Raw genomic sequence first — 141,806 nt, forward strand, 5'->3', positions numbered from 1 at the left:
AATGTCCTCGAGGTTCATCCATGTTCTCGGCAAGGATGTGGAGAGATTGGAACGCTTGTGCCTTGCTGGTGGGCACAATGTAAAATGGTACAGCTGCTGTGGAAAACGGCTTGGTTCCTCGGGAAGTTAAACACAGAATTACCATATGACCCAGCAAGTCTACTCCTAGATACATATACCAAAGAATTAAAACAGGTACTTAAGCATATATGTATATATGCATGTACATAGCTGCGCTATTCACAATAGCCAGAAGGTGGAAACAGACCAAATGTCCATCAATGGATGAATGGATAAACAACTTGTGATATATACTTGTACATGTAATGGATTCTACAGCTATAAAAAGGAATGAAGTACTGATATATGATGCACAAGCCTCAAAAACATTATACTAAGTGAAAGGAGCTAGGCACAAAAAGGTCCCATTGTATGATTCTATTTGTATGAGAAATCCAGAATAGATAAATCCACCGAGAGAGACAGAAAGTAGGCTGGTGGTTGCCAGGGCTGGGAAGTAACTGCTTAATGGGTATGGGTTTTCCTTTAGGGGTGATGAAAATGGTTTGGAACTAGATAGAGGTGGTGGTAGCACGACATCGTGAATGTACTAAATGCCACTGGATTGCATGCTTTAAAAACGTTCATTTTATGCTATGTTAATTTCACCTTAATAAAAAAAAAGGAATAAATGCTGAAATACTCTATAATAGTAGGCTACTACACATCTCTTTCCGAATCCCTGTTTTGTGACCTCACGTTAATAGTGTGAAAGGATAATCTTCTAAAACAGGTGAAAATAATGACTCTTGTACAAACAAAAAAATAAGCACGTGTTAAAGATGTTATTTCACTCCTTACTGAGGGACCCAGGCAGATGTTATAACTGATTCAAAAGAGAATCCGAAGAGCAGACCCATTTGTAGGTCAGGGAGGTCGACGTGAGTTTGCAAATGCATCTAACCTGGTTTCCTGAGCAGGAGGGACGTCAACTGAACCTCCCCACACAGAATTCACTTGCATGTCTACAGACAAATATTGTGCATTAGCATCAGTTATTTATAATTTACAGAATTGGAAGTTCAAAGGCAATACAAGGGCAGAGCCGTGTAGAATCAGGAAGTGTGCTGGAAGCCATGTATGGTTTTCCACCAAAGCACACTTTTCCCTACAATCGTTTGAAATCAGCCTGGGTGGGAGCATCACAGGTATCAGCAAAGGCTGTAAATCAATGCCCCGCCCCTCCAGTCCGGGCGTTGCTGAATATCTACAGCACCGCATGGAATCTAGCACTACATGATGCCCCAGAACTAGGGAACTCACCTTATGATTCCAATATGGGGTTTTGAGAAACATGTTATGAAGCCGGCAACTCTACAGGGGCTGCCGAGCCACTCCAGTTCCCCTTGAAGACAAACCCCAGGCGCATCAGCCCACACTCGTGAAGTCCCTGGAAGCAGAGTTCTTCCAGACCTCACTAGTCTGTGGATCGGCAGCAGCCACAGCACCTGGGAGCTTGTTAGAAATGCAGACTCGTGGGCTCCACCCCAGACCTGCTCAAACAGAACCAGAAGCCCAGATGGTTCCGGCTCTCCTGAAAGTCTGAGAGGCATTGCTCTTTGCTTTTCCTGAATGTGGCATCAGGGACTCCCCACTGCACACCCAGATCTGTCCCCAGCCAGGGCAGACTCACTGCCTGGCCTGGAACACGTCCCCAGGCCTTTCCTCACTGCTCATCCGAGTGCAGCACTCAGCACCCGACCTCAGACTCTCACCTCTCACTATCTGCTTTTCCTCCGGGGTGGTGGGGTGACAGGCAGGCAGGGGACAAATGCTGGCTGCAGGGAGGTTTTCTCTGCTGGTATTTGAGAAGCTCTCCCTGATGCAATGAGCCCAGGTAAATCCAGGGATTCGCTGTCTGCCAGGGAGAAGAAAAGCTGCAGAAAGGATTAGAGGAAGGGAGGGTCTGACAAGAATTAAGATTCCTCCATCTTCCCAGGGCCACTATGGACTGCCTGGGGCCCTGAAACTGGAAACAGAAGGGTGGAGCTAGCTCTGTGGGGTGGGGCAGGGAGTTGAATCTCCAGTGTCACTTAGATAACACGAGAAAGGCCAACGGATCTTGGCCCCTGGGGTATCTGGTTTCATAGCAATTTCATTATCCCCATTTTAGATGAAACCGAGGCTGAGAGGTCAGTTATTTACCCAGAATGATATAAATGGTAGAACCAGGGTTGACCCATTTTCTCCAGAGCCTCGTCATTCACAAACAGGGTTGTTGGGCTCACCTGTTTCTCCTCATCTCTTTCCTCGGACCACGGCTTGTCTGCCATATATGGCCTGATGAAGACATCAAATGAATCTTCTTGAGATCCACACACTCAACAGCTCTTTACTAGAAAGCATCAAGTGACATTTTACACCCAAAACTCTTTAATCTGGGGGGGCAATACCCCAAAATTCAACAGAGTAAGCATGACAGTCTAATTGGCTATCTTAAGCAATTCATGGATTGGGCAGCGTCTCATCCAGGGACTGGAAGGGAGCTACGAGAGGTACAAAATGGAAGGTTTTCATAGGAAGTAGGGTGGGTCAAGGGAGCTACTGATAAAAGAAAAGAAAGGATTATTTTGGACAGGAGGGTTTTTATCATACAGATTGCCTGTTCTTTTCATGGAGTATGGAGAAGGCCCAAGTGACAGGTTACCTTACTGGTGCTTGACTAGAAACTTCCACACTGATTAAGATTATGTTTCTGGGAGAGGTTGAAATTACAATTAGGTCAGTTTTAAGTTTACAGCAAAATCGAGGGGAAGGTACAGAGTTTTCCCATATACCTCTTGCTACCTCCCCCAGGCGGCCTCCCCCTTTATCACCATCCCCCACAAGAATGGGATACTTGTTACCTAGGATGAACCTACATTGATACATCTATTAAACAAAAACTTTCATGGCTGAAAGCTTTTCTAAAAGAAAGGGTTTAGTACTACTGACCCATATGCTAGCAAGAAAAGGACCAGGTCCTGGGGCATGCAATCTAAACCACCAGCAGCATGTAGGGAAAACAATAAACACGTCTTCCATCCTGGAGTTGATGGGCTCTTTTATACATTATGCTTTGGGGAAGAAAGATGTAAGTTGTTCTGAAAGAATTTACCTTGGCTACTGGGAAGGGGCGGTGGGAAAAGGTGAAGCTGGGGCAATTCTAGGATAGGCACACAGTCTGTAAGGAAGAAATATTTACTACTTTTGATTGGTCGCAGGCAACAGTCCTGAAAGTTAATGTATGTGTGGGATGCTGTGGAGTCTGGTGGTCACTGATAGATGCCTGGAGATTGACTCAAAGCTCCCTCATATATTCAGGAATGTGAGCAGTTTTGTGTTAGTCGGCCCACGGATATTACCTGGTTAACTACTTTTGTCTCTTTCTCTCACTCTCTGGCTGCTGTAATTTAATTTAGAACACCTCAGGGTTTTTCTGTTGTCACACCATTATCACCCAAAGTCCATAGTTTACACTAGGGTTCACTCTTGGTGCTGGACATTCCATCCATCATTGTATTATCACACAGAGAGGTTTCTTTGCCCTGAAAATCCCATGCTCTGTCTATTCATCTTTCCCTCCCCTCCAGCCCCTGGCAAACACTGATCTTCTCACTGTCTCCATAGTTTTGCCTTTTCCAGAATGTCACATAATTGGAATCATACAGTGAGCAGCCTTTTAGATTGATTTCAGTTAATAATATGTATTTAAGGTTCCTCCACATCTTTTCATGGGTTGGTAGCTCATTTCTTTTAGTACTAAATAATAGTCCATTGTCTGGATGGACCAGTTTATTTATCCTTCACCTACAGAGGACATCTTTGTTGCTTCCAAGTTTTGACAATTATGAACAAAACTGTTATAAACATCTGTGTGCAGGTTTTTTTGTGTGGACGTAAGTTTTCAACTCCATTGGGTAAATACCAAGGAGCATGATGGCTGGGTCACATGCATACAGGAGTGTATTTAGTTTTGTAAGAAGCCGTCAAGCTCTCTTCCAACATGGCCGCACCACGTGCCTCTCCACCAGCAATGACAAGATTCCTGCTGCTCCACGTCCTCACCAGCATTTACTGGTGTCAGTGTCCGGATTTTGGCCGTTCTAACAGGCGTGCAGTGCTATCTCCTTGCTTTAATTTGTATTTCCCCAATGACACCTGATGGGAGCACCCTGTCATATGCTTATTTACCGTCTGTGTATTTTCTTTGGTGAGGCATCTGTTAAGGTCTTTGGCCCATTTCTCAATCAAGTTGTTTTCTTATTGCTGAGTGTTAAGAGTTCATTGGATATTTTGGATGACAGTCCTCTATTAGATGTGTCTTTTTTCCATTTTATTGAGAAATACTTGACATTTATCACTGTGTAAGTTTATGATATACAGCATGATGGTTTGATTTACATATACTGTGACATGACTGTAATAGGTTTAATCAACATCTATCATCTCATGTAGATACACTGATGTGTCTTGCAAGTATTTTCTCCTAGTCTGTGGTTGTCCTCTCATCTTGATAACGTATTTTTAACTTCACAAAATCCAGAAAGTGGAACAAATATAAACTTTGGAGGAGCAAAGTTCCCAAGATGCAGTAGTTAAAAAAAAAAAAAAAAGAGCGACTTCAAGGCGGGGCTGCATGAGCTGTGCAGGCACGCACAAAGCCAGGCAGCCGGCTCCAGTGGCTCACTGTGGAAGGCTGCTCCCCTCAGAGACGCGCCCTCGTCCCAGCTGTCCCTGACCACCCAAAAGCCTGTAGCTGCCATTGCAGTGGGTCACGGCGTGTTGTGATAAAATGATGCAGGAAAGATGACAGAGTCAGTGGCGCAGTACCAGAGTGTCACACTCATGCGAGTTTAGCCCCAAGCCGTGGGTCCCTGGAACTTGGACTTGTTGATCCTCATATGGTACAGGCCTGGGAATCTGTATTCTAACCCCCCCCCCACACACACACACACACACACCTGTGATCCTATCAGGTAACTCAGGAGAAGCTATGCCAGTGCATGGGCCAGCCACCTACTTGACGGCGTCTGCCCACAGAGAGACCCCCGAGCACACCTCCTCACATCACGGGCAATCAATTTACCAAACACGCAAAAGAAAAATAATTATTTTATTTCATTTAAAATAGCATGGCTTTGGCCTCAACCTACACGGTCAGGGTTTTCGTTACAATTTTGCACGTGTGAAAAACCTCACGTTATGTTATCACGCCTGGACAGGAAGTTTGTAAAAATATCTCCTTGTCGTGGACATATGAGGAACTCTGTTTGCATCTCAGCCCTGGTCAAATAAAAACCTTTATTAACAAACAAATAAAAACATCTCAGAAGCACAAAGAGGCAAAAAGTACCTGGTGAACCTGATTAAAGGACCAAGGTTCCGAGAGCGCTCTGAGCTGAGGACACACAGAAATGAGACCCTAGCACCTGTCAGGCTGAGGCTTCACATCTGTACCTGAGGGATGCAGGTGGGTAAACATTAACGACACTGACCTTGCTCTGATCAGAAGCAAGAGCCCTTCTTGGGCTTTGAGGCTGTGACCTCATTCCCACACACCCTTCAGTTCTGAACTCCACCCACCCAGCTGGACTGATCTCAGAAAGAGGTGATGTTGCTGATTTCAAGGTTGCCTACTGGCCTCAGGCCCCAGCCATGGGACGAGCCCCTCCCCTGCCCACTTGGTCTCCACCACTCACAGTAACAGTCATCTGGCTGCAGAGACTGGGCGGGCAGCAGAGGAAGCTGAGAGGTAAACACCAGGGTATAACTGTTGGGAGGGTTTTACAAAAGCATTCAGACAGCACAGCAGCGGCATCAGAGTGGAATGTGAACTTGAGGGAACCCGAGGCACCCAGAGACGCTCTCCTGAGCCTCTGACTCCCTCTGCCGGCCTTTCCTGACTGGGGAAACTCGGGTGTGTCCTGTCCTGTAGAGGCCATACCCAGGGGGCCGTCTGAGCCAAGGATTCTTGGGCCCCCTTCTGAGCAAGACTTATTTTAGCATCTTCCCTCTGGGGCCCATACTCAACCTCACCTGTGATTAGTTTTCTTTTCTGTAGCAAGCAGCTTCCTGAATTTCTGCTCCATTCTAGAAGCTAACATAAGGGTCTTGACCAGCTATGCACCCATGATCTGCTGTAACATCTTTAGGGGAACCCCAAATTCCCCTTACATAGGCGAGTTCTGTAAGGAGGCTGCCAGGCTGACAAGTAGCTTTCTGTAGGGCAGCTCAGAGCTTTCCCTGAATCCTATGGGGATGTCCACCTCTTGCTTATTTTCATAAAGAAAACTTTTTTAAAGGAAACCAAAAATGAGCATTTTGGACCTAATTCTATAGATGACTATTCCTTTCAGATTCTCTTCCTGTTACAGATTTTGCTTTTAAGAGTAAAACAGGAATCCACAGTACGGTGTGGCTTTGGTTTTAATCCAGAACCATTTTACGGGTTCACAAAATCACTTCAGTTTTGCAGAGTTCTCATGGAACCCAAGGGAGGGACACCTATTAGGTAAAGCTGTCTCCCCAGGACTCCCGCAGTGACATTTACAACTCTGATTCTTAGCCAGCGGCTTCTGTGACTTCACAGAGAAACTGTTTTCTGAAACAAGAGGAAAATGTTGGTGGAATAGCTATAGAATATAGAGATACAAGCACTTATTTTAAATCCTTTTTCTTTTAAATGTAAATAATCACCCTGTGACACAGGTCCCTTCCCCAAACCAAACCTTCACCTTCAGGGAGGGATCAGTACTTGGACCAATCACAAACTCTCTGGTCACCTTTCCTATAAAAACTAAACCAGGAAGTGAACAAGCCAGACCCCTCCCCAACTCATGCCCATTTCAGTCTTCACAAAACACACATGCGCTGGCGGGGGTCTGTAGGAAGCCCCTGCAGTGGCCTCTTCTTGTCCTTGTTCCAGCCCTTGCACTGCAGGAGGGGACCTGGATTTGAAGTGACTGGTGGAGGCAGGAATCTGGAGTCTGGCCTGTGCTTGAAACTCAATCTACACCAAGGCAACCCACAGAGAACTGGGAAGGTCCTAAGGAAACCGGCTGGCCTGAGCAGTTGTGTTGGGCTGTGCTCATGACAGTCACCAGGAAACCTCGAGGGCAGCTTCAACCTGGTTGGCGTAACTGACTCTTTTGTTGACCAGCAAAGCTCTCCAAGAAAAAGCCAGGCTTTCTGAGGAATCTCAGCACCCTGACAAACCGGGAATCTGTTCCATGATACCCAGGTGGGGGACACCTCTCTGAAACACCCCTGATATTTTGTTTAGGATGCGTATGCGGTATACACACCTACTTCCTCATGCTTTCCCCACAGATGTGAGTCCCTCAAACTGTAAACTGCAGTGTGGTCACGAGGCTGATGACCACTGGATCACAAGGCGACCTGGCAGTAGTCACCTGCCACTGGTTTCCCTGAATCTCATTGCCAACCCTCATGCAGACAGATACCCCGAGGGCAGCAGGATGCCATGTGAGTGGCGACGTGCCGTCTGCGTGTCTAAGACGTAGAAGGAGCTACGTTTGTAGCTGTTCCCTCACCAGAGTCAAGAGCTTCAACAGCAGAAGGCGCCAGTGCAGCAGACGTCCCCTCCCACTCCCAGGCCCAGGTAGGCAGCACCCACACACAGGACTAGGAAGGGAAGAGCTCAGGTGCTGGGAAGTTCCTCGGGGGTCCATCTGGGTCCCTGAGAGTCTCCCGCCTTAGAGGGCGCAGGAGCCTTGAGAGGGCCGGCGGAGCTCTCGGCAGGAGGCTGGGAAGAGCAGCAGCAGCAGACAGAGAAGAGCCGGGTTCGGACGACTCGGGTGCAGAAGACGAACATGATGCAGTTGGCACCTCCCTGAAATGTGTTCCCGATACCCTGTCAGGGAGGAGAGAAGAGGCATGATTGCCAGGGCTGCAGTGGGTCTTAAGCACACAGGCAAGGAGGCTGGGGAGTGCTGCGGACCCCTGAACCTTGTCCTCCACCCCTTGGGCTAGCCTGCCATGACTTGCCATGTGGGCCTCTGGCAGAGCTCTGGGCAGGTCTGAACTTGCAGCCCAGTCAACTCCCCTGGGGCTACTCCTGGGCCGCTGTACAGCACTTCAACGTCCCCGGTCAGCCACACTGACCTTCCGCCCTCTCTCACAGGCTCCCTGTCTTGGGCAGAAGGAAGGCACAGTGGAGCCGAGCCCCCTGCCAGCCCCGGGCTGGCTGATGCAGTGGGACGTGCCACTCTGCTGGGGGGAGAGAACTGACCCTGCGCCAGGAACAGCAAGGGTCTGGGAGGGCAGAGCTACGCACATGCAGAACGACCAGCACTGGGGTCCGCACCGCCGGGGAGCCACAGAGAGTCAGGACGAATCGCACGGTACTCCAGACCCGGAGGCAAATGAAGATGAGCGGGATGAGGACCAGCTTCTTATCAGCCATGGAGCTGTGCTGCTGAAGCCGGTGCGCCTCGGAGAGGATGGGCCGGTACTCAGAGAGCGCCTCGTGCTATGCGGGGACAGCCGAGAGCAGACGTGAGTGGGATGGGCTGCCCGCCACCTGCCCACGGGCTGCCCTCTTCCCAGGGGCTCGGACTCGCTGGAGGAGGAAGCAGTGAGGCGTGCAGTGCCTTCCACCCGATGGTTCCCATCTCCAGCCCAGACCTGCTGAACTCCCGTCCCCTGGTCCACTGCCCGTGCCACACCTCCACGGGAGTGTCTCAAACATGGCTGAAAACGGATGCCTTATCTTGACCACCAAGCCTCCTGAGTGCTTCCCCATCTCAGCTAATGGGAACGCCATCTTTCCAGTCGCCCAGACCAAAATTTGGGAGTTGTCTTTGGTTCCTCTCTTTTTGTTACAGCCCGTATACCATCCATAGGCAAGGCTTGTGGGCTCTACCTTCAAGAGACCCAGAATCTGGATGTTCTGTCCTCTGCCACTGCCACCGGCATGGCCGAAGCACCATCACAGCTTCTCTCGACAGCTGCACTGCCTCTTAACTGGTCCACGTCCATCACCCTTACTACCTAACCCTCTCCCTGCTCAGCACAGAAGCATCATGGTCCCTCAAAAACCTAAGTCCTAGCAAGCCGGTCTTCCACTCAAAACTCTTGGTGGCTCCGTTTCATATATTCCTTATAATGTCCCCAACCCTGGGCTACCTCAGATCTCACCCCTACTGTTCCCCCCCCCCCCCAGACCTCACCCCTACTGCTTCCAGCCACATAGGCCTCCTTATTATTCCCCAAATATAGCAGGCCCATCCCACCCCAGGGCCTTTGCACCAGCTGTTCCCTCCATCCGGAATGTTCTTCCCCATCCGTCTTCATGGCTCACTCCCTTACCCTCTTGCAGTCTTTGTTCCAAAGTCGCCTTCTGGATAAGGCCCATCCTGACAACCCTACTGAACTGCAAAGGCGTTTCCCCTGTACTCCCATCCCCATAGCCAGCTCTTTACTCGTGTCTGTCTTTCACAGCTCTTGTCATCCTCCTTCCGAGACATCATTCTCCCTTGCTTACCAGGCTGATTGCTTATGATCACCCTCCCCCTCCAGGATGCCAGCCCCCTAGATCCTGCCGCCTAGGAGGGACTCACAGGAGGGGCTCCGCCCAAACCTGGGGCAGAAAGAAGAGGTGAGTAGGCACCCGCTTTGCTTCTCCACCTCTGGGAATGCCCTTCAGTGAAGAAGGGGGAGGCTCCACTTCCAGATTGGCAAAACTGCTCAAAACAAAAATGCGTTTCAGAGCCTGGTCCTGAGTGGAGGACATGGAAGGCCCACGTGAGGGGAGAAGCCAAACACCTTGGCATCTCTGGACACCTGAGCTGCTGCAACTCACCTGCTCAGAGCACCTGCCTCCTCCCCAGAGGAGAAGCCCCTTCCAGAACTGAGCCACCAGGGTTGGGGTGCAGCTGGGCACCAGCCAGGGCCACTGTCTGCTCCTCTCCAGAGCAAAGCTTGTTCCAGCTCCTTTATTTTTAGCTCTCCTTCTTAGCTAGAGGCCGGGAACAACTTGTACAGCCTCACCTCCCCACCCACGATTCTTCCCTTTTTCTAGAAACTTGCAGAGTTGTGGGCCCATTCTCACACACAGGGGTCAGCTCGTGGCCCCAGGCTTCCCGCTGGCTAAAGGGAGACAGAAGGCACAAGAAGGCAGCTCCAGAGCCTGGTGGAGCCCTGAGCGCCCTCATCAGGGAGTCCGGAACTCTCCCAGGGCAGTGGAAATGAGGAGGGGGTAAGAAAGGCACCCCCGGCCCAGGCAGGACACCAACTAAAAGGCCCCAAGAAGACAGGATTTCAGAGCAACTGGTGGGCCCTGCCAGCCCCTCTCCGGCTGAGCCAGAAGGCAGGCAGGGCGGGGTGATAACCAGCTCAGTTTCTGACTAAAAAGAGAACCAGAAGTCATGACTCACATGGGAGGACCAGGTGGGGATCAGGTGTCACAGGCCTGCGAGGAGCACCCTACAAACTCGGAAATGGCTGCTGAGCCAACACTCAGCCCTGAAAGATGGGGACACACTCTGCTACAATTTCAGCCTTGAAAACTCAGGGCACCGCACCGGCAACCCTGCAGAATGAGCTTAGAAGTCTGTATTCAGTTTCGGGGGAAGCCATCTTACTGTTCCAGCCACTCGTCACATTTTCTCTTATCATAATGACTTACACTTCTGCCTCCCTAGAGGAGGGCAGGACCCATGTCTGAGTTCTCATTATAAACTCCCACTGCCCCACAGAGCTTTTGTGCAGAGTAGATGCTCGGTAAAAATGTACTGAATGAATGGCTGACAGATCACCGGATGGGTTAACACGAGGCTTTTTTTTTGGTAGCAGTTTGCTCGTGTTTAGGAGGAAGCCCATACTCTACATTTGCAGAACTAGTAGTTAAGAACAAGGAACAACAAAGAACAACTTGGCCAGACTGTCAGAGAAAAACCATTCTTTCCTAGAATTTCTGGCCGGCCCAAGTTGTCAGAAGTGTCCTAGACTCCTGGCCAGCTGGGCCAGCTGTTGATTGATGAATCCTTGAGCGCCTGAAAAGTCTACCATTTATGACCTAATTCTTACCATCAAGGAGAATGAGCTGAGTCATTTGTATCACGGATGAGATTCCAGGGCCTCCCCTGCCACTTCAGCTCTTACTCTATCACTGTCCACCTTTCATCCAACCTCCCCTCAAGGTTGCGCCACCTCGGAGGTCTCTCCAGGAGGGGGCAGTAGAGGGCTGTGGCCCAGCACACAGGCTGGGCGCTCCCTCCTCACTTGCTGGGCGAGTTTGGGGAGCCCCTTAACCTCTGTATGCCCCCCTCCCCGTTTCCTCATCCACAAATGAGGAGTCACAGGACCCGCTCCTGACGGCTGTGTAGTCAGCAAACCCTCTGTCACTCTGGTCTGTCACTAGTTCTGTCCCCAGAGGTGGCCGACCCCAATGCCAGGACCCAGGGGCAAGCCCACACTGGGCAGTGGCCACACAGCTCTGGGCCGGGGGCCTGCGAGGACCAGTGGGGTCACCTACCGCCCTGTTGATGTGCTTCCTGATGAGGAGGTACAGCACGGGCAGCGTGACGTAGGCCAGCAGCTCCCACAGCTTCCCCGTCAGCAGCATCCACAGCACGCGGTCCTCCGCCTCCAGGTCGATCCAGCACCAGCCCACGGACACATCCGAGGCGTCATAGCCAATCTTCTTCAGACTGACAGCTGCCACGGTAATGGCCAGCGGGACCCCCCAGCTGAGGAATAAAGAGCAAACGGGCACGGAAGTCAGGCCCGGGCCCCCAGCACTGCCAGCAAGGACGAAAGGACTGAGATGTTCTTCAGACAAGAACCACGCTCTCTAAAGTGTCTCTGGAGAAAAGAGGGGCAGGAACCCTCAAACCCCCAATCCAGGCCCGCTTCGCCCAAGGCCTGCCAAGCCCAGCCCAGTACCAGCCAGCCAGCCTCCCTAGCCAGTCTCGGTCTAGGGGTGCACAGACTTGTGGCTTGGGGTTGTCTGGGCAGGGAGTTCCAGGGTCCCGTGTACCTGCAGAAGGATCTAGAACGGGGACTGTCGCTTTCGGGTGGACAGCTCCTAGGTCCTGCAGCCTGCTTGCTGTATGGGAAGGGGGAGTACCCTAGCAAGGGTCAAAGGGGGCCCCCTAAAGCATAAAGCCCAGGGCAGGGGCCCCTTCTCAGGGAAGTGCAGGGCTCACTATTCTAGAGCTTAATTACTACCCCCATGGCAACACAGAGGGATGGGTTCCAGTCCCTAAGGCCTGCCCACAGGGCCTACACCAGTCTCCTTGCCAAACATTTTAAATCAGTCAGGGGGACACACAGAAGCTACCGGGTGGCACAGCAGGGTGGCTAAGAGCTCAAACTGGGACCCAACAGGCTGTGTCCAAGTCTCAGATGTGCCCCCATTTGGCCTCAGTGTTTTTCTCTGCAAAGTGGGGATGATAACCAGGCAGGGTACAGCAGAGTATCAGAGCAGGTGGCTGTGAAAATAAATTAATTAGCGTAAGTCCAATGCACAGGACAGGCTGTCAGGGCTGCCGGCTGCCTGTGGTGCCAGCAGCAGGAATGCATGAGGCCTGCACACTCTCTGCTCCCAGGAACAGGCCACACAGCCTGGTCCTGGGTCAACCACCTGGAGGACAAGCAGTATGCAAACAGGACAGGTCATCAGTAAATACAGTTCAGAAATCGGTTATGTTGTAAGACTCTGTGTGAGGAATATCAGCTCGTTCCGAAAGTTGGAGAACGATGATGAGACCACAATTGCACGTCTGTTGCCAAAATGGGGCTAGAAGTGCTGTGTTTCCATCAAGTTCTCCAAATGCCACAGGGCTGTGGAGGACGCAGGGTGGGGATGGCGATGAAAGGGACAAAGTCAACTCCCCTGCCTGGGAACCCCAGGACTAGGCACTACAGGACACCCTCCGAACAACCCGCCCCTGGCTCCCCTCACTGGCCTCTGCAGGGATGGACAGTGTCACTGCGGGGAGTCACCGGCGCCCTCAGTGTCCGCTCCCGACAGTGGGGAGGCGGGAAGTCTTAACAAGTCCTCCTAGAAGTCACAAAGGCCAGAAGGGGCAAAACCCCCCAAAAGTTAAAGCATTATGAGAAAGGTACCAACTTACACTTAGGAGCTTGTCCATTTAAATACTTGTTCTATGTAGTTATTTATCTGGTAACTGAATGTATATCATTGTCAAACTGTTTTGTCGTAATAAAGGGTTAACCCTTTAAAACTCATACCATCCTGAGATCTTAGGACAGCACGTCACAGCTGTGAGCTCCATGAGGACGAGGGCCGTGTTGTGTCACTACTGTCTCATTGGGTAGGGGCAAAACAAGGGCCTGCTGGACGGACGGACGGACGGACGGACGGATGGATGAACGAACTTTGAACTAAGTGACTGAGACAGCTTTCCCCAATTCACTCCTTACATGTCATTGCAAGAACATTATTGAAAAAGAAGCAAAAGGTTTTTAAAGTGGTCAAAGGACAATCCTGACATTATATGTACTGTTTCTCATCATGCTTTGGTATACAGGGCTCCTCCAAGGAATTTTGGGAAGGGAAAAGCCCTGTGTGTAGGGACGGTCATGGTGAAGGAGGCTGGACTGGAGCTGGGGGCCCATTCAGGCTGGAAGGAGGAGCAGAGGCATGGCGGCACAGGCCCTGCTCACGGCCGCACTCTGCTCTTGCCCCTTGCTGTGCCCTCACAGGAGACCTGGGGACCACCCAGCGACAGGCCACATTCTGTGATCACAGGTGTGTTCTCCTAAAACTACAAAAGCTGTGTTCCCTGTGTTACCGGGATGTGCCCAGAGCTGAGTCTGTGTTGGGAAATAGCCAGAGAGAATACCAAAGCGGCAGAGGGCTTTGAAAGGGTTAAGAATGTGGGTTGATCAATCAGAGTCACTGTTTGAACTTAAGCACAGGTGGCAGCTATGTGGGGGCCAGAAGCTGTTTGGGGCGGTGTTTCAGTGGGAGGTGGTAGGAAGAGGTAACACCAGCACGCGTGGGGATGGAGTGGGAGCAACTACTAAGCCGGCCAAGCAGGCGCAACCAGACCCACCGCGGACGGATACGGACCAAGGCGGGCTGCTGATGCTTAACTGGCTCGCCAGAAAAATGCAGCTGTGAGCCCACGTGTACATATATACCTACATGTGCACATACACATTTTACTGAAATCGAAGGTATGCAGCACAATTTATAGGGAATAATACACAAAACTCCTATTGTAAATTCCACACGGCCATTTGAATCTCGCAGAATGCTTCGGTTGATTTTCACAGAACTCTGCAATCTGCAGGCGCCTTCGGCCTGCAGTTAGCAAATGAAAGCAGTTCCACGACATGAAGTTGGGTGACAATTTCATTTTCCTTAACAAGTGAGAGGAAAGCGAACTAAGAAAGACACAAGGACAAGACGAAGGCCCCAACTTCACTAGTTCGACCGTGACGTAAGCAACTTCTTTGTGGGCTCAGATAATACTCTTCCAACCCTGGGAGAGTATTTCTTTTTTTTCCTGCTCCGTGACCTTGCATCTACTCGTCACCTCCCCCTGAAATACCGCCCTTCCTGCCTGTCCCAACATGGCTGCCACCTCTGCTTAAGTTCAGAGACAAGCTATATATATATATATTAAATTAAAGTTTGACTTTAATTGATCCAAACTGATGACATATGCCGGGAAGCAAGATCTCAAATGCTCCAAGTAACACTTTTAAGTTTAATCGTTCCTTATTAACATAGTTTCCATCACTTTCTTAAGTCCAAATCAGGGGTTCAGCAAACTATGGCCCTCAGACCAATTCGGGCCCAAGGTCTGTTTTTTTAAATAAAGTTTTATTGCCACACCACCACATTCACTTGTTTACATATTATCTGTGGCTGCTTTCAAGCTGCAATGGCAGAGGCGAGCAGGTGCCACTGGGATCACGTGGCCTGTGAAGCTGAAAATCCTATCTGGTCCTCTATAGGAAAAGTCTGCTGACCTCTGCTCTCCACAAGCAACAACACAATAAATGAAGCCCTGATTTGTAGTGTTTGCCGATTTCCACGGTGTACATATTCCCACCACGGCCAAGTTCAAGCCACCGGCACACGTAGTTGGGAGCAGACGCACAGCCACACACCACCAGGTAGGATTTCCTTCACACAGAGACAACGGACGCAAATAACCTCAGGTGCACAGGGCGGAGTTAAATGTAGTAAAATAATTAGAAGGTAATTAGCTGTGAGTATTTTTATGGCGTTTGTTTTTAATTTACTTAATTGTAAGTTTACATAACCTACTTTTTAATAATGGTTGTATTTCACAATCAGTTCACAAAATGCCCTAAAACTTAACAATCGGGGCTCACCAACCAGCTGCAGGACACCACTGGAAAGAGGATGCAAAGGACAGGGAGCTGAAGATGCCCCAGGTTCTCCACCTACAGAGTGAGGAGAAAGCCAGTATTTTGGGCAACCTCAGATCAGCCCAGCTGTTCTCTGACGAGGGGGACACCCTGAGCTGCAGGGTGGGGTGGCACTTCCAATACGGACAGTGTATACTTCCAATTGCTGACGTGCACCACCAAACAGTTTTTTATGCCTCTACAAAAAGTAGTCACCAACAAAAAAACAAAGCCAGAACAGGTAAGATAAGGCTTAATGACAGCATATGTGAAAAAGACCAAGGGCTTTAGTTGATTTTGACTTAGAACCCGTGTGGTCAGAGAGGTTGCCCGATGCCCAGATGTGGGCTGTTCAGAATGGCTGGCGAACGGTCCTGCCTCTGTGCGGACACCTGTGACCTATGTTCTAAGCCCGAGGTTGTGAAGTTGGCACCAGAGCTGGGCATGGAAGGAGGCATTCTGCCTTGAGCTATGCTCAAATGTTTGAAGACTCTCCCCCAGGTCCTGCTGGGGGAGAAGGGGCTAGATAGCTAGAAGAAAGGGCAGGGTGTCCTGCTCAATCTTAAAACTGATGAAAGCCCCAGGACCAAGTGCAGGGATGTAAGGAAAGGGGCTGGGGAAGGGACACAGTTAAGGCAGGTGAGAGATAAGGCCTCTTCTCCGCAAACCTGTGACTCTGAGCCTAGGGGAAGCAGGGCTGGGCTCATCTACATGGAGGGAGCCTGAAGACCACACTCTGAGCAGCTTCTCCCAGAGGTGCCCGGGCCCCAGCTCTCACTCATGTTCTCCTGGAAACTGGGGTCAGTGTCTGAGTCAGCTCCCCTCCATCAGAGGCTGTCATGAGCTGAGTTGTGTTCCCCCCAAATTCATTTGTTGAAGTCCTAACCCCCAGTGCCTCAGGAGGTGACTGTAGTTGGAGACAGGGTCTTTAAAGTGGTGATTAAGGTAAAATGAGGTCACTAGGGTGGGCCCTAATCCAATCTGACTGATGTCCATATAAGAGGAGATTAGGACACAGAGAGACACCATGTGAAGACACAGGGTGTAGACGGCCACCTATAAGCCAAGGAGGGAGATCGCAGCTTGAGCTCAGACTTCCAGCCTCCACAACTGTGAGGGGATGGATTTTTGTTGTCTAAATGGCCTTGTCTGTGCCCTTTGTGAGGGAAGCCCAGGATTCTAACACAGAGGCTTTCTACAAACTATGCGGGAGAGAGTCATGCTTGGGCAGGGATCACATCCCAGCTCCTGGGAACCCCACCCCCAGAGGTCAAGGAGGGGATGGGAGACACCCCACCCCCACACGCCAGGACTGACAGAGCTGGGGGGCGAGTAGGGGGGAATCCTCAGCAAGCTTAGGGGAGGGGAAAGCTGAGCAAAAGCATCAGATCTGTAGGGCCAGCTTAGCTCTTCTTAGAACTGGCCTCTTTTCTGTTTTCAAATCTCCTCCAGGAAAGAGCAACTCGAAGCGCCACCAGACTAGCCAGGTGGTGAGCGAGCTATTTCCAAGTCCCTGGCATTTGTCAGACGACCACGAGCAGGCTCCTGTCCCCAGAATAGCAGTGCTCTGGGCTTCCCTTGGGATCTTCCAAAACCTCTCCCCGGAGTCAGGGTGGAGGCACCCGCAGTGACAGAGAGACACTTCCACTTCACACACAAATGGGGATACCCTCCCCCACCGCAGATAGGGTCAGTCTGCAAGGGACTCAAGTCTTCCCAATAGTTTGCCCCGCCGGTGGGTTCCTACACTTTTTCCTCTCCCCAAACCCTCACCCTTACTACAGATCTTGGGAAGAGGGGGGTTAGCCGGGAAGGAAACAATGGGGTCTTCTCCCCACTTCTGTGGACCAGATAGCAGTGCCCAGTCTGTGTGATGCGTGGCCGTGGAAAGCCTTGAATGTTAACATAACTCAAAGAAATGCTTTGCAAATAAAACGATCAGGCAACAACGTGCCAATTGAGAAAGCTCTTGGGAACAGGACAGGGCCGCCCAGAGGGAAGGCCGGCTGAAGTGAGCCAGGCCTGTGAGAGGAATCACAAGGCCCACTGCTGCCTGGAGGTTTCTCTCCAGCACAATGGACACTTATTAGTGTGGGGCTAAGGGGTAGGACGTGGGAGAAGTTCAGGGAGTCGGCCAGGCTACCGCGAGGTCACGCTGCAGCTCTGCTGCACAAGAGGGGAGGGGTGGCCAAAGGAACTTTTAAACACACCCCCTGGCACCACCTTCTACAGCCCTGGTTCTGGTGGGCACCGAGGAGCCATCCTGCAGTGCTCAGAGATGCTTCCTGCCCACCTGGCTCCCAGCCTGACCTTGCCCTGGCGAAAGGGTCAAGGGGCAACGTCCCTGCAGCGGGCTTTCCATGAACACACAAGCGCAGTGTGGAGAACTACTACACAGCAGTGCCCTCTGTACTTTTGGGGGGGTAACAAACTCTGTCGTTTTGGGGAGCACTGACTGAGGTGGGGTGCTGTTCATGCAGCCACTGTGTCCATCCCTCGTTCAGACACTGCCTGCTCGGGGCCCTGTCACTGGGCCCCACAACAGTGAGCTACTTTCCAATCAGAGTTTAGAGGACTTTCCCTTTCAGGGCCATGTTTCCCCTTTTCTCCACATTAGAATTTCCCACTCCTCAGAGCAGTGGGTTCTATGGTGAACTTGGGGTACCATAGACTCCCTCCTCTTCCGGAACCCCCAAGCAAACTCCAGACGGTGGGGGAGTATGCGGGGGCACAGGACTCGCCCCTGCCAGAGATCATGCCCACACCCACGCCCATCTCAGTGGAGCCAGAAGAAATCCTGACTGCTCGCGGGAGCCAGCTAGGCCGGGACCCTTACTTTTGACATGGCGAGATGAGGGCCCCCCCCCCGCCCACTCACACACACAGAGCCAGACAGAGCTTCCCCCAGGCTCATAGGACACATGGGTTGAGGCCTGGCATGCAGCTGGACGGGAGGTGTGCAGGTAGGGGGATGGTTCACTGATCTTGGGGGTGGGGTGGGAGCTGACAACTGCTTTTGAAAGGCAGGTCACCTTCTGCAGGGGTACAGGCCCGGCTTCCGGCCAACTCTGCTCATCTTATGGGAAGGGAACTGAACCCACCCACAGCAGCTCTAGGCCTGAGCTTCTAGCACTTTCTTAGGTGAGTACTATAAACAGATGGCACAGAGGCACAGCCACACGATTATTAAATGTGGGGCGCCTGTGTCATGCTGCTTCAACAGCTAAGATACAGTAGAAAGCGACTTCTTAACACAGGTTTCCCCCTGAACACTGAATATTCTCATACAACCTTACAAGGCAAGCACTCCCAGGAAATTCACTTCAGGACACTGTCAGACCCAACAGATGCTACAGCCTTGGAAAGTTTGAGGAGGAAGAGTATATCTTGTTTATCTCAAGAAGATATGTATTAATTACAAAAGGAAACACCGTAACTGCAGTGGAGAACTGGCAGACAACACCTCAGCCAAGCGAGCAAATTTAACATCACCAGTAATGGAACAAATCAAAGTCACTGGGGAGGAAGCAAAGAGAAGAACACGCTTCCGTGAGATTCCTGCCAACAGCGCAGAATTTGGATCCACTCATGAGGGAGCGCCAGACACCCGAGCAGAGGGACAGGCTACAAAACAACGGCCTGTACTCTTCCAAAAAAGTCAACGTCATGAAACACCAAGAAAGCTAGAACAACTGTCCCAGGCTGAGGGAGGATAAAGAGACTGAAGACTAAGTCAACATATAAGCCAAGATTCCCTCGGCTCTGGGGGCATTATTACAAGGCTGACAAATCTCAGAGAAGTCCACAATCAGATTACAGCACTGCTCCCTGTTCATCGCCTGCTCTGGGTCTATGTGGTTCCTTAAGAGACTGTTCTTGTCTTTTGGAAATACACATAAAGGACTCAGGGACAGCAGGTCTGCAACTGACTCTTAAAGGTTTCTGGAGAAGAGGAACTGGAGAGGATAAAGGTAACATGGAAAAATGTTAATAATGGGGAAAATATGAAACGTTAAAAATATTATTGAATTATATTTCAATTTCAAAAATTATTGTCAAGGCCAAGACACAAGATGGAACCACAAAAAGAGGACAGACCTTGGGGTTCTAACCCTGAGCCTCCACTATGTGGCCTGGGGCAGGTCTCATCAGCTATGACTGGTGGGTAATCGTCCTGCCATTCCCTTCCTGGTGACAGTATGCTAAAGAATGGGACAGCATTCTGCAAGAGCTCAGGAGCCAGAGGCAGCTCATGATCAAACACAATTTCCCTGAGAATAAAGTCTAAGTTGCCCTCCTCCAATGAGAAAAAAACAAAGTCTTTCTGCAAAGGGAACCAACCAGGTCAGGTATTAGGATAGGGCCAAGCAGACACTTTCTGGGAGCCTGTGTAGGCAGGATTCTCTCCACACAGATGGCTGCAATCAGTTTTATAGATGGCTTTTGTCACTTACACTGTATCAGACCATTTTTAATAAAATGACATACGGAGTTCACAGACAGTATTTAATGGCTGCATAACATTTCCAGTGGGGCTGTCGTTTAGAACTTACTGTTGCCCTATTTTGTGGACACTGAGGTTACTTTCAAACTCTCACCGTGATAAGAGTGCCTCACAAACTCCTTTGCACATACAGCTTTGCATGTATTCTGGATTAGCCCCTTAGACTTAAGTCCCTACAAATAGGATTACTGGATCAAGAGGTATGAACCAAATACTTTCCACATGGATTATTCCAATTTACATCGCCAATAATAATGTAGGAAAACACCAGTTTCCCCAGCATTTATCACGCTTTTATTCTGCCTTCATACTTTTTTTTTAATTGAATGAGAAAATGGTCCTCAATGTTATAGCTTGTATAGAGTATTAATGGGGCTAAACATTTTCCCATATATACCGTTTCCCCGAAAATAAGACGTAGCCGGACAATCAGCTCTAATGCGTCTTTAGGAGCAAAAATTAATATAAGACCTAGTATTATATTATATTATATTACATTATACCTGGTCTTATAGTAAAATAAGACCGGGTCTTATATTAATTTTTGTTCCAAAAGACACAGTAGAGCTGATTGTCAGCTAGGTCTTATTTTCGGGGAAACACAGTATTTACCAACTGCTTTTACTATTTTGTCTGCATGGGGCCTTTTTCCACATATCAGGATATTTGTCGTTTTTTTAAAATCAATTCATAGAAATTCTTTATAGAATAGAGACACCAACCTCTTGTGTTGTCATGTTTTAAAATACTTTCCAAGACCGGAAGGTTTGAAGAAGTGGACTGATGTTCAGTTGTGTGAAATGGTAAGTAAGTGGAAGAGCGGCTAACCTATGTCTGAAGATGAGACGTCTCACACCAACAGATGCATCAGCAACAATAAACTGATTCTCCAAAGAAAGATGGTGCAGTCCTCAGTGAGGCCATTAGCTATACAGCCTGGGAGGATCTAGGTCAATAAATGGACCTGTTAAACAGGTTTCACCAATTCTCTTAGTCTAGCAACGTGTGAGTGCTAACTTCTGAAAGGGAACAGATTGTCAAAGCCCCTTTCTAGCTTGGACACAGGTACAGTATTGCCTCGGTTTTCGAACATCTCTGTTGACGAACATTTTGGTTTGTGAATGCCGTAAACCGGAAGTCAATGCTTCGGTTTTCGAACACGACTCAAGTCAAATATGTCACACAGCTTCCCCTGAGTGCAAGATCCTGAGGCCTAGCTGTCGGCTGTTTTCGAATGTTTCAGAGCTCGTGGATTACGTTAGAAAACTGAGGTACCACTGTATTTGCCTTTCTTTTAACAAGCAGGTGGATCGCATTCAACAGACAAAATGAACAATTCGCATCTTTTTTATGGCCGGAGGGGACACACAGGCTTTCTTAGGAGTCGTTTCCTAAACGCCACAGAAACCCCCCACCCCCAGAAGTGAAGAAAGAACTCCCAACTCAGGTCTCTTATAAAAGTTGTCTGTTCTATAGGAGCTGTACCACATTTATCTTCATCACTTAAAAAATATATTATAGTCAATATTTTTTAATAGAGGGAGGACAGAGAAGAGATTCTTGCAAAGAAAGTCTTGGGATCCTTTGCAAGTACACGTGAACTCTGGTGTACAGGCTGCCCACACCCAACCAGCTGGGTCTCTAAAATGGACACAGAGGTCAGGTTGGATGCTGCAAGGGGAGGAAAGGTAGCTCCACTTTCTGCGGGTCTCTGAACTGCCCCGGGCACTATTTGAATGGCTTGCTGCAAATTTGACTTGAACAGCTGAGAAGCAGGCCATTTAGATTCCCAGGGACCAGATGGCCTCCATCCAGCAGCTCTATGAAGAAGTCAAGTGACTCCTGCAGGCTTATGACACACAGGTGACCTGTCTCTACCAAACTGCTGACTGTCCTCAGTCTTTGGAAAGTACTCAAGCCTTCAACAGAGAGGCCCTATAATTAGGGCAGTATTTGGTGCTCTGATCTGGGGAGGCAGAAGAGGAAACATGCCCTATAAGATTCCTGCCTCAGGTTCAATACAGGACAGCACCAGATGTTTGACTCTTGAAATTACATTAGGAAGGGGCCGACCTTCTTCTATAGATCAGGGTTATTTGATTCAACGCCCGGGCAGGGCAAGGCTTTGGTCTTCCCTGTTCTCAGAAACTTCAGGCAGGTGGTGGCCCTCTTCCAGACCAACCTCTGCCTCTGACCTCTACCTCAGAGAGTTGCTCAACTCTAGAAAATCAAGATCATCTAGAACAGAGATAATAAGAAACAGGGGCCGCAGGTCTAGTAATGAGCAAAGAAAATAAAGTCTTGTAAATTGTACAGCTGAGGCACTGCGTTTGGCAGAGGGCTGGTTGGATGGGTACTGGGAGTGGCTGAATGCACCTACTGTGGCCTGGGGTGTGGGTAGTGACATGGCTTGGGAGCTGCCCGGCTCTCCAGCTGGGGACAGCCACCTAACTCATCTCCCAGCCTGGGAACCAGGCGCACCCCCACCCATCCCTTGTGCAGCAGTGACGGCCAAAACACAGTGAAGCAGGAGGCGAAGGGCCCAGACTGTCCTCATCAGCTCCCCAGGTGCTTCTAAGTTCCTAGGGCTGGGCTCTAAGGGTGAGTTCTGGCCGCCCACCCTCCAAGGGCTGAGCTGAAGGGTCCCCTCGCCCAGGCTCCGGGTGGGGCGAGCACAAAGGGGAGCCCTCTGCGGTGATGCTCACGGCAGGTCCACCTCGTGGGCAAACTTGAAATCGTCCCTCTGGGGCATGAGCAGACAACTGCCCGCTGGGCGCCCAGCCAAGGGTCGGACCAAGAAGTGGGCGCCAAAAGGGGGCGAGGGCCACAGGAGCAGCAGGCAGGGCCCAGTGGGTGTGGGGGCGTCCTGGGGCTCGAGGTAAAGCAGCGCCGCAGCCACCCACCTGACAATGTGGAAGGCCCAGAGCAGGTGGCCGGCCCGGGGTCCGCGCGCGGGGCGAACGATGCTGAGGTACAGGTAGAGAGCGATGGCCACGGTCCAGAAGAAGGAGCTGGTGTTGGCGAAGGTTGAGAGAGCGCCCTGCAGCACGCAGTCCCACGAGGGGCCCGCGAAGTCCTGCAGAACCCCGTAGAAGTAGGAGGCGGCCGAGAGAAAGTCGGCCAGCGACAGGAAGAGCAGAAGGCGCCGCGCTCGGCTGCGCAGGTCGGGCCACAGGGCGTGCGTGGCCACCAGCAGGCCCGACCCGAGCGCAGAGAGCACGCACGACAGCAGCACCACGGCGCGTTCCGACGGCACCAGGTCGGTGGGCGGCGCCGGCGGCGGCATGGCCGGGCAGGAAGGGAGCCGGGGCTGGAGTGCACGGGCGCCACAAGGACGGACGCCGGGCCGCCAGTGCGGCCGCTACCGCCAAACTGGGCTCCGAGGCGCCAGACGCTCGCGTCCCGGACTGTCCCAGACACTCACTGCTAGACTCAGCCCTGCACCCCGCCCCTGCTCCTGGGCCCGGCTCCACGCCCCTGCGCCCTCACACCACGCCCCTGCGCCCTCACACCACGCCCCTGCGCCCTCACACCACGCCCCTGCGCCCTCCACGCCCCTGCGCCCTCCATGCCCCTGCGCCCTCCACGCCCCTGCGCCCTCCACGCTTCATTCCCGTGGCCCCCGCGTCCGGTCCGCGGTTCTGGACCCCGCCTCTACGCACTGCTCCTGGCACCGCCCCTGAGCCTCATGGCCCTCCCACGCGCCCCGCGCATGACCTCACACCACGCCCCTGCGCCCTCCGTGCCTCACCCCTGTGGCCCCGACGTCCAGTTCGCATCTCTCGGTCCCGCAGTTAGGTCCCGCTGTTAGGTCCCGCTCCTGAGCCACACGCCTCGACCCTGAGCCCCGCCCACGCGACCCGCAAAAGACCTCACACCACTGCCTGCACCTGCTTTCTATGCCCCAGCTCTGTGGCCCCCAAGTCCTGTCCGCGTCGGGCTACCAGACGCTGAAGCCTTCCCTCCCCCAAGGACTGCCCCCACTCTTGCCAGATGGCTAGGACCGCTGGTCCTGGGGAACGAAGGACTTGCATTTTTAGGGCTAATGTTACCTTCCTTCTTTTCATCCAGCTTGTGTGCGTGTGTTGGCTGGGGTGGAGGCATTCCTTCCACTGGCGACAAAAACAACTCTACGTTTGTGATCCTCGTTCCATAAGCAGCAGTACAGACGTGTTCACAGGGCGGTGGTGGTTACTTCGGAAAGGGAGTGTTTACAATGCTTACAATGAGCACGCTATTTTTTAAATTAAGTCTATTAGGTGTAATTTTTTAAAAAGAATTCAAATTTATTTTTTTTTTCCTTTTTTCATAATTTCACATTTTAAAATTGAGATGTAATTTATATACCATAAAATTGACCCTTTTAAGTATACAATTCAGTGGTTTTTAGTATATTCACAAGTTTGTATAACCATCATCATTAGCTAATTACACATTTTCATCACCCGGAAAAGAAGCCCAGTTAGTTCACTGCCCATTTTTCCCTCCCCCCAGCTTTTGGCAACCATTAATCTACCTTCTGTGTCTATGGATTTGCCTATTCTGGACAGTTCACATAGATGGAATCAGACAATAAAAAAGGTGATCTTTTGTGACTGACCTCTTTCACTTATGTTTTCAAGGTTCAACTACATTGTAGCATGTATCAGTATCAAGATTCAACTACATTATAGCATGTGATCAGTATTTCATTTCTTTATATGGCCAAATAGTATCCTTTTGTATGGATAGGCCACATTTGTTTATCCATACTTCAGTTGATAGACTTTTGGGTTGTTCCCACTGTTTGGCTATTGTGAATAATGCTGCTATGAACATTCATGTACAAGTTTTTTGTGTGGACATATGTTTTCAATTCTCTTGGGTATATTCCTAGGAGTGGATTTGCCGGGTCACGTGGTGACTCTATGTTTAACCTTGTGTGGAACTGCCAGACTGTTTTCCAAGTGGCTGCATCTTTTTATATTGCTACAACAGTGTATGAAGGTTTCAATTTCTCCACAGTCTCCTAACACTTGATTATCTATCTTTTTTATTCTAGCCATCCTAGTGGGTGTGAAGTGGTGTCTCATTGTGGTTTTGATTTGCATTTCTCTGATAATGACATGGAACATCTTTTCATGTGCTTATTGGCCATTTGCATATCCTTTTTGGAGAAATGTCCATTCAATACACTTCCCTACTGCTTTTTTTTTTTTTTTTTTTTTTTTTTTTAGAATTTTATGGTTATATTAACACAAATATACAATGTGCACACAAGTGTCTACATTCATTTTCTTGGCTGCGCAGCCTGGCACTAGGGTTGGTGACTGATGGCCAACTGGGCTGCTCTTCACACAATGGCTTTGCGGTTCTTTGAGGAGACGTTGTGACAGTCTCAGCACAATAGGATTTGCTGCACATCAGCCTCCCTTCAAACTCCTTGACACTGTGGACCAGGAACTCCCAAAAGCCACTTGGCAGCATGAGCTCTGTTTTCTTGTTGCTCCCATCACTAGTGTTGGGCTTCACGATCTGGCCCTTGAATTGGTTGTGTACCCTATTGTCAGTGCCTCAGGGTTTCCGCCAGTTACGCTTAATTTTGATACATCAATCTGGTGTTGGATGAACTTCTTGGTCCTCTTTTTGATGACCTTGGGCTTCACGACGGGTCTAAGAGCAGCATGATGCCCAATAGGAATGTCTGTCACCTCCCTTGCCTATTTTTCAATTGAGTCTGTCTTTTTGTTATTGAGTTGTAAGAGTTCTTTATATATTCTGGGTACTAGAATCTTATCAGATATATAATTCACAAAATTTTTCTCCCATTCTGGTGGATTGCCTTTTCATTTTCTTGATAGTGTACTTTGAAGCACACAAGTTTTTATTTTGATGATGTCCAATTACCTCCTTTTTTCCTTTCGTTGCTGTGGTTTGGTGTCACACCTAAAAAACCATTGCCTAATCCAAGCTCATGAAGATTTACACCTACGTTTTCTTTCTTGCCAGTACCACACTGTTTTGATTACTGTCGCATTGTAGTCAATTTTGTAAAAGGGACGTCTGACTCCTCCAACTTTGTTTTTTCTTTTCCAATATTGTTTTGGCTGTTTGGGGCCCCTTGCCATTCTGTATCAAATTGAGGAATAACTTTTCCATTTCTGCAAAAAAAAAGTCTGTCGGGATTGTGTTGCATCTGTAGGTAAATTGGGGGAGGGGGGAGGGAATGCTATCTTTATAATGTTAAGTCTTCTTATCCATGTACATGGGATTTTTCCATTTATCTAGGTCATCTTTAATTTATTGATGTTTTTAGTATACATTAGATTTGATTTTGCATTTGAGTCGTAAAAGGCAAAGTTTATCATAGGCATAGATTATCATTTTAATCTAACTTTCAAAACAATTGTATTATGAAATATGCATACTACAAAGTGACTAAAATACAAATGTAGTTTAATAAATAATTATAAAGCAAATACCCATCCAGAGCAAGAAATACAACATGACCAGCACATTAGAAGCTGCTTCCCAAACCTTTCTTCCTCCTCAGTCACTCTCTTGCTTTTTTTTTTAACCATTCGCAATGCACCCCTAAACAAAATAGTATAGTTTGCCTGTCATTGAACTTCATATAAATGGAATCCTGCTCTATGTTCTCTTTCGTGTCTTTTTTTTTTTTTGCTCAACATTATTTTCGTGAGATTCATCTGTGTCCTTGCATGAACTTTCAGTTCATTCATTATCATTGCTGTGTAGTATTCCATTGTAGAAATAATATATTTATCAGTTCTACTGTTTTTGGACACGTGGGTTGTTTCCAGGTTTGGGCTATTACGAGCAATGCTGGAATGAGCATATATTCTTTCTTAATCAGGAAAATAGTTGCTATGAGCCCTTCTCAGCACTTTGAGCAAGCCTATGCATGGATGGACTTTGCCCTGGAGAGAGCTGATGAGCAGCAGCTTTCCTTCTCAGTCACCTCAGAAGCTGCTGACCTCCCCCTGAGCGGACCCCAGACCATAACAGACCCCAGCTGAGAGGGCTGTCAGTGAAGTCTTTCAGCTTTTCACTGACGTGAATAGTTTCAAGCTTGGATTGTGCAACCAGTCCTGGGCTTTGGCACATGGCTGGGAAAGAGGCTGGAATGGACATCTGCCCCCCCCTCCAGGTCATACTCATTGGATCTTAAGGGCATTTGGGGGAGCAGGAGGGACAGGAGAGGTCTTCTGGCAAGCTGCTCTGTGGGCAGGTCAAGCCTGACTTTATTTCTTGTTTTACTGAGTTTGAAGCATGTTGTCCACTCCCCAGGTGAATGGCTGGCTATTTTACAGCCAAGTTTGATCAGGAGATTGCTTGGTTTTCTTAGCACTGGAAAACAACATTCAAAGAACTTGCATGCTTCCCATTACTAGTGGGGAAAAATGGAAAAGACATGCAATGACATAGCTTCAAATCACTTAGCTCTAAGCATGAAGCTAACTTTCCACAGTCCTAGCTCACTGACGTTGCCTGGATGTGTTCCATCAGCATTAAGCAGGAGGTAAGAATCGTGACTCCTAAGTTGCCAGGCGATCTTAAGCCACACAGTATCGCCTCCACCAAAGGGAGTCAGTGACTTTGGACTCTCAGCCTGTCGGCAGAGTTCCTGGGCTTCTCCTATCTTAAGGGCTGTTACTCCTCCAGGGAGGCCTGATCAAGAACAACAGACCCAGAGAAACCCCAGGCTTCGAGCTGCCTCCGATGGCACCCACCCCAGATGGAATGCAATGTCCCATTAACCACATCTTCTATTTCTGGTCTCTTGGTCCCCTCTCTCCCTTCTCTTTGGAGAATTCGTAAGAAATTCAGATGGATTCTTCTTTTGACCCTGAGTTGTTTCTCTAGTGTCTGTGCCAAACCAGCTGGCAGTTGTCTATTACTCCATGTCCGGCATCCAAAGGGGCAATGTCCAAGGTCCTGACACACTGTTACGGCCTCCGCTGCACCCCAGTTTTCTGGCTGCAGATCTAGGGCCCAGACCCAGAGAGGTCCCATTACCGTGGCCAGTGGCCACAGGAGCAGATTGGCTTTGGTTTGCTCTTTCCTCCCTCCCCCAAAACCCAGAAACTGGCATAAGATTCTCCTCTGACAACTGCAAAAGGGGTGACACTTTGGAGTCTCTAAATTGAAAGTGCCCTAAGTGATTTTCTGAGCTCAATCAACTCCAACCTAAGTAACAAGCCATGTATGTGATTCTTAAAATGAGAACAAAACAGGGACTTTCCTCATGTGATTGGTAGAAATGTGGGCTGGCCCCCTTTTTCATTTCCCTGTTTGAAGGTGAGTGTGGTTTGTCTTGCCTCTTCCTACCCAGGTACCATGACGTGCAATGGCCGTGGAAGAGGATCCTGGCCTTTGGGGGCCCCTCTCCAGACTCCCCCACCTCCAGCATCCCCAAAGGAGGTTGCGACACTCCAGGGCATGCTCATGTGATCATTGGGCCACACAGATGAAAGACCAGGAAAAGCCTGACCAGCCACATTTCTGAAGTCAGGGGCTTCCTGTTCAAGAGGCACCATCTGGTGGGTGTACTTTCCTCCAGGAGAAGCCCTCGGGTCTCAGTGGGGTGTGTTTAAACTCTTCCCCATCACCTTGAGCCTTCCCTCTCCCCATCCCAAATTCTGAAGGCTTTGCCCCCAGCTTGTGTACCTGGCTCTCGTGTCTGCAGCTTGTGTACCTGGCTCTTGTGTCTTCAACACATACTGGTTCTGATGGGCTCTTTCATGCATCAGTTCCTGGGTCAACCACGACACCGCAGCTCCCAGCTGCCTGCGTCAGTTAAAGGAAAGCTAAGCCTCTAAAGGTAAAGACTATTTTTCTCTACTTGGGGACTATTTTGTAGGTAAGACTGGCTTAAAGCACACTGCTGGCACCGAGAGAGAGGTCTTTTGATATCGTGGAAGACCCAGGTTCTAGTCCTGCACCTCTGTTCCGACCACGTGTGGCAGCCAGAATTCTAAAGATCCTTCCCCACTCAGTTCCTATGCCCTAGTTATTTAATCAAACACTAATCTAGGTATTGCTGTGAGGGGATATTGAAGATGTAATTAAGATTTGTTATGGACTGAATGTTTGTTTCGTTCCCTCCCACCCCACTCTCACCCCCCAAAAATCTGTATACAGTGGTACCTCAGTTTTCTAACATAATCCGTTCTGGAAGACTGTTCGAGTTCTGAAACGTTTGAAAACAGCCGACAGCTAGACCTCAGGATCCTGCACTCAGCAGAAGCCGTGTGACGTGTTCAACTTTTGAGGCATGTTTGAAAACCAAAGCATTTACTTCTGGGTTTACGGAGTTCGTAAACCAAAATGTTCATCAACGGAGACGTTTGAAAACCTAGGTACTACTGTATATTGAAGTTCTAACCCTCAGTGTGATGGTATTAGAAGGTGGGGCCTTTGGAAAATATGTCGGGTTAGATGATGTCGTGAAGCTGGAGCCCTTAGAATGGGATTGGAGCCTTTGTAAGAAGCAGAAGAGACACCGGAGTTTCCTCTCTCTCTGCCAAGTGAGGACACAGCAAGAAGATGGCTGTCTACAAACCAGGAAGTGGGATCTCTCCAGGAATCCTTGACCTTGGACTTCCAGCCTCCAGAACTGTGCGAAATAAATGTCTACCATATAAGCTGGCTAGTCTATGGTATTTTCTTACAGCAGCCCAAGCTGACTAAGTCAGATCCCGTGTTAGCAGACCTTAAGATACAAAGATTATCCAGGTTGACCTGGCCCAATCTGAACTGTTTAAAAGTAGAAATTTTCCTTTGGCCAGGAGCAGAAGGGGAATTCAGAGAGATTCAGGAGTGCGGGAGAAGCATCATTTGAGATCTTGCTCCCCAGCATATGTCATCAGTTTGGCTTAAATAAACTCATAAAAATTCAAAATAATAATAATAATAATCATAATAGAGATTCTGTACGAGGGGGATTCGGCATGAGAATCCAGCCTGTAGCTGTGATATTGTGAGGGCCTGTGAACACAGGAAGAAAATGAGGGTGGCTGCTAGGAGATAAGAACAATCTGATTCCTGCCCACCTCCTGAATGGGCTGAGAACACAGCTGGCCAGCACTTGAAGTATGACACCCTGAGTGGAAGACCCAGTTGAGCCATGACCGACTTCTGACCTATGGAAACTGTGAGATAATAAATGAGTCTTGTTTTATAAGCCATCAAGTTTGTGAAATTCGTTACACAGCAATAGAAAACTGATACACCACATGGGCTAAAAGGAGCCACGTAGACTCTCTAAGCTTCCAGTGCCTCACCTAGAAAATAAGGACAAAAGATTCGTAGGGTTGTTGCGAATAAACAGCTGTTGGGCTTGTAGACAGAGCCCTGGACTTGTGGCCAGAAGGCCAACAATTGCTAGGTCACCTTGAGCAAATTACTTAACTTCTCTTGGTTGTTTCCTCACCTCTTAAATGAGGCCAACAGAAGCTATTTCCTTGGTAATTGAATAGTAGCTGGGCACGCGGCCATCCAGCCAGAGACTACATTTCCCAGAGCGCCTTGCAACTAGATGTGGCCATGTGACTAAATCCTCACCAATGGAATATGGTGCTGCATGTAGGCTGCTTCTAGGTATGGGCCTTACAACAGGGCATATGCCCTCCAGCTCCTGCTCCTTCCTATGACTGGAATATTAAGGTACCAGCCAAACAGCTTCAACATGCTGACAAGGAACAGTGGAGAAAGAAAACGGGAAGGTCCTAGGGCTGGTGGAGAAAGAAGACAAAAAGAACCCCTGTCCCTGAATTGCGGTTGTTGCTGAGTCACCCACTAACCTGGAATGCTGGTCTTTGGCAGGTGACAAGGTGAAAATTCTGAGATGTCCTAAATTAAATTACAGAGGGCCAGAGGGTGGAAGGAAGAGACAAGAAAGGGTTAATCAGTTCACAACTGCAGGCCAGCTAACAAGATTGCTCACATTCCTGAGTGTATGTTGGAACTCTTAATTAACTTCCAGGTAGCTATTTCCACGATTATCTAAAAGAGAATAGTCTGGTGCCATCAAACCCCAGAAGCCTCCCCTCCTTGTTTACACATGAACTTTTCAGGCTCAGGCCTACAACCAATCCAAAGGTGCAAACACCCCTTTTTATGGACTCTGTGGCTATCCGCAAACAAATTCCACTTCACCTTCTCCCACCCACTTTATCTATAGCCAATGTTAATTCTTTCAAAACAAGTTACATCATTCTCCCTCCAGTTGATGTATAAAAACACCCGCCAACTCTAGGACGGGGGACATGTTGCCTTTGCCACCTGGTACGGGCTTCTGGCGGTTTAGATTTCATGCCCCAGGACATGGCCTTTTTTTTTTTTTTTTGGTAGCAATGGCCCAAGAAACCATTTCTTTTAAAAAGACTTTCCGCCATGGAAGTTAAAAATTTCATTTAACTCAGTTGTGTGGGGGACAAATAAACACCCATTTCCTCGGTGCCACTGGATATGGGGATCTCTTTGTTACAGCTGCCTGGTCTCTGCCTTAATCAATATAAGCAAATAATATGGGGAAAATAGGTCTGAGGGCCACAGTGAAGACTTGGAGATGTTGTGTAGGCATTAGCCCAGGGTTCGCTTTTAGCCCAGGGTTCGCTTTTAGCCCGGGGTTTTGTTTTGTGATATGGAGCTACTATGCAAAAGTCAAGTGGCTTGTTAGTGCTTCTAAACAAGCATAGTCATGAGCTGTGTAATGATGTTTCCATCAATGAGAGGCTGCATGTATGACGGGGTTCCATAAGATTATAAAGGAGCTGGAAAATTCCTATGGCCTCGTGAGTCATAGTCATCATAGCTTTGAAGTACAAGGCGTTACCTATGTGCTTGTGGTGATGCTGGTGGAGACAAATCTACTGCACTGCCAGTCGTGTAAAAGCATAGTAATACAATCATATACAGTATGTAACACTTGATAATGATAACAAACGACTATGTTATTGGTTTATGTACTTACAAACTATATTTTTTATCATTATTTTACAGGGTACTCTTTCTACTTATTAAAAAAAGCGTTTGCTATAAAACAGTATGCTGTGTTATGTGGCAGCAGCCTCATACATCTCGTGTTTACTGCCTCTCTTCATTGCATCTTTTCCTCTTGTGCTTGATTTAATCTAGTGGTTTATAAATCTAGGGTAGCCTAAGTGTACAGTGTTTATGAAGTTTACAGCAGTGGACAGCAATGTCCTCAGCTTCCACAGTCACTCACACTCACTCACTGACTCCCCCCAGAGCAACTTCCAGTCCTGCAGGCTCCATTCATGGTAAGTGCCCCATATAGGTGCACCATTTTTTATCTTTTATACCATATTTTTATGGTATCTTTTCCATGTTTAGATATGTTTAATACATACATACTATTGTGTTACAATTGTCTACCTTATTCAGTACAGTAACATGCTGTGTAAGTTTGCAGCCTAGGAGCAACAGGCTCCACCCTACAGCCTACGTGTGTAATAGGCTAGACCATCGAGGTTGGTGTACGCGTACTGGGGGATGTTCGCACGACAATGAAATGGCATAACAATGCATTTCTCAGAACGTACCCTGTCAAAAGGGGCACATAACTGTATTATGTGAAGGATATCCTAGAAGTTCAGTGATTGAAGGGATTCCAGCAATTTATTCACTCCACAGGTATCTACTGAGACCCTACTAATTGCCTGATGATTCAACATTGAACAAAACAAAATCCCTTCCTTCAAGGAATTGGTCAGGAGAGAGAGGATGAATAATCAATAAATATGTAACGTGTCAATGGCAGTAAGTGTGGGAGAGGAGTAAAGCCAGATAATGGGGCAAGAACATGCTGTTGGAGGTGATGGGAGTGCTTTATACAGGGTCCAGTGAAGGTCTCTCTGGGGGGATGGGGTTTCAGCAAAATCCTGACGTGAGGGAGTGAGTCCTGTAGACACCAGGAAGAAGAACATTCTAGACAGAGGAAACAGCGTGTGCAAAGGCCCTGAGGGGGAGCATGACCAATATGTTTAGGGAACAGCAAGGAGCCACTGTGGCTGGAGCAATGTGGGAGGGGTGAGGAGGGCAGAGAGGCAGGGAGACCACATGGGGCTCCCAGTCAACAGGAAGACTTGAGCTTTTATACAGAGAGACACGGAGTCCTTGGAGGGCTGAACAGAGGCGCATCGGGAGTTACTTGTAAAATACAAAGCCGGCTTAGAGGCTACTGCGCCATCTAGGTGAGGGGTCATGGATATACTCTGGAGGCAGACATGACAGGATCTACTGAAGGGACAGATGTGAGTGTGAGCAAAAGAAGACTCAAGGAAGATTCTAGACTTCTAAGATGAAAGGATGGGTTGCTCTTCACTGCATGGAACAGGTTTATGGGGAAGCAAGAGCAGGAGTTCAGCTCTAGACCTGTTAGATTCCTATTAGACAAACCAAGTGGGGGTGCTTTGGACTTCTGGGGGAGCTCCTATCTGCAGACAGAAATTTGGAGATGGTCAGCATAACGCTGGTGTTTAGGCCGTGAGACCTGACAGCACCTAGAAACGGAGTGTGGTGCAGAATGTCTGAGAGAGAGCCCAGGGCACTGCAATGACTAGGGGTGGGGGCATGAGTCAGTGTAACCAGAAAGACGTCTGTAAGCAGTGACTCGTGTTTTTTTTAATTATTATGGTAAAACATACATAACATAAAAAACTGCCATTTTGACCATTTCTAAGTGTACAGTTCAGTGGTGTTCACAAGATTATGTAACCATCACCACTATTTCCAAAACTTTTCCATCACCCCAAAACAGAAACTCTGCACCCCTTAAGCAATAACTCCCCATTGCTTCCTCTCCCCAACCCCTGGCCACCACTAATCTACTTTCTGTCTTCATAGATTTGCCTGTTCTGGGCATGTCACTAGGGGTGGGGGATCAGAGAATAGGTAGTCTTTTGTGCCTGGCTTCTTTCACTTACCATGTCTTCAAGGTTCATCCAAGTTGTAGCATGTACGGGCACCTCATTTCCTTTTACGACCAAATAACATTCCATTGTATGGACATTTTGCTTACCCACTCATCTGTTGATGGACAACTCGGTAGCTATTGTGAATAATGCTGCAATGAATAAGCAGTGACTCTTAATCGGGGTTTGGAGAGAAGGTAACAAAAGGCATGAGCACCCATCCTTCCCAGCCACCCTTCAGAATCTTCCAGAGGATGTGAGATTTCTTTTGCCTTATAGAAAAGGACCAAGGGCTAAACTAGGTTGAAAACCCTGGCTTTAAAGCAAATGAGGTTAAAAGAAAACTTTCAAGATAAAGAATTATATATCAAGTATACAGGAAACATTGCTATGTATTATGTAATATATCCAATAGGAACATGTGGGCCACAATTCTGAGCATATAGAATCGTTTCTACGTATGGTTTGTTTATCATTGATCTCTCTGTAGAATGAACTCTTAGAAAGGACAGGGACCTGGTCTACGCTGTGCATGATGTCTGTCACACCGTAGGTCCTGGATCAATGTTTGTGGAACGAACCGCCATTTGAGCCACGTCTAAGGCAGGGTTCTCACCTGCGGGCCAGTCACCTAGAGGGCAACCAGGTACATCTGCTTTCACTAACTCCCCACAGAAATCTAGCATTTCCTTTCTTTATAAAGGCGAGCGACACGTCCTGGATTTTTTCTTTTTTTTTTTAGCAGTGCCACTGACTGTCAACAATAGAAAACGCAGACCTTTTCCTTTCACGTTGCAGATTTCTCAGAATACCACTCATTCTCATCACTACTTTTACACTATTGTCACGATTAGACCAGCTGCTGATGGATCATATTTACTACTCTATAACAAATTTGGTTTTATCAACTGTTTTGATAATTACATTACACTCTATTTATTCCGCTTTGTAAATCCTCCTTTATTCTTTGTGTCTGCAGGCACTGCTAGATGGGCAGAGGGGTTCGTGGTATAACCGAGGTTAAGAGCCTTCTCCCAGGGCTTGCCTCGCTTTCCCCTCTACAGCCATCCCTGGAACAGGCCCACACTGTCCTGGTCTGGCATTCACACCTGGACTCCAGGCTGTGACCTGTGGGCGTAGCGCCACCTGAGCACCACCAGGAGGCGCTGCTCCTCCCATCTCAGAGGAGGCCCGGGAGCAGGTTCAGGGCGTCCTCCCTCCCATCTTTGTCCTAACCAGGCCTGGCATCCAGACCTGCTGGGAGCTTTTTTTCCTTTTCTCTTTCTTTTTAAACTTTGCCACGGAAAAAAGCCAAGAACACCCAGGGAGCCATCAGTCAAATTCATAATTATGGTAGGTGAGCAGTTTTGTTTTATCTATGCCCTGCCTGGGGAACTTTCTAAGTACACAGATGCGTGGACACCACCAGACAGGGCAATGAAGAGTCTTAAGGCTTACAAAGCTCCCAGATGTTTGGGAACCTGGCACTGCCTCCTGGACACCGCAGATAACCGAGTTAGGGTCTGCAGACATCACTTCCTGCTATCAAGACCTCGACCTCTGACCCCTGCCAGCCTGAAGGTCTATTCCCATCTCTGGCCCACATCTTCCTGCTTACACTGTTTCCTCTCGCTCATGCCCCACAGGACTTGGGGAACAGCTGGCTCCTGTCCTCTGTACAGTCACTCTTCCTGTGTCTATCTGAAAGCCAGCATTAAGTAACCCATGCCTCACGCCCTTGAGCAACCACCCACAGCCACATTCTGCTGGCTGCTGAGTTTTACGTGGCCTCTTCCCGTGGATGGAAAACAAACCCTGGAGTCAACAATTTCTCGGCATTTCAGACTGGGAAGATACTGTTAAGCTGTTAACACTTGATTTTGAAGTGTCCAGAAAAATCCCTCCCCCCCCATTTATATGTTGAAGTCCTAACCCCCAGTACCTCCAAATGTGGCTGTGTTTGAAGATAGGACGTTTAAAGAGGTAATGAAGTTAAAATGAGGTCACAAGTGTGGGCCCTGATCCAATCTGACTGGTATCCTTATAAAAAGGGGAAATTTGGACATAGACAAGCAGAGGGAAGACACAGGGAGAAGGTGGCCATCTACACGCCAAGAGAGAGGCCTCAGAAGGAACTAACCCTGCCAACACCTTGATCTTGGATTTCTGGCCTCCAAACTGTGAGAAAACAAGTTCGAGTTGTTCAAGCCGCCTGGACTGCGGTCCTTTGTTATTACAGCAGCACTCACAGTCCCCAAAGGCACACAACACACACCAGCAACAAACTCCCTCCTTGAATTCTGATGAACCAGTTTCTGATTGCCACCAGAGGCAGCCCCATGCATAGGACCTCGGTTCTCTATTTGTGCGGGTGCCCTGGGGAGGCTCTGGGTTCAGCTGGAGGGAAGAGTCGTCACCCGGATGACTCAGCACGTCACCCTGACCCTCTGCATCAGTTGGTCGCCATCTTTTGCCAGAGCGCCTGCTCTGTGCCAGGCCCTCTTGGGAGGTGGCCATCAAGTCCTGGCCCCACATCGGGTTACCAGTTTTGATGTGGGACAACAGAGCCTTGGTGACCTGCAGCCTGAAGGCCTATGGGAGGCTGTTAGGCAGAAGCGGCTGCACCATTCACCAGACCCCTGGTGCAAAATGAAAGTCCGGGGCCCTTGTTCAAAAAGCATTAAAGATTTCAGCTTGTCAACAGTCAAATGCAAGCCCTCCTAATTACAGAATCCTGTGTGACCGTACAGGTTGTAAACCCATCCACAGAGGAGGAGCGAGATGGCTAAAGAGTGTCCAGAGCACAGTGATGTCACCAGAAGCCACTGACTTAGCACGAGGGCCCTGAATCAGCCACCATCTTCCTCTGATCTGAGCCTCATTGAAGCTTCCAGACTGCGGCATGGGGGCGACGATTTCTATGCTGTGCTCACATTGTGAATGATTTACCTCTTCTGTCCCATCTGGAGTCCATGCTTCAGGAGTGACTCCTGATAGAAAAAGATGACTCCACAAAGTCACTCATGTAGAGACAGGACAATCTGTGATGTCCATGTGTTATGAAAATGAGACCAAGACATGATGTTTTGCTGTGGAATGAGGCAACATGGAGGACTCCGGGGGAGGGAAGGTACCAGCCTGAACAAGCGCTACAGAAAGGCTTTAGGTGCACAGAATACTTCTTGGCTAGAGTACAAGGGCCTTCAGATTTGGCAGTTTCCTTTGACATTTCCAGTTCCAACAAAGAAGGATGAAGGGGCTTGTCCAGGTAACGTTCGGCCTGGGGGGGTGGGGGGTGGATACAGTGAGAGATGCTCCTGCTGGAGAGCCCCTCCTCCCTCTCACCCATGGGAGGTTATTTGTGAGTTTCAGACACTAGGAGGGACTCTGATGAACTCAAGCAAAAAGACATGTGTTGGAAAATAAGGCAGCCCCTCAGATGGTGGGGATGCCAGGGCAAAGACGGGAACCAGGGTGACAGGATCGCACTCTGAAGGTGTGCAGTGGGACCAGAGAGGGTCAAGCCTGCTTCATCTGTACTCCAAGTCACCATGCGTCACAGCAGCCAGGAGAGGGCAGGCATGTTGGTGGGAACCCCCTCACTCTGCATCTGATGGGGGAAGTGCACCCCCCAAGGACCAGACAGGTGATGCTAGGAAAGGGATGCTGGGCAAAACCACCCGATGCCCACTCGTCCTTGGGCATCCTGGTAGCACTCTGCCAAGTTCTCAAGGCACAGATTAGGTGCTGAAGTAGTACTTTCATTTTGACTGGATTCACTACCAATTTTAACCACTGGTCCTGAGGAGAGCCCCAGAAAAGAGTGGCAAATGTCACTTCCTTTTTCTTAAACGTGTAACAGCTACACTTCATAGATTAGTTCGTATGTTTGCAAGCACAAATTTGGAAAACAGAGAAGTAAGAATTTGGGTTTAAATATTCCAGGAAATCACAATCTATTTACTTCAGTTCTCCTCTGTGCCTCAGTTTCTGATCTGGAAAATGGAACTGTATTACAATGAATGCTCCCTAACGTGTGATTCCCAGAGGCGGGAATTCAGGACTCCTAATGGGTTTTAAAGTTCTGTAGGGTTTCCTCTGGCCATTCAGCCAACAAAGGAGCAAAATGATCCCACAGCTCATTTGTGAAAGGGGTCCTTAATTACTGACCCACCTCAGAGGCACTTGCGTTTGATGCCTCAACTAAAGAAAGTGTCTTTTTTAAGGGCATTGGGTGCCTAGATGCATTCAAATATAAACACACACACACACGCACACGCACACACACACACACTTTTGTTTTTAATAACCTTTTCATTTTGAAATAATTTTAGATTTACAGAAAAGTTGTAAAGCATAGTACAGAGAATCCCTCATATTTTTCACACAGTTTCTTTTAATGTTAATATTTTACACAGCCAGGCACATTTGTCAAAACTAACAAATTAACACTGGTATATTACTTTAAATGAAAGACCTTTTTTTGGGGCTTTACCAGTTTTTCTATTCATGTCTTTTTTTCTGTTCCAGGATCCAATCCAGGACACAACATAGCATTTAGTCAAATATAAATATACATTTCAACTTCTCATTCTGAAATACAGACTTACAGGAAATAGCAAAAAAAAAAAAGGAAAGATGGGCAGAGAGATCCCTGTACCCTTCACCCAGTTTCCCCCAGTGGTAACATCTTGTGTAATTATAGAATACCGAAACCAGGAAACTGATAGTATAATCCACAGAGCTCATTAAATATATATGCATATATTTTTAATTCAAATATTTTAAAACCCCACTTTGCCTCACAGTTAAGAAGATCAAATACTTTCTCCCAGAACATAAAATTTGCATCTAACTCCACCTGCCTTCAAACTCAAGTCCCACCATGAAACTATTGATCCTTCTCTCCAACCCGTCAACTACTGACTACAGTCTGCCCATACATCCCTAAAAGCAGAAGTGCACTCTGCCACGGATCTGGATATTCTCAAAATACTGGACCTCGAACTTCTCAAATTCATGGCCGGGGGGGGGGGGGGGGGGGCACCACGAGGGTGGGATGGGGGCGGTAGCCCCTCTTTGTCCCAATCCATTCTCTAAACTCACTTCCATGGAGCCAACACTGTGCTTCCTGTATCCTAGGAGCTCTAGAAAGATAAAGAGCTAGACATATATCCACGTACATTTCTTCTACTGTCAAATGTAAATATGACAGAATGCATGCTATATATCTGCTCTAAAGACTGCAGAAGTAAATTACCACAAAGACATCTGTTTTGTCAAAGACCTGACCTGAAGCAAAGACTGCTGTTTCTGTTTCCTTATTTATTATCCAGACCCATCTACAGGTGAACTCTCTTGGAGAAGGACCATTTTTCTTGTTTCTATGGCATAACTAAAAGCAAAGTGAGATGGGCAACGAGGTTACTTGGAAATGACTTTACCTGGACTTAGATCATAACCCAAGAGTATGGCCCCTTTCATTTAGAAGTTCAGGAACCCAAATCAACCAGGGTTGGGAGAAGGCAGACATTCTATACTGCTGTCTAAACCTGGGAAAAATGTAAAGACTTCGGCTCAGAAGCGATCCCAAATGCTGCCTTGGTCACAACTCCCATGAGAGATCTGAGTGTTGGTCTGTCACTGCAAGCTGACATTCCAGGCATTCCATCGGTCCCACTTCAGCCCACACCCAGCTCCTTCATGGCCTGGGGAGCCCAGAGGAATTTGTGACCAAGTGGGTCAGGCGGTAGTCAATCCAATCTGCATTACAAAGGGACCCTCTCGGAGCTTTGAGGAAAAATAGAACAATTCCCACAGGAGTCCAATTTACTAAAGAGGGCTGGCTGCCCTGCCCACTTTGCTCTCCAGCATTAAGAGGACTGGCTTAGCCTGGAAGAGAGCCTATCAGCTGGAGTGTGTCAAGGCCACGGTTAGACTATGAATCCCAGAAAACCTCTCTCAGGGGCCTTCCGACTTTCATAAAGTGGTCAGTAAGGAGACAGGGTCCTCTTCCCTCCAGTGTTAGGAGGCACTGAGAAGGGGAAGACAGGGCAAAAGATGGGGTGCAGGCAGGTAGGCAGGAAGAGGAGGTGCCCTGGACAGTGGCTGGCAGGGGTGCAGTGGGGGGCATGCAGAGGCTGAGGGGGACACAGCAGGTGCTGTCCTTGGTCTTCATCAAAGGTACTGGAGGCCCCATCACCTCATGAACCCTGGGAGCTAGATTTAGTCAACGGGGTCAGAGGAGGATGCCACTGACATTTGGCCTCACCTCTTAGATTTGGATGGATTTCTGTAAGCACTAGATTGGACAACCATGGAAAACCATCGGTGGAACCGAGAACTGGAGTAGTCATGGCTCGGTGTCAAAGAGCAGAAAGACACCGACGGGAGAAAGGCAAGGACCAGGGGGCTCAATGAGCTCTGTCGAAGCACAGGGCTCACTAATGGGTTATCCCAGGCTCACTGGAGGCCATGAGTGCGCCTTGTGGTCTAAGATAAGACCTGGAGAAGCCACCGCTGTGTCTTCACTCCCCACCCGCTAGTGGCTTGGGCTCAGTGCCCGTTGCCATGGCAATCTAACTGGCCTCACAATTCACTGCACCCGACGTTGGCATCTGCAGGTGGAACAGGTGGGACCCAGAGAACTGAACTCTTCTCAGCCGAGCTCCCTTGGAGGAGCCTCTCTCATCAGCCACTGGAGCCAAAACCACCACCACCTCTTGTTCCTGTCACCATCCCAGGGCTGGCTTCACCTCAAAAGAAAAATTCTCCCCAAGGCAGACATATCATCCAGTGCCCACATGGGCACATTCTCAAACCCTGATGATGGCATTGGAAATCTGTCTCACGGGGAGAAAGAGAATGGATGTGTTTTCACATCCAAGTCACCACAAGCAGGTCCACAGGGTAGTGACACCGCCCCGGGCCCATCTCTAAGGACATGAGCCAGTGGTTAAAGTACAGATTCTCCCGTCAGAAAGCTTGGGTTCAAAACCTGGCCCCCTTTCCATCAACTGCATCCTTAGTTGCTTTGGCTCGTTGTACTTCTGTTTTCTTCTCTGTAAGACTGGAATAACACTCTTGCTCATGAGACGATAAATTTATAATAGAATGCTTAGAACAGGGCTTCCTACATAGTAACTGCTCCGGAAACATGGGCGATTATTAGCCCCAGGTGCAAACCTCTCCCAGACAGAAGCCACCCATGCCCAGTAGGCTGCCTTTTTCCTTCAACAGCCATGAGCAGACTGCTCCAGGGGCCCCAGAGCTTGCTCCCCACCCCCCACACCCGCGGCGGCCCTCACCAACCAGCATGGCAGAGCTGAGCTTCCAACATCCTTGCACCTCACGCTGCTTGGGCATCTGTCGCCTGGTTCCTCCCTCTCGGGCCCAACAACGTGCAGCACTTCTAGGGCAGTATACTTGCTGATTGCTTCCTTCACTATTACTCACAACAACCAGCTAAGACACTGCCAAAGAAACACTCACAGCTGGCCCTGGCGATGACTCGGGGGGCAGGCCTCTCGTGCCTCTCCATATGACCTGTGGATGAGAAGGAAATCTGGGGAGGAAAGAGAAGATGGAGGAGAAAGCTGAGACCGGCAATATATCCCAATAGGTCTGGCCCACCACTAGCTGACAAGGAGGAAAAAAAAAAAAAGTCAGCACTTCCCTGGAAGAGAAAAAGTTAGCAAATGACAGTAACTGTAAAAAGTCCACGTGTCTACATGAAAAGGAAGCAATAGAATAAAGCAGAACTGACTTCTTCCCCATCCTAGGCACCATTTAGACAGTGTATCAGTCAGAGTTCTGCCAGAGAAACAGAACTGAAAAGAAATTGAGATTAAAAGATTTATTTCAAGGAAATGTGATTGGGGGCTGGCTGGGCCAGGCTGAAATCTATAGGGCAATCTGCTAGGCCGGAAACTTTCAGGTAGGAGCTAACACTGAGCCCACAGGTGGAATTTCTTCTTTCCCAAGGAAACCCCAATTTTGCTCTGAAGGCCTTCAACTGATAGGACGAGGCCCACCCACATTATCAATGATAATTTTTCCTCCAAGACTGTAGATGCGGACCACACGTGCAAAACGCCTTCACAGTAGCACCTAGATTCGTTTGGCTGAATCACTGAGTACCACAGCCTGGCCAAACTGACACCTCAAACTGACCACCACAGAGGCTGCTTGCAGATCTAGTGACTAACTAACTGCTCTAGGTATAGACCACCGATGGGACAGTTCCTCTTCTGTGTGGGTGTGGGGACACACAGGGGTGTTTTGGGGAGGGTCAATGTGATGGCTACCTCAGCCTGGAAGGTCCCAGAAACCTGAGTCCCAGGCGAGCACAGTCTCTCTGCCCGAGGAGAAAGCCCTCGTAGGCCTCTCCACATACTCAGCCGGACGCAGGCCACAGGCTCATCCTTTCTGACTATGAAATGTCCAGTGGGAGCTGATGCGAGGTCGCTCTTACCTTTGTCCTCTGCCTCCCAAAAGGGGACCCCACAATACTCTGCCTACAAAGCAAGCCAGGCTGGACTTTATTATGTTTTAGTGTGGGGAAAAAATGTCTCTAATGTGTCGAATTTTATCCCCAACGTGAGTTCCAGCAGAGCACGCTTATCAGGTTAGAGCACTGGGTCTCAGCCTCACTGTGCTAACTCACTCGGGAACTTGGCAAACGCAGACTCCCAGTTAGTTCCACACCAGGGCTTCTGACTCATCAGGTCTACGACAGGGCCAAAGGCACTTTCTGCAGTGACCGTGTCAAGTCAGTACAGGACCAAGCAGGAGCACGACGTGCAGTCTCGGCTGGACCAGGAGGAGGACCCGTGACTACTGAAAACAGAGGCCGACTTCCCAAGCGATAGGTAGGAACATGGGACGAAGAGCAGTGGCATGTGTGGTCTCCATGACAGCTCACGGCTGCAGACCCTGCAGGTGACACTACGCTGCCCACAGTGGATGGGCCTGTGCGTCCCTCAGGGAGGGGCACATCCTGCCCCCAGCTGAGGTCTCGAGCAAGTACTAACAGAGCGTGGGAAGGATGAAGACAAAGGACCGGCCAAGTCCTCGATCCAGCCCACCCTCTGGTCCCGAAGGAAAAGGCGGCTCAGAAAGCAAGACCAGATGCACCTTCTGCTGCTAAGCAGCCCTGCCCCAATTTCCAGGCAGAACCCCATTTTCTGAATCTAGGCAGTAAACTGGGTGGAGGTGTCTGCATATGAAGGCTGCCCCCCAGGCCAAGCACCAGGGCGAACCAGCCAGGGCCCTCGGACAGAGATGACCATCTTTCCAGTTAGAGAGGAGGCCTGGATGTGGGACACTCTTTCCAGTCATAGAAAAGAAACGAGGACTTCAGGGCAACTTTCCCAACCAGAGAGAGGAGGCCTGGACTTCCCAATCAGAGAGAAGGCCAGGATTTTCGGCAAGGGCAAATGATTACTCAATGCATGAAATTTGATTATATTCCATGAATTACAAAACACACCAAGTCTGACTTCCCTGGAAAGTCACAACCCGATGTCAGAGTGGCCAGATTTAGCTCCAAATGTACGTTCCTTTCTACTGAAAGGCCTTTGGTCCAATTACCAGGCGAGCTTCTGCTGCTTTAACACAAGATGGTTAAAGGCTCGGAGCTCAGATCAGAGGCCTGATTTTGCCCTCACCCCACTTCTCACAGGGACCCTTGAGCCCCAAGCCCAATGTGTCTTGCTCTGGAGTCAGCGCTTCTGGTCCAGGGAACCAGGAGGAATGTGAGAAAAGCAGAAGTCATTTTTACCAGGGGAGTTTTAAGTTGCTGGCGCTTATGTTTTACGTGGTAAAGAAAAAGTGGATTCTGGTAATAAGCCTCTTGGATGTTACGATTCTTGGGAAAGCAGGAGCCCTCTCTGACCAGGAGCTGTGTGAGCCCCCCACTCAGGAAGCCCCCCTAATCCCACAGCACAGCTTTCAGAAAGCATGACTATGCCCTTCATGCACCATCACTTACTGACAACACCTATGATGTGCTGACGCCATGCTGGGTGAGGAGGCCCATGCTGTCCTGGGCCACGGGGGATCCATGGAGAGAGAGATGGGCAAGAACTCACGGACATGCAAAATTACAACTGTGAGCAGCTCTGAACCACGAGAACAAGCGATTCTGAAGTGCCCATCGGTGGAAGAAGCTCGGTACTGAGAGCGAGTGCCGCTTTTGCATCCCAGACACTCCCACCAGGCTCTGACAAGATCCTGTGGATGATTTACTACCAGCTCTAAGTGTCCTCTTGCATTTCACAATGATGTCGAAAGCTGGAAGGGATTATTCTACCTTTGCATTGATCTCATCTGGAAAACCTGACCCAGCGACAGGATGGTGACGGTGGCTCACAGAAGCTTCCGAGACCCGCCGTCCAGCTTGGCACCAGGGCAGGAAAAAACCCACCTTCAGAGTGGGGATCCCAGGGATGGGTCCAAAAAAGACCGAGCCTCAAAAATTACATCAGGTCTGTGTCTACTGGAACCAGCTTCCCCAGTGGGGCAACCACCACCCTGTTAACCCCCAAGTTTCAGGAGCTACCTGTGTCCGCCCTGAAGAAAAGAAAAAAAGCCCCAGCAAGTTCCTGGTAGGTGAGGTTGGTGCATGCCTGTCCCTCGGCTGGTCCCACAGCATCTCTGGGCGAATGGCAGGCATGCTTGCTGGCTCGTAGGCACTGCTAGCCAGAGACTGTTGCCTCTGCCCTTTGCAGTTGGAAAATGGGTTCACCTAACGCTTGTTAATATTCAGAACCCTTATTTCTTCCTGTTCTAGATCTTGGGGATGGGACCTTGAGCAGCCAACTCTGGGACGCAGCAGGTTCATCAAGAGGGAGAAAAGCTCAAACGCTTGAAAATCACTAGCCTGGATGCTTAAGGAAGAAAGCCTGTCTGGGGAGTGAAAGGCTAAGCGCAAACACTGTGATTGTCTAAAACTGTCCTTGCATTAAGAATTGAGTACAAAAAAAAAAAAAGAATAGAGAAATAAAAGAAATTAAGCATAAAAAAGAAATTAAAAATTGAGTATAAAATACATGTATTTTAGGAGTTATTGTTTACCCACACATCAGTTCCAAATCTGAATAAATTAAAAATTCCTGATGTAGCACATACTGTTGGTTGTCTGCCCCAAATCCATGGGCCTCCTCTCCGCTCACAGGCCCCGATTTGGTTCAGGTAAAGCATACCCTCTTCCGTAGTCACATGACTCATGAATTCCATCACAGTAACCCCTTCCCTAGCCTCTGATTGGTTGGGTCAGGGGGCATAATTTTAACCAATGAGATGTGTGGGAAAGTCAGCAGGGGCTTGGGAAAGGATTCCTCACTCATAATGAGAGACCCCAGGAAGCGCCTGACAGCAGCAGAGGCTGCAGAGAGGAAATATGGAGAGAGCCTAAGTCCTTGACATTGTTGAGCCACTGGATATAATCCGTCACAGAGCTGCCTGACCTCTGGACTTAGGTTTTACAAAATTCTTATGTTTTGATTATTTGTCATTTTGAAAGAAGTTTTCTCCTACTTGCAGAGGAAGGAATCCTAATGGATAAATCCCATAATCTAAGCAATTTGGGTACCACAAATTACCTTGGAATTAAAAAAAAAAGAGGCAAAACATTTAACACAAAACTTCTCTGTCACATAAGGCTCAACAGCAGCAGAAACAGCTTTCTTGCCCTCTCTCTACAAAGTGCAATGTGCAAGGGGAATTTCAGGCAGTCATGGCTTCTGCTCAAAGCCTTTCACTTCCCAGGGGGCATCGGGGCGATGGCCTGCAATACTGGCAGACAGGAGATGCAGACTGCTGAGAGGAAGATGGTAAATACGTCTTCAACCACTGTCAAAAAGGACAAAACCCATCCTCGTTTCAGGTGGAGGGCGCTGGGTTTGTTCTTCAGAACTGTATTCCCCCATTCCTGTCCTCAGGCTGGAAATCCTCCAGCAGATGGTTAAGGGGACATTCACTGGCTAAATACCGAGAATGAAAAACGCTGGAGCCTGGTTTTCACAAACTGAGTCTTCTTGACAGGAGAGGTGATTTCAGAACCTCAAACAATTTTACAGTACTGTCCAGCCCGAGGCGCTGCAATGTCCATTTGAGTTTTGGGAGAAGCCCAGCAACTCGGTGTTTCTCTGAGTAGAGACCAAGGGTGCTGCCGGGATAAAGCCGAGCCCTGGTGCTGAGCAGAGCACCCCACCCACCCAACCCCTCCTCACGAAAAAGCTAACCACACCACAGCAAAGCCTTCCACGGGCTTTCCAATTCCAGTTACAAAAAAACCCCAAAAACTCATCCTCTCTGGACCTTGCCTTCCCAGTTGGCCATTAAACATCCAGGCTCTGTAAGAAATTTGCTTTCAGAACCAAGGACCAGACAATTAGAAATGTTTTTCTAACACCGAGGCCAAATTTCCTACACAAAACACCAAATCCTCTCCAAACAAATTCTTGATTTCCCCAGCTAACCCCAAAGGCCGTTTCTCAAGTTGTAAGTATTCCCTGAAGTCGACAATGAACTAAATCAGCAGAGAAAATAAAAATGTGGGTTACCTGCTTTGTGGGCTGAGGGAGGGCAAGCATCAGCCTTTAGCTGTGGTCCCGCACCTGCGGCGGGGCTGGCTCCACCTGTCTGACCTGTCAGGCTTGCTGCTGCCTCTGCGCCTGGCATCGCTGTCAGGGGCAGGGCTCATGGCCAGCACCCAGGCCCCTCTGTAGGTGTGTGTTCACCTGTGGAGAGGTGCCAGCACCAGGTCCCCTCCCCTCTCTGCTCCCACCTGTGACTTACTCCCCCTCCCCCCCGCCCCCCAGCCAATCAGGTACTGGAACATCTCTCCTGAGTCATTTGGAGTCTAAACTCATAGTTGGTGGAGAGAAGAACAAAAGGGAAGAGGAAGAAGGAAGGGGGAGAGAGGAAAAACCCAGTCCCCACACCCACCGACAGTCTCTTGGTGATGGTCAGAAGGTGTGGCTGGGTGGGACCAGTGACCATCAGGGTCAAATTCCACGGCTGCTCTTTCCCTCTGGGTGGCTATTTCAGGAAAGCAGCTTTGACTGCAGCAGTCAATAGACTGGCTACTGCTGGAATCCAGAAAACTCAGAGCTCCACCAGGCCCCAGCCCAGGTAAAGGCTAGGAGAACAGCCCGAGAGAGCAAAGGGAAGTTCCAGGACCCCCCAGTACTCTGCTCTGAGTACACACAGGCCCACCCATCCTGCTTGTCCGCAGCCCTTCAATAGGATCACTGAGCACCTGGGATACTGATTTGTGAGAGGAGGTCCTGGTTTGATGCATGAACCAAGGTGCTGACAGGCGCGGCTGGTGGGGCTGGTGGCATCGGGCCCAGCAGCATCACCACCTTCTTCCTGCCATCCTGGACTAACAGGCCTTAGCAGCCTGATCTAATTTCTCTTCCCTTTCACTGTCCATCCCCAATGCTCGTCAAGCACAGTGGGTTGTGAGCCTGGGAGCTCACAGCTGTCTGTGTGCAAGGTCACAGGTCTGCCTGGGGGGAGGTGGCCTGGCCATCCCAACCACTGCTCAAGTTCAGTCCTGTGCTTTGGGGTGGTCCGTTAATCGGAGCCACTGCAGAATAGAAACAGCGACACTGAAGTGGAGCCGTGGGAGCCCTGAGATCTTCTGATAAGCAGGGTGTTCAAGTGCAAGGTAGATGCAACCCCTACTAGGAACCCAGAACCCCCTTCCCTAAGGAGACAGTGAGGCCGAGAAAGGAGCCAGTGGTGGAATTCAGACAACCCCACCTTCCTCCTCCAGGTTACATCACCTAGGCGGGAAGGAGAAGGCTGGCTGGGCTGGGCGTGGCAAACCACCTCAGGGTTGTCTGTCCTCAAAGCAACACTGTGCTTTGTGAAGCCCCATCTCCAAGCCAGTGGCTCTCTCCATGACCGTGACTGCAGAGGGGCCAGCAAGCAGGCTGAGTATTGCTCAGGGAGCCCGATGGACCCGGGTGGGACCGTCCTGGGACCTGACTCCTCCTCCTGGCTCTCAAACAGCCAGTCCTTCCTCCCCCGTCAGTCCCGGGTCAGAGGCCTTAAGAAAATCCCCAAGCCCTGGCCCTTAGATCATCAGCTAGTCACTGGGTTAAGACTGAAACTAATGGGAGAGAAATGCTTATGCTTTCAGAAAACTGAACTGCAAAGGTGCTTGCAGGCAAATCGTCAGGGGGTCTCTGCCTGACCTTAGATACTTCAGGAAGTATGTACCAAGCAGAGCTAAAGAAAGAAGATGAGGGTTTCTGCCTCCAATTTAGTAGACAGGATTCTTTTAAATTTACGTACAAAGTCCCATGATAACTCATTTGGGATCCCCTAAAGTGGGAAGGCTGCTTGTGGTTACAGCCGGGTGAGTCAAACAAACAAATGAGCCGATGAGATCAGCCTTTTGGAGAAAGAACAAAGAAAACCACCCAAGCAAGAGGCCTTCAAGGTGTGGAAGCAGTGGTCCCGGAAAGCCCACCTCTGAACCTGAATCCCGTGGTTCTCAGTGCGGGGGGGAGGGGGTGATTTTGTCCCCCTGCAGACATTTGGTGATGTCTGGTGCCATTTTTGGCTGTCAAAACTGGGGGTGGGAGGTGCTACTGGCATCTAGTGGTTAGAGGCCAAGGGTGTTGCTAAACATCTCACTGTGCACAGGATGGCCGCCCCACCACAGGGAACTTTCTCACCCCAAATGTCAGTGGTGCTGCCATTGAGAAATGGCTGTGGTACAATGGAAAAAATATTTTTCTATGTTTAAAAGTCCTGGGTAAATGGTCACCTTTAGTCACCAGAGGGCTCCCGGTGGGAACACCTTCTATCTGTAGTGAGGCCAGGTGAGAATGGAGTCAGTATCTTTGGAGGGGCCTCTGGGAACAGACCCCCATCCCCCACTCAGACAAGCTGCTGGGCTACTCCAGGCCTCCACTCACCCCTGGCCAAGGGTTCAAGTCCTCAGAACATACCCCCACTGCTGCCAGCTCTGAAGAGCTCACAGTGAAGCGATGGAGATGGAGCGATGATGGTTCTCATCATCACAGCAGATGCCTCACCTGTGACAGGTGCCTCACAGGTGGCAATGACCTTTCACATACTTTGCCTCAGCTGAATAAATAAAAGCCTCACCCATTAAAGCAGTCTTTCTGCGTTCCTGATCTGCCAGGCGGGTGGAACACGCAGAGGCATCACGTCCAAGTGCTGGGGGGGCGGGGGGGGGGGATGGGGGGAGTAAAGAGAAGGAAGAGTATCGAGTATCTACCTTTGCATCCCATGAAGGCAGGAAGCTGAATGCTGACCGAATCCCCCACCCAGCCCCCACCCCGAGCTGAGTCCAACCAAAGACTCCAGACACACGCTGAGTGTGGGGGGCTCCTGAGTAACAGGGTTCGCAGAGTCTGAGCCTCTGGAAACAAGGAGCACCTCACACTCCCAGAGGTTTTCCTGGTCTGCCACAAGGCTCAGCACACCTCAAAACAGAAACCACCCGAGAGCTGGGTGGAGGCAAAGGTCACACGCCCAGGGCTGACAGTGGCCACCTCTGGGGAGTTGGGGGGACAGACAGGCCAGAAATAGATCCAACCCATTGACTTCATCTACCTCTGGATTGTTTCACTTTTTATGAGTATTATTACTAATTTTCTAATTTTAAAAGAACATTAAAAGAAAGAAAGAATGAGGGCAGAATATCTCGCATCCACACCCGCTTTTCTGGAAACACTTCACCCGCTCAGGAAATGCTCTACTGGAGTCTCACACAGGCTGCTGATCAGCGTCACCAGACCCCAGACAACTGCCCCAAGTGGGACTCTGCAAAGGCCAGAGGGAAGGGCAGGGCCACTGGAGAGCAGCTCTCTCCAGCTAATCTCAAGAAACTGGGGTTAACCAGCTCATGCACCAGGCCAGGCGCCCACGTAAGAGGCAGGCTGTGGGCCCTACACCCTCACGTCTTCAGCCAACACCCCCGAGCAGGCGGGCCTCACCACCAAGGGTCCCCTCAGACCACAACAAGGTCCTGGATCCATAGCTTGCCCCTGAGGTTCACGACGAGGAGGAAAGTCATGTGCGGCTAAAATGCACCCCACCCCCACCCAGCACCTTTCAGCTTGGCGCCTTCTTGCCACCCAGCCTGCTCTCTATTAGAAGAAGGCACATTCTCTGGAACTGCCATGCCGGCCACCACTGCGCCCCACTTCCCGCCCCTCAGAACCCGTGATCTGGTTTTCTAGGCCTGAGACTCAGCACTGTCGCTCCTGCTACAAACTTACCTCTCTCCACCATGAGAGTTCCGGGCTCCCCTCGGCTGCCTCTGCTACTCACAGCCTGATGACAAATGTGTCTGTCCCCAAGAACTTCCACCTCCCTAGGTCTCCCTGTCCTGCCAGAGGACCCCAGACACCCAGAGACAGGCCGGTGCTGGGTGGCCAGGGGCTGACCTGGCCAGGCGCTGGGACATCTCACATGCTCTAACATGGACACCTACTTCCCACTAATCTCAAAGGCAAGACTAGAAATGCAAGTTTGGCCATAACAATACCACATTTTAACGCTACAGTGCATATTGCAAACTGCTGTTAAGAAAAAGGGATAGGTTGATAAAATAACCTGAAGTTTGTGTGTTTGTGTCTTTAGCTTAGGAATATACAGGTACAAAGGCAAACAAAAGCAATATTCCTAGTGGGCTGGAAGGAGAAGTGACTTCAGTGCCACAGAGGTGCTGCCGCACTGGGTCACACAATAGGGAGGCAGCTCCCTGAGCCCCAGCCAGGGGTCGGGGCACTCCGTGAAGGCTGCGGGCTCTGAAATCTGGGACATGGGAGGGAGGGGTTGCAGAGACACAGGAGCCAAGCAGACGTGAATTCACTGCACTGGGCAGTAAGTTAAGGGGGGAGCCTACTTCCTGGCCTCCAAAGGGAAAGGCTCAGGACACCATGTCTGAATGTGGTCGGACAGCGTCAGGCTGGCCTGAGAGAAATTACAGAGGAGATATGTCTGTGGGTCCCCCAAGTGCTGTCCCTTCTGCTGTCCCCACGTACTTTCCATCTACACTCTCAAGTATCCGACATCCTCAGACTTTGCCTGACCCCTGGTTCACTGAGCCAAACCTGCCCTCAGAAGAACACCACACACCCCGACCCACAAACTGGTTGGCTGAGCAGCAGCCTCATCCGGTTCAGGGGATTTTGCACCTGAGAGTCAAGTAAATTTGCTGTCTGCTTTAAGCCAAAAGAATGAAGCTCTAATTTTTAATTTTCAGCCACAAACCAGCTCATGGGAGGCGTGGCCGTAGAAAGGGAGATTTTTCCGAGATCACAAGACAGGGCCTTCTGCCCACTTGGATGCTGCCTCTCCTGCTTCTGTGCCTTGCGGGGCCGGCCTCTCTGCCTTGAAAACGCTCCCTGCCAGCTTCACCAAACAACCCTCACTCATCCTGCAGGCTTTGGTCAGCACCCCCACTCCCGGGGGAAGCATGGTACACCCCAACTCTGGGCTCCCGTGCTCACCTCAAGCTTCATCCCATCCGTGTATCATTTGTCCCCCCTCTTCACGAGACTCAAGACGAGCTCCCTTTTTGTATTCTCAGCACCTCGCACAGCAGACAGGACACAGCAGACGCCAATAAAGGTCGGCTGAAGGAGCAAGGGCGGATGGGAGGTGGAAGGCAGACAGGTGGGGCCGCGGGCCAGCCTGCATTCAGAACCAGGAACCTCGGGCTCACGTCCTTCGCCAGCTTAATGACCTGGCTGAGTGGCAGGGGTCCCGTCTGTGCTAGAGGATGCACAACATAGGTGAGGCGGCAGGTGGGAAAGTGTTTGGAAAACTGTAAATGTCAGGAACGATGCTTACAGCTTAGACTGCCTCTGAGCACCCCGAATTTCTAAGTTAACAGTGATGTGGACTGCTCATGAGTCTATGTGTAAGTGGGGTGCTTCAGAAACAGGATGCCACACTCACCAGAACCATAGCAAAGTGTGGTCGGGAGCCCAGACCCCGCCTGGGAAGTCCACTTAACCAAGCACCTGTGCTCTGAGCAGACCTCAGACACCTGGAAACACCTACCCGTGACCCCTGGAGGGCAGGGCACACTTCGCTTCATTTCTGTATCTTGGCACCCAGCATAGTGATGGCCCAGGGGGTGGAGAGCACCCCGACACTCGTGAATGAATGAAAAGGGGAGTAATTCAGCAGCAGCAGCAATATCAAGTGGTCCCACTATGTGCCAGGCACTGTTCTAAAGCCTTTAGCTGCACCCCCAATAACGCTCCGCCCCCCACCCAAGGCTATCCATGTCAAGTCTGGAAGCTGTGAACATGACCACATTTGGAAAAACGTCTCTGCAGACATGATTAATTAAGAATCTTGAGATGAGATCCTCCTGGATCATCTGGGTGGGTCCTAAGTCCAATGACAGGTATCCTTGGAGAGACAGAAGAAGAGACACAGAGAAGGTGACGTGAAGACGGAGGCAGAGGTTGGGTGATGCAGACACAGCCCAGGATGCCGGGTGGCCCCCAGCAGCTGGGGGAGGCCCGGAAGGACTCTGCCAGAGCCTCCAGAGGGCCTGTGGCCCTGCTGACTTCAGACTTCCAGCCTCCACAACTGAGAGAAGAAATGTCTGTTGTTTTAAGCCACCCAGTTTGTGGTGCTTTGTAGAGCAGCCACAGGGAACTAATACACTCCTGGAGTCACCAATTAACGCATCAAACAACTGCAACAAGGAGGAGTGGGGTCGGGGTGGGGGGTGGGGGGTGGGGGGGGGAGCAGGGGAGGGAGGAGTAAGAAGGAGGCCTCTTTGCAGCCCAAGCCGGTGACTGAGTTCCCGCCCTTCCTCAGGGATGTACTGTGACCCCCAACACTCTGTTCGGTTACTTGTCTCATATTCTGTTACTCTACAGTCCCCTTGGAGAAACACATCACCCCAACTTTGCAGTTAGCTGAAATTGAAAATCAAGTAAATGACATGACTAACATTAAACAAAAGCAATGAAATCAAAGCAATGCTGTGTTTTCCAACAACATGCATTCCCTTTTGTGATACTACTGGGTGGGGGCAGGCTTGCTCTGGAGTTCGGCTGTATTACCTGGTACCTGACACCCAGTGCTGACCTGGGGGGCTTAATGACCCCACAGCAATTTAGAGGCAGCAGCTCAGAAGGGAGGAAAAGGTCTGCTGAGATCAGATTCACTGACAAAACCAAGGAGAGACAAGTGAGAGGCAGAGAACAGAAGGAATGACCGTACTACAAGACACACCAACACTAAGAGGCCCTGGGCTAGGAAGCTGGGGCCTTCAGGCCACTGTCACACACTCCACAGCAGGACAAGGTAAATGGTGTTTATTCTGTCTGAAGCAGCACTGTTCCCTTTGCCTGCCTGTCCCTGCAGTGAACTCCAGCGTGGCCCCCCACCCACAGGGAGTGAAGCCGCCCATGATGTCCCAGGCACAGCGTGTCCCACCCTCTCCTCTCTTTAACTCTGCCCTGGATGCCAGGGTTACATGGCCACGTCTGTGTCAGCACCCAGCACGGATGGTCTGAGGCACACAGCACAGAAGGAGCGTACCAAGTGTGCCAGCCACGTGAACACATGCATGAATGAATAAAGGAATAAAAAGAATGGGTGAATTTGAGAGTTTGGATTAAATGTCTGAATTCTTCACGGGGCCTCCCTTCTCTCTCTTCTGACTCCGCCTCAAGCTTCTGCAGCTCTGTTTCTCTTTCATAAAACTCCTGGGACATTTAACCATGGACACAGCCACGACGGTGTTAATTCCCCAGAGGGCAGGTCCTCGTAATACAGGGGGATCAGGGGGAAAAAAAGTAAGAAAGACTGGCGAGAGGGGTCCTTACTTTTTTTTTTGTAAGCTGTAAACTATTGACATGACAAGATACTACAAGGACAAAAGGTCCACAAATAGAATTCAAAACAGTGGTGGACAGACCCTACTGTGGCCCCCGGGATGGTGGCCTCCTGTTTCTCACACCTTTCTGCAGTTCCCTTCCTTTGAGTGTGGGCGGGTCCTGTGACTTACTTCTAACCAACAGAATATGGCTAAGGTGACCAGATGTCACTTGCGTAATAGCAGTTCTCCAAGTGCCTGCACACCAGTTCAGCTCTGTGGCACTTTGCAGTCCCCCTCCACTGCAGTCACAGCAGAGTGACTCTGAGGCAAGCCCTGGCTCTGCCATAACCACACTGGTGCCCAGCGATGTAACGCCCTAAGCCTCCGTTTCCTCATATGTAAAATAGCCACATGAGTAGCTCCCTCACAACATTGTTACAAGGATTAAAGAAGGTAATATTTGAAAAGTGCTTAGCATAGCACCTGCCACACAGTAAGAGCTCAATAAATGTTATTTACGCATTGCTTATATACCTGCTGTTGTCCAGACTGGGCTGTCAAGTCAGTGCGGGCAGCGATGGCCTGTCTGGCCTGCAGTTGCACAGAGCTTTGTACCTGACGTAGATCAAGAAGTATTTGTGAACAAATGACCCATCTCATGTGGTCCTCCTAGCAGCTCTGGCAGGTCGGCAGGACAGGAATTATTTATCCCAAGATAAGAAAACGGGTTGAGAGATGTTAAATTCTTGCCCAGTACCGCTGAGGAAAGGAGAGGTAAAACGAGGAACGTCTCACTCCCAATGTTCTCCGTATTTCTTCACTGCCTTAAATACAACTCCCACCAAAGTTATTTTGACGCATATTTAAGGATAAACATGAGAGTTAGCCTCCAGTACAGTAATTAGGCTTAAATGGAAATGATTCACATAAATGAACATAATCAGCAGTATGTGTACACAGTCAAAGCTTGCATTTCTGGAAGCATTTGGGAGAAGGTGTGATTCTCTGGGAATGAGAGAGGAGGGGAAGTGTTTGCCCTTTTTTTTTTTTAAATTCAGTGTGGAATGCTGTGGCTTATGAGTGGCTCTAAGGGAATGCAAGTTTTGAAGTCGTTTGGGGTTAAATGGCTTTTGAGGGGATAGGACAGTCCTTAGTGGGTGCCAAAGTGGGGGGTTCTAGAGGGCTATCGGGCCCCCCAGTGCAGGCTCAGTCTGGAATATTACTTTGGGTCTATCCTACCTTCTCCCCTGCTAAAAGCCTGCTAGGCCAGTGAAGCTGTCTTCTCACCCTTGCAGGCCTTCTCTACCTCCCACGCCGCAGTCCCCCCCTGGTTCAGCCCTGATCAGGGAGTTGGGCGGTCAGGGCAGGGACGGCTGGGTGGTACCCAGGGTAAGTAAATTCAACACAGGCCCCGAGCAACTGTTCCTCAGCAGATTACCAAGAACTGTTTGTCTGTCTTTCAGGGCTGCAGGCGAGGGATTTAAGTTTGCTTTGGGGTTTGGGTAGATAATTTGGAGAACCACCACCCTCCTGGTGGTGACTCTGGAGGGGGTGCTGTATCAGTCAGTGGTCGATCGCAGGGTCCAGGATTTTAAACTTGCTTCACCCTGTCACTGGTGGTGGGTTTCAGAATAAAAGGGGGTCATAGTGACAGTAGTCTTGTTCACTTTCAACTCCATTTTAATTCATTTTGGTGTGAGGTGATGTGACAGCCTCAGAATGTTTAATGTCAGGATTAGAATCAATTCGGCTCAAGTCAGCTAACACCCCTCCACCCACAGAGACACCTCCCTCCTCCATGGCAGGCAGCTCTTTTTCCTCTGGATGGACCCTGCCTTTCCTCCGCCCACTTTCACATCTACTGAGTGTTGAGAAAGTCCCTTTTCCTCACAGGGAGCTGATCTGACAAGAGGAAGATGGACCTGTCCTGAAGTATCGGGAATCAGATGGGACTCGGGTAGGAGGTGCCACCAGTTGCTAGGTGAGGTGGGGAGGCTGGGAGGAGTGAGTCAGCCATTAAGACAAGCATCGAATGACAGTGCAGGAAGAGGTCACATGGCACCATGAGGTCAGAGCGGCCGGGGACTAGACTAGATGGTGGGCTCCCTGTGCAGGAGCTCCCCCCATGCTTTGAGGTCAGTGACCACCTGCCCACAGTCAGGGACAGGGGGTCAGAGTTACCCTTTCCGCATCAACCCAAGGCATTTTACTCCACTTAACTATTTGTAATACTAGTTAACAACAACAGCAAAAAAGGAAAGCATCAATTTTTAGGAAGTGGAAGAGAAGGATATTTGCAATGCAAAAGTCAAACAAAAAAACTCCAAAAGCCTCAGTAGATTACATCAGTGTGGAAGAAGGTTCTCCTGATCCAAGGAAAGTATTAAATGCCTGTGAAAGCAAGGCTCTTTATCACTGATGATACCTAGTGTCTGCCACAGCAGCAGGCTCCATAGTTGATGTACCTGGACATCGAGGGCCCCAGTGGGGAACTGAGGTGCCTTCCAATGGAGAAAAAAGATCCACATTTGTGATTGGACCTGGCCTCCAACAGCCTCTGCATAACATCTACAGCCAGGCGCAGAATGCGCCAACCACCAACTATTTATATTCCTAAGGACTCTTTACTCATTCAAGTTGGGACTTTAAGGGGCCCCTGCCAGCTGTCTGTCACACAACCTAGAAGAAAAGACGTCATTTCTATGGGTGCAGAGCCAGGACCCTCTTCCTGAAGGTGTGACGTAAACAGGTATGCCTGCCTGCTCCTGTCCTAACACAAGACACACAGGCCACCCCTTCAGCAGAGGCCACAGGTACAAGCTCAGCAAGAGCTCCTAGACAGCTGGAGGTGAGATGGCACCCCCATCGCTCCCTGGGGAGGTGAGTCCTGGGGCCTGCCTGCACCTCACTCTTCATCTATCAAAAGTGAGGATCATAAGCCCCAGGCCCTCGCCCTCCTTACCTCACAGAGACCAGAGAACTACCGCCAGGTACCACACCTGGCTGCTGGACTCTCCAGCATGGGCAGCAAGAGTGGGCCCGGTTTGCTTAGCCTCGGTGGGATCACCCCATCTGAAAGGATGGAGGCCAGAGAATGAAGACGGGGCTTCTGGAGCAGGCTCTCTCACTGTCTCCCCACTCTCCCTGCCCCCTTGGCCCTGGGGGGCTTCAGCCAAGCCACTCCATCAACTCCCCCTTTTATAAGAACCCTCCCCGAAGCCCAGCTCCTGTACCTGTAACAGACTGTTATATAGGCCTCGCACATTCTGAGTTTGGCTAATGCCATTCCCTTCAATGTACCTTTCCTTTCACTCCAACTGCTTCAGAATCTTGGCTGCTCTCCCAGGCTAGAAAAATCCCTTTTACTTTCCCAAAACTGCCTCGGCTTCTCCCCAGCCCTGTGAGCCCCTGAAATCTCAGAGCACTTACTATGTTATTACATTCCCAGTGGGCCATTAGAAACTCAGCACTGCACAGCAGTCCTATATTTCATGCGTGCATATATCCATCCATCCACCCATCTACCCATCCACCAATCCATCCATCCATCCATCCATCCACCAATCCATCCATCCATCCATCCACCCATCCATCCAACCACTATTTAGCGAGTACCCACTACATATCAGGTGCTGCTCTGTCACTTCCCTAGTCCATTCTTTCCCCATTCTCCAAGATGACTATTTCCCGCTTTCTGTTCCACCATACCCACCCCCTCGGCAATCTCACCCAGTCTCATGGCACTAGATACCATCTGAGCCACAGAGGCCCCTGCCCTGTCCTCTCTCCTACACTTCAGGTTCCAATATCCAATACCATCTCCATTTGGGTGTCCAACAGGCAATTTGCTAGTCAGTTCAGAACTGCAGATCCCCCATAAAACCCTGCAGCCTGCTTCTCCCAGCTCTGCCCATCTCAGTCAATGATTCACCCATCTGTGCAAGCCACAAACTTTGCAGTCCTCTTTGTCTCCTCTTTTTTTTGTCCCCTCCCCCCACCTTGTCCATCTAGCAGCAAACTGTTGGCTCTACCTCCAAAGCCTACTGCCTCTCTCCTCTCCATGCCACAGTTCTAGCCCAGGCCACTGTGGTTTCTAGCTGGACCAAGGAGCAGCCTCCAAAGGGTCTCCCTGCAGCCGCTCTTAGCCCTGCATATGCTTTTACACAACAGCCAGAGTGATCATTTTAAAACAAGACCATAACAGTTGCAGCTCAAAACCCTGCCAAGGCTGCTGCTCATTACACTTTGGTTTTCATACTAAGTTCTCAGGGCCTACAAAGGCCTCCATGACCGGGCCCCTGCCTGACTTCTCCTGTTACCCCCTCACCCCCAGCTCATTTCTTGTGTGCACAGAACACAGGATCTGCATTTGCTGGCCCTTCTGCCTGGAAAGCCTTCCCCTCCCCTCCATGACACCCAATCCATGGCACACTTCACCCTCCTACCCCTTTATAGCATTTATCACAACCTAGCATTGTCATAAATATTATTTTGTTCATTTATCACCTATTTTTTCCATTGGAAGACCAGCTCCACAAAAGCAAAGGTATGCCGATTTGGTTCACTGCTATAGTCTCAATGCTGAAATGAAGTCAGCACATGTCAAGGACTCAATAAATATTTGTTGAATGAATGAATGAGTCCTTTCTCGTTGTTTTATTAGATAAGATCTGATCTCCTCTAACCCAAGGATGAGTAGCCTACAACCAGAGACACCATCTTGTTCATCTTTTCACCTTCCTACACCTCCTAACCCAGGGGCCAGATACAAGGGCAGGTTCAGGGCTGGATGGCAATCAGGTGACACGATCAATGGGAAGTGCTGCCTGGCCTGCTGTGACGAGAAGGACCTGGAGGCCAGTCTACGTTTAGCATTATTGATTTGTGATGTGTGCCAAGAGCACGAGACGGGGAGTAAATGTGCAATCAGTCCATGGATCCTTGAGGCTGGAGAGAAAGTTGATTGGCAGGGCCGAACAGCTCATTCCCGGCCAGACCAGGTTTGGGAAGCTCGGGAGGCAGATCACTAACCCACGTGGCAGCATATGCCAATGGGCCCCAGGGTCGCAGCTGATGCTGCCCCATCAGCCCGCTGCTCCTGGACAGCCCCTCAAGGGGAATGCTGGCAAGTACAGGCGCCTCCCCACCAGCTCAGCCCACCCATCTCGGCCACTGCTGCACAGCACTAGTGGCTCATGTGGGACACAGAGGCTCAGGGAATGGCCACTTGTCTAGAGCTCTCAGACTTGGGGACAGAAGCAGAACTGGCCTCCCATCACTTACAGTGGGCCATTTTACCCCATTTGACATGACTCTTGGCATCTGCTAAAGAGTTCCTTCCACAGGCAGTTATCCGGGAAGCCCAGCCACTCCTTGCTGCAGACCAGCATGGATGCTCTCAGGAGGGTACACGCAGGCCCTGGGTCACCTTGCTCCCTTTGCCCCAACAGGCACAGAAACAGTGAAGACACCAGAGCCTGTGCTCCATGCCTGCTACCCGGCCACATCTACCTAACCTTTGCCACACTGCTGCCTGCTGCTCTCAGCCATGAGCTCCCTCAGTCTCCACGCTGACCTGCAGCTCCCATGCTGGACCCGGGCTTCGGCCGGGGTGGGAGAGGGTGGGGGTTGGGGGCGTCTTGCCCTCACATTCACCCTGGGGACCGGAAAACTGAAACCCCTTCTCCTATGCCTCTCTTTAAAACACAAGTTGACCTCTTCAATCACACTGCTTTAGTGACAGAAGCACTTTTCACATCCCCTGAGATTTTTCGCAGCCTCGTTGGGGAGCCAGTCTCAATGCCCCTATTCTCAGGAGGTCGAGGTATGTGCTCTGGTCTCACGTGGGTGAGCAGCCGCAGTAAAACTACAGCCCTGTCTCCACTCCAAGAGCAGTGAGCCCTCCTGCACCCACGATGGAGTGCGAGGAAGAAAGAAATAACCAGCCGTGCAAAACCCAGAAAAGGAATCCTTTCTCTCCAGAGATTATGAAATCAAAGAGCGTTTTGTTGCTGCTTGGAAATTCTCTTTATGGCTCGGAGGCCACACAATTCAATAGAGTTTCCATTAGTATTATTATTATTAAAAAGTTCTTCGTCTAGTTCCTGCCTCCTTCTTTACGAACTTTCACACATACTGCAAAACTCAAGCGTTTACCTGCGCTCACCCTTGGACGCCGCGAGCAGGTCCTGTGGGTTTCCAGCCCCCTCCTGCCGGGGGCTCCGCAGCAAAGCTCCCGCAAAATCTCGAAATCCCCGGCTCTGCGCGGTCACTGAGTGAAGCAGCCCGGCTCTGAACAAGCCCAGGCAAGCCCAGGCGGAGCCGGCTTCTGGGTCCTCCCTCCGGTGCGCGCCACCCGGCCCCGGGGCGGGAGACGCGTCTCTACTGCCGGAGATCCGGGGAGTGGGCGCCCTAGACTGATGAGGCGCCGGCACAGCTCCCACCTGAAAAGGAAAAGGACCCATGTGGACAAAGGAGGAGCGGGTGAGCGCGGCGCCAGCCTGAGCAGGATTGGGTTAGGGGGCGCTGCGGGCACCGGGGTCACGTCGGGGGATGGGGTGTGCGCGCTGCCCGAAGCGCGCAGCAGGGGGACCGCGCGCTCTCGGCCCTAGGGCGGGTCCCCGAGAGAGCGGTCAGGGTCCCGGGCCCCTCTCCCGCCGCCGCTTGGGCTGCGTTTCCCTGGCCATAGCGTCGACTTTGCGTAGCCCCCCTAGCCTCTGCCCGCTGCAGGGTCGTCGGGCGCGCCCCCCGGAGAACATGCCCCGGGCTCCACGGACGTCGTGACCCTTCCGGGGTCTCCTCAACTTCCGGACTGAACGCGGGAGGGCCAGGGGGGCCTGTAAGAAAGCAAACAGAAACACCGGGGTGCTACCGCAATGCTCAGCCCGCCGGCCTCTACTCGGGAAGAGGGAAGTAGAAACCCGCGTCCCAAGCGCGAGTGAGGGAGGCGGCCCGGTTCTGGACCTGTGGTCTCCGCGACATTGACGGCTTAGAGAGCTCGAAAGTCCCACGCAGCTCCCGACTCCAGGAGCCGGCAAAGGACTCCTGGTGCCAGAAACAGACACCCTGCCGCGGCCACCGCCCGCCTGCCCAGCGCCCCGCCCCCACTCATCGCGCCCCCAAGTTCCGGGGCTGCGGGCCACTGGGGTAACACTACTCTGCGCGTACAGGGGCGCAGGAGGCCGGCGGGGGTGGGGGGGCACAGCGGGGGCGCAGCGCTCGGGAGCTGGGGACACGGGGTGAGCGGTGGGAGGTCGGCTCAACTGGGGGTCGGGTGCAGTCCCTCCGCACCCGCGACTAAGTTTCCCTGAGACACAAACGCGGATGCAGTCTTCGAGGTCCACGCCTCTGGTTTCTCGCCATTTCCACACTGCCCTGCGCGTGGGCGGGACGCGCTGGGGGTCAGAGGGGACCCACGTGCAGGGGTGGCCATGAAGATCCCCTCCGCTGTGGGGAAGGGGCTCCCCAGCCTCCGTTGTAGATTCCCACCCAGTCCGACATAGTGCGGAACTCTGGACCCTTGGGATACAAGCTACCCTGAGGTCCGCCGCGCCCAGGTTGAAGGGACGGAGTCCCCCGGGCCTCCCCTGCCCTGTGTGTTGTCGCAGGATAGAAATCGCTTCATCAGAAGGAAACCCTCGTCGCAGACTCACATTCTCACACAGTTGCAGACTCAGCGTGATGCACCAGAAACCTGGCAGACAGAGCCTCCTCCACCGGGGCTAGACTGAAGGGCCAAGGTCTCCTTGGCCTAATGGGGCCACGGCTCCCAACAGTGAGCGCTGGAGACCATTCATCTTGCACCGGGATAAAATGGCCCGTGTGTGTGTGTGTGTGTGTGTGTGTGTGTGTGTGTGTGTGTGTGTGTTTGGGGGGGTGGGGCGCGGCTCTGTCCCGGTGTGTGATCACATTTGTGCACACTGGAGGGAGCACGGGAGGCCAGGTGTGAGCTGCCCCATTTGAGGGATGACAGTTCAGAGGCCGACAGGGATGAGTCTGTGTGGAGCCCATGTTGCCCAGACTTTTCCAGGGATTCTAGAACAGAGAAGGAGAAAGCCAGACAGCAGGTGAGAAGGTCCTGGTGCAGGTGCATGGCTGCTGGTTGGCCTACCTTTTCCCACACTAGCAGTGAGGGGGTGTTATCCCATGGGGTAGATGGGGTGAAGAAGGCCTCCGCAGATCCTCAAAACTGGGAGGATTAAACAAGGTAGATGACTGTGGAGGCAGCACATGGTGATGGAAGGAGGAAAAGGGGGTTTTAATCTTGACTTGCTGTGTGACCTGGGACAATAATAGTAGCTAACTGGCACTGAGTGCTCAGTATGCCAGGCATTGGCCTAAACCCTCCCCCAGGTAATCTCATCCATCCTCAAAACAGTTCCTTGAGACAGGTACTAGCACTGCCCAGTGACAGGTGAGGAAATCAAGGACCAGAAAGGGAAATTTGGCCACCACCAAAAGGAGAGTGGGGTTCTTCGAACCAGGAACCAAATCCATGCCTTTCAGCCTCCAAGCTTCACTCCTTAAGCACCTGCCATCCTTCCTCAACTTAGCAAATTGCTTAACCTCTCCAAGCATGGGTATCCTCATGTGTACAGAAGCTTCAGGCTCATGGTATGGATTCAATAAATGTTATGGAATGAATGACTGAAACCCCACCCCTCAGGCTAACTGTAAGGCCTGTACTAGATACAGTCCTATACAGGGCAGGCACTGTCATGCATTCAAAAGCTCATCTAAGGAACCCCTGGAGTGCTAGGAAGCTTTAGTTCTCTGCTCCATGCACACAGCAGCCCCTAGGAGCAGCAGACACATAGGAGCATTCCCATCTAAGAGCCCCTGTCCTCACTGGCCCATTTTTATTTTCCTGTCAGAGCCACCAAAATACCTTGACCTGGGCAGCTAATAAATGAATACACTTTGGAGGCAGCAGTCCCTGGCAACTAGACAATTTGAAGTAACCATATTCTGAATCACTTTTCTAACCAGAAAGGCCAAAACATACCCAGGCATCATTTTTTTTTTTTTTCACTTTAAGCATTTTGTGTAACTGAGGACTGTTTTTACAAAGACCGTTCTATATACCAAAGTCTGTCTCCTCTCCCCAGCCCCTCCAGGTGCAAGGACACCAAGCCCATCTGTATTTCCTCTAGAACACATCCAGTACCCGGACATACACACACCTCTAACTTATAAGCTGAGGGGGGCTATGGAGAAAGGGGGTAAGGATGTATAATCAATAAGCTTCAACTTAGGTGCCCACACCCCTGGACACAGCTACAAAGCAGTGCACCCCAGAGGCCTTCAGGTCTTAAATTTAACCCCAGAAGCCCAAGGAGTCCTGCTCCCCAGTAAATGTGAAAAAAAAAAAAAAAGAAAAAAAAAGGATAACAAAGTCCTGGGATTTGATCATGGTGATCATTGTGCAATTTTGTGAATATACTAAAACCCATTAAATTGTGCACTTTTAAATGGTGACATTTGTGGTATGTGAGTTATATCTCAGCAGAGAAAAAAAAGGAGGCACCATTCTTCCTTACTGGCTAAAAGTACATGGCATGAACTCAGCAAGTGCATAGAGAGCCCCGCACTCTTGAGAAACGCTAACTCCCCCGACAGAAAATTTACTCCGGCTGTAGGTAACACAGTAGGGTCAGGCTTCTTATGGCTACAGCCGTTCCCTGCAGGGGCCTGGCTGCAGGGCCCAGTGGCTAAGAGGCTGAGGCAGCCTGCCTCTTACACCCCTGAAGACAAGACTCAGGGACACAGGGGCCCTGGACTGGACCCTGCTGGAGAAAGCGGTTTTTCAGGGACGGCCTTTCTTCACTGTAGCTCTGACATCAGAGGATAACTTGGTGGGGTGATGGTGGATGGGCCAGGTGTGTGTGTGTGTGTGTGTGTGTGTGTGTGTGTGTGTGTGTGTGTGGAGCATGTGGGGGTGCTCCAGGGAGCCCACCTAGCCCTTACAAAGCCCTGGTGTCACCAAGCGTAATTTTCAAGGCCCCGTCTCTCACTAAGGAAACCCAACTAGACTTGCTGGGCTGGTGAAGAAATTACCCCCAGATTAACAATAAATAAATGTAAGATGTTAAGATGCTGTATGAAGGGGAGAATTACATTGAAGTACCTACTCATTGCTACGCTGACTGGGTATTTTAGCTAAACATAGCTTTATAGTTCCATTTATTCTCCTGAAGTTGCTTTTTGGCTTATGCATCGAATCAACCTTTTTCCTAATTGAGGACAGAGAAAGGTCAACTTATTCTTGTGTGATATCTATCTATGGATCAATTGACCAGTAGCTATCCAATACATACACATCCATGCATTATTTAGCCACCATTTATCAAGTCCTCATTACATACATTATGCACTGTTACGTGTTTTGCAGACTCGTTCTCATTTGATCCTCCAGCAGTTCTGTAAAATCTCTGGTATTATGCCCGTTTGGCAGGTGACAAACTGAGTCTCAAAGAGGCCTCCGTCCCACATCCTTGTCTCAGGTCATTCAGCAGAGGCCCAAATCCCTGAACTTGGGATTTGGACCTCTGCTGAATCCCAAAGGCAGGGCCGTTGTCCTCAGAACACAGGGCCACTGTTTGACAAAGGCATGGGCACAGGAGGAAACCCCTCCATTTTTATCAGAATAAGTAAAAACTCCCCTACCTTGAGTCCAGAGAAGTGAGACTTGCCCAGATCTGTTTGCTGCCTGCAGCTTTCGTAAATACACATAACTGGTATTTCCCATTTCTCCAGCTCAGAGAGGAAAATAAGACCAGTTTTCTTTTAATGTCCAAACTGGTGATGGCCCTAACCTGCCATCTTAAGGACTGTGGGAAGCAGCATCTCACCCCAAGGCTCCTGTGCTGGGTACCACCCCCACTGTCTCTTCAGAAGAGATCTAAGGCAGTCAGGTCGCTGGTCTGCTGCTTTCTTTCCCCTGGTGAGGTTGGGTGGAATGACGAAGGAGGATGTCTTCCTCTGTCAGACAGGGCCAACCCACAGCCCTCAATGTCACAGCTTTTTGGCCACGAGTCTTGCTGACTCACATATTGGATTATTGCAACCAACACTTACATTGCAGGGGGAGGGGGCGGGGGATCTCCCTTGGCTAGACCTGGGCCCAAGTGCTTTACCTCGTCTAATCCTCATAAAAACCTCAAGCTTTTATCATCCCCATCTTATGGATGAAGAAACTGAGGCCCGGACAGGTTCGATAACTTGCCCAAGGTCATACCACTAGTCAGCAGCAGAGCTGGGATGTGAGCCTGGGTGGTCCGGCTCCAGAGTCTGCCGTCAACCCCTATATATGCTATGGTGGCCCCTTAGGACCAGGGCACAGAATCCACCCCTTTCTCTAGGAGTTCCTACTCCTTGGGGTTGGCTTCAGATGACTCGTTCCCCAACACCTCGCCCTCTGAGGTGCATTCCTTCCTGTGCGCTGACTTCATCGGGGTCATCCCAGTCCATTCCAGATGGTCCAAAGTTCTGAGACTCCACCCTCTCCTTCCCAAGGCTTATTGGCCCCATTGCAACTTTCCAAACACCTTCCCAACAATCTTCACGTTCCCCTGGGGGAGGGGGCACAGCTCTACCTGGCCACAGCCCTTCCTCAGTCAAACGTTTCCAGTCTTATCCTATCCCCAGAACCCAGTGTCAAAGGGACCCTTGGGTGGTTCTTCCCAGGACAAAAAAGGAGTACTCCAAGACAGCTCCATGACCACTGCCAGAAATCGAGGCAGCACACTTTTCTCTCGTTAAATCAAAAGTTACATTCTGCCTCACCAGGTGCTACCGCATAAGATATATGATAATATGTATATTATATAATCTGTGTAATACATGTCATACTATGTATGTATATTGCTCCAGATTGATGGTTCTTAACCTTTTTGTGTCACATAATCCTTTGAGAATCTGACGAAAAGCTATTAACCCTTTCCAAGAAAAAAAAACCCAACAACTTGCATCACGTAAAATTTTACTCACAATTTCAGAAGATTTCTTGACTGCCTCCTCCTTACCCCTCCGCCCAACAAACGTAAAAGGTTAAAGTTAGTGTGGTATACTGCCCTTTAGAACTGTCTGTGGCAGTGGAAGTGTCCCGTGTCTTTGCTGTCCAATATGGTAGCCACTGGCCACATGTGACTATTGGGTTTTAGTAATTAAATGAGATGTAGAATCCAGTTCCTTCCTCATCTCATTGGCACGTGTGGCTAATGGCTACTGTACTGGACAGTGCAGCTCTAAAGTCTACCCTGAATTAAATCAGAGCATCAGAAAATTGCAAGCCTGGGCCATGTCACCTACTGGCGCACTGTGCTTACTCAAGGACACTGTTCACTACACGAAGCATAATCGGTATTGACAGGAGTCTCCATGACAATCCACTTTTGGTGTGTGGGATCCCCAAATGCAACCTCGTAAAGAGACTCTTCTTTGGTCACCAAATTGTCCTTTCAATGAGTTGAGGGCCAAAGGCCTTTCAATATCAAGCCAGCCAATGAGCTCTGGTTATGATGCTACAGTCTGAGCATGTGCACACGAATGGTGTTTGAAAGGTAGTGTGACTGAGTTTGGGAAAAATATTGTGGAAGGTGGGATGGGTCACTTGTGCTGGGCAGCCCAGTGCTGAATGCCTGGCAATTCCCGGTAGGACCAGGACTAGATGTGGTTGGCCTCCTAGACTAATGGCCTGGAGGCTATCTGTCTGCAGTCACTGGAGACAAGAGGACAGGTCCCCTGGTCCTGTAGCTGTACCTGCTAAGACCTATGGCAGAAGGGATGGGCCTCCCCTGAGCCTGTGAGGTTCTCAGAACCCAAAGCTGCTTGGCCAGTGCCCACCCACTTAGCCACCTGAGTCCAAGTCTGACAGATTGTCCTTCTTGCCCTCTGGGTCTAGGGAGGCAGCACGGAAGTTGCTTCTGTTCTACTCCTACCTGGTCAAAGTCACCGATGACCTCCATGTTGCTAAATCCAATGGTCAATTCCTAGTCTCCATTTCGCTTGACCTGTCGGCATCATTTGACACAGCTACTCCCTGACTGTTGAAACTCCTTTCTCCCTTTCCATTTGGATTTTTGGATACCCCTGTCTCTTGGTTCTCACCTACTTCACTGATTACTCCCTCTCAGCCTTCTCTGCTGGTTCCTCTCCTACCCCCCACCATCTCTGTGGTGGAAGACCGCAGGGGTCAGTCCACCTACACTCCCTCCCTGAGTGGTTTCATCCAGCCTATGGCTTGTCAGCCACATCTGTACACTGAAGACTCCCAAGTAGACATCTGCAGCCACAATCTCTCAGCTGACCTCCCGACTCTGATAGCCAATTGCCAATTCAAAGGTTCATCGATGTGTAATGGGAATCTGGAAACATGATATATCCCAAACTAAACTCCTGATTGCACCCCAACTCCCCAGACCGCTCCTCTGAAGTCATTTCTACACACAGTAACCCCATCCTTCCAGCGCTCTGGCAAAAATCCTTGCAATCCATCCTTGACGTCTTCTCTCTTCCCCCACATCCAGTCCATCAGCATAGTCTGCTGCCTCCACCTTCAAAACATGGCCAGAATCTAGACCCTTCTCTGCTTTTTCTCATCACATCCATTGCTTCCATTCTTGTCCAAGCCACTACCATCCTCTTACTTGGATGACTGCCACAGTCTCCTAACCAGTTTCTCTTGGCCCTCGCTCCCCAAAGTTGATCCTCAATGCAGCATCCAGGAGTGACCTTTCAGAATGAAGTCTGATTGCATCACTCCTCTGCTCAGAACCCTCCAGTGGCTCCTTACCTGGCTCAGAGTCAAAGCCAAAGTCCCTTTGTGGCCTAAAAAGCTCGAATGAACCAGCCCCCCAGCTGGCTCTTGACTTCACTTCTTACTATTCTCTCTTGCTGACTCTGTTCCAGCCACACTGGCCTCCTTGCTGCTCTTGGGATACAACAAGAAGTCCACTCCCCTTCCCTGAGAACAAGACCTGGGCTTTGAGGTCGTGGAGTGGGGATGCTGTAGGAATGCTGAGGACAGGTGGGGCCCTCATGAAACAGGGCAGATGTTGCACAGTAGTTAGTAGAATGGGCGCCACCCCCCCTATGATAAGTGTATTCTAAAGGACAGCTGAGGTCAACAGAGAAAGCCAGAAAGAAAGGCATCCAGATGCTAGATACACAAATATTCCCAACATGGTACCAGGGGGACGACTCTCACGAACGATGCAAGTTGTTATCCTGCGTGGAACCCCTTTTCTCTGCGCAGCCACACCAACACATGTCCTTATTCTTTATGGCAGATCCTACCAAAGTCTATATTTGCAGTCTTTGAGCCTTTCATTGTAGTTAGCCACAGACCAGCATTACCCATGCCTTCCTATAAATAGGAATAATGCTTAGCACAGCCCCCAGAAAACTGTGTGCTGCAAGGATCCGGATTCCTGGCCGGAAGAGATAAAGGGCACTCACTGGACTTTTTTGCTGGAGCTGTGTCTGTTCCACGAGCCTGGAAGGAAAGCCTTGGGAGAGCAGCCACTTTAGGCCTCCAGAGACCTAGAGACGCAAAGCAGTTACGAAAACCAAACCAATTCCAGGGCCAGGCATGCAGGGAGGCGGCCTGCGGGCCCTGGCAGGTCTGCTCTGGTGTTGCTCACTGGCCTGCTCTCCCAAGGGTGATTTTGCCAGTAGGAAGCTCTCCTTTGAGTTAAGGCATTGCAGTCTCTGGGAAATGCCTGAGAGAGCTGAGACCTTCCAGAGGCCTATGTGCACAGGTATCCCCAGCAGAATGTGCAAACTTCTAAGGTAGGAGAGGGAGGCAGGTCAGACACAACCCAGACATCGTGCTCAGGTCGCCAGGCTGAGCAGAAGCGCTCACTAGAGGCTTCTCGGTGACGTGGGGTCCCTTTGAGCCTATGGGGAAGCCAGGGAGGCCAGTGGGGTGCAGGCAGTGGGGGAGCATCAAAGACAGGCTTGGCCCAGGTCACAATTTTATCATGAGCCAGCCCTATCTTACCCTCCTGTTCTAAAGAAAACCCAAATTTGTAGTTTTTAAACAAAACCACTTATGCCTGGTCCACTGTTGTGAAATAAGCACATTTGTGACACAGAAGGAAGCCTGGTGTCTTTGAGACCTTGAACAGACTATTTACAATATTCAGGCTGCAGGACACGGTGACTTTCAGACCACAAGGGACAACGCCTTGCGTGTGGCAGGGACTGTCAGAGACCATGAGACACCCAGGCCACCGCCACATCTTAGGGGACCTGGGAGTTTACAAAATGAAGTCATGTCAAACCTGAGTTAGAGAAATGCGTATTCTAAACACTTATGCTTTTCACACACACAACACAAATACAAGAGGATCGGGCTATTGACTAGAAAGGATATAAAAAATCTCAAGGCGCTTTTCGAACGTGAAGCTCAGGCCAAAAGCCCCCCCCCCCCCCCCAGCTGATAGACACCAGAGCAAGTTACCCCGAGAAAGCAAGTGACGGGTACTGCAGTAGGGACCTGAGGCCCGGGACTGGATAGCTCAGCTGGCCATGCTCCTAAACTCAAGTGACCCAGCACACTGGCCACTGCCCGTGTCCACTCGTGACTTGGTTCAAGGAGAAAGGAGGAAAAGGCAGATCTGGGACTGTCAACTCTATCACTGAGAAGGGACCCGTCTCTCTTGGTACTTTGCCACCCTGTTGTCATACAGTGAAACAACGTTGAGTCTTAAAGGCAGGGGCCATACCTTGTTCTACGTGTACCTAGTCACAGCTCCAATGCTCAGGTCAGTGGATGCCCAATCAATATTGGTTGGGTTGAATGAAATTATCAAGAAGGTGCTGTCAAGAATTCTTTGGGAGATATAATCATCTTTCACTGCCAGAGAGTCAAAAAGCTGTGGGTTGCCTATTGGTCCCATTTGAGACAGCCCTAGAGGTTAACTTTTCCACCTCTGTCAGGTCAACCTAAACGCCACCTACATCTTAACAAGAGGTCTGGCAGCTCTCCTGTTCTGCGGCAATGAGCTTCACAAGCATATGCTGTGCACACATGAACACCACACAGCCCTCAACTGGAGAACCAAGAAGTTACCACCTGGGTATAACGTGCAACCTATAAAGCATATTGGACCACAGAGAAGACCGGTAATCTCATAATACGTATAGGAAAACGGGCAGTCTTCTAGATCACCACAGTAATTCACCTCCAAGGCGCTGGAGGTCATGAGTATGCAGCATGTTAGTTTTAAGGGTATTCAGATTGGTCCTATTCGTAACACCAAATCGGCAAAAGAGGGAACTCATTGGGCACAAAAGTGAGTTGAGACTATGACTAGAAACCCGCAAACAAGGACAGAAAGACAGATCATCGAGAGAGGATGGTGGGCAAAGAATGAGACCAAAACCCCATGGCTGATCCACATGGACGTGTGTCTGGATTTGTTACTGTCGTTCTGCAACATTTCCCAAGCTGGGGGTGGGCACAAGGCCCGACCTGAAACCCCAGGGTGGCCTGGACATCTTGCAAATGGATGAGAGTGCGCAGTTTAGCATTGCTGGTGGGCTGTCCCAGCTGCCCTTTGCCACACAAGGATGGTCAGCCCTCCCTGGGAATATTGGTAAATGTCCTCAGGTAATAGATGTACAAGGGACTAACCCAGCCTAGTCTAAGAAATGAGAACAATAGCAAAAGCCACAGCACACCCCTCAATAGCATGTTCGAACAGAGTTTTGTGAGAGGCCCAAATGAAATGTGGGGTGACCTAGGAGGTGACACACATCCTGAATGGCAGGGACATTTCTAAGCAAATTTCTGCTTTTATTAGTCGAAACAAAATCCTGAAAAACTCTTCAGCCTGAACACATGGAATCATATAAAACTAAACACCCCTTTCCATAAACTGCCCTGCCCTACGGTGACCAGCTTGGTTTCCTTTCCGCGTCCTCAGGAGCCCTCTGCTGGAAGAAGCGTGAATCACAACACTAATAACCTGACCCGGAGATGCCAGGCTCAAGGGGCCCGTTTCCCAGAACTGAAAAGAGGAGGAACTATAAAAGAAGCCTCATGTTTTCTCCCCTTGGCACTTTGCCTGGTGAGAGTTGTGGACCAGAGGTGCTGCAGACCTGCTCACAGGCAGTGTTCAGTCCCGGAGGTACTGTCTGATGTTCTCTTTCTTAGGTTTTGCCCATGGTTCCTAGGACCCCTGGTCCGAATTACCTCCTGGCCCCCAATTTCCTTACCTTGTCCTATTTCACCTGAGTCAGGGTTCCCGATAGGTCCAGCACTGATGACTTCATCCGTGTCTCACATGCCAGGTTAGAACATGTCCCCAGGACTCTCAGGTCTGCCCTGAGTTTCCTGTGTCCTTGGGTAAATTGGTTCACCTCTGGGCCTCTCTGTCCTCATCTCTGAGCTTGGGGCTTGGACCAGATGATTCCTAAGTATTTTTCCTTCATGGGGCTAACGTTTACATGCAAAGAGGAAAGACAGGCTCTGATCCTTAATCATATCCGCAGAGAATGAGAACAGCCGAGAAACTGCTGACTCTGCACTAGATGAAAAGCGAAAATGGTCAGGGGGAAGTGCCAGGGGTTGGGATCTTGCCCTGGGGCACCTGGGATCCCAGCAGCCTTGAAACCTTTTCCACTGTCCCCCACCTGTGCCCCTGATACTCCCTGTCTTCAGGATGCTGGGTGCTGCCTTCTAGCAGGTGAGCACCATCAATGTCCCATTTCCACCTGACAACCAGGCCCACCCGTTTGTTCTCCTGGCCCTCACCCTCTCCTTATACCTTTGTCCCTGGAGGAGCCGCAAGGACTCCAGGGCTGGCCAGTTGGCTCTGCCTGGAGGGTGCAGACCGTCTGCTGGAGAGCCGCCCATCCCCATGTCCTTGGCAGGGAGACTGGCAGCTGTAGTGCTGTTCCTGTCCCAGGCTGAGCGCGAGGGCTCCGGGTGTCAGTCCTGGGGCAGCTGCAGACCTGGGCAAGCCTAAAAGTCTGATGACATCAGCTTGGGGCAGGGTCTGCAGCTTCGAGATCCCTGCCATCTCTGCTCACTTTCTGATACCCCTCTCCCTCCCCCTCAGAGGGCTGCCTCCAAGGGGGAGACACTCAAGCGAATGACAGGAAGCAGCAGCCACCAGTGCTGAGCCTCTTCCCGCAGAAGTCCAGGGTCCAGGACAGTGAGAGGCATCAGTCTCTGAACTGTCTCAACCGTGAACAGCCCCACAAGAACAGGCTCAGGTGCACAGCGTGACATCACCTCCCATCTTGCTGGGAGACAAGGCTTTTGCCAGAAACAGGCCCCTGGGGACAAGTCAGGCAGCGTTTTCACGATGCTGGCATAAATGAAGACCTGCACAAAGGCTTCTATTCTGGGCAGAAGGTGCTGTCTGGACCCCCTGAGACTGCCCTCAGGCCGCTGGCTCCTGCCACCTATGACCCTCACATCACTCAGGAGGGGTCAGCAGATTCAGGACCCCACCCATATTTGCTGGCTCAGCTTCCCTCTGCAGGAGAAGCTGGACACTCTCCACATCCAACTTTAACCTTCTGCAACCAACTCCATGACACCTGGAAAAAAACCTTCCTCCTGCTGTCTTTGTGCCTTAATCTGTCTCCGTAGGCTGCGCCAGAAACCCTGAAGGGGCGCATTCAAGAATGTGGTCCGAGAAGGTCCCTTTGCCCTTACCAAAAGGATGCCTATGTTGGGAGTCCCTTCCTTACCTGCCCACTAGAAAGGCTGCCTCACTTACAAGCTGGCGTTCACGATGCAGACAGAGCAGGAGCGCCAAAGCCAGGCCCCGGACACAGCTCCCCTTGGCTGCTCTCGAAGCCTTCACCTCCCAACCCTTCTGAGGTGCCGAGCGCCCATCGTTCTTCTATGGAGGTTTCCAAACATCACGCCCCACACTTGGTGGGTGCTCAGGACCTAAATGCCTGTGAAAATGGCCCATCCAAGGATGCAGGAGGCCGGCTGGTCCAAGAGCCCAGTTTGTTATCCTTCCCGCCCAGAAAGGCTGCCTCCGGCCTCAGCCCTCAACTCTGATGAAGTAGAGTCATGAAGAAAGGGTTGTATAAATAAAACCAGAGACTCGCTCCCTGCACCAATCAGGCACGGGGTCCTGTGTCAGCGCTGGGGGACGCGCGCGGCTGAGGCGCCAGCCCGCCCAGAGCAGTGGTGCAGGGCGTCCGCAGCAGCCAGCACTGCTGAGTTGGCCCCGGGTGGCCGGGAGGGCGGGGGAGGGCCTGCCGCGGCTTGGGTTCCCACCGCTCCTGCGCAAAGAGACCTGGGGAGCTGGCAGTAAGGGCTGGGCCCGCCAAGGCTGGGGCAGTTGATGGGGTGGGAGGGGAGAGAGCGGGAGAAGCCCTGAGTCAGCACTGGTGCATTGCGAGGAGCCCTCAGCCTTGGACAAGAGGCACCCCTCCGCAACAGGCCCTCCAGGCACACACCCTACGTAACTCAGGGACCAGCTCCAGCCTCAGTTTTCCCCTCAGCAATTCCTGGACTATAATGCATCCTGCTCTGAGTCCTCCGGGGGGACAGCAAGATACAGAATTCTTTTTAAAGACCAGCTCAGGCCCATGTCACCGTGGGGTCAGGCACAGGCCATAGGGATCTGACCCGTGGGCCAGGCAGGCGACAGTCTTTTCCTCATTCCCATCCTCCTGCGACCCCATGGCTCGTGGGTCTAACTTGGGGGCCCTGGGGGATGTGGTGATTGTCACCAGTTGTGCTGGATTTTCTGTGTGACAAAACCTGGGAAACACTGGCCCCTTGCTCGCCTGGGCCAGCTCTTGTCTCACCAGCTTCTTGGCAGCTGGCTTCCCCATTCTGCCCCAGAGATGAGAGCATCCAGGGACCTCCAGGGGCTGAGGCCCTCCCCTACATGTCTGTCCCTGAGGGTCTGGTGTCACCTTGGCTCCTTTGTCCCCAACTGCCTTGATGTGTTCCCTTTGGCCTAGACAGTGTCTCCTGAGAGAAGCTTGTAGGAGCCCCTTGTTCAGCTCAGACTGGCAGTGTGTGTAGTTCACTTTACAAGCCCCAGAGAGGTCAGAGCGCTGGGCTCAGGGGTCACCTGCTCCCCCTCAGAGCACATTTGTGAAGTTCCTGTCTCAGCTGATCTCCTCACAGGGGACAGAGACTGATGGACACAGATAGGACGCTGGGGGCCAACAGCAACATTTGCTTTGCAGCCACTGACAAGAGGCCCATCTTGTCAGATATAAAGGAATTAATTCCAGGCTGGGCAGGGAGGCACGGATTGGGACAGGAGTTCGCCAGGCATTCCAGCTCCATTCTCTCACTCCCAAGGTTGGCAAAGCCACTGACACTTCCATCTCATTCATGAGGAGAAACTCATCATTTGTCCAAAGGACACATCCTAGCATCTTCCTGGGGGGCTTGGGGGAGGGGACAAATCCTGCCTCATGCATAAATGCGGCTCCATCTTCAGCCCCACAGAGGATACTAACCTCAAAAAACCCTAGCACGTGGGACCCCAACGACTCGTCTGGGTGTACCAGGCTGGAAGTCTTTCGTATTTAAGGATGTTAGTCTAGAAATAGAAGATTGCTGCATATCACTCAAGGGACTCTGCAAACACACACCACAGGTTGTGAGCAGAGGTCAAAGACAGCTTTAAATACACAGGGAATGTATAAGAAAATGGATGGAGCTGGACAAAGGGCTATGAGGGACAGAATGGGGCTTTTGAAAGTAGAGAAGCAGACAGACACTCCTAATTTGGGGGACGAAGGTTGCTGTCACCGGCAGAGTGGTTGTCCAGTCTAGGTAACAATGCAGTCTAAGACCCTACACCATATTTGTCTATGAGCCTGCTTTTCCCCAAATGCAGACAAAGGGTTTGATCGGAGCACGTCTCCTGGCCCAAGGAGCTGCAACTCCAGCAGCCCCTGCTGAGGGCAGGCAGGGGGTTCTAGGGTTGAGCCTAAAGTCCAGCTTCTGTCCACAGCAAGAACCAAAGCACCAGCGGGAACCCTCAGAGGTCATGGCACGTTGCCAGCCTCAGCCCCGTTGCTGTTTCAGGGGCTGGCACGGATAATTTATACCTGAGAGGTTAGAGCTGATTTATTGTGAGACCTCAATTTATTTGTTTTTATTGTTTTGGTAAAAAGATACCTTTTTGCTTTAGGAGGAATTTCAAGGAGCTTAGCCCTTCCAGTGCCTGGGACCACCTGGGCAGATGCCACTATTGGCCCTGCATGACATCACCCCTAATGCAGACCCTGATCCAAGCACTGCATGTCTGGGAATGCCACGTCAGCAGTGCCAGCCTGGGAGCTCCTCCAGCCGGCACCTACTGAGGCAGCAACTGGCTTTGGGGAGGTCCTTTGGCGGGTGAGGAGGAGTTTGCATCCCCCCAACCCAGACCAGGGCCAGACGCCTAGGGCTGCTTGGGCATTTCCGCAGAAAGAGGCAAGGCCGAAGTGTGCTTTCTGCTGCTTCTGTGCAATCCCCATCTAGATGAGCCCCTTTATGGAGTCCCCCCCCCCACTCCCCCCACTACAGCAACACCATTCAACACCGACTAACACAGACTGGAGTTCATCTCTTTCTTCTCAAGTGCTGCAGCCTAGCCTCTCTCTGCCTCTGCGGTGGCAAATCATTGTTTGGAGTTTCCCTCCAAAGCTCATCTCAGTAGACCCAAATGAATAAAAACTCCACCCCTAATTAATAAGGCAGTGAAGGCCTAGTCTGTGTCCCCAGGGTTCAAGCCAGGCTGGCAAGATCACAGCGGAGATCGCACTGAATTCTCCAGCCCGATTTCACACGGCTCAGGGAGCCAGTCTACCAGAAGCAAACACGCGCCAAGGCAAGGGACTCAGCTCAAACTCATCAGTAAGTCGGTGGGGTCCTCCGCCCCAAGCCGGTGGGAGGGAAACCAACCCAAAGTAAGGTCCTGATGGTGCTTTGAATTTTGCCGGGGGCTGAGCGCTCCCCAGTCCGAGGGACCCAACAGGCTGACCCGAGCGTGGGTATCACTTTCCCTCCTCCTTTTCCTCCTCCCTCCTCCCGCCGAGGCTGCTGTAGCCGTTCTGCAGTCACTTGAAGGAGAAAGATTTCGCAGTACGGCATTCTTAAAGCTGCAGTGTCCAAATTCTCCTTCAAACCCCCGAGTGTCACGGACGCCCGCTCACTTACTGGGATCCTCTGCAGAGGGTGGGTGGGCAAGGAGATGGAGGACAGGGGTCTTGAAGAAGCCAGGCGGGTGGGAATCGGAGGCTCAGACTCCAGCAAGGGTGCAGAGGAGAGGCGGGCTGCACCGCGGTAACCTCTGCAGTTAACCAGGTTGCTGGGACCGCAGCAGGACTGCAATGGAGGAGAATTATTTTATATATATATATATATTTTTAATCATAAAACCCCCACCGAAATATGCTCCACAAACTTATATTCTTTGTAGCTTAATTAAACCACAACGTGCAAACCAACATGAGAAAGAAACCCATTTGAAAATAATAACTCGAACAGCATTTTAAAATTGTTTTTGAAAAATTGACTCCAGTGAGAAACTGACTCAGCTCTCCCCACACTAAGCGCCGGAAATCCAGGCAGGGAAAGACCTGGATGAAGTTCATGGAGCCCAGAGTTCCTGCAAAGTGCAGGGAGAGGACTAGAGCTTCTTAGCACAGAAAGCTTTTGAAAACCCCAGGGAAAAGGGATCTTTCTGCCCACGACCAAAGGAGTGGGGAAAATGAGCGGATCTAGCCTCAAGATACCCACACACCCCTCCCTAAAAGTTACCTCTCTCCTGTGCTCAGCAGTCGTCCTGCCCGGATGCCGGCAAGTTGCAGACTGCTGCTGGGGAGGCAGGACCCAAAATAAGAAGTGTCAGCTGGGTCCCTGCACCGAAATGATGCCGGGAGTCAACACTGCAGGAGGCGAGGATGGTCTCTCCCCATCCCCCCGGTTTAATTTAAACCTCTGACACTGCAAGATGCCCGCTCCTACTGAGACACATCTCCAAAGACCGTCCTCCCGCCCCACACTCCCTCACAGCCAGGTCCAAGGCTTTGCTCCACCTCCCACATTGGTTCACCTAAGATGCTTTTCTTGCTCAAAAAGGAGACCTGGACTGCAGAATTCTTAATCCCTTCCTTTGTGGGACCCCATTTTGGAGAAGGTGCGACTTGTTCAGAAGTTTGAGAATTACAGCCTGATGCCCAGGAAGGAACAGGGGTGTGAAGGACGGTCTGCTTTGCTTCAGACACGTCCACGTTATCACTTTACTAAAAGAGGACAGAGGTAGACCCAGGGCAAAGAGAACAGAAAAATTCCTCTCTGTCCGCCGGCAAATTTTCAACAGTATGGGAAACCTCTCTTTTTGCTTTTCTTCAAGAAAACCCCATTTAAAAGATGTGCATGTGGGGTGAAATGTACAAGATGGCCACAAAGTGTCAATTTTGTCCTGACCGTGTCTGTGAGTCTTAAAGTTTTTGCTCCTGCCTCTATGAGAATGAATATCATTTAAGATTGAGACAGGAACTTAACTAGGGGAAATTCCAGGAGTGAGAAGCATTTTAAATGCAGATATGGTTAAGGCAGCACATCCTAGTATCATCCACAAGGAATAATGCAGAATAGATAAACTGAGACATGGAAGAGGGGGAGGGGAGAAGTAGGTATTCCCAGGTTTTGAATTTAATACAAACTTGGAGTCCGAGAAAGGACAATACAGGAGAAAGTCAGAAAGTTTTGTGTGTGGGGGTGGTCGGGGGTTGGGGGAGAGGCTGAACGACAATTAAGACTCCTAAATAAATAGTTCAGAAGGACCAATTGCATCAATTTCATGTACATTTCATTACTGAAGTAAGACCTGGTGTGTGACTTGTTTCTAAACAGACTAGGAGGGAAGGCTCCGCTGCCTGCATCCTGCCTGGGACACACTGCCAAGCTGCTGCAGTGCACCACAGCCAGCGGGGCCACCGCATCGCGCCAGCCACCCTCACCCATCTTCCTCACTCTGGGGCTTTGGCAGACAGATGAGGTGAGGCCGTGCAGTGCTGGCTACACTGGCAGACAGAGCCAAGACCTGCCACAGTCAGGCTGTCAGCACTCTCCTCTTCCACGCTGTACCCCTCACTGCGGCAGGGGATGGCTGCACACCCATGGAGTGTCACAGTGGAAGGGACCTCAGAGAGCACACAGCCCAATCATTCCATTTCACCAACAGGAAACCTGAGACCCAAGAAATAGTAGGCGCTCACCCAAGGTCACCTGGCCAGTAAGATGGACCTCCTAGATTGGAATTTGGGTCTTTAGATTCTTCATCCTGTGATCTCGTTCTACATGTCATCACCCCCATTAGATGAGCCGTCTGCCTCTGCCATTTCCTCACGTGACCTTGAGGATGACCTCTTTGCCCTGCAACTTAGTTTCCCCTTTATAGACAATATGCAGACTTAGCCCAAGGAATTTCAACTCTTCGGAAGCAGGAAAAATACTAACCAGTTTTGTTGTCAGCAGAGGCAAGACCACACAGAAGGCTTAGGAACCAAAGCAAGCTCTTCTGTCCCCTCCAACTTCAAGACTCAGATGGTCATCTGCATCAGTGTCCTAGGGCTGCTGTAACAAGGTACCTCAAGCTTGGTGGCTTAAAACAACAGACATTTATTGTCTCACAGTTCTGGGCCAAAAGTCTGAAATCAAGGTGTCAGCAGGGTCGGTTCCTCCTGGAGGCTCTGAGGGAGGGTCTGCTCCGTGCCTCTCTCCTGGCTTCTCGTGGTGGCGGGCATCCTTGGCGTTTTCTGGCTAGAAGATGCACCGCTTTACTCTCTGTCTTCGTCTTCACGTGGTATGCTCCTCTATGTGTCTTCTTCCCTTCTCTTTTGGTCTCTTCTCTTATAAGGACGCTTGTCATTAGACTGAGGTCCCACCTTAATCCAGCACGATCTCACCTCAAGGCCCTTAATTACATCTGCAAAGACCTTTTTCCAAATGAGGTCATCTTCAGAGGTTCCAACTGGACATACATTTTGGGAGGCCATCACTCAAGCCACTATATTCTCCAATGAAAGTTTTCCTACGAGAACGAACAGCAATAAAACGTGATGGCCACCAATCCCATCTCAGTCTTTGGAGATGCTATAACACAAGCCCTTTTAGTTAGAAGAAGTGAATTGCTACCACTGCAGAACATTCAGCCTCTTTCTAAGTGCTTTACTTGTGTTGGCTTATTTAATTCTTACCACAACCCTCTGAGGCAGGTGCTGTGTTATCACCTCCATTTTACAGTCAAGGAAACCAAGGCACAAAGAGGTTTATGTCGCACAGCTACTAAGGGGCAGGACTTACGCCACCGGGCTCTGGAATGCGTGCTCTTAACGACACTTCTGCTTCATGGTGCTGGGGCAGCATATTCTCCCCTCTCTCAGCTTAACACCATTGATTTTTCTATCCAACCGACATCTCTGATTTGTTTCTTTTACAGATATTTATCGGGCACTTTTGATGTGTGCTCTGTGCTGATCTAACTTCGGGGATCGTCCTTTAAACACATGAGAGGGACTCAGCAAAGTTAATTGTGCAGGTCAGTGCTCAAGGTCGTCCTAAGAATGGAGGGGAGAGGTCCCTGCACATCTACCTTTATCACTACTGATTAACGAAACACCTGTCAGGTCAATAATTACCGTGAACTAAGCATTCGTTTTCAAATCAATAAGACAGAAGAATCTAGGCACAGCGGTGATCTTTTGGAACTGTCCACGTTATGGACCCTTGCATTCCATCTCTTCTTCCCAGGCTGTTTTAGCAGATCCGGTGATTCTTTCTTCAAGAACAAGTGCTAATACATGTTGGATGTCTCCTTAGCCCTTAAATCCTCGTAGCTTTGGCGTGCAAATGACCCTGTCGACTTAGACCTTGAAAAATAATGCCTGCAGTCTAGTCCCTCTTTTGTCGCCTGCACTGGCAATGAGCAGTTCGCACACACAGGGGTGGAAGGCAGATACGGTCCCAGTTTTTCTTCACTGGCAGCCTTATGTGGGGTCAACATGCAATCATCGCACTGTCTCTTTTACGTTCAGTCACAGCTGTAGAAAACTAGGTTAGACCTAGGGAAAGTGTTCTATCGGAAAGTTGTTCTACAATATTACTCTGGAGTTGATTTCAGGGTCTTTCCCATTTTATGATGAGGCAGGACACCTCGGAAGGAAGGGTCAGGAATGGTACTTCCTGGAGATCTGACTCAGGAGTGGCCTTGCTTCTTAATTCACAAAAAGTCCCTCGACCTGTAGAGAGCACAACATCTGGGTTGGGACTAGAGAACGCTGAATGCATCACAGTGGCTTTTCTTTCCAGCTGAGTAATGCCTTCTGGGATGACTCCCTGTGCTGGGCCTTTTCTCTACCAACACAAACCCACCACCACCAGGGAGGGGTCCCAGAAGGCGCCTTGCATCTTCAACAGAAGATAAAGGCTTTTCCCATCTTGAATCTCCTACATAGTTTATGTTGATAGATGCATTGTGCTGAGTTCATTATGCTCTAGAGCAATGCCATGTGAGGGCACAGAGATGACAAAGCCAAATGCATTTTATAATTAGTAAGAACCCTTCCCTCCCCCAAACAGTCACATTGTTTCTCCTTCCTGCTTCTTCATCGGCGCTATGGGATGCCAATCTCCTACCCTCCCAGTCTGCCTCTCAGTATATTTAAACAGAACCATTAATGCTCAAATATCAGATCTGCCAGCTTACATATGCACTCTGGGTTCTCTCGCTTGTCCATTTGAAAAGTGTTTATTGGCACCTACTATGTGTAGAGCAGTGGAGAGACCCAAATTCTGTCCACACTGGCGTAAAGGTGCGCATACACTCCATAGATTGTCGATGTATCTCTGTAAAATGCTGGAGGTTCACTAGCTTAAGTTGAGATTCCTCCCAAGTGTGTCTGTGTTTAACAAGAGAACGAAGACCTAAGTACAAAGAGATGACAGAGGCTTCTACAGGGGCTGGCTGCCAGATGAAAAATATTTTCCCTGCAAGGAAGCCTGCCTGGGGTCCTCGAAATGACCACCTTGGCTATGGAACCCACATGTCCCAGTCTGTGCCTAATGTCTCTTTATCAGAATCCTCGCCTTCTTCAAAACAGCACACCAGCCCCACTCTACTGCTTAGCCAGCTTTATTTCTCTTCTGGGCAGTTTTGTCAGGACCTGCCATTGTACACTTATTTGTTGGTTTGTTACTATTTGTCTCCCTGCCGTGCAATGTGCAATGCAACTTCCTCAAAGCAGAGAAGTTGGCTGTTTCATTCAGTGCTGTGTCCCCAGCACCAGAACAGTGCCTGGCACACAGTAGGGCTCCACAAATATTTGTAAGTGAATGAGAGTGAACATATTCCCTTTCTTTTCTACCTGTGCCCAGTGGAATTCTTCCTCATTTGCAGGCAGTCCTATGGCCTCCACGGCTTAGGGAGTTCTAATCTCCCCCAATAAGTGAAAGCTGGCTTCCCACAAGCCCACATTACGGCTGCACAGATCTCAGCCTTTCCTGGATACATAGGCTGGGAGGAAGGGCTGGCTGAGCAGGCATCCTTTTGTAATTGTACACCCTTCAGAGATGCCCCTTCTCATGCAGGGTCTCTGGTCCCGCTCCCCACATAAAAACGCAGGACATGGTGAGGCCAAAAAGGAACACCCACGGAGCCACAGATAGGGGAGTCATACCACTATATTCTTGCTGGCGGCTGGGTTGGAGACACAGGAAGCAGGAGCCACACTATCTGCAACCTGCTGTCCACTTCTCTGCCAACCAACCTCACTTGCTAACCGCAATCTGCCTTGCTAACTGCAATCCACGTTTGCTAGCTTAGCCACGGTGGTTATATCAGTGGCCAATGGCTAACTGGTTACAGCTGATGGCCAACAAGTCACAGCTGATGGCTATTTACTACCTGAGCCAGCACCTTTCCACATGAGGCCGAGAGCCTGGAAACTGCTCTCTGGAACTCTGTCCCCACACCTCTTATCTTAGAATAAAATACAAACACTTTTCCAGGCCCAGGATGCTGTGGGGTCCAGCCTTGCTCCCACCCCCCCAGCCTTCTCATGGCCTCCTTGGGGTCTTTGAAATGCCCCTTGCAGTTTCCTCTCCCTGGTATTTCCTCCAGCTGGCTATCTCACCTTCAGGTGTCGGCTTGGCCCCTCCTCTGAGAGCCCCTTTTAAACCAGGTCTCTGGAGCAGCTCCTGTCTCCCTGCCCCTCCCCCTTCCCAGACAGTTCCCCAGGGCCCAGCGTTTGCGCTGCTTTCTATTCTCTGGTTCATCTATTCGCATATGTTTCTGTCTCCTCTCAGGAGGATGATGTCATTCATCTCTGAACTCCCTGTGCCCGGAAGACTACCTCACATCAATAACAACGACAGCGACATTATTCATAATATCTATTGGATAAAGGGATGAATGACTGCTTCCAGGTGCGCAGTCTACTTACTGCTGTCTTTCCATGGCCTTCTGTTTTGACCCCTGTATTAATATGCTCAGGCTGCCATAACAGGACCACAGATGGCGTGGCATAAACATCAGAAACTTTTTTTCTCACAGTCCTGGAGGCTGGAAGTCCGAGACCACGGTGTCGGCAGGGTTGGTTTCTCCTGAGGCCTCTGCCCCTGTCTTGTCTTCTCACTGTGTCCTCACATGGTCGTATTTCTGTGAGTGTCTGTGTCCTAATCTTCTCTTCTTATGAGGACACAAGTCACACTGGATTACGGCCCACCCTAATGACCTCGCTTTACCCCAACCCCCAATCACATCTTACAAGGTCCCATGTCCAAATAAAGTCCCATTCTGAGGTTGTGGGAACAGAGCCCCAGAGAGTAGTTTACAGGCTCTTGGCCTCACGTGAAGGGGTGCTGGCTCGGGTGGTGAATGGCCGTCGGCTGTGGCTGGTTGGCCGTCGGCTGTGGCCGGTTAGCCGATTGGCCGCTGGTATAACTGCTGCGGCTACGAAGGATTGCCGAGGATTGCCGAGGAGCCAAGCAGAGCCGAAGAGAGCGGAAGAGGAGAGCCGAGAGAGAGAAACAGAGTCGAGAGAGTGGAGGAGAGTCGTCGGTCGGTCGGTTGGCGGAAAGGCGGACGGCAGGTCACGCGTCCGGTGGGCCCAGCCTCCAGTGAGACCGTAGTGGTATGACTCCCCTACCTATGGCTCCGTGGGTGTTCCTTGTTGGCCTCACCGTATCCTGCGTTCTTATGTGGGGAGCGGGAGCAGAGACCCCGCAGGCCACCCCACCTGAAAGATGGCGTGGCGAGCAGGGTCTCCCGCACGACAGAGGTCCTGAGGGTTAGGGCTTCAGCATATGAATTTGGGCAGGGGACGCATCACAACACCCATGCTAGCCACTGACATGACCCCACCAGTCATCAGCTGACTTGGCGTGCGCTCTCCCACTCGCCTCTGACTTTCGCCCCTCCTCTCAGTGACCTCAGCGCCCCGTTGCTCATGTTTTACTTGTGAACATTTTCTCCTTAGATCCTTGATTCTCCAGTTTGGTTATCCGGTGGTGAAGCCCGCCACACAGCAACCTCCTGATGCTTACTAAGGGTCAGACGCTACCCCAGCACCTCCCACACTTAAGCTCACATAACCTTTGAGGCTGCCCGGCTACCCGCACATTCTTTAGGCAGGAACCCAAGCTCAGACAGGTCAAATGAGTTGCCCAAGGTCATAGAGCTGAAAGTGGGGGGACCTGGAGTGGAATCCAGACTTCTAGATCCAGGACACACACTCTGAACATTGTGTTTGCCCACAGATTCTCAGGGCACATCACCAATGGGGTCGGGGGCTAGGGCAGGCTGACACACTTAGGGAGCAACAAACAGGGCTATCGATACAGTGACAACCAAAGAAGAGACAGAAAAGTTCTAAAGAGTGAGATACGAATAAAAAGCATGGCAACCTGAGTCCAGGTCATATTAGGGCTTTGAGCCCTACCTGCCTCGAGAGTTCCCAAAGCATCACCGTATATTTCATCATAGGTAACAGCAGGAAAAGTGAGGACAAGTGGAGTTAGCAAATAAAAATACAGGACTCCCCGTTAAATCTGAATTTCAGATAAAAAACAAATTATTTTTTAGGATCAGTATGTCCCATGCAGTCTTCGGGACACGGTTTTACCAAAAAATTATTTGTTGCTTATCTGAAATTCATATTTGCTGGGTGTCCTATATTTTATCTAGCAGCCCTATGTTCATTACATGCTTGGTTCAAAAAGGCAAGAGAGTATGCAATGTACTCCAGAGAGATTTCTTTCCAAAATGGGTAAAATAAAAAGAATGGCACTTAAGTGATCCTCTCTAACAGATGTAACAGGTAAGAACTGTGTAAATGACATAGGTTGTACATAAAAAAGATGTAAACAAAATAGAAGTTTATTTCTCTTTCACATAAAAAAAAAAAAAAAATTCCAGAGGTCAAAGGTCCTGGGATGCCACGGTGGCTCCACAGTATCATCAGGGACGTGGGCTTCTTCTACCTTTCTCTTCTGTCGTTCTTAGCATGTGACTTCCAGTCTCAGAGTAGCCTCATGCACCAAAAGAGTTGCTGAAGCCCCAGCTGTCACATCAGCATTCCAGGCCAAGAAGCAAGGAGCAGACAGAGGAAGACTATGAAAAAAGCATATGCCTGCTGTCTATCCTCCTTTTCATAAATTCTGACAACTTTGGCTTGCATCTCACTGGCCAGAACTTAGTCACATGGCTGTATTTAGCTGCAAGAGAAGCTTGGAAATGTTGTGTTATAATTGTGTACATTGCTACATTGAATAAAATCAAGAGTTTATTACCAGAGAGGGAGAATGGATATTGGGTAGGCAACTAGACTCAATAGAACACTATGTTTTCCTTCCTGGTATAGTAGAACACCTGGCCTTGTCTATAGGAGGATGTTAAGGGCCCACTTTTTAAAAATATAGACAATTTTAATGTGCCTGTTATTTTGTTTCATGGATTTCACTTGTTACAGTTCCAAGTCACCAAGGGCACAATTTAGTACAACAGGAGAATAATAAAATGATTTTTAGATGATTTTTAAAAAATACATCTACAATCTAATTTAAAAGAATATTCTTAAGGAGAAGAGTAAACTTCTTGAAGAATAAATTCCTGGTCTCTGTGGATCTCCCCACTTCATCCTTAGATTGTAATTCAATTCTGGCTTTGTCTAGATCCTACTATGTGTAGGACCAGGGGGGAAAATGGTGGGTGAGGGGTGCCGCCAATGAGATGCTTGCTCATGGAGGTGATAAATGTGTGATCTGGTCTGAGTAGGTGTGTGTTTCTTCCTAACTGGGTTAGGTGAGGAAGGAGAGGGCAGTATCTAGGAAGAAAGGCACTGGAGAAATTGTTGAGATTCCTGACAAAACTTATCCAACACTGGAGAATTCTGGTTTGTGACGGTCCCTCTGGGTGGGCTATAAAGATCTTCACTAGCTGCTGGGGTTCTTACCAGTGACTCGTGTTTGGGGGCAATTTTCTGGGCCTCCTGAGGTCAGTCAATAATTTGTATGGATCCCTTGAGTTCTGCTGAGAATATTTCATCTTTTAGATTTAGTATTAAGCAAGACTCTTAAAATATGACAACAAGAAATCCTTGCTTTGCCCTCCATCTTTTTGTCATTAAATGGGGTGTTTAAATGGGACGCAGGCCCAGTTTTTAGAGTTCACCATTCCCAATACCAGAGTGAGGTGTGGACAACTGGACAAACATGCAAAGGAAGGATCAAGTGACCGTTTTGCATCCATTAGCTCAGTAATGACTTTGAGGAAGAAAAAAGATGCAATCCATTTGAGGATAGGGAAAGAATGCTTCCCACTCGTCAGTGTTGTGAGTGTCGCCCCCACGTGGAGAAGCGGGGCTTGTTTCCCCTGACCTCAGGCTAACTGGAAGGGTATTTATGGAGAGAATTCAGAGGGCAGGCACATGTCCCCCAGGACCAGGGACACAATGGCCTAGGGAGCAAATCCCACCTGAGAAACCGAAAGGTGGGGAGGGGGGTGCCTGGCTAAAGCAGTCCCCAGCAGTGACATTCTTTCCCTGACAGCCAGTCCAAGGTGGGAGCTTCTGGGGATCAGGTGTGGATCTGGGAAGATCTTAGATTTTTCCACCCACCATCTGGAGGGGGAAGAGACCTAGAGAAAGTCTGATCTCCAGAGACTGAGGGTGGAATTAAAAATAACAAAAGACTCGTCAGAGACGGTGTTTTCGCTGGAATCAAAAGAACAGCTGCTGTGAACTCTCCCCTGTTGAAGGAGTCGCCAAAGACACTGGAAAATGTCTCCTCTGTGATAAGCTTTCAATAGCTGCTGAACCCAGGCCACGATTTCCCAGTCCAGACAGACCTCGCCTGTCCCCTTCTTGTGTCTTCTTCCTGCCCCACCGCAATCCAGGAGGTAGAGAGGACAGCTAGCAAGGGAGGGACGCACCTGCGGAAAAACAGGATCCCAGTCTCTCCCCACCTGGAGCTGGGGTGGGGAGAAGCTGTAACTTTGGGGTTTTGACTATTATGTGGGACTAGACTTTTAAAATCCTGGCTGGAGTGAGAGGCCAGGGAAGTCAGATTTCATCCTTAGTTTCCACCCAAGGATGGAGTGAGAACATTCCAGCATTTGCCCCAGCAGTGAGGGAAGAGGAAGCTGTTTTCTTTTGCACCCAGTGAGTTCCACTTGTTCACCAGCTACACACAAAAGCTTTAAAAAGAAGTCAGGGTTAATCTACCAATTGTAGGAAGTGCGATTGGCACATGCATTAATTAGGGCTCCATTTACACTTCCTGCCTCACCTCTAAATACCTGTTTCTGTGCCCTTAGTTCTAACGGCTGCACTCATTAGTGTTCTATTTGTAATTCAGATTTCTTCAAGTACCTGGGAGTCTCGCTCTAACATTACCCAACGTCCCGGAACTTAATACAGATAGGCTCGTTTGGGTCCTCATCTAGGTGGCGCTTAATTCTAGAAGAGTTAGGGGAAACATCATTGTCGCATTACCCAATTGCATGGGTTCTGGGAACAAAAGGTTTCAGAGCCCTTGGCATATGTTTGGATTTCATATGCCTTTTATTTTGGACCCGGGACTCACATGTCCTCAACATTCTCCCACACTGGACTGGTACGCAAGGCAAAGTGTGGGACTTCAGCTAACACATAGTAGTGAATAAAACCGCAACGGGACAGGTGTGGTTGAGGCGTTCAGAGGGATACAGGAGAAGTGGAGACAAGATCTGGTCCCTTAAAGAGGTTTTTGCTGTGTGGACATTGGCTGCTGTCCCAGCTCTGGCAGGCGTCAGCCTTGGGGATAAACCTCCATGTGTCTCACCCCTCCCCACACAAAGGTAAAGGGGGTCTGGCTTGACCTAACCCCAGGGTACAGGGGAGACAGGTCAGCAATCTGGGTTAAATGGTACCACACAAGCCGTGTGCCTCTTGGCTCCTCATTCACGGGAGGCTGCTCTGATGTGACTTGTTTTTTTTTTTTGTTTGTTTGTTTTTTACTTTTTAGTGATTTTTTTTATTGTGATAAAGTATACACAACATAAATTTTACCATTTTAATCATTTTTAAGTGTTCAATTCAGCGGCATTGAATATTGACAATGCTGAGTAACCATCCCCACCACCCATCTCTAGAACTGGTTCACCTTTCCAAACAGAAACTCTGTCCCCAATAAATACCAACTCCCCATTTCCTCCTCCCCCAGCCCTTGGCACCCACCATTCTACTTTCTGTGTCTCTGACTGTGCCTATTTCAGGTGTCACATATAAATGGAATCGTCCATTTGTACTTCTGTGATTGGCTTCTTTCACAGAGCACAGTGCCATCCGATCATTTCAAACATGTGAATTCCAGTTGATGTGACCGGAGTGAGTGCTCCAGAGTCAGAGGAGGAGGGTCAGGGAAAGCCACACCACTCCTTCATCACCTGCCCCAAACCACACAATCAAATTTCTCACCAGCAATCAATATTTCTGTCCTCACAGAAGATGCTATGTGACATTTAAATTAGCAAGCACTCAAAAACATTAACTTTAGGTGTTATAATATCCGCAGCTCATTTAGTCCCTTACCAGGTCAAGGTTATGTTCTAGGGAGACAGCTTCTTTGCAGTTTTGCGACAGATAGAAATCCATCACGGTTCCCACCTTTCATGGAGGCGACACCATCAAATCAAGTCACAGAAAAAAAATTTTAGTGAGCACCTATTTTGTGTCATGGGTGTTCTGTTTTCTTCATCTTGATTTTAAAATAATAGTAATGATAATAAGTTATTTGCTGTTATATATATAATTGAATTTAATGAAATCAGATCTTACAAAACAGTAAAGTTAAAAGGCAATTATTTACAGTCAAAAGAGTCCATGTTTTTGAAAAGCTTCATCTTAAATGCCTATGAAGAGCTTTCCTACCACAGGTGAGATGGGTTTATAGGAGCATTAAATTCCAGGACTATGACAGCAGAGCCCCTCGTCACAGAAGTTTCCTGAGCCTTAGATAAGCGGACGCCCACAGGAAACCATGGTTCCTGAAATGAGTGTAAGTACATGGGGGAAATATGATTTCTAAGTGGTTAATATGAAATTTTGCATTATGTACTGCTTTTCATTAGGTTGGTGCAAAAGTAATTGCGGTTTTTGCCATTATTTTTAACCTTTTAAACCACAATTACTTTTGCACCAACCTAATAGAAACATTTCTGTTATTTAAGCCAAGGTACGCTCAGACTTCAGGGAGCCTTACTGACTTCATTTGCCAGCTTTCCCTACGTGAAGCGGGGCTCCCCTACGAGAGTCCCATCTCCCTGAGGGTAGCTGTCTCCTGCCCTCCCAAGACTTGCTTCGAGTGAGGGGATCCACCTGCTTAAGCCTAAAGCCCAGGAAGCGTGCTTGATTCTTTCTCCTGCCTCCTCACCTACATCTAACCCATCTGCAAACCCTGTCAATTTCCTCCCGAGCCCCTCTCTACAGAATACAGGTGCCTCCTGTGTATTAACCATGTGTTTCTATGGCTTTGAACTCTGGAGCCTGGCTGACCCTGGAGGAAGTGCCCTTTCCAGGGCCAACCAATTCCTAGAGATAGTAGATGATTCACCCTGGGTTGCAAATGTCACGTACAAACCAAACCATCCAGAACCCGCACCCCAACCACCTCCTCTCTGGGCTCTCACGCTCAGGGACACTGCCCGCTGCCCTAATCACCCAGGGCAGGTACCAGACAACCAGGGCGGCCTCCGTGCCCCAGAGCCGCCTCCCTGCCCCAGAGCCAGCCGAAACCAGTCAAACTGGCCAGTCCTGAGCCTGCTCGCCTGCCCTCCTGTTCCTTCCCACAGAAACCACAGGAAAGGCCTTTGTGCACATTTTCCCCAGCTCTTTCTGCCTTGTAACCAACACTGGTCCTTCCCTGTATGGCTGTGTGCATGGTTTAACCTGCCCCTCCTCTTGGGGACTGTAACACACTATCTTTCCCATGGCACTCATCTCCTGATCTGTTGGCCTTTTACCATCCCTGAATAATAATAACATTTACATTGTCAAAGCCCCTTGCCTGTCTGGACCCTTCGATAACCACCCACCCACTCAGTATGGCTCTCCTCTAGGCCACGGGATTTTTCCAAAATGAAAACTGATTGTGTCACTCTCTTATTTAAAATTCCCCACAGCCTTTCACTACCCATTAGAATAAAACCCACAATGCTCTCCATGGCCTCCGAGGCCCTGTGTGTCCAGCTGCTCCAACCTGTTCTTGGGCCAGCCACCTCTTGCTCAGTCCCCCAGCCACGCAGGTCTCCTTTCAGTTCTTCAGAGACGCCCAGCTGTTTCCTGCCACAGGGCCTTTGTACGTGCTGCTCTCTCTTCTTCCCCCACCTTTGCACGACTGGCCCCTCTCCCTCTAGCCTCAGTCAAATGTCACCTAGTGGAGAGGCCTTCCTTACCTATGCTGATATCCTATTCCGTTATCCTGTTTTCTTTTCTTCATCACACGTGTCACTCTGCCGTATTCTTCTACTTGTTTATTGTCCGTCTTCCCACTCACACCCCTACTTGGAGTAGAATATAAGCTCCTTGAGAACAGGGGCCCTCCCTGTTCACAGCTGTGTCCCGAGTCTACGCAGCCTGGTATATAGTATTGGATGAATGAATGAGCTGTACCTTACCTGTATTTCCTGGACTGGAGAGGGGACTGGAAGGGGCTGATGAGTGCAGACTTGTCCCCTGCTGTGGCCCTGCAGCCACTTGGGAGCTGCTGGCTCACCAGAGTCTCCCAAACTCCTGGCCCCAGACCAGCCTACTGCAGTGTCAGGGCTGGGAAAGAGACAGTGCCTGCTTCCTGGAGAAGCCAACGGGAGGCCAGCCTGTGTCTCGTGAGGTCCTGCTGACAGTCACATTTCCCCTGCAAGGGTGCCCTGTCCTTCCCCAGACCCCAGGCTCATCTGTCGCCTGCTCCAGAAGCAGGGCTGTCCCCAGGCTGCATCTCCACTTGGCCCAAAGGATACAATGCAGCTTTTGCTGGTGCAGAGATGTCTTCAGTAGCTGCCAGCACTTTTATCTTTTCATTTCATCTGCCAGCCAAGAGCTTTTTCCTGCTTTTGCCTCTTTAAGCTTCAGGCACGAAATGTTGACCTTGAGTACAGGTGTCTCTTGCTTCATGACTCCAGTTCCCCTGTCCTGGTTCACATCCAGGCCAGCGGCTCCCCAGTTTTCTCTTCTTTTCCCTTGGCCCCCATTCCTTTCCTGTAGGCAGTATCAAAACAAAATTTGGGATATTTTCCCCTCTGAGATCTGGTCCAGCCACTGCTAGTTTCCCCCTTTCCCTCAAGGGCACCAATGTACCTTTTCAGACTGTAGCCAAATGGCCACTGGAGAAAACATTCCCAGGGCCACCCACAGCCATGTGCAGTGAGAAGGGGACTCCAGCATCTGAACTTGGTGGCTCTGGCTGCCCACCTTGCATCACATTCATTTACAAACATTTTTTGAGGGTTTACTATTTGCCAGACATTGGTTAGCTAGGGTCTGTCTCCCTGGATTAGGAAGGGACTTTTCATATCAGCATTGCAGAGTTATCCAAGCAGATGTTTGTGGAGCTTCTTATGTGGCAGCTCAACAAAGCACCTGGGACAACTGGATATCCATATGCAAGAGAATGGAGTTGAACCATTACCTCTCACATCAAATACAAAAATTAACTAAAAATGTATCAAAAGTCTAAATGTAAGAGCTAAAACTATTGCACTCTCAGAAGAACATGCAAGCATAAATTTTCATGACACTGGATTAGGCAAAGCTTTCTTAGATATGACACCAAAAGCAAAGCAACAAAAGAAAAAACAGATAAGTTGGACATCAACAGAATAAAAATTATTATGCTTCAAAGGACACCATTAAGAAAGTGGAAAGACTACCCAGAATTGGAGAAAATTTTTGCAAATCATATATCTGGGAAGGGGCTTGCATCTAGAATTCTAACAACTCAATAATAAAAAGACAACCCAACTAAAAAAATGTGCAAAGAATCTGACTAGATTTCTCCAAAGAAGATATGCAAATGGCCAATATGCACATGACGAGATGTTCAACGTCCTAAGACATGAGGAAAATGCAAATAAAAGCCACAATTAGATCCCACTTCACACCCACGAGGATGGCTAGAATCAAAATGGCAGCTAATAACAAGTGTTGGCGAGGATGTGGAGAAGTAGAAACCCTTGTGCATTGTTGGTGGGATGTAAAATGGTGCAGTCACTGTGGAACACAGCCTGGCAGTTCCTCAAAAACAGAATCACCATATAACCCAGCTATTCCACTCCTAGGAAGGAAAACCGATGTTCACACAAAAACACGTATACACATGTTCACAGCAGCATTATTCATAATAGCCAAAAAAGTGGAAATAACAAAATGTCCATCAACTGGTGAATGAATAAACAAATGTGGTCTATCCATACAATCAAATATTATTTAGCAATACAAAGGAGTGAAGCATTGATACGTGCTACAACATGGGTGACCCTTGAAGACATTATTTACGTACATATGTGTGTCTATATAACGCATATGTACGAAAGGCCACATATTGCATGATTCCATTTATATGAAAAGTCCAGAATATGTAAATCCATAGAGACAGAAAGCATATTGGTGGTCTAGGGCTTAGAGGGTTGGGGGGAAATGGGGAATGACTGCTAAATAGGGTTTATTGTTGGGTGATAAACAATGTTCTAAATTGATTGTGGTGGGGAGGCCGGGTGGCTCAGTTGGTTAGAGCGCAAGCTCTGAACAACAGGGTTGCCAGTTCGATTCCCATATGGGCCAGTGAGCTGCTCCCTCCACAACTAGATTGAAGGACAACAACTTGTAGCTGATGGGCCCTGGAGAACACACTGTTCCCCAATATTCCCCAATAAAAAAAATTGTGGTGATGGTTGCACAACTCTGTGACTGTATCAAAAATGATTGCACTGTACACTTTCAATGGGTGAATTGTATAGTATGAGAATTGTATCTCAGTATAACTGTTATTTAAAAAATCATGTGACAAAGATGCTCGACAACCCAGAAGGTTTGGGAATTTGCAAACTTATAATTTGTGGTAGGCACAATAATGACTTTCTGAGGTTGTCTAGACCCCAACATCCGAAACCTCTGAGTATGTCAACTTACATGGCAGAAGGGACTTTGCAGATGTGACCAAGGGCATGGACCCTGAGGTGGGGAGATTAGAGTGTGCCCAATCTAATCACATCCTTACAAGCAGAGGCGCTTTCCCAGCTGGGTCAGAGAGATGAACCTGAAAAAGGAGCGATTCAAAGCACTTGACCTTCTGTTGGTGACTTTGATGGAGCTTGGGGGCCACAAACCAGGGAATGTAGTACCCTCTGGAAGCTGGGAGTGGACCTCTGCTGACAGCCAGCAAGGAAACAGGGATCTCAGCCCTACATGACAAGGAATTGAATTCTGCCAATGCCCAACTGAGCAAAAAAGGGCTCCCCTAGAAAGGGACGCAGCCCTGCGATTCATTGGTTTTAGCCGAGACTCACGTGGGACCTCTGAGTTAGAGGACTGTAAGATAATACATTTGCATTGTTTAAGCCACTAAATGGTGGCAAATTTCTATGGCAGCAATAGAAAACCAATATATAGCTACTTCATGTAGACTCTATGAGCCAATCTTAAAAAAAAAAAAAGAATGCTGAACTTTCTCATGTCTGGGGATAGAAAGATCTGCTCGTGGCTGAAAATCTACGACACCCATCCTCCCCCTCTGCAAAAGCAAAGAGCAAACAAGCAGAGCTGACATAGTGAGAGGTGCCTGAAAATAGAAACTACAACGTGATTTTATTTCTAACTCCACAGACATCTCCTGTGAGTCATTCATCACTCCAGGTCTCACTTTCTACATCTATGAAGCAGGCTGAGTTACCCCTGACTTCTGCCTACCCCACAGTTTAGGAAGACGAAATACATCAGCTCACAGAGAGAGCTCCGGGGCGCTCCTTGACGACACAGTTCAGGTCACAGAACACTGTGGGGCATTGTTTCTTTCTCTGGCTTCCTTCAGAGGGTTTTGGGCACACCTGGTCCCTGGTGTTGTGGCCTGAAGTGTCTGCTGTTGGTGCAGAAACGAGAAAAGCTTCAGATTGACAGCTGTGCTAAAGCCAATGACCAGGCCCAAATGGACGAGGTTTTAGACTTTTTTTTTTGGGCAATACTCTCACACCTACATGAGACCAAATGGTTTGCATGATGAAAACAAAGTAAAGCAATGGTCCAGATCAGACATGAAGGTACAGAGTCAGGATGAAACTGAGATAAGCACCAAAGGTGAGGGAGGAGGGCAGAGAAATGGAAATACCTGTGATATGTGGGAATGCAAACACCATCAGGGAGAATAGTTGTGACACCCGAGGCTCCAGGCTCGTTTCATGTCACTCCTCAGACTCCACCCCACGACACGTAAGTGAGAACATGCATTTTCTTAATAAGCTGTTTACAACTGACTGGCTTTGAGATATTTTTAAAGATGCTTCAAGGTACCCAAAGATCACCGTTGTGATGGCTGCGCAGGAATCTGGGAAACTTCCCCTCTGCTCATCTCAGTCTGTGGGCACCTGCCATCTCCCATCTGTGCCTCCCTTGGCCCAGGTTTACATAGTTGTGTGGGTGCATGGCACACCCAAGGTTACAGAACCTGGGAAGGGCTCTTGGCTGAGAGTGCTGGCATCACCCAGTCCAGTTTGGCTGGCCCCTGCCCAGACCCTCCTACCCAGCTGCAGTTGTGAAGGCAGCCCAGTTGGTACCTGGCTCCTTGACCCTCTGCACAGGTCCTACCCAGCATGGCCCAAATCCTTCCTGAATTCTGGTAGCCCACTGCAGACTACCAGAGGGGCCTGACCTTGGTGACAGTGGGGCCCAGCCCCCCTTGGCTCCCCAGCCTTCCTGGAACCCTCTTGCCCAACATCCTGTGTGGTAATCATGCCTGTTGCCCCTACTTTGTCCTGCTGGCCACTGCCAAGTTCCCTCTGCTAGTTCTCAACCCTCTACCTCTACTGGAACCTTCATGAAATAAAACGCTGCTACAAGTGTTTGCTCTCTGGTCAGAATTCCCTTCCTTGGGTGGTCCAGCATTCTTCAGCAGAGATGGCCATGCATTCTCCTGTTTCTGGGGTGGGAGGAAGGTGGATCTGGAGAAGAGAAAGAGCAGGCATGGGGATCTATGTCCAGGAAGTAGTTCTGGGTGGTCTGGCTAGTCAGTGCAGCCTCTGCGACCCTGCCTTAATTAACTCGAGGTCACTCAGGGTCAGCTGGGAAGCAGAAAGGAGCAGCTGCCTGTCTAATTGCTGGGGCCCCACTGTGAGGCCCTGTAAGGCTGGGAGAAAAGTGGGCACGAGGCTGCTGCAGGGTGAGGGTCAGATACTGAAGGAAAATGGTGAGGAGTAGGGGCCGGGAACTAAGTGTTGATACCGTCCACTAAGTGTTGAGAGAGGCAGCTGACCAGCTTAGCTTATACACCTCAGCAGCTCCCTACAGAGAGGGTCTTATTCCTATTTTCGGTCTTGCTAATAAAGCCACACAGGTGCAGGCTATGATTTACTGAGCATCATCACAGGCCAGATAACCCGAGGCAGCTACTCGCATTGTCCCCATGGTACAGAGGAAGAAACTGAGTCTCAGGTTACTGTTCAGGGTCACACGGGTGTAAGCACAGGTTTTAAGCTGTCTGGTGCAGGCATGGCAATTGCGTGCTCTCTGACCCCTAAGTCACTACTTCTGGTTATTGAAAATGGGATGAACCAAGCTGCTTATTCTACAGATGTTGAAAAGCAAGGCCTGGAAAGGTGCGGTAACCTGTTCCAGGTCCCACAGCTTGTGTCACATTCTGGGGAGGAGCCAGCAACCACTTCCCTCGGCCACTCGTGGGTCTCAGAATGAAGCCCCTACGAGGCACAGCAGAACCCAGGGCGGAAGAGAAGGACTACGGTTGGGAAGAAAGACGGGCCGCGTGCCCGCCCGCCCATTTCGCTCAGAAGCCCCGCGGGTCCACCGGAACCAGGGAATCGTCCGGAGGCTCCGCCTCCTCCACCCCTGCGCGACCCTTAGCCAGGGGGCGTGGTCTCGCCTGCGCCTCCGCCGCGCTGCCCTGGCTCCGTCCCACTGAGTGCGCGAGCGCGCGCGTCCTTGGCCCTTTACGCGCGCGCCCCTCACCTGGGGCCTCACAGCGCGCGAGCCCCTCACCTGGGGGCCTCGCTGCGCGCGCGCCCCTAGGCCTGGTCCCCCGTGCGCGCGCGCCGAGGCCGCCGTGTTCTGAGGCCCAGGTCCCGCGGGTCCGCCGTGCTTCCGGGCAGGGAAGGAACCGCGGAGCTAGACTTGGCCTCGCGTCCTCCCCGCTCGTCGTCCCCGGCTCCGCTGGCGAAACCCGAGCGCGCGTCAGGCGCGGGGCCGCGTGACGCGCACCTGTTGGGTTAGGCCCGACTCGCAGAAGAGGATGCGCGGGGCCCGGGCCTGAGCCCGGCCTGCAGCGCCGCGCGCCCGGCGCCGCCCCCGACGTTTCCCGGAGAAGTGGCCGGCTCGGACGGGCGAGACGAAGTAAGATGCCTCCCCTGCTTTCTCTCTGGCGCCTTTGGCCACAGGCGTGCCTTGTGGCCGGATGATGGCTGCGCGCGCCCGCGCGCGTGCGCGGGACCGAACCAGAGGTCGGTGGGTCGGGCCGCTGGCGGGAGAGGCCGGCCACGCGAGGCGTAAAATCCTCGGGCATTTTGTTGGGAAGAGTCACCTTCGCCAATACTCGCCTGCTTGCCGCTGCTCCGAACCAGGCGGGGCCAGAACCTGCCCGAATTCCCCTCCCACCCTCCTTCTCCAGAATAAATGATCTCTTCAGACCCGTGGGTATAGGTTCTGTTTGGTGGCGGTTCGGCCGCAGGCAGCCAGGCCCCTGCGAGCCTAGTCCGGAGGGGCCAACGGCGACCCTTCCTAGGCTTTCTGGAATTCAGTTCAATGAGAGTCGGAACTCAGTGCTTTTTTTTGTTACTGTTGTTTTCTGGGATATGCTTAATTTTGGCATTAACCCTCAGGTTTCAATCAGTGGTTCCAATACACCGATCCAATGAATGGTTTTCCAGAAGTAAACTTATGAGCTCTGAAAATTAGCTCCCTCAAATTTGAAAGTTTTGCCAGAAATGAGAACTCCTGGAAAAATCATAAGCCTAAATTCCCAGCCCCCTGTCCCCTACCCACCAGGCCCGTGGCTCATGAAAAGTAGCAGAAGAGGGAAAACTGGTGTAGAGTGGGCATATTTTACATTATGTTCGGCGTTCTCTGCAGAGATGGATGGATGATAGAATTTTTGAGCTTATGAGGCTAATCTTTGATAAGTTTTAGGAACAGCTGAGATAAAAATGCTCAGTATTTGGTATGAACAAAACTCATTTTTCAGACAACTTTTTGTGGAACTGTTTCTTTGAGGTACATGACTGTTCAACAAATAACCACTGTAGGGAAACATTCAAGTCGTTTGTATCCAAAGACCTTTGTATCCAAAGACGGGAATTTACTAAGTTACTCTTACAGTCAGATGGTTTTAGGCTATTTGGAAGGGAAACAGTTAAATCTGGGGGCAAAGAAAGGGAGAACAAGAGGCATCGTTGGTCATCTGTGGCCCAGCCACCTCTCACATTATTGATGGAATCTGAACAGGTAAATGCCCATTGCTTGTTGCCAAACGTCACCTGGGGTCTGTCAGGCCCTCACGCAGGGGCAGAACAGGAAGTCTGGTTTTGCTTTTCTGCTTCCCAGAGTTGGGAGGCAGGTGGCTGTTTGTCTGGGAGAGCTCTTAACCACCATTGTTCTTACCACCAATGTTTTCACAGACGTGATCTGGGGTTTTTTCAGCCAGGGGTTAAAATGAAGTGCATGGTCCCCGTTTTACAGCTGGAGAAAAGGCCCTCAGCAGTTAAGCAAAAGGCCTAGGGCTACAGAGTTAGAGGTTTACTCTCCACCGGTATTCTTTGGGCTAGATTAGAAACCCCTCAGGGGCTGGGGTAGGGACTTTTCACCATCTCATCATATCCCTTTAATTTTTTTCATCAGCGTGGCAGGAAGTTCAGGAAGTTGTCAATGAGCTGTTCCGTGGCATTTTCCCCCCCTGGTGAGGGGTGGTTAATTGGTTTTATAGCAGTTCCAAGAAGCTAGCAAAAAAAGTCCCTTTATTCATGATGCTATTGGATTCATAATGATTGAAGCTAACATTTCTTGGGTGCTTACTGTATGCCAAACATCGTGCCAAGTGTTTAATATGGATTGTCTCATTTTGCGCTTCTTATCGACTTGTTTTCCCACTCTGTGGTTGAGGTACAGAGAGGTTAAATAACTTGTGTAAGGTCACGCACCTTCCACGTGGCAGAGCAAGGATTTGAGCCCCAAGTTCTTGTACTTAACTAGTTCTCCAGAAACTATCCCTTCACCTTCTCCCTCTCCCTACCCCTGACCTTCCAGGTTTTAACAAAGCAAGGCAGGCTTTAACACAATGTCTTCATGATCTCAAAAGGAAGAAGGAGAGTGAATCACTGTTAGGCAGAGTGGACTGAGGCCGTTTACAGCAGTTAGTGTTCAGATAACTTGACCTCAGGGAGCAGAAGCACCTACCAGGTTGGGTAGCTTATGTGGGAGAAATAGCCTATCTGTTTAAACCACTGTTGTTCTAGTTTGTTAGGGGAGCAGAATCAGTGTCCACACTAACACAGTGTTATAAATTTTGCCACTTGGGGTTGTAGTTACACATTTTACTGGTAGGGGGCAGGTAAGCACTGAAGCCAGTGTGCCTGTATTCAAATGCTACCACCTTCAGTAGGTTGTTTTACCTCTCTGCTCCTTAGCTGCCTCTCTGCTCCTTCTAAAAATGGGGACAGTAAAAGTACCTACCTCACAGGTTGTGGTATAGTGCATGTCAAGCTTTCAGTCTTGGATTGGACATATAATTAAATACTCTAGAAACATCTCTTCTATTATTAACAGTATTGTTACAAGTAGGAAGCTGCTGCTAATGTGTGCTGTGTCACAGGGCTTGAAGTCACCATTAGAGATTTGTTCCTTTGTGCCATCACGCAAATGCAGGGAGCTCAGGCACAGGTGACAGCGGTCTTGTGAAAATGGGATGTATTCAGTTAGTAGATCTTCATAGTGCACCCTCTGTGTGGCAGGCCCTGTTTTCGATGCTGGAGATACGCAGTGAACAAAACACAAAAACCCTAGTCCTTACTGGCACTTACATTCTTAAAGGGAGGGGGGACAGACAATAAAGAAAATAAACATACTTATCACATACAGTATATGAGAAAGTGATGTGTACTACGATTTTACATAGTCGGCTAAGAAAGCCTCACGGAGAAGGTGACATTTCAGCAAAGGATTGAAGTGGGGGTGAACCACGTGGACCTCTGCAGGGAAAAGTAGGTCAGGCAGAGAGAACAGCAAGTACAAAGGCCCTGAGGCAGGAGGATGGGTGGCTGGAGCCTAGAGTGGGGCAGAGTAGCAGGAAAAGAGATCAAAGAGATTAATACGTGGGAGGCCCAAATGTGTAGACCCTGCAGGGCACTGAACAGAAAAATGATATGGTCTGACCGATGCTATAAAAAGATCACTCTGACTGCTGTGTTCAGGCAGAGAGAAGTGGGAGGCCAATTAGCTTCCTACATAATCCAGACAGGTGATGGTGGCCAGGGCCACAGTGGAGTGGTAGAAGATGGTGAGGAGTGGGTGTATGCTACATAAATTTGAAACTGTAGGATTTGCTGACACATCAGATGACCCCAGGGTTTCTGGCCTGAGCTCCTGGAAGGATAGAGTTGCCTTTTGCTGAGAATGGGGAGATTTGCATTTGGAGTAGGTTGGGAGGTAAGTCCGTTCAGTTCGGAACATGGAAAGCTTTGAGACATCCTACTAATGGTGTCAGAGTAGCAGTTGGTTCTAGAAGTGTGGACTTTAAGTCCAGACTGGAAAAAAAAGACAGTGTGTAGGGTGCTGGTAAATGTTTAGCAATTGACTCTGCAGGGGGTAGGGGTTGGTGGGCGGAGCCTGGTTTGTAGCATTTGCCAATATCTGCTGTGTAAATACTCCCACACTGGCCAGTTTCAAGCACAGTTACAGAATATCTTCACCTTACTGATACAATAGGTGTACATAATGTCATAGATAATAGTAAAATGTAGTAAAAAATTAGGAAGTCATGAGTTTTGAGTATTATTACCTTTGTTTTTAATTTGTTTGGTTATAAATTTGTATAATTCAGTTGTGAATAATGGCTGTGTTTAACAACTGGCTTGAGAAATTCCTGAAAACTTAGCAATTGAATCTTGTGTGCAGGTACGAGGTGGCCCCAGCACACCATTTGGGTCATTGGGACCCAAGATTGGTACCTAAAGAGGTGATGGCCATAAGGAGTTCCTGAGCTGAGGGAGGGAAACAGACTCCAGTGCCCATCTCACTGCTTTTGTCCCCAGTCTAAGCCCTGAGGGGAATGCAGGCGGGTGATTGATGAGGGTTTGACTTGCGTGTCCATGGGTGTGTGTGGCACAGATGGGTCCCAACGAGAAGCCGAGAGTGCAGGAAACAAACTTAAGTCGGTGATTACACTAGGGGCCAGGCACACCCCCTTGTGCTTTAGTTGAAAATAATCTTTAGTTTGAATGCTTGTTTTACTCCTACACATTCTTTTAAAAATTCCAAACTCATGGGCTGTGATTTGAAGAAAACCTCCCTGCTTCCTGCCTAACAGAAGGTAGAGATCAAAGGCGTCAACGGGCATTGGAAAAGGAAACAAGGCAGCAGCAGCCACTGACCTTTACCTCCCAGCTTTTCTCCCGCCCCTGGCCTGCGGGGTGTAAAGAACCAGAGCTGCTTCCTCCTGGGCTTTTCCAGAAACCATCCTGCCGCTGGAGCGGGAGCTGGGTCTGCGCTGGGCCTGGGCAGGCACGGCTGCGTGGGTGCTCTCTGTGGCTGCCTCTTTCCCTTGGGCAGAAACCAAGACTGGAACCCCACGCCTGATCCAAACCCTCTGGCGGGCCAGTGTTCATAGCCTGGGGATGTTAGCAGAGCTGTACTTTACAAGGTGAGTCCCCACGGTGTCTGGTAGGAACCCCTCAGTCTGGAGTTGGGGGCAGTGAAGGGCACCTGGACCATGGACGTGGGCCCAGTCCGTCCCGACACTGAGATGAGCGCGTCAGGACAACATGATACCCATGTGGCCCCCCACTTTGTAGGGTGGCATGTTGGGGGCAAGTGTCTTGAGTAATAATTGTAAATGAAATTTCATCCTCCACGCACTTAAGTGACAGTTGCAAAGAGTTTTGTCTTAATTTCTGAACAACACTCAGTCATCAGCTCATTGCTTTATGTTTTAGTCCCGTGATTCACGGCCCCACTGCATTGGTCTAGGGCCCTAAACACGTAACCGCCCTTCCAGAAAGCTGGCAGGCATCTCCCTGATCAAGGACAGTTATCTTCTTTCCTTGGGAAGACACATAGGACTTAGGGGCAGTGAAGTGTGGTCGTGCCCCTTTAGCTCTGTCTCTTCGTTTCACAGATGAGGAAACAGGCCCAGTCAGGGGGAATGCCTTGTTCAAGGGGACGTGGCTGGTTAGCGGCTGAGCCTGGACAAGACTCACCGCATATTCCAGTTCCCCATCTAATAGCCTTGTCCGTCCTGTCCTAGAGCTTTTCAAACTTGTCACTAAAGGTTTTCTTATTTATTAGTTAAAAATAGAAGAGGTTCATAGAAGGATCAGGGTTAGAATGCCACTTCCATGCTTTTCGGCTAACTTCAACTATGTAATTTTAGCAGATTTATTTCGCAGCCCATTCCACTCAGAGCAGGCGTGGAGGCAGGAGAAAGTGCTTCAGAAAAACCTTCAAATGCAAAGCCTCTCAGTGGGAGAGAGGCTTCGGGATGTGTTGGAACCATCTGGTTTCCCTGTTTTTAGATGAGGAAACATGGACCCAAACTGACGAGGTGACTTAATTAGGTCATGCAGTGAAGAGGTGGCCTTGAGCCCAGGTCCTCTGACCCAAATGCCACCTTCCGGTTACACAGTGACTGAGGCTCAGGTTTTGTGACTTGACAGCTGAGTTTTCTCATCTGTAAAGTGGGTATCATCGCAGAACCTCCTTCACAAGATGGTTTTGAGGAAAGATCGAGACAGTGCATTTAAATCATCTGCACACTAATTGGTAAACAGTAAGTGTTATTGTTCTCATTAGGCTCTCAGTAGTTAGCAACCAGGTTTTGTAGGGGGATGGGCAACTCTAAACCATTTGAGGCTGTTTGGAAATGCCTGTGTTTGGACCGCCTGTGGACCTGCAGAATCAGAAGTTCATTGCCCTGGTGGAGGGAGGCAGGTGCATGCGTTTTGATTCTGATGCCCCCTCAGATGAGAGCCGTTGCTCTACACTCAGTATTCTAGCCGACAGCTCCTCAGGCCTCTCCCCAGACCCTCTGCAACAGAACGTGCCTTTTAAAAAAGATCCTCAAGCAATTCAGATGCACGTTAAAGTTTTAGAAACACTGTTACGGTTCAAAAAACATGGTAATAAAACACACTGTTGAGGAAAGAATTTTTCCCTGGTCTGTTAGCAACCTCAGAGTAAGCAACCATGTTGCAATAACTGCTATGTCTGCTCTGCTTGTTTAAAGGAGTGCTGGGGACATAAGCAAGAGATAAGGGAGGCCAGCCTGGGAGCTGGGAACTCAGAACAGGGCTCGTCGGGGAGCCCGCAGCAAGACTGAAGTCAAAATAGGATTCAATAGAGGGCTGGGAGTTGGGTCTGGTGAGGCACCCATCCGCCACAGCGTTCTGCAGTCTTCTGGCCCTTGGGGCTCCCTTACCTGCCCGTCCAGGTAGTCTGAGGTTCCTGAGCTCCCCTCCTGTACCAGGCACGTCCAGGCCCTGGCTGCCACTATCCGATCAGGACCTCTGAACTGCCACTTGCCAGCTGGCACCTCCTCCTTCTCCAGGCTGTTCTCTGGTCTTCAGATTTCTCACTACCTCTCTCCTGCACTGACCTTGCAGCTTTTCCTTCCCTTCAGACGGGCGATTGCCAGTTGAGAAAGAAATGCTTGAAGGGCCAGGGACAGGAATTGGAAAGCAGGAGAAGGTAGAATGCTCCTGTGGCCCCTCTGCAGATAAAGACAAGTGGATGAGGAGGCTGCGCGGCCACTCAAGTGGTCCTTTGATCATGCAGTTAAGACTCCAGGAAGGGAAGTGTCTGGTGTCCTGTAGATTCTGGTGCAAACGCTGTTGTTAGATCCTCTTGGTTTGGCTGCTAACTGGTGCCATCTTGGGGATGGTTCTCCAGAGATACGAGGACGAGGCAAAGGGAAAAGTGCCAGAGTCAGGAGGCAGATGTGGTCCCTCGATATAGGGGATGAGATGGGGCTGTGGGAATATAAGCGGGCCAGGTCTGCAGGGCCTTTGTAAGTTCCTGCTATTTCTTTAAACCCCAGTTTCCCTATCAACATAACCAGATTACAGCCTCATTGTTGAGGAGTTTGTTAATCCTTTTTCTGGTAGAATGCCTGCCATATAATAGGTGCTAATCAGGAATCTTACTTCCTTCTTCATTCCCACGCCCCAGGCTGGGCCCCATTCCCCCATCTATTTCTGAGAGCCACGTTGCTGACCACAATTACTTTTCCCTCCCTTCCTCTGCCTTTCCCACCGAGCACTGGCCTTGGTGGGAAATGGGAGAACTGGAGAGCTGTGGAGTAGGAACTGAGCACATCTACAACCTTGGTCAGAACAGGAGGCCAGAGAAAGCAAATCCTCTGGTGCATTTGTGCAAACCCGAAGCCTCTCAGGCACGTCAGCTGCTTCAAATTAGGCTGAAAGCCGGTGACGGTGTTCGGCCCACCTCGGGGAGGCCTCAGCGCAGTCCTGTGCAGTCCGCCCGGGAGCCAGGGAGCCTGGTGCCTGCAGCGTGGTGCCTGGCCAGCTCCCCTCCTCTCTCACGCTGGGCCCGTCACCTGCCTTAGCCTCCGCTCCTCTGTCTGCAGAAGGGTGACTGTAATAGAAGCCACCCCACTGGTTCTTCTCAGGGTTCTTGTCCGCATTCAGCGAGAGCTGACGCACACGTGGCCTAAAATCAGCGTTTGGCGTGTGCGCACACTCAGAGTTTGCTGCTCTGATTAACAGCCCATAGTAATAGCTGCCACTGATGTAGTGCTTACTGGGTGGTAGGCCCTGTCCTGAGCATATTATAAATATTAACGTATGTTGTCCTTACAACAACCCTATGATGTAGGTGCCACTATTACCCCCATTTCAGGTGAGGAAACAGAGATTAGATAATTGTCCAAGGCAATGGGGTGAGCTGGGATTCAAACTCAGTCAGTTGGTTTCAGAGGCTGTTTTTAATCACTGTGCTGTAGCAGTTATTAGTAATCGTTTTGTGCTTGGGGCCCCCTGCACATGGGAGATGCAATGAGGGACGTGAGAGAGGCGATCACATCTTCTCACAGTTCCAGCTGCTGTTGAAGGGCCCCTGACCATCCCTGAGCTGCTCTGATGGTCCAGGCAGCCTGTGCTCGGGTGAGACTGACCTTGGTCAGAAAGGAGACAGCTCCCATCCCACGGCGGCCCTGCAGGCCTCCTTCACGGCTTGTGCCATCTTCCCATGCAGCACTACGGTCTACCTCTAGCAAGTGGCCTAGCATCCTCCAGGCCTAGCCCCTGTTCGCAGAGCAGGCTCTCTGCCCACTGGCTTCTTGGCACAGAAGCAAGCTGCCGAGGAGGGAGGAGGAAGCTGTGGGACTATAACATTTTCCTGAGAAACACGTGGCTGTTTCTTGCCAGGCAGGAAATGTTTGATAGCCCAGAAATGTGTTTACCCCCATGTGACAGCCACCTGAGCCATGTCTGAGCCTTCCTTGTTCCTTGTCTCTTTCCCAGGCACCCAGGCTTTTGGAAGATGCTCACAGTGGCGATGTGCATGGCCCTTCTGGGCTGCCTGCAGGCCCAGGAGCCCCAGGGACATGTCTCCATAATCCTGCTGGGAGCAACTGGGGACCTGGCCAAAAAGTACTTATGGCAGGGCCTGTTCCAGCTGTACCTGGATGAGGCGGGGAAGGGCCACAGCTTTAGCTTTCATGGGGCTGCTCTGACGACTACCAAGCAGGGCCAAGAGCTCTTGGCCAAGATCTTGGAGTCCCTCTCCTGCCCCAAGGATGTGGCACCTGGGCGCTGTGCTGAGCTCAAGGACCAGTTCCAGCGGCTGAGCCAGTACCGTCAGCTGAAGACCACTGAGGACTATCTGGCTCTGAGCAAGGACATCGAGGCCCTGGTCCTGAAGGAGGGCCTCCAGGAGGCCGGCCGCGTGTTCTACTTCTCGGTGCCGCCCTTCGCGTATGCGGACATCGCCCGCAGCATCAACAGCAGCTGCCGTCCAGGCCCAGGCGCCTGGCTGCGGGTCGTCCTGGAGAAACCCTTTGGCCACGACTACCTCTCAGCCCAGCAGCTGGCCACAGAGCTTGGGAGCTTTTTCCAAGAGGAGGAGATGTACCGGGTGGACCACTACCTGGGCAAGCAGGTGAGCTTCAGCTTGGAGCCTCACTCCAGGGTCGGAGTGAGCTGGGCACAGGTGGACCCGGTGGGTAGGCCCACACCACTCGTTGTGGAATTAGGCCTGAGGGCATGTGAAATATGAACTCCCTCGGTCGTTTTAAAGGTGGGCAGAAGGTGAGCGGTGAGCAGCAAGGGCAGGACCGTGTGGCCCTGTCCACGTGTCCAGCCGCTTGCTCTTCTATGTGTCCGTCCTCTCTGTTTCCCAGCCAGGGGCTGGCTCTGAACTGTCCACGGTGCCCAGTATCCTCTCCGGAGGTGGCCTCCAACACGGGTGCCTGGACCTGGCTTCCAGCGGGGTCTGCTGTGGGGGTTAGAATTCACCACCTGATCCACACCCATCTGCTTTGTTTCCATTGTCTTCTTCTCCTTGAGTTCTGTTTTGAACCAGAAGGCTGGTAATAAGATCTTAAAACTGAGTAGGGACCCAAGCTCTGTACTTGTCATCCTGGCCCTGTGGCGGGGCTTGGGCCCTGCTTGGAGCTGCTGCTTGGGGGATGCATAGCAGCCGGCCAGTGCCCTGTGCCCTCGGGGCCCCTTTAGGAACTCTCGCCCCAGAAACGCCAGCAGAGAGTGCACCTGTGCGCTTTGGTGCTGACCGGCTGGCAAGCCCAGGGCCCTGGGCTGGCACCTCGTAGCCGCCTGGGCATTACTCTCCATCCAGCCCTGCTTGGAGCTGCTGTGTTCCCAAGGGTGGTCCTCGGACCAGTGCCCGTCCTGGTGAGGTTTTCACTTGTTTATGGGAAAACAAAAACAAAACACAGTGTTTTCAGTTTGAAGGTTTTCTTGGCACCATTTTTGATATTAACAATATGTTTCATTTATTAAAAGTCGATGGTAATAGAAGATAGATAATCTTAAATATTTTCTTTCTTGGCAAAATAAAAAGCTGATGACCCTGTGCGGTTCCTTAAAAGCAAAATAAAAAGCTAGTGACACTGTGAGTCCCTTAAAAGTAAAATAAGGAGCTGGTGACCCTGTGGGGTCCCTTAAAAGTTTTGAGTCCTGGTTGGGCTTCACCCCGGCCGTCCGGGAGCTATTGTCTCCGAGCGTCTTTTCTGAGCAAGGAATAGCAGGGTTTGGGGCCCTTCCTTGGAGTCAGGACTCCTGTGTCCGAGAAGAGCCTGCAGCACAACCAGTGTCCTTCCCTGCCAGGCCGTGGCCCAGATCCTGCCTTTCCGAGACCAGAACCGCAAGGCTTTGGATGGCCTCTGGAACCGGCACCACGTGGAGCGAGTGGAGATCGTCATGAAAGAGACTGTGGACGCAGAAGGTGTGTGAATGGCCAGCTCCACCTCCTGGACCTCCCCCTGCCCTGTGTCTGCTGAGGCGGTGGGGGGCGGGGGGGCCACCCGGTGCCCCTGCCAGTGCTTCTCAGAGGAACGGATGGATGCCTTTGCTCATGTGTGGTCTCCCTCCAGGGCCTGCTCTGTGCCAGCTCTGGGCTGTGCTAATCCCAGGGTGCCTGCAGGGCATGGGTGCCGCCTGAATGGTATGGCTGCCATGGGGCAGTGTGCGGTCTAGTTACGTCAGCTTGGCTCAGACGCTGAAACAACTGGGAAGCAGTCAGCACTAGCAGTTACCTTGAGTTTTACGTGAGTGTGGTGGAGCCCGGCAGGCCGCCCGGGGCTGCTCAGACTCGGACTTTCATAAGTGCACCCTCTGCCGGAAAAGCTTCTCATCACCTCCGCACCTTCTGATCCCCCTGTTCTTAGTCCCCAGCTCAGCTGTCACTTCCTTGGGGAGCCTCTGCGGGGCGTCTGGACAAGGTCCCGACACTCAGTGCCCCCCGGGCCCCCCCACTACCCTCAGGCTTTCCCTCGTCTCCTCCCTGTGACGGCAGGATACAGGCCATCTCTGCTCTGGCTCGTGGCACGCGCCTCGGCAGTGCTGTGTAAATACCGGTGAACGCACAGTGTGGACTTGGGAGTCAGGAGTCCTGAGTGTTGGGCCTGTCGCCGCCTTCACCAGGTGACCTCAGCACGTCACTTCCCACATCTGTGAGATGGGCAAGTTGTGTAGGTGACAACAGCCAAGGCGCCTTGAGCTCTGGCATCCTGTGATCTCATCAGGTCTTTTGAGCATCCACTGTATACGTTCGAAGCATCAAAGCATCAGTTCTAAAACAAAATAATAAACACTAATTCTCTCTGTATCATGAACCCTCCCTCCCACCCCCTCGTAGCCTAATAAGGTGGATGCTATTATTAGCCTCCTCTGACAGATGAGGTTTGGTGACGTGCCCAAGGTCACACGGCAGGAAGTGCTGGGACCAGGTCCTGGGGCAGGCGGTTTGGCTCCAGCACCAGGCTCTGGACCCGACATGCAGCTTGTCCCTGTGACTGTTTCTGCAGTGGGGACAGGAGGGCCCGAGGCCCCACCTACCCCGAGTGTGTGTGTGGGGGGCGGGGGTGGCAGTGGGACCCTTGCGGCCTGGCTGGGGGACCAGAAGCTCTGCCTTTCTCGTGGCCTTCTCTTTTCTTTCTCTTCCCCTTGGTTACTCTCTCCAGCTTTCTCTCCCTTCCTCTTGGGATGTGAATTCAGTGCTAGAAGCTCTGTGGTGACACAGAGAGGTATGAGACCCCGCCTCTGTCCCCTGACACCCCACGGATTCATTGGGGAGAAAATGCAGGGGACAAGCACCAAAGTGAATGCTTCCGGCAGATGGTGCCATGGGCGGCAGGGCAGGGAAGGGGTGCGTGATGCGCGGGCACCCAGGCATCGGAGGGCACTGCTGTCCTTGAGAGGAACTGGCTCCAGCCTGGAACCCCTGTCCTCTCCCCACTGCAGTGAGCCTTCGGGGCTCTCGGGACGCGCCCCAGCCCTCCAGACGTCCCCTGCTGCCCTCAGCAAGGGCTCAGGCCGCAGGTGGCCTCCTGGTGCCTGCGTGTGTCTGGTGTCCTGGTGGGAGTGAGTGCTGGGCCTCACCCTCGCGTCACTTGCAGAGATGAGCTTCAGACCTGGTGCTGAGAGCGGGGGGTGGAGTGGACGCTGCCGCTGCTGCCACGCCTGCTGTGGGAGCCAGCACCCCGCTCTGCCTGGACCTGGCCAGTCACCGGCAGGGCCAGGACACAGGGACCCCCCCCCCCCCCAGTTGCTGGCAGCTCTTTCCTGTGCGCACTCTGGGGTGGGGAAGAGCCATGATGTCTGGAGGTACCAGTTGGTACCACTGCCTCTTACTTCTTCCAACCCTCCCCGCCCTATTTCCTTCTCGGTATCTGATGTCACTTGTGGGTCTCTTTGCAGGATCCCTAAGTGCAGCAAGGGTACTTTTAGATTTTGGAGAAAGGAAAACAGAAGGCAAGGCAGAAAGATAGGCAGGGGCTTGGGCAGGTCTGGTTGTCAAGGCAACCCTGGGGCAGGGGGCATCTCGGGTTTGAACAGCTGAAGACCTAGCGGAGGGCACCGTGGCTGCCTTCAAGGAGCAAAGCACAGGCCCAGCTGTGTGCAGAGTGGGGGTTCTGAGGGGAGGGTGTCACTCCTGCCAGGCCCGGCACAATGCGGCTTTGCTCAGGTGTTTGCTGTGTCTTCAGCCCGAAGGCAGAGAGAGATGCAGGGCAGGGCAGGGCAGGTAGCCAGGGGCCCACTAGCCCCGAGGGGCTTGCAGCCAGTAAGCGTGTGGTCAGAGGGCACTGGTTCAGACCACTGTCCCTGTCAGAGGTGGCCAGCAGGACTGTAGCTGTCCTGGGGTTGGGTCTCCCTGGCTGGCCTGTTTACCTGCCACTTGCATATTCAGGCGCAGAACAGTGTATAACGGGGTGATTTCCTGCTACTGGGCTCATCCCTGCAGCAACGGGGGCCTTGGGCACGAACCCTTTGGCAACAGATCAGGTTCTGTGTGCCTCTGGCCTGGGGTCCTGAAGGACAAGCATTCTTCGCTTTCCAGGGAAGGGGCCCGGTGCAGCTCTGCTGGCCCAAGCACTGATCCTTGCTGTCCCCCGGGTCCTGCTTTGGAGTGCCACCCTCAGGAGGGACTTCTGTAGACTCTAGTTCAGGCTGGAGAGAGAGGACAGGAGCTGTGGACCCTGCAGCCACCCCACCATGGCCAGCCAGCCCTGTGCCAGCTGCCTTCTCCCGGGGTTGGGCATGGGAAGCAGGCCGGAAAAAAGACTGCCGTCCTGCTGGGGTCACAGGGCCTGCTGCGGTGGGACTGAGCCTAGCCAGGATGGTTCCAAGGCAGGATTCAGAGCCCAGCATCCTGACTGTGCTGAAGGGCAAAGTGTGACCTGCCCGCTCCCTCCCCCCACCCCTGCTCCAGGCCCAGGCGGTCTGGTCCTGCTCGCTTCCTGTCCTCCTGCTAGTGCTGCAGCCCCTGGCTGATTCCTTTGCTGGGAGGCACTAGAGTGACCCCGTCCCTGGAGGCAGCCTAGACTGCCACCTTGAGTGCTGGAACGGGAGGGGGCTGCAAGCCAGGCATGGGAAACAGCTTTCCTGGTCCAAGATGCTGCAGGCCCTGGGAAAGGGACTTGTGAGCTGCAAGGTCGTTTGGATGTCCCCCACCCCCACTCACTGACATCCACATGGGTGGAGGCCGGCTTCCCCAGCTCCCTCCCTCCACGGCTGCGTGAATGGTTTTTTCTCCTTTTCTGCCGCAGCCTCTGGCCCAGAGGAGTTTGCTGCAGAGTCAAGGCTGCTGCATAGGAGAGAGAGAGAGAGAGAGAGAGAGAGAGAGAGAGAGAGAGAGAGAGAGAGGAGGAAAGGAAGAAACAGTCCTTCCACCAGCCCCCCAGCACCCAGCTCCCTCTCAGTCTCATCTGGGGTGCCCTTGTAGGGAGTCCTTATCCAGTGAGCCCCTGAGAGTCACAGCAACCTGGGTACTCAGCCTGGGGTTTCCTGAAACGGCACCATGGGCCACACAACGAGTGACCTTGGCTGGGCCACTTAGCTTCTGTGTGGAGGTGACCCCTGCTGACCCTTATCATGGCCACCGGGAAAGGCTCTGCAAAAAGGAGGGCTGTGTCACTCAGGGACTAAGGCCCCACTTGGGCGGGTCCCTGTTCGGACTGGGGGGAAAGGAGTGGGCTGCACCTTCCCTCCTGAGGGTTGGGTAACAGTTCAGTGCCTCTCACCAAGGGGCCACGGCAGCAGGGCCCTCCCAGTACACACCAGCTGTCCTGCCTGCCCGCCCGCGGTGCCAGGGTGGGCTGAGAGCTCACTCAGCAGGGCAGCCCCCCCCTCCTGGCCCGCAGGGCTGTCGCCAGGCTTCCTGACCAGCACGCCGGCCGGCCAGCCGAGCAACTCTCCCTGTTTTATTTTTAGTGCTCCCAGAAGGTATTGGTACGGATCACAGCTGGCTTTTGGTTTTGTTTTGTTTTGTTTCAAGTCCCTGTTTTTACAGAGAAAACTCAGGTCTCCCTCACTGTGGAGGGGTTTGTGGTCCCAGTTCTGAAGGCTGCCACCTTCAGCACCGTCTCTAGTACATAATGACGATAACCCCCCGTTACCTCTCTCGGGGTTGTCTTGAGGATTAAATCCTATCATGTACATGGAAATATTTTACAAACGGAAATGCTGGTCTCCTTCCAAGTTGGGAAGGACAGGCAGTGGCGTGGTCTCAGTCTCTGGGCTCCACGTGACTTATATGTGATTGTGCTGGTCTGCTAAAGAGTTCAAGTTGGTTTTTGTCCATTTTTCACTGAACATTCTCTTTCTCTGCATATGTATTTAAATGTTCATGTATTCACAGTCCGCATAGCATAGACCTTTTAGGAGCTCTATAGTTCTGTTCAATTCTGTTTGTACCACAGAATGTGAATTGTTCTATTATTAGGCGTTTTGGTTGTTTCCAGTTTTTGCTATTTTAAGTAGTACTTTGTGAGCTTTACAAAAATTAGGATGTAATTCACATATCATAGAGTTTACCCTTTTAAAGTGTACAACTCAGTAGTTTTTAATATATTCACCAAGTTGTGCAACCACTATCTAATTGTAGAATATTTATGAGTATTACATTTTTTCCCTTTAAGTATACTTCTGAGGTGGAATTACCAGCCAAAGGGTAAAGACTACTTTACAGCTGTTACTGCATCTCATCAGACTTCTCTTGCTTTCCATGGGAAAGAAGACAAAAAACCCCATGAGTTTTTGAGGGGCAGCACGGCTGAGGGACAGAGCGATGGGTCTCGCCTGAGTGTGATCTTGGATGAGCTCTGGATTTGAGCAGGATGGAAGCCGTGTACATGGGGGCTTTCCTTTCCGTTGTCCATCCTGGCTGTGCTTTTTCCTAGTCTCGTTCATACATCGATGCCTTTTTACCCTCAACTTTCAACTGAGAAAAGGTTGCTAGGCGGTCAATACAGATCATTTTCAGAAACAAGTCAGTCCGTGATAATTGGTAACTAGAAAATCAACAGCCTGTTGGTCTCGTCAGGAGGGCTAGCCCCCGGGCTTCCTACCTCTGTGCTCTGTGCTTAGCTGCACGCCCCCCACCCCCCACCCCCGCCGTGAGGTGTGCCAAGCTGTGGTTCTGGTCATTGCACGGGAACTCTAAAAGACAGCGCTAGCCAGGACGGGATCAAAGGCCACCCGTCTGTGAGCCTGCTAACCTCAGCATACCCCGTGAAGCTTGAAATTACGGAATAAAGGAAGCTCTCTTTTACACAGCGGGTAGTAAACCTGTGCAATGCATTCTCTGCACGGATTGAGAGAGGATAAAAATAGGAAAAGGGCCACTTAGGGATTAGCTGAACCAATGAATAGTAAGCAGATAACAAGGCTTTTAAGAACTCAGGCTGTGTTCTCGCCATCAAAACGTCATCTGTCCTCAAAGCTCTGACTCTTCCCTTTATACTGTTACCTCTCCTGTGATTCATTGATTCTGAGACGTACTTTTTTCATATTTGAGCATCTCTGAAGTTGGGTTTCCCATTGATGGGGTGACATAGTTGAATTGGCAGCACGTTCCTTTCTTAGTGGTAATAATAGCGATTCTTTCACCATTGCTGGCATTTTTGACCTGATGAAATCCAGTATATCTCCAGCATTCATCACCTTTCCAAGCCCCCTCTTATCCTTCCAGCCACCTTTTGGATATTTTCCCTGGATGTCACATCACCACTTCAGACTCAGCAGATTTAGAACTAAAAACATCATTGCATTTTTCTCATGAAATACCAACTACTTTTTCTAACTTCTTTATCTCTAAATGGTGACTGCTCTCTGAGTTGTCAGGGTGGTAGCCCCTGTAATAATAAAAAGAGCCAATATTGATCAGTGCGTCCTGTATGGCAGGCACTGTCCCAAGCCCCATGTATGTGTCAACTCCTTGATCCACACAGCAGCCGTACAGGGAGGCATTGTGACAATTCTTCTTTTATATGGAGGATAGAGTCGCTTGCCCAGGGTCACAAGGCTGAGGGATGACAGAGCAGGTACCCAGGCAGCCTGGCTCCGGAGACCACACTCCAGGTCACGACTCTGAGCTGCCTTTCACCCGTCCAGCCCATCACCACGCAGTTTTTACTCATCCACTGAATGCGTTTCACTGTTGCTTTGTGTGATCTGGCCCTTGTTACTGCCTTTGCGTATAGCAAATGCTTCCTGGTTGGTCTCATTACCACCAGCCCCCTCTCTGACAATCCATCGTACGGATCGTACACAGCCTGCTCTTCCCACAGCACCCCTGTCGTGTTTCCACTTCCCTGCTCTAACACTTTTTTAAACAAACAGTTTGAGACATAATTCACATATCACACAATTCACCCATTTAAAATGTACAATTCCGTGGGTTTTAGTACACAGAGTTGTGCAGCCATCACAACAATCAATTTAGAACATTTGCCTCCCCACAGAAGGAGCCCTGTGCCCCTTAGCTGCCATCCGCTAATTCTGCCATCCCCCCACCCCCACCTCCACCCCCGCGCCCCTGGCAACCACTAATCTGCTTTCTGCCTCTATGGATTTGCCTTTTCCGGACATTTCGTATCAGTGGAATCATCCGATTTTGTACTGGCTGGTTTCACTTAGCGTGTTTCCAAGTTCCATCCACGTTGTAGCAGGTGTCAGTACTTCATTTCTTTTTGTTGCCAAGTAATGTTCTCCTCAATAGAGAGGCCACGTTTTGTTTACATTCATCAGCTGAGGCACAGTTGGTTTGTGACTATTTTGTGGCTATCGTGCGTAATGCTGCTAGGAGCATCCAGTACACGGTTTTGTGTGGACATGTGTCTTCGTTTCTCTCGGGTGTACGCAGGAGTGGAATTGCTGGGTCCTGTGGTGACGCTGTGTAGCTGGTTGAGGTCAAGGACTTCCGATAGCAACTCAGACTCCTCAGTCTCGTTTCCAAGGCCCTGCCCATCTGTCCTCGATGTCTGCTCTTCAGAATCACAAACTGGCCGCTTCTGCCAGGCCAGGCATTGTCATCAGGACTGTGTGTTGGGGCGTCTGCCCTCTGGCTCACGCTATTCACCCCAACTAGGATGTAGCCACAGGGCCGTCAGCTCACACATACATTTCTTTGAGACACACCATTTTTAAAGATCTGAATTATTTGTGCGCATTTAAAAATCATGAGATTACATGTAATGATTCCAAATTTTTTTTTTTTCACACTTGTGGCGATTCCAAATTTTTATGTTCTCCCCCAAAACTGGAAGATTGAGTCACCTGGGCCCCTACTTCTGTGAGGCACCACCGGACTCCAGCTGAGGTGTTTAACTGCCCTTTAGCCATTGGGGCCCCTGACCTCTGACCTAGTCCCATCCTTCCAGAGCCCAGCTCAGCTTCTTTGATCCTTGTCCTCCATTTCTGAAAGCCTCTGGTACTCATGCCACTCAGTGCCACACCGAGTATGATATTGTGGCTGTTTTAATGGGAGTGGTAGGAAGTGAAAGGGAAGGTATTTTGGTGATACACATCGCAGCCTCTGGAGCCAACTGCCTGAGTTCAAACCATAACCAGCTGTGTGACCTTGGGCAAGTTACCTAACGTCTCTGAACCTGAGTTGCCTTATATTGTAAAATGGGGTTAACAGGAGGACCGCCTTATATACTGCTATTGTGAGGAGGAAGTGGACTGATACACATCCATCGTTATCATTATTATCGTTGTCTTGATGTCTCCTCAGCAATATTGTAAGTATTTTGAAAACCAGAACCCTTTAGGGCTAGGGGAGGTTGTCCATTGTTTTCTCAATGGGGGGCACTTTGAGCATTCAGGCTGGACCCTTGGGCTGAACTGTGCACTCTCAGGTTTGCGCTCTGGCCAGGGATGCTAAACTCTGGCTGAGAACAAGAGTCAGACTTCTACCCCCGAGGATGAGGGTGCCTTCCTGTGAGCAGGCTCCTGGCTTTATTTCTTTGCCCACAACGCTCGTGCTACCGTCAGGTTGTTCCGTCGGCCTCGGCCCAGTCCCGCTTGCCCTCTGGCTGGCCTGCGAGAGTCCTGGGAGCCTGGACAGGGCAGGCGGCCTGGGACTGGCGCCGAGGACCCAGGGTGGCCGCTGTAAAGGAGTATGCTGGGCCAAACAGTCTGAACGAGGGCCACTTCTTCTTGTGTGTCTGAACTAAATATTTGCTAGTAAAGAAGAGTACTTACAAAGTATACGTAAGGTATACAGCACTATGATGTAATAAATAGCACAGACCCCCCCAAATTCGATCCCGCGTCCTCTCCTTCACTAGTGGGTAGGTTATTGCCTTGCTTCTCTCTGTTGTTTCCATGTGTGTCTGATCCCCTAACAATACATTGTGGAATTTTGAAGGGGAGTCATACTGTGTGCAGTCATACTGTGTGTGTCCCTTTATCCACATTCAAGATAATAGTTTCAGATACAGCCTCTGATAACTGACTCCACTGTTACTAATATGTAAAACCCATCCACTGCATTTCTAGTTGCCAATGATATTTTTCATTTGTTGAAGTTCTGGTTTTTCTCTGGTCGTTTTATATCATATTTTCAAAATTTTTATTTTATCAAAGGAATCCTGCTTCTCTCGACATGTTTTTGCCGTGGACCCATGATCATGTATGTATATTCCTTTTCTGTGCGGTCCGGTGGTGCGTGGTTTGACTGTGGCACGCCACCAGGTGATAGGAATGCAGCAGATAGGAGAGCAGTCCCTGCTCTGAGGGTGTTTCAGGCCTAGCGGGGAAGGGACACGAGGCACTGACTGAGTCTGAGGGGCTGGCAGAGGACAGCGCCCAGAGGGGAGGCCAGAGGTCAGTAAAATCCCCTGGAAGCTGAGACTTGCAGGACAAGTGGAGCTGCTGGGCCCAAGAACCCATCCGTGTCACAAATAATGCACGCGGAGCCGTTGGCCAGTGACTGCTCCTGCTGTCACGATGTCGGGCCCTGAGTGCGCCTGGGTGTTGGCAAGTCAGCGGAATATGAGCCATGTCATGTGAGGTCTTGTTGTTTGAACCCTAAGCTTTAAGACGGTTGGGCTCTACATATTCGAGTCACTGATAGTCCGAGCTCACACTGAGCTCCTGAGGAGGGAGCAGAGCGTAGTGTGTGGGTAACCAGCTCCTGACTCTGCCCTCCTGGCCCTGAGCCTCTGACACTTCTCTGTCGCGCAGAGCAGGGATAATCATGGTGGCTGCCGTGCAGCGTCTGTGAGTGTGACAGGAGGCAGGAGGGGCACGTGCAATGTCTCAGCACCGTGCCCGGCCGCAGTGAGCCTCGGGTGTCACGCCGGGCTCTGTGCTCAGTGTTCTCTCTGTTACTCTGTTTTACATTTGCCCTGTCCACCTGCCAACTGGACGTCTCCTGAATGTCTTAAGCTCAAACACACCTAAAACAGACCTCCTGGTTTCCCCGCCATCAGACTGTTCCTTCCCGTCTCCCCATCTCTGCAAATGCCACCTCCGCCTGCTGTTTGCTTAGGGCCTGATTCTAGGAGTTAGTTACTTTTGGGTCTTCCTTTTGCTCGTCCGTCGGTGAGTCCAGTCAGTTCTGGCCGCAGAATGAACCGTCTACTCCTTCCAGCTCCCTTACTGCCAGGATAGCCCCTCCTTGGTCTTCTCGCTTCTGCAGCCCTTCTCCCACAGCCAACCAGGTATCTAAGCTGAATATACATCAGATCTTGTCCTTTGCTGCTTGAAACCCTCCCGTGGCTTCTCCTGAACATAGAAACAAGTTCAGCGCCTTTACCTGGGGCTGCAGGTCCTGCCGTCCTGTCTGCTCCCCCAGCTCATCTTCTTGTAGTCCATTAGCAGCCAAGCTTTGTCCCGCTGCAGGGCTTTTGCTTCCAAGATGCTCCCTCCCTGGCTTTTTGTAGGGCTGACTCTTCAGGTCTCAGAGGGGCGGTCCTATTATGCTCCATCACAAGCTGTGTCTATAATTTCTTCATTGACTTACTATTTTCTCCCTCTCACCTTCCCTCTTGGTAAAGCCGAGGGCAAGAGCCTGTTGGCGTCCTTGGTGCCTGCACTTTGCCTGGCACATGTGTGCACTAGGTAATGGGTGGCAGCTGTCAGCCCTGTTTAATGGCAGGATGTAGCAACAGGGACTCATAAGTCACATACTAGTGAGCCGCCGTCAGAGCCCAGGGCTCAGGCCGTCACCACGAGGCTGCCGCCTCTTGCAGCACCGAACCCGCTGGCCGAGGCCCAGGGAGGGGCAGGGCCAGAGGCCGGGCAGACGCCTGGAAGTGCACCTGGGCCTTTGCTGGAACTAGAGCCTTCCCCCACACAACTCCCGGAGCAGCCCACGGTGTGGGACATTCTCTCCTAAGTGGTTCTCATTGAGGGGAGGTGGCTCAGAGACGCCCTCCTTCCTTCGGTCGTCGAGGCTTGCTCTGCATAAGTCATTGTTGTCGGCTCTCTGGACTGGGCACTGACGATGCAGGACCAGAGGTGCGGGCTGGGGGTCTTGGCACCTCGGGGAAGCCGGATGCGCTGCCTGTTCTTTATGGCCTCTCCCCCATCTCCTCCTCCCGCTCAGGTCGCACCAGCTTCTATGAGGAGTATGGCGTCATTCGCGACGTCCTCCAGAACCACCTGACCGAGATCCTGAGCCTGGTGGCCATGGAGCTGCCATACAACGTCAGCAGCTCGGAGGCTGTCTTACAGCACAAGCTGCAGGCCTTCCAGGCGCTGCGGGGCCTCCGGAAGGGCAGTGCCGTCGTGGGCCAGTACCAGGCATACAGCGAGCAGGTGCGCAGGGAGCTGCACAAGCCGCCCAGCTTCCACAGCCTGACGCCGACCTTCGCAGGTGGGCTCTGGGGCCGGCATGGGCTGCGGGCTGCCCCCCACCCCCGGCTGGAAGCAGCTGTCCACGCCCAGACGCCCTTTGGTCTGGGTTACAAGGGACTGGATGTGGGATTTTCACAAGGGCACTCGGTGGCAAGTGAGACTGTCATTCCCCTGCCTGTCTGGCCTTCCGCCAGCTTAGAGCAGCAGGTTACCTGCTGGCTCCCTCTGGGCGAAGGACAGCCCTGTGGTGGTCTCATGTTGGTCCACGTCCACATACCCTTCCAGGGCTCGCCAAGCTGGGCTCACACCTGGCTCCCTCCCTCGTGGAGCTTCCGTCCAGCTCCCGCGCAGTGTGGCTGCACACCTGCCGCAGCCCGAGGCGCCCCCAGCAGGGGCCCCCCAGAGCCATCCTCTGGACAGCTGCACAGGCTCGGAGCTTCTGGGAGAGGGCTGGCTCTCTCAGACTGCGGATAATAACCCCACAAGAACAGCAGCTATTGATGGGGTACCTACCATGTGCCAGGCACTTTATATAGAGCATCTCATTTAGTACACACACACACACGCGCACACACACACACACACACACACACACACACACACACACACACCCATGAGGCAGGGATGGTTATTGTCCCCGTTTAAAGGGGAAGGAATGTGCCTGAGACCAGCAGAGACAGTAGGTGGGGAAATCAGGCTTGGAGTTCGAGTCAGGAGTGCACTCAGCCTCTGGCTCTTACCACCCCCACGCCGCCCCCACAGGCCTCCTTACCTGCACACCCCCGCCCCGCTGGCCTTGCTTCAGGTGCGTCCTGAATGCCCCCGGCCCCCAGCAGTCAGGCTCTCCCAGCCTCACTCCCTCCAGGAAACTTCTCAAGGAGGCTCTAGGTTGGAGACCCAGTTCTCCGTCTTCAGGAGAGTGTGACTCCCAAGAGAGGTGGGTGTCTGAGGTGGCCCCGGAGCCGCCTTTCCAGCACTGCTGGGAGAGAAGGTGGCGGAAGGGGTGAAAGGTGAGGGTGAGGGTAGCAAGTTCAGGGCTGTTCCACGGCAGTGGGAGGCCCAGAGCAGGGGTTTGGAGAGGAGAAGGGCTGGCTGGCAGGAGGTGGGAAGGGGAGGGCGAGTGGGCTGAAAAGTCCCTGGTTATCTGTGCTGGAGCGTCACCTCCGCTGTCCCCCTGTCACCTCAGGCATCCTCGTTCACATGGACAACCTTCGCTGGGAGGGAGTTCCTTTCATCCTGATGTCCGGCAAAGCCTTGGATGAGCGAGTGGGCTACGTCCGGATCTTGTTCAAGAACCGGGCGTATTGTGCCCAGAGCGAGAAGCACTGGGTCGCGGACCAGAGCCAGTGCCTGCCACAGCAGGTGGTGTTCTACATCGGCCATGGCGAGCTGGGCAGCCCTGCCGTGCTGGTCAGCCGGAACCTGTTCCGGCCCTCCCTGCCCTCCCAGAGCTGGAAGGAGCTGGAGGGCCGGCCCGGGCTCCGCCTTTTCGGCCGCCCTTTGTCTGATTACTATGCCTACTGCCCCGTGAGGGAGCAGGACGCCTACTCCATCCTTATTTCTCACATCTTCCACGGCCGAAAGGACTCTTTCATCACCACAGAGAACTTGCTGGCCTCCTGGGTCTTCTGGACCCCCTTGCTGGACAGCCTAGCCCACGAGGTCCCACGCCTCTACCCGGGAGGAGCTGAGAATGGGCACCTGTTGGACTTCGAGTTCAGTGGCAGCCAGTTAGCCTTTTCCCAGCGGCAGCCGGAGCAGCTGGTGCCAGGGCCAGGCTCTTCTCCGATGCCCAGTGACTTTCAGGTTCTTACGGCCATGTACCGAGAGAGCCCACTGGTGTCAGCATGGCCCGAGGAGCTGATCGCTAAGCTGGCCAGTGACATTGAGGCCACAGCTGTGCGGGCAGTGCGGCGCTTCGGCCAGTTCCACCTGGCACTCTCGGGCGGCTCAAGCCCCATCGTCCTGTTCCAGCAGCTGGCCATGGGGCACTATGGCTTCCCCTGGGCCCACACACACCTGTGGCTGGTGGATGAGCGCTGCGTCCCACTCTGGGACCCCGAGTCAAACTTCCAGGGCCTGCAGACTCACCTGCTGCAGCACGTGAGGGTCCCCTACTACAATGTCCACCCCATGCCCGTGCACCTGCACCAGCGGCTCTGCGCTGAGGAGGACCAGGGCGCCCGGGCCTACGCCGACGAGATCTCGGCCCTCGTGACCAATGGCAGCTTCGACATGGTGCTGCTGGGCATGGGCACTGACGGGCACACGGCCTCCCTCTTCCCACAGTCGCCCACTGGCCTGGATGGAGAGCAGCTGGTGGTGCTGACCGAGAGCCCCTCCCGGCCACACCAGCGCATGAGCCTCAGCCTGCCCCTCATCAACCGGGCCAGGAAGGTGGCCGTCCTGGTCATGGGCAGGTTGAAGCGTGAGATCACCATGCTGGTGAGCCGCGTGGGCCATGAGCCGAAGAAGTGGCCCATTTCGGGCGTCCTGCCTGCGTCTGGCCAGCTGGTTTGGTACATGGACTACGAGGCCTTTCTGGGCTGATGCGGCCTTTGCCGTCTGCTCACCCCCGTGCTGTCTTTCACCTGTCCTGTCCCCTTCTCTCTTAGTCCTGCCACCTGCCCTGGCGCCCTGACTCTCTGGAATCCGATGCATTGGGCAGCCCCCCGAGACACCCCATTCCAAGCCCTTTGACGGTCCCCATCTAATTGTGGTGGGCAGACACAGAAACAAGAATGAAACGGAGTCTCTGCTCGTGAGAAGCTTCAAATCCAAGTCAGGAGAGAAATACCCATCTGAAGAAAAGAACTGCAATGGTTACACATTAACTTCATCCAGCGCAAAGTAGGGCGGCAAAGTAGGAAGCTCCCCACTTCAGAAGAAGGAATGCAGTGGGCCAAGTTAATCAGGGAGGTGTCCTGGCGGAGGTGATCCTTGAACGGGTTCCTGTGGAGAAGAGCAGGGATGTAGAGGGAAGAGAGTGCTGGCAGCCCTCCGAGCAGGTGCAGGCCCGTTGCAGAGCCAGATGCACAGAACTGCCCAAGCGCTCGGGCAGGTGGAGCCCTGCTCCGTTTCCCCTTCTTCTCAAGCCTCTGACATCCAGTGTGGCTGTCTCCACGTGCTCTGTCTCTGTTTTGTTCTCAGTCCCGCCTCTGGAGGAGGTCTTCCCATCCCCTCTGTTCTTTGGCGTCCATCAGACTCTTCATTTACAGACAGACAAAGGATGACAGTAACACAGAAACACATACTAGGATGTGACAACGGTTCCAGAAATCTTGTGACTGTTTGGAGTGGCTTCCCCAGCAGATGAACTTCTCTGAATGGGGGGCGCTGGTTCCCCCAGCTCCTCAGGGAGGGCCCCTGTCCCCACCCGCCCATGTGTTTCTCTGGCCAACACCCTCCGAGAAACATGCTGGGCACCAATGACCAGGCCATTCCAGGGATCCCTCATTTAAGAGGGTCCTTTCCATCTCAGGGGACTTCCCGGTGGGTGTTTCCACTCTCAGTATCCCCTCTCGTTTTGCTGGGAAAGATCCAGTCACATCTTTCTCTGATGGCACAACTCATTTGGGGGGAGACACGTGAGGCCGAGTGACCTAGACCATCCAGATGCTCTGACCTGACCAAAAGGGCAGCCAGGCCTCCTCTGTGGGCTGGCCGCAGCTCCCAGACAGCAGTGGCTGTGCACGACCTTCTCAGGGACTTGGCCAAGTCACACTGCCGGGGGGCGGGGGGCAGGCTGCACCCGCCCTTCTCACACTGCCTCTCAGCGGCACCCAGCCTGCCGACCTCCTGCCTGCTGGTCCCTCCTGCCACCTCTCACTTCACCACTAATGAATGCATTGCTGAAGCCTTGGGTCACAAATCATAGCTTTTCCTTGAGAACAGGGTGGGCGCTCTGCTCCTGAGACACGTGGGCCCAGCAGTCCCTGTTTTTCTGAAGTCCCTAAGGGCGGGGGAGGGCTCGGAAATGCTTCCCACACTCAAAATTCTCAGGACACATTTAATTTTTATTTCACCTTCCCACATGGGCCTGCCCCCGAGCTATGACTCTAAAGGAATAAGAGGGATTTTTCTGCGTGACTGCACCCGCCTCTCATAGTCACACTGTGTGTGGAGCAGATAAGTTTTATCAGGCAGATAATCAAGGTTGATGTCACACCAAAGGCTTTCCTCGGTGAGGCGCGTCACGGAATCGATTTCTCTGCTGTTGCTTGTTTACACTTCCTTCAAGGCTACGGATTTAAGGGAACGCTTGCTTTCATTTGATATGCGTGTATTGAAATGGGTGCCCGAGCCAGGGGCTCTCCATGTGAAAGGCACTGGTTAAAATTCGCCTTCCCCTGGCCTCCAATGATTGGGTCCAGATAGGACACCTCTCTTTGTACAGAGAGAGTTGACCTTGGCAGAACAGAATCCCCGCACCAGGTCCGGGTGTCCCCTCCCTTTCTGGGGTCAGCGCTTTAACTTTTTTGCTTTAGAGATGCTGGTGGGCTGGCGCTCGTGAGTGGACACAGGTGGTTGCAATTCGGGTGCCACCGCTGGCCACGTGGGGGCGCTCTCGCACCACACCTGCCGTCCTGCGGTTGGACTGCTGAGGAATTCCCCTCGCTGTATTTGCATTTTCGTATTGCGCCTCCCTGAGCCCTTGGCCCGAGCACTCCCCCAGCTGTTCTTTGGGAAACTCTTCCTCTGTGGTTGCAACACCAGAGAGAAAGGGACCTCAACATGCCTGAGTCCATTCCAGGATAAAGGGTAAACTGGCTCCTGATGTCACCATTTCTGAATAATAGTGAGTCACTGTGGGCCTGAGCCTAGGATGTCCTGTTCTTAGAGGCGTGCCTTGCCTCAAAATGCACCCCTTATCCGTGGAGAGTGCGCATGGGGGTAGGGGTCAGGGCAAAAAAATGCCAAAGGTTTCCTTTCCAGAATCAAGTGCTGTCTTAACACCATGCCAGAAAAGTCCGCTGGGAGACATTGTCAGCATTCCTGCTTCTACCCACTCCCTCTTCCCGTTTCTCTCCTTGCCCTGGGCCAGGAAGGAGAGAGTCTCAGAACCCCGCCACCTAGGCTGGTGGTTTCCAAACTTTCTGGACCACGATCCACAGCAAGAAACACACTGTACATCATGAGTCGTGCAGAAATCTGTCTCAAGAACAAGTTTCATAAAGGCATTTCTGCTCTGAGAGCGTTGGGTACTCTCTAGTTTCTATTTTTCATTTAAGAAAATGCTGTTTGTAATCCGCTAAATTGAGTGGACGCACAGTTTGAAAAACACTGCTGTAATCCAGCTTTACCCTGTTCCATAAGCCGGGGACCCCTCCTAGACTTGGGAGGGAACACGTGTACTCAGCTCCCCCAGCGATGTTCATGGGTGACCAAGTTGGGACTGGAACCCCGGCTTTCCGGTCCTGCAGCCTCAGGCCTCGCGCTCATCTGGGCACACAGGGAAGCTGCCCAGGCCGGCGTGGGGGCTGCTTCAGCCCCTGGTGTGGGATGCTCGGCCTCCTTCATAACAAGGGAGAGAGCGGTGAGTGGTAAAGAAGCTCGAAGCCTTGCGGGAGTGGGAGCGATTTTAACGTATGGGTTGGTAAGTACCAGGCTGGATACTAAGTATTTTATGCAACTTGTCTAACGTTTGAACAACCCTGTGAGGCAGGTGGAGGGATCCTCCTTTACTGATGATTTTGAAACTGAAATTATCTAATGACAACAGGCCAGCTGTTCCAAGCCAGGCGTAAAACCTGGGTCTACAGGGTTCTAGTTGCGTGCTGCCAGCCGCCCTGCAGTGCCACCTCCTTCCCAGGGATCTCTGGATGCTCAGAGTCCTGTAAAAGGCAGAAAGACCCCTCCTTTGGGAGGCCTCGTCAAATTAGCATCTTTAGAGCATTATTGCTGTTTGTTCTCAGGAAAGAATTGAGGGACTTTCCAGGCTGTTGTAAGCTGCATTCTGATTTTGAGCTGGGAGCAAAGTTTCTTGCTAACCGCAAGTTAAAACAGTCTCGTCTTGTTGATCTTCCCAGCTCCCTGCTTCTCTGCAGACAAGGCTTTATTCCCACCCTCCAGCCTCCAGTTCAGCAGCATAACCAAAGCTTTCTGCCAGTGGACTAATATTTCAGAAGACTCCCCTGACGGCTGTCCTTCCAGAGTGAACACGCTTGGTCTCCCTGGCCTGGGAGCTCCCTCCTGCTTTGCCTCGCCCCCTCCTTTCCCCATTTGTGCAGAGAGCTGGAGACAGTGTGACAGAAAGGAATGGAGAAGCATCTGTAAGACCTTAAGAGGCAGTTTCCTACAATTTTGTTTCCATAAACTTTTTTTTCAACAAAAGTGTATGCAGCCTCACATAAGCAGCCCTACCTGGCAACACTTTTAAGCAGACAGGGCCCTGCAGACCTTAGTCCACTAGTGGAGAAGCTGCCTGGCTGTGGGTCAGTGTCAGAGAATGAGCAAGTGACAGCATAAGCCAGTAGTCACAGGGTGAGGTGGCTGTGGTGGCCAGCCAGCGCCATCAGCACCTGCCCGCCTTGCACAGGACAAGGGCACTGAGAAGGCTGCTGCCTCCCCACGTCACCAGGCTGTGTGGCCCACGAGGGCCACCTCCCTGACCGTCCACTTGCTGGAGTGAAGGCTGTGTGGGCTGCCGTGAACTCCCTCCCATGACTCCCCTACGATGGCTGCTGGGCACCACAAACCACTAGGCCCTTGAGGTGCTTCTTGCTTTGTTCAGGTAACATTTCCATGAGAAAGAGGGTCTCCCCCTCCACCCCCCACACCTCACTAGGTTCTCATTTGGCAGCTGCTGAGAACCCACAGGGCACCAGGAAGGGTGGTTCCTGCCGTGAGAGCCGCCCTGCTGGCGCTGCCCTGCTCTCCAGGCTCTGAGCATCTCATGTCACTGGAGATGCCTGCTTGGAAGTGAGGGCTCCTTCCTCTAAGAGCCCCACCTGTTTGCATCCTGCCCGTGGACTGGTCCATGCCCTCCACCGCCCATCTTCCCTTGCTTGCTTGGAGGGTTTGAGCTGGGCGCCAGTATGTCCTTTGTTTTCCTTGCTGCACCTACATAGCCTCCATATGAAATGAAAACCCTACCTCTTGCCCTTTCTACTCTAGAGCAGAGCGCTGCCTCCCGGGTAGCTCAGCCTCCCTACACAGCGTGTCTTCACCGAGGGAGCCACTGCCAACCCCAGTCAGCACATGTTCTTGGATGAAGTGCAGATGTCTTCGGGGACATCCAGGGACCCTTCTCCAGAGGCATGCCCAGGCCTCCAGGCAACAGCTCGAGCTGGGGCGTGAGTGAGACACTGAGGCTTCCTCAGCTCATGGCTAAGCAAGGTGCCCACACACTGATGCTGTCGGCAGCACAAGATGAAACAGCAAGAGATTTGGGGGCATTTCTGAAATGACAGCGAGAGGAGCCATGGTCCCTTGGATGAAACTTCCTCTCCAGCCAACTCCAGTCAGGAATGCATCTGTTAGCAGAGCAGGTCCCCAGGTGTGTGTGTGTGTGTGTGTGTGTGTGTGTGTGTGTGTGTGACAGACAGACAGACAGACACACACACACTGACCCAGGGATGGGAAGGGCGGAGGTTCAGATTACCTGCTTCTGTTCACGGGTTACCAAGGATGGCTTTTGTTTAAAACACTTGCCTTGCTCTTGGGTGTTTTATAGGAAGTCCCAGCATCTTCCCTGTCCCTCTGCCGTGGGGAGGGGTGAACACATTTTCATTTGCTGAAAGCTTTATGGAGTAGCTTTGAAAGTGGAAGTGTAAACAGAGCCACATAAATTTGTCACTTTGGGTCCTTAGCTGTACCCTACGGAGGTCTAGATGGGTCTGTTGTAACATGTTACGAGATACATAAGAGGAAAAGTCCTAGCTGGTGGCCATGTGACCTGCACCGTCCCCTCCTCCCAGTTGTGCGTTTGGAAGAACCAGGTGAGGGCAGATCCCAGCAGGGCCTCCTCAGTGCTGAGGCGCTGCTGCCAGCAAGACAGCGAGAGGGGGTGTGGGCACCGGAGGTGTGTTTCCATCTGGACCGCGTCCCTGCGTTCTCTGTCCTGTGCTGGGAGATTTGGCACTGGCTTCTGTCAGGTGAGGGGGAGAGAGATGGGGAGACTCTTTTGTCAGGGGGACCGTGTGTTCCCTTGTGCAGTGGGGAGACCATGGGCATGAAAACCCCTTCTGCCAAATCACAGAATGTGCCGTGCCTTGCTGCAGACAGAGAAACTGCCCCTTGTTTTTATGGAAATACTGGACACTTAAAGATGCCTCAGACAATGGAACACATTCAGAGTTTTTTAAATGACTTTTTGTATGTCAAATGTAACATTTATTTTTTAAACAATTAAATCGTTTTTGCCAGAATTCATGCTTTCATTCTGTCTGGGAGATGGCGTGTGGTGGGCTGTGGACCTCGTGGTCATCGAGCGCCGTGTGTTCTTGGAGGAGGGGAAGGTAGAGTAAGCCCCCGAGTGGGGACCTCGGTAGGCACCCACTGCTGTCACAGGCATGTCTGGGCAAACCAGCTGCATTCCATTGCGCGAGGGTCTGTGGGCCTCCCAGGAGAGACAGCGGTGGGCAAGATGGCCGGACCTCACAGTTCCCCAAGCAGCCTGAGGACAGTTGTCCCCGCAGCCTTCCTGGCAGCCCGTGGGATGGGGAAGGACATCAGCCGAAGGGAGTGTGTTGCGGCATCTTGAGAGGGAGAGGTGGGAGGGAGCATATCTGGAAGCAGCAGCACCAGCCGCCATCGTCTATCTGCTTAGTCCTGTGTCTGCTGCTGCCCCCAACCTGTGTGTCATGTTCCCAGGAATGTAAGGAGGTCAGCCAGTCAGCTAAAGTCACAGGAGCCAGTGCAGCTTGCACATCCAGGGCGTGGGGTCCCCGGGGACCTAGAGGCACTGGTGACAGACACACAGCCAGGCCTGTGGGCAGTGTGGAGGCTGCAGTCCCCATCTGTGATCAGAACATGCCTCCTGGGGAGGTAGCCCAGAGCTGGGGGAAACTGGGCTCAGTCTGTGGTGATGGCGGTTGGCTGTGCTGTTTTCTCAGAAACGTGGCCAGGTGGGTTGACTGCCTCCTAAGACTTGAGACCGTGAGGCCCAGCTAGTGTCCATGAAGGCTGCACAGGAGGGTCACTGGTACGTGTTCTCCCTTTGGGGAGCCTCCCTGTACTTGTGTTAGGGGATTCCTGACCGGTCAGGACACCCAGTTGCAGGGTTCGGGGGACCCGTGACCCAGGTCGGTCCAGTAGAGTGATTCCAAGGATGTAGGCTGAGGCAACTCTGCTTGTCCGGGCTCCAACCTGGAGCCACCAGCAGCTGTCTTAGCACCACAGGGAGCCGGAGAGCAAGGCCACGTGCAGAGAGCAGAGCCCAAGGAGAGCAGTGCTGCAGCCGTCCCCAGGCCCCGATTCTGCCTGCTGACAGCTCAGTTACTGAAACTAATTAACACTGGGCTGTAACTTGTGGTAGAAAGCTCGGTAGGTATTGGAGCTCGGAGCTTGGTTAGGTATTTCAGGAAGCCCAGAAGAAACCCTGCACTGGCCTGAAAGGTGACTCGGGCTGATCAGGACGGCAGATCTCTCCGGTTGGGGCCAGGATGTCACTGGTCCAGTGTGGTGACACCAGTGTGGTTGGTCCAGTGCTACCCAGCTCCGGCTGCATTCTTACTGCTTCATTTGGACCGTTTTCCTGATTGGCCAATGTTTTTGAAAAGCAGGGACAGGTAGAAAGGCAGGAGGAGGTGAGTCGTGAAAATAATAGGAGTCCCTGGTGGGCAAGCTTGGGAACTCCTGGCTTAAATGTCTTCTCCAGTCTCCCACCAGCTTTCTGGGTGCACAGCCAGAGCCCTGGAGGGGGTCAGCTTGATTGCCCCAGCTCCCAACAGAAGGGGACAGTGTGGCTGTGTGCCACTGGATGCCCTCTGTTCTCCCTCATTCCCCACATCACTCCAGCCACCCCTCACCTGCCTGGCTGAGGACCAAGATGCAGAGACGCCATGAGTCTTACTTTTGTGCTTCTGGTACTTAGCTCAATGCCCTGCAGTAAGTACGTGAATGAATGAATGAATGAATGAATGAATGAATGAATGAATGGCAGTAATGAAAGCAAGGCAGGAATGGTCCACAGCAGCTGGCAGAGCTCTGGGATTGTCCAGATGTCCTCAGCCACAGGCCACTTGGACACTTGCTGTATCTTCTCTTCCCAAAGGAGGCACTGAGTAGGGCTGTCTCCTTGGTAACGCAGGGAGATCAACCCAACAGGGACGTCAGCGTGAGTCACAAAGAGGGGCTCAGGAGGGTCTGCTATCGGGCACCTGAGGCCCCACTGTCGGTGGGAAGGAGAAGAGAATGGGAGCCTGGGAAGGTGAGGCTTCCACAAGTGCGGTCAGCAGAGCTTCTCTGAGCCAGGGGACCAATGGGAAAAGCTAGAGGGTGGAGGACAAGGGGAGTGGACGAGCCAGAGGGGGGCCTGGCATGAGTCATCTTCTCTGGGGAGACTGGATGTCCTGCGTTCACAGTAGGTTAGGCAGAGGGCGCAATGAATGGTGGTCCAGCCACGTCTGGGGCAGCACTCTTCTCAGCATTAGATGGATGGGGGGGGCAGACAAAGCAAGGCAAGTTCTGACCCCCGTGCCTGGCTATTGTCCCGTTTGCTGTACGGGGAGAGCAATGCCGGGAGGTCAGTACCGGCTGCCAGACGCTAGCAGGGGTGGCAGCAGAGGAAAGAGCTGTAAAGCCCCTCTGCTTGGCATTTCGAGAGGCATTGTGCCTATCCCAACCCCTCTGGCTTATGGAAACGGTCATCATATCTTTTGTTTGAAGAAGCATCATTAGAAATAAAAATCGTAAATCTCGTGCTTCCAGTTAGGCACTCACTGCTGCTCCATAAGCTTTAAATTTTTGTTAAATTAATTTATTGAGGTACAATCAACATGCAACATTATATTAGTTCCAGGTGTACAACATAATAATTTGATATTTGTATACATTGTGAAATGATCGCCACAATAGGTCTAGTTACCATCTATCACCTTTCAAAGTTATTAAATTTCTTTTCCTTTCCTTGTGATGAGGACATTTAAGATTTCCTTTTTCAGCAACTTTCAAATATGCAGTACAGTATCATAAACTACGTTACCATGCTGTACATTACATCCCATGACTTATTGGTTTTATAACTAGAAGTTTTTACGTTTGACTCCCTTCAACCATTTCACCCATCCCCCTCCCCTCTGGCCTCCACCAATCTGTTCTCTACCTGTGAGCTTGGCTTTTGGTTTGTTTTGCTATTAGGTTCCACATATAAGTTCGATCATATAGTCTGACTTATTTCACTTAGCATGATGCCCTCAAAGTCCATCTGTGTTGTCGCAAATGGCAAGATTTTATTTTTGATGGCCGAACAATAAGTGTCCCCTGGTAGACACACACACCCAGTAGTTCCCTCTTATCTGCGGTTTTGCTTTTTTCTGTGGTTTCAGTTATTTGTGGTCGAGCTCGGTTTGAAAATATTAAATGGAAAATCCCAGAAATAAACAATTCATAAGTTTTAAATTGCATGCCGTTCTGAGGAGTGTAATGAAATCCCCTGCTATCCTGCTCCCTCCCTCCTGGGACATGAAGCCTCCCTTTGTCCAACGTATCCACACAGCACACACTAGCTTCTCCTCAGTCACACAGTAGCCTTGTCGGTTATCAGATTGACGGTCAAGGTATCGCAGTGCTGGCGTTCACTTTATAATGGCCCCAAAGTGCAAGAGTAGTGATGCTGGCAATTTGGGTATCACAGAGAGAAGCTGTAAAGTGCTTCCTTTAAGTGCAAATGTATGCACAGTATGTACAGGGAAAAAACATGGTATGTATAGGGTGCGGTACTGTCTGTGGTTTCAGGCATCCACTGGGGGTCTTAGAATGTATCCCCTTTGGATAAGGGGGGATGACTGTACCACATTATTTTTAGCCATTCATCCATGGACGCACACTTAGGTTGTTTCTATATTTGGCTATTGTAAATAATGCTGCAATAAACAGGGGTGCATATATCTTTTCGAATTAGTGATTTTGTTTTCTTCAGATAAATACCCAGAAGTGTATTGCTGGATAATACGATAGTTCTATTTCCAATATTTTGACGAACCTCCCATACTGTTTTCCATAGTGGCTGTACTAACTGGCATTGCCACCAATAGTTCATGTGTTCTCTTTTCTCCACACCCTCGCCAACACTCGTGATTTCTTGTCGTTTTGATAATAGCCATTCTAACAGGTGTGAGGTGGTATCTCATTTTGGTTCTGATTTGCATTTCCCTGAGGATTAATGATACTGAGCATCTTCTCATGTGCCTGTTGGCCATCTGTGTCCTCTTTGGAAACATGTCTCTTCAGGTCCTCTGCCCATTTTTTAATTGGATTGTTTGTTTGTTTGCTGTTGATTTGTGTGAGTTCCTTATATATTTGGGATATTAACCTCTTATTAGATATATGATTTGTGAATATTTTATTTCGTTCAGCAGATACTGCCTTTTCCTTTTGTTGATGGTTTCCTTTGCTTTTTAGTTTGATGTCATCCCACTTGTTTATTTTTGCTTTTGATGTCTTTGCTTTTTGTGTCAGATCCAAAATATCATTGCCAGGACCAATGTCATGGAGCTGGCCACCTGTTTTTTTTCTAGGAGTTTTATGGTTTCAGGTCTTACATTCAAGTCTTTAATCCATTTTGAGTTCATGTTTGTGTGTGGTGTCAGAGAGCAGCCTGGTTTCATTCTTTTGCATGTGGCTGTCCAGTTTTCCCAACACCATTTATTGAAGAGACTGTCATTTCCCCATTGTATATTCTTGCTTCTTTTGTTGCAAATTCATTGACCATACATGTGTGGGTTTATTTGGGGACTCTCTATTTTGTTCCATTGAGCTATGTGTCTGTTTTTATGGCAATGCCATGCTGTTTTGATTACTATAGCTTTGTAATATAATTTGAAATCAGGGAGTGTGATGCCTCCAACTTCATTCTTTCTCAAGTATGTTTTGGATATTCAGGATTGCTTTTATTTTTAACTGAAAAAAAGAAAAAATATGGAAAACCACAAAGACAAAAAATATTAATCTATGCAGGTTACTTCCACTCAGCAATAACTACTGTAAGGTCTTTGTATATTGGCTTTTTTTTTTAAGAAAACAAAATCACACATATAGTGCCCAAAAGCACACAAATGAATGTTTAAAATATCACTGCAGTCCAATCCCCCAGAAATTAGCAATAGGAGCAGTGAACATTTTTCAAGGAATAGATACAAATAGAAGAGATAAAAATGTTTTATAAAAACAGGATCCTTCTCTTGATGCTAATTTTAATTCTAACAGCGCATCAATTAGTTTTCTTGAAACTGAAGGAATTGCTGAGCTTCAAATGAAAATTTGTCACACAACTAATAATATTTCTCAAAAGATCTCTTGAACGTTAGAAGTACATAAAGACATTAGAAGGCTGGAGTACTTGATAGTTTTTAACATGGTTTTTAACTCTGTGTCCCAATTTCAATTGGGGGGTCTATTGATTTTGATAGGTGTAGACATCAGCTCTCACACAGCTTCCCTACATCTGCCCCCCAATGCTGGATTTTTGTAGGCATGTTATTTTTATCTTGTTATTGTTCAGGGTCTGTGGTTGTTTCTCTCCTGTTGGTTCTCTGTCTGCTTTGCCTCCTGTGGGCTCCATACCAAGCTGTCTCCCTCTTCTCCTGACGCCCAAACTCACCTTCTCCTATCGGGGAAGATGGGGGATTAACTGTCTGTTTTGTCTTCTGCATGTGCCCCCTCCCTCTCTGTGCCTCTCTCTTGTCAAGGCTGGAGCTCCACTGTGTGCTGGAGGCTTCCATCTGTCCACCAGCACATAACCCTGCACCGCCCAGCCTCAGGGAGCCAGGCCCAGGGAAGGAGCCATTAATTTAGATACCGAGCGGGTCCTGGTTCAGGGCTATCTCTGTTCCTATCCAGGGACAAACACCCTGTCCTCATGGAGCTTATGCTCCTTGTTCTCTGGAATCCTCCATCCCTCCTTTATTTTGGGCTCAGCCATTTATCTTTAAGAAGTCTCTTGTCCTCAGGGGAGAGTTTAGAAGACATAGGAGGAGGCTGGAAAAGCCAGGAGACAGAGCAGTGAGCCACGGGCACACGGGTCCTATGCTATGTAGGAAGAATGGCACCATGAAAGAGAAGCAGGAAGAAGCTTCCGTGGGCCGGAGGCCAGGCTGCCAGGCCCAGAAGTCCACTCAAGCTTTCTTGAGCTCTGCTACACTTTGGGTTCCAAGCCCCTGTAGTCCCAGGCCACATGTTACTTTCTTCCTGAATTTTGACCATCACTTGCTATTTTAACCGGGACTCCTGTGGTGGCAAGGGACAGAAACCCAACTCAAACTAGATCTGAAAGACAAAAGAGAGGCCCCCAGCTCCTCTCCTTGGGAGGCTCAGGGTGGGGGCAGCTTTGGAGCAAGTGGACTCAGCAAGTCGGGCAGGAAGCTGAGTTCAGCTCCTCTTTCGTGAGGGCTGTCCGATTTAACAAATAAATCTACAGGACCCCCAGTTAAGTTTGAGTTTCAGATAAAGAACAAAAATACAATATAAGTAGAAGTATGTCCCATGCAACATCTGGGACATACTTCTACTAAAACTGTATTGGTTGTTTCCTTGAAATTCAAATTTACCCGGGTGACTTGTGTTTAACATGGTGACCTTACTGTATGTTGCTGGCCTCGTTGCTCCCTTGTGCAGACAGCCTGTCCTGCAGGGGAACATGGCTGCCTCTCGGTGGCCCAAATGCCAGAGGAAGAGGGCATCGGGCTCTGCCTGGGATGCCCTGGGAGGACTTTGTTGGGTCCAGCATAGGTCAGTGTGGTGGCAGTAACAGGAGGTGCCTGGAGCACCCTCTCACTGTGCCCCCCATCCCAATTCTTGGCTATGAACAGTTGAGATTTTCTCAGTCTTTATCAAGTGCTGTACCCATGGAGCTCCAAGGCAAGTGCTCCCTTTTCTAATCAGATTCCTGCCTCAAAGCCCTTCCTCATGGGAGGGGGGTGAGGGGCGGTTGTCCATGGCTGGGGTGTTGCATCAACCCGGTGGGTCACTCCCAAAGGAGAAGATACTAGACCCACATGGCTCCACCAGTGAGCTGAACACACGTTAGAGAGCTCTGAACTTTTCACTCAGTGCCTTAGCTTTCCTGAGAAGTCAGGGCAGTTTAGTGAATAGAAATAATAATTTTAGCAGTTGTTATTCCATGTTCCAGACAAGGGAACATCCACTCAAAAGTTTTTCTAATCAAGTTATTCCAGAAACAACTCATCCCCCAAGAAACCCAAAGGAGGAGTCATATTTACAACCAAAGTTTCGCGGGCAGTCTGCTCCCGACGCCCACCAGGGCTTGAGAGCAAAGTTAGAAAGAGACGGAAGGGGACATGCCCACGAAGAGTCTTTGTGCTCTCAAAAATAAACATGGATTGGACTGCTTCCCTTGGCTCCCCCACAGCAAACTGCTGAAAGCACTCTTGGTGTCTCAAAAATTCCAAGGCCACCACCGCCACTCCTTTCTTAGCCGTGACCTGATTCCTTGCAAATATTATGACTTAGTGTGCTGCCATGGAGGATATTCACAAGATCCTAAAATGCTGTGTGAGGACCAGGGGCGATGAAGGTTGCAGTTGCCCATCTCTTGAATTTGAGTGACATTCCAAGCCTGCTCGGCAACCAGCAGACCAGCTGTGAGCAGCTGCAGATGCTGAGCACGGCCATCGGCCATCAGCCATCAGAGGCGGGAAGGCCCCTGGGCTGCATCTCAGGTGACACGGAGGCAGCTGTGGGCTGAGGTCTGGCTGCAGCCTGCCCTCTGAGGCGGTGTCTGCACTGTCTGCCCATGTCATAAGTGCCCTCTGCCCCCCACCCTGGCATGGCCCCTTGGTGGACAGTTTCCTGAGAAGGAATGCTCTGGTGACTCACAGATAGGCTTTGTTTTTTCTAAAAAGGGGCTCCTTTGTCGTTGTTTCCTCAGGCCTTTTCTTTTCCCCTCAGCAGTCTCCAGGCCTCCCTTCCCTCCCTGCTGCAGACCCCAGAAATCACTCAGCAGCTCCCTTCAGGGGTGTCCCCAGCCCATCAGAGGGGCCCTGTGGGCCTTTTCCCAGGGCCAGATTTTCAGGACACTTGGCCTAGAGAAAGGAGTTTTTGTGGCGTGAGGGAGTGCGGTGCTTGCTGCAGGCAAGGAGCCCAAAGTATGTCCCCCAGCTGTCCCGAAGTCTAGAGTAGCTGAGCGTCAGCATCTTTGCCCAAGAGTGGGACCCGGGACACGCTCACTCTGTGCCCAGGTGTGCCTTGTGCACCAGGCTTTGTGATAGCCTCATCCGTCCATTGCAACATTTTATTTATCCGTGTTGAAGTCTACGGAAGGAAGGAGGCCCATTGTAAGCCCTGACCCCCGGGGCCTAGAGTGTGCTGAGGGGGTGGAGTGACTGGCGTTGACCTTGCTAGCACCCCTTTCTCCCTCTCTGGTTACTGTTCCCACCCCTCTCCATATGTCATCAGGACACCCCGCCTGGCCACAGACAGGTCCAGGGAGAGAGGGTGACACAGCAGGGTGTTTTCTGTCCATCCTGCATCTGTTTGCTCCCCTCTCTGTCCTCCCCACCCCCAATCTGGGCCCAGGAGGTTGGTCTGCATGGGCTGCATCTCCAGGTGCCTTGAGCCCGGGCTCGTTTTGGATCCATCAATGGAACCAGAGTGAGGTGGGTAACTTATCACCCCGGATGTGAAGCTTCGTCTGGACTGGCTGCGTCCTCAAAGTTAGGGTACAGTGCTCGTACATGGCCTCCCTGTGTGCCTCTCCCTTGGGATTCTAATACTTGTCCTCTCCCGCTGGCCCTTCCCGCTGGCTCTGCCCACACAGCCCGCCCCCACTCTCAGAGGGTCGCCTGCCAAGAGGGATTTCCTTTCCGACCTGAGGCCAGTCCAAACAGCCAGCGATGCTCAACTTTGCCCCGTGGCACACTTTCCGCCCCTTCGGTAGGATGCTGGGAGCAAGGACATGGGATCCCTACTGTCCTTGGCCTTTCCAGGACATCTGGGAAGAGACAGTGTGTTGTGAGGTTAAGAGCTGGGCCCTGGGTCAGAAATATCTGGGTTCAAATCCTGGCACTCGGTTTCCTCCGCTGTTGGCTGGGAAGGAATTCAGTGTGGTCCTCACTATGCGAGACCCGTGGCACCCTTGGCGGCTGGCGGGCACAGGCCACAGCAAAAGCAGGGACGTGTCCACTTGCCAAGCTCGTTCATGTGCCAGGGTTCTGTCTTATACAAGGATGACCGAGAGCCAGGCCCGCACTCAGGAAATGAGAGTCCTGTGACAGAACTGAGCACCTGGCAAAGCACGTTCCCAGGTGCTGCCAGTGTCCTGAGAGGACTTGGGAAGGGACAGAGGGCTTCAGGGACAGTTGACTTGGGGGCCGCAAATTAGGTGTTCAATAAATGCTGTCAACTGATTTCACATTACTGCACGAGTATTTATTGAGCACCTACTGTATGCCAAGCACTGTGCTTGGTGTTAGGCTAAAGGGGACCCAGGACAGAGGAGGACCCACCAGGGCTCCCAGTCTCGTGGGGGAAAGAAACAGGGACCCAGGGGATCGCAGGCTGGCTGGGAGCTGTGGGAGAGCGGGGGTGGGGGGTGTAGTGGAACCTGCCCACCCTGGGGGGCATCACAGACCCTTCATGAGGGGAGAGGAAAGCCCTGCCCCAGGACACAGGGCCAGCCCCTTCCCATCTCTGGGCCTCTGTTTCACCCTCTTCGAGCCGAGGGCGCTGGAGCTGCTGCTCTCAGCCTCTGGCAGCTATGACAGGATATAACTTCCAAGGTGTCCCAGAGCCTGGGAGGATCCTTTCCTACTTCATGACCTGGAAGCTCTTTGAAGGCTCAGGACTTCTCTGAGTGCTCTCAACCGTTAGGATCACGGCTCTAGAGGCAGATTTACCTGCAAAGCTGTCCATCCAGCTGCCCAGCCCTGGGTGGGGGCCGCTCAGCCCCCTGCTCGGCCCTTGCTTGGTCCTCGTGCCCAGGTGGGCACATCTGCATGCTCTACCTCCCCCGGCCGTGCCCCAGATCCCAGAGCCCCCTAAGGGGAGGCAGAGCCTCTGTCTGTTTTCCCGGTGTCCTTCCCAGCTGCTGTGGGAGATAGAGGTGACCTCCACACACACACGCTGCAGAGTCATGTGTTGTACCTGCCAGGCACAGAGAGACACATGTTGACAATCCTGCAGATGGCCTGGCTTTGGGCATCTGCTGCCGATGCGGCTTCCAGACAGAGCTCAGCCCACTCTGGGTAAGTGCCGGCTGCCTGGGTGGTCTGGTATCAGAATGAAATCCAGGGGCCAGAAGGAGCCTGGGTTCAAATTGCTACCCATTTCCTGAAAGTTCCTTCTGGAGCTCCAGGCAAACCCACTGGTTGAGTGGAGAAAAAAACAGACCCCTCACTTAAAGCCAGATGTTAGCATCTGTCCTGAACCAGCCCAGGGAGACGAAAGGGTCCCCCTGCTCCCTCCTCTTCCTCCTCTCTGTAGGTGAGTCTGTCACCACCCGCCAACAGCAGACGAAGAAGACCCTGGGCAGAGGAAGCAAATTCTTAGCTGGCACCTAAAAATATTGACTTGGGTTTTTTTCTTTAAATAGAAAGGAAATTCAACTCGCTCCACCTCAGTCCTCTTCCTTCTGGGTTCTGAGTAGGCACCTTGGGGACCTCACCCAGACTCAGCTTCCCCGACATTGAGCACTGTGGTTCCCAGGGGGACGGAGCAAGGACAGCATTGGGGACAGATAGGGGCACACTCAGTCCTGAAGGGGAAGGTCGGGAGGGGCTGAGTGGCATTTGGCCGGCCCAATATCCCTGAGCACCGTTCATTCAGAAGACGAGGGCCAGCAGACGACCCATAAAACAAGAAGGGGGCAGGGAGGCTGATGCCCAAAGCCACCTGGCTTATGACCTCGCCTTCCCCTTGGTCCTCCATGGGCCTGTGCCAACTACGGGCAGTGGCTGGGGCAGGAGCTGTCCGTCTGGGGTGGGTGCCAGAGCTCTGACAGCCCTGCTCCCTCGTCTTGCTGGCTGGTTTCATGTGGGTCCTCAGGGACACGGGGAAGGGCTCGGCTAGGATCCCTGCAGGCAGGAGAGCTGGCATGGCCTGAGCCACAGCCGGTGCAGTGGGACACGAGAGAGAGACCACTGTGCCCTGACGGGAGCCATTTCCAAGGTAGATTGTTAAGGGGACAGAAGCAAGAGGGAGACCCACGTGTGGCATGCAGCCCCCATGTGAGAGCACAGACAGGTCTGGATGACACACGGGAAGCTGGCCAGAGGGTTGCCTCTGGGGAGGAGACTGGGAATCCCTGTTGTACTGTTTGCAGCTCTTTTTCTTGATTTGATTTGTAGTTTAATAAGAATAATGCATGCAAATAATTTTTAAAATATCAGCGTGTGGCAAGTAAAGCAAAACCCCCAGCAATTTCCTGCCCCTCCCTTCCCCACGCCCCATCGCTATAGCCCAGAGGGGACTACTTTCAATTTTTTATTAGCTGTTTCTTTGGGTGTTTACTGCCATATTTCTCAACTGCCTACCTATACTACTGTTTCATAATTTCCTCCCCCATTTTTGTCATGACTTAAATGTCCAAAATCTAAGCAACATAGAATGATGGCTAAGATGCTGACTTTTGAACCACATTACCTGGGTTCAGATCTAGGCTCTGCCACCTACTAGTGGTGCCACCTGAACAGGTCATTTCTAACTCTTTCTGGCTGTAAAAACCTTGATCCTGCTCTTCTCCTCCTCTCATGACTGCTTACTGCCAACCGATCACCTTTTGACACCCAGTCATAACTGACAGGAAGTTCCTCTAATCAATGCCGATTTTTCACGGCTTACTGATGGTTCTTATTTAAAGGGTAAAAGTGGTAAATACTGTGCTGGGCATGCTATTGTTAATTCCTTTTGAAATCGTCAAGGCAGCACCTTTACTTTAGGCTACTTCGGCCCAACAGGCCTGTACTTCAGCTACAGGCAAAACCACACACATTTATACAGAAAGCCTGTCTGCCACTGGGGCAGCCCATGATTGTGAGACGTTGTGGAAACAGCGAGGTTTCCTTACCTCTAATGAGGAAGAGATTTTAAGTGGCTCTTAGATCCAGGACCTATTAGATGCCATAATCTTGCCAGCTGCCGAAGCTATTGTGAAGATCCTGGGCACTCCTGCCTTGTCTCCCTCTGATGCCAAAGGGAACCACCTCACTGGTATTTTCGCCAAAGGAACCAGTGACCCCTGTCATGGTCGAAAGGAGTGCTCCCCAAGGTGACGACCTAGAAAAATTGACTAGAAATACGGAACGATTGATCCCGGAAAAGGAAAAAAAAATATTGGAAATCTGGTAACTATTGGTTCAGTAAAAGAAAGAGCACTCTGGTTTGGCCAAGTAACAAACAGATCCTATGGGAACTTCTAAGGCTTCCACTTCTTACCACTGTGCATGCATTAAACCGTTGGTCTACTGACAAAATGGTAGCATTCATGAACCAATATTGGTGGGGAAATATTAATGAGGCCGCAAAAAGTGCCTGCCTCGCTTGTCCCATGTGTCCAAAACACAGTCCAAGGAAAAAGCTGTTCACACTGCTCTCAGACACTTTAAATTGCCTAATGGGCCTTTGAGATTTGGCAAATGGATGTCATACAATTTCCCCCATCTCATGGATATAAATATGTTTTAGTCATGGTCTGTACGTGTTCTCACTGGACTGAAGCCTTCCCTTGCAGACAGGCCACTACCTCTTCTGTGGCTAAAATTCTGTTAGAAAAGATCAACCCCACTTGGGGAACGCCTCTCGAACTCCATAGTGATTGGGGAACCCATTTTACTGGTCGGGTGTTTGGACAAGTTTGTGCCAGTTGGTTGGTTTGACGTTTTCGCTGTGCTTCCCACCCTCAGCCCTCAGGTTTAGTGGAACACACTAATGGCATAATTAAAACTCATTTGGCAAAGTTGGTAGAAACCCTCCAGATACCCTGGATGAAAGCACTACCACCAGTTCTAAATCGTAGGTCTACCCTCCCCCTCCATCGTCGACTGTGCCAAACAGGAAGAGATATTCCTTGCATCTCCCCCTCAGGACTCATAAACTCTGCCTTCTGAGATCTTACAGGACATCTCATGATGCCCTTGGCTGCCGCTTCTTTTGATCCACAGTTGATAAAGGGAGACATATGTCAATATTGTAAAGGCCTAGTTGCTTCTATTGAAAATTCTCTACCAAATGCTTTGGTAGAGCATTCTTTTCAAAGTGCACTCCCTGGAGATGAAAACCCCACACACTGCACTCTGCAACCTGGAAATCTTGTTTACTGGGGAAGGCACCTCCAAAAGGGCTCCCTCCAGCCTCGTACTGTTGAAGAGGTTAATGTCACTTAAGTATTGTTGACTGGCCCTTGTGCCACCAAATTCCAGACAGTGACCTCTTGGATTCATGCATCACGCCTACAGAAGGCACCACGCCCAACTGGACCTGGACACCGTCTGGGGACCTGAAATGAAAGATCTCCAAGAATTGAAGCAGGCAGCCCCTGAAGGACACAGCTTTTCCAAAATGACCAAATGAGGCCCATACACCCTGTTCTTACTGTTGTTTCTTACTTTATTTTCTCTCTCTCTTTCTTGGAAGAACAATGCCCTTGTCCACATTTCCCAACCTATTGCAAATGGGGGAAACCTCTCCGACGGTTGGCTGTGTCTTCAGAAGCCTCGATCTGTCCAAGACAACAAGTGACCTTGACCTCTCAGTTCATCCTATAAGTAATTTTGCTGGAATTCCAAATGCCACTGTATATTTAAATTGTTCCACTGGTCCATCTTATAAAGTTAGGGAACTAAGCTCACCTAATCTTATTACTTGTTTCAATCTAATCCAACCCTGTGATAGGAAAACACGATCTCTCCAATATCCATAATGTATAAGAAACTCTGTAAGGCAACCAACGTAACTTGGGCCGTTCATACACTTGCTGACATTCCCATATGTGGGGACAGTCCCACATGTGGGGACAGGAGAGCAGTTTCCAGGCTCTCGACCTCATGTGGAAAGGTGCTGGCTTGAGTGGTAGATGGCCATCAGCTGTAACCAGTTAGCCATTGGCCACTAATATAACTGCCATGGCTATGCCAGCAGGTGGGTTGGTTGGCAGAGAAGTGGATGGCAGATTGCGGCTCCTACTTCCGGTGTCTCCACCCCAGCCGCCAGCGAGAATATAGTGTTATGACTCCCCTACCTATGGCTCCGTGGGTGTTCCTTTTTGGCGTCACCATATCCTGTGTTCTTGTGCAGGGAGCAGGAGCTGAGACCCTGCATGAGACCGTACATGGAGGCAGCCTTCCAATATGTAATAACATAGTACAAAATGGAAGCCAGCCATTTGTGCATCCCATTAAATCTCTACAACTGCCTTAAACGGAACTCCCAGGAGGCGTGCGGGATTCTGGTTTGCCTCCCGGGAGAGCTTTCTTTCCATGCCAATGAACAAATGATCAGAAATCTCTCCCTAACATTAGGGAGGGTTGGCCAATTCCACAGCCAAAACACTTTCAGCTCAGCAACCAGCACTTGACTCATTGGCTAAAATAGTTTTGGAAAATCATATGGCCCTGGGTTATCTACTTACTGAGCATGCCCAATAGGAAACGCCTCCTGCTGCACGTGGATAGATGCCTCTTGGAAAAGTAAAAACCCAGGGACATAAAATTAGGGAACAAGCACATTGGCCACAGCAGATTTCACCTGATGATCCACTGTCTTTTGATCTATTCAGCTGGTTGTCTTCAGGTCTAGGTTCCTGGCTTAGAACCATCATGCAAAGTTTCTTAATTTGTTTTTAATTATACTTGTTGTTAAGCTCTGTACCTGTTGCTTGTCGAATATGGCTTCAAAGGAAGATAAAGGAAATATTGAAAAGAAGACATTTTGATGACATTCAGGACATTAAGGGTAATACAATGACAGCTCTGATGGCCATTCCAGAAAAAGAGTTCCAAAATTGCTTTGAACGGTGGACTAGGTACTGGCGTCAGTGCATAGCTTCCCAAGGGGAGTACTTCGAAGGTGACTGTAGTGATATTCAGCAATGAGGTATGCAGCACTTTTTCTAGGATGAGTTTGTGAACTTAATTGTCTGACCTCATACAAATATTCATCCTGTAGGTTTGGATGTGTTCATTCTTTCTTCTTCCAACATGATCTCCCCTAGAGAGAAGTATTCAGGATGTCCCTGAGGAGGAAAAAGCCCACGCAGAAGTGGGTCAACAATTCCCAGCCCCAATGTGCCAGGCTCTATGCAAAAGGGTGGAAGAGCTGATACTCTGAGCTCTTGGAGGTGTTTTTCCAGGAGTGAGACATAGTGGGAGCTGACCCATCCTCACTCTCCATACTGGTCCCTCGTGGGATCAGTGCTAACTGTAGAAGCTCCTAGTACAGAATGGGGCCTGTGGCTCACTCCCAGTACGTGCTTATGAATGAATGATGCAGCTGACCTCTTGGCTGGGAAAATGGGGCATCCTGAGATGAGGACAGAGCAGAGAGGTTGGACCTGTGTGTTTGGACTCATTTTCAAGGTGTCTACCTAACAGCAGACTGCTATGGGGCACAGGAAGGAAAAGCAAGTCCCTGACTATTGGAGGTCTCTGATCTGTCATTTGGGACACAAGGGTAACCTTTCCAAAATCTTTACATAGAGTCTTAAAGTCTGAACTGAGGCCACTAAATACAGGTCTCTGTCTGAAGAAAAATAGGCCACAGAGCAAATCCATATAAAATGATTATTTATTATCACTTGTTACTATCAGAAATGATCTCATTTACTGTTTATTGTCTGTCTCTCCCTGTTAAATGGAAATTCTCTAAGGCCAGGCAACTGGTCCATTTTGTTTACTACTTGCTCTGTAGCAGGTTATTCACTCAATTCCTCAATAGTTAATAATAAAAAAAGTACTGGAAGACCAAGTCAATCAATACCAAGTCAATTCAATACCTAGAATGCTTTATTGTATTATTTTAATGGAGCTTTACTACAGTATTGAAGATGTCCGATACGGGAAACAATACACTGAAAGACTGTTGAAAATGTCTGGTGAAGAGTTAAGACAGATGTCAAGATCACAGCCTGGTCCCTTTTATTTCACTGGAAGTGTTTTTGAAGAACTTTGCAATAATTATTGTCACAAGTCCAAGGTCTCTATTAATTTCTTCTCAAAGTTATAGGAACTTTCCTCAAGTCTGTCTATCACGCAGTGTCTCATTTAAAGCCACTGAAACGGCATCATCCCTTTATTCTGATGAGTAACAATGTCTGATAGAGCTACACTGCAATATCATACTTTGCCAGCAGGTGTCACTGTCTAATATGTGATCCTGTGTGAAACAGAAGTTAAAGGCCAAAGTCTATGGAATGAATCAATGTACTATACTAATTCACGAATGCTGTAAGACCAAAGTTCTGTAAGACAAGGTCCACTCTACCTCAGTTTCACACCATGACATAAGTACATCTTATGTTAGGGATAAGAATGGGCTTAAGTTGTATTAAGACGCTTCAATGTTATTTCTGTTACAGTGGATCCTGGCACACTTCTGTGTTATGGATCCCATGCTTTCTTAGGAAAACTCTTTCTATTGTCAGTAATAATATCTAAAATGTGTCTATTATCTTGAAGTTCCTCAAAACCCTTTGATTTCATTCTAATACAATACCCGGCACATGTTGTGCTCAATTAATGTTTGTTGAATGATTGTCCCCT

General features: G+C 50.6%; 2 protein-coding genes, 3 long non-coding RNA genes and 1 pseudogene across 9 annotated transcripts; 2 read left to right on the forward strand and 4 right to left on the reverse strand.

Moving 5' to 3' along the window:
- Nucleotides 1-5,141: 5,141 nt before the first annotated feature.
- Nucleotides 5,142-23,353, reverse strand: GPR157 (G protein-coupled receptor 157). Its single transcript, XM_019746801.3, has 4 exons — nucleotides 22,825-23,353; nucleotides 11,540-11,753; nucleotides 8,339-8,533; nucleotides 5,142-7,915 (listed from the first exon to the last, which is right to left on the reverse strand). The coding sequence occupies exons 1-4, from the start codon at nucleotides 23,205-23,207 to the stop codon at nucleotides 7,703-7,705; spliced, it is 1,005 nt and encodes a 334-aa protein (XP_019602360.1). The 5' UTR covers nucleotides 23,208-23,353; the 3' UTR covers nucleotides 5,142-7,702.
- Nucleotides 23,354-24,585: 1,232 nt separating this feature from the next.
- LOC109455234 (large ribosomal subunit protein eL32 pseudogene) lies at nucleotides 24,586-30,508 on the reverse strand (annotated as a pseudogene).
- A 7,729-nt stretch (nucleotides 30,509-38,237) lies between these two features.
- LOC109455311 (uncharacterized) lies at nucleotides 38,238-76,823 on the reverse strand. 2 transcript variants are annotated; one of them, XR_002138625.3, is made up of 4 exons: nucleotides 76,458-76,823; nucleotides 75,855-76,022; nucleotides 59,864-60,150; nucleotides 38,238-41,425 (listed from the first exon to the last, which is right to left on the reverse strand). It is a non-coding gene; the product is annotated as an uncharacterized LOC109455311 (long non-coding RNA). The 2 variants fall into 2 exon arrangements; XR_002138626.3 differs by having other exon boundaries at nucleotides 38,238-41,406; nucleotides 76,458-76,822.
- Nucleotides 60,060-63,182, forward strand: LOC148755312 (uncharacterized). The gene is made up of 2 exons (XR_016018532.1): nucleotides 60,060-60,190; nucleotides 60,437-63,182. It is a non-coding gene; the product is annotated as an uncharacterized LOC148755312 (long non-coding RNA).
- Nucleotides 76,824-84,471: 7,648 nt separating the features above from the next.
- LOC109455277 (uncharacterized) lies at nucleotides 84,472-95,569 on the reverse strand. Of its 3 annotated transcripts, none has more exons than XR_012497079.2 (4): nucleotides 95,432-95,569; nucleotides 93,172-93,305; nucleotides 87,770-90,430; nucleotides 84,472-86,130 (listed from the first exon to the last, which is right to left on the reverse strand). It is a non-coding gene; the product is annotated as an uncharacterized LOC109455277 (long non-coding RNA). The 3 variants fall into 3 exon arrangements; XR_012497077.2 differs by lacking the exon at nucleotides 84,472-86,130 and adding an exon at nucleotides 92,360-92,486 and having other exon boundaries at nucleotides 87,968-90,430; XR_012497078.2 differs by lacking the exon at nucleotides 84,472-86,130 and having other exon boundaries at nucleotides 87,968-90,430; nucleotides 93,137-93,305.
- On the forward strand, nucleotides 95,305-122,131 carry H6PD (hexose-6-phosphate dehydrogenase/glucose 1-dehydrogenase). 2 transcript variants are annotated; one of them, XM_019746745.3, is made up of 5 exons: nucleotides 95,305-95,782; nucleotides 104,134-104,770; nucleotides 105,958-106,075; nucleotides 116,687-116,956; nucleotides 118,124-122,131. In XM_019746745.3, exons 2-5 carry the CDS (start codon nucleotides 104,153-104,155, stop codon nucleotides 119,485-119,487), a joined length of 2,370 nt encoding a protein of 789 aa, XP_019602304.3. In that variant the 5' UTR covers nucleotides 95,305-95,782; nucleotides 104,134-104,152; the 3' UTR covers nucleotides 119,488-122,131. The 2 variants fall into 2 exon arrangements, with proteins under 2 accessions (XP_019602304.3, XP_019602303.3); XM_019746744.3 differs by lacking the exon at nucleotides 95,305-95,782 and adding an exon at nucleotides 100,065-100,298.
- Nucleotides 122,132-141,806: the final 19,675 nt, after the last annotated feature.

Source organism: Rhinolophus sinicus, chromosome 14, assembly GCF_057876585.1.
Source record: "Rhinolophus sinicus isolate RSI-liver-muscle chromosome 14, RSI-T2T, whole genome shotgun sequence".
In the NCBI taxonomy this organism is placed as follows: Eukaryota; Metazoa; Chordata; class Mammalia; order Chiroptera; family Rhinolophidae; genus Rhinolophus; species Rhinolophus sinicus.

Coding starts and splice junctions, on each gene's coding strand:
- H6PD (XM_019746744.3), top strand. CDS start 100,273: ATGTTAGCAGAGCTGTACTTTACAAG. Junction 104,771..105,957: donor ACCACTACCTGGGCAAGCAG/GTGAGCTTCAGC, acceptor CTTCCCTGCCAG/GCCGTGGCCCAGATCCTGCC. Junction 116,957..118,123: donor CCTGACGCCGACCTTCGCAG/GTGGGCTCTGGG, acceptor CTGTCACCTCAG/GCATCCTCGTTCACATGGAC.
- GPR157 (XM_019746801.3), bottom strand. CDS start 23,207: ATGCCGCCGCCGGCGCCGCCCACCGACCTGGTGCCGTCGGAACGCGCC. Junction 8,534..11,539: donor GGAAGCACATCAACAGGGCG/GTAGGTGACCCC, acceptor GTCCCCGCATAG/CACGAGGCGCTCTCTGAGTA. Junction 7,916..8,338: donor CAGTGCTGGTCGTTCTGCAT/GTGCGTAGCTCT, acceptor CCTCCCTGACAG/GGTATCGGGAACACATTTCA.